The sequence below is a fragment of the Mytilus californianus genome, unplaced genomic scaffold (assembly GCF_021869535.1).
Source record: "Mytilus californianus isolate M0D057914Y unplaced genomic scaffold, xbMytCali1.0.p SCAF_6, whole genome shotgun sequence".
NCBI lineage: Eukaryota > Metazoa > Mollusca > Bivalvia > Mytilida > Mytilidae > Mytilus > Mytilus californianus.
In genome coordinates this window covers 31452638-31596816 of record NW_026262712.1, presented here as the reverse complement: position 1 = coordinate 31596816, position 144179 = coordinate 31452638, and the positions used below count along the sequence as shown (strand labels likewise).

Genomic DNA, 144179 nt, shown 5'->3' with positions numbered 1-144179 from the left:
TAATCAGTTTCCTGCTAGAATGTTGTTGCTTTCTTTAACTTAAACAAAAAATCACAAAATGTTTAATGGCATCAGTAAGTTCTAATAATCACCCTTTGTTGATCATTAAATGTGTTTATTTACGGTTCCCAAAATACTGTCGTTTGAGAAATAATTTTTCTATAGATATTTAAAACTACGTAATCACTTGATTAGATATTGTCAGTTTACATGATTAGTACAAATAAATAATAGTAATAAATACATTTTATTTTATCATTGTACATGTACTAAATGAGCTATTGATTATGGCATGAAAACCCTCGGACTATTATCTAGACCTAGGTAATAATGTTGAGGGTTTTACGATCATAAGATAACGACCCACAATGCATAAAATGGGTATAATTATGTGTTTCCATTTTGTAAAGGTTACTCGAGTACTCGCTCGGTAAATCTAACGAGTTATCGATTAGTAAATCTTCACCGAGTTGACTTCTTTAGTAATAAGTGTGTATTAGAAACTTTATCATTGTTTAGTTTATGATTAAATATCGTTTCAAATAAGTAATAAGAAATCTTATATTTTGTTGACAAATTAGGAGACAAGTCGTAACAACTGATACAGATTATCTGTCAAGTCGGACTTTATGAACATATTGATGGTTTTATTCATGTTTCTGATTTGGTTCGAGAACACACAAACAATTATTGCTATTATGATAGGTTACTTTTAACGGTGGTGTGTTATTGATTGTTCTATTGACACAGACAAGGACTAGCGATACACATTACCAAGGATCAAGTTATATTTTGTAGTCATACAGTTTGAGTTCTGCAACAGTACGTATGTCTTTCGTTTAGATGTCAAGCGATGTCATCATATTACAATTAAGTTTATCAAAGGTAATAACCAAAATAACACATCCCAACAATTTAAAAATCAAAACGTTTCAATGGACGTTAAAGATTTATCCGATTACTCGAGTACTTGCGAGTATCATTACCGAGTACCCGAGTATTAAATTTCAGATATTTTTATATCCCTAGAAACTTCTTTGTAACCAGTTCTTAGCTGGGCGATAAGCTGAAATGTCTTTTAGTTGGGAAATCATACGTAATTGAGTGTTTCGTCAATGTATCTTTTCGTAGAAGTCCCTGGCTCTCTCCCATCTTCTCTGTCCATTACTTGATATACTCTTATGAATTGCGTGTTTGACGTCCTGTTGTGTTATGCATTATTCTCTGGTTGCGGTTTCTTTTTGCTTCCCCTGCTACTGTCTTTGCAAAGATCTCAACTTCGTCATTCCCGGTTATAAAGGCATGTCCTGGTGTATACGAAACTAATACTTTTAGACCTTTAAGCTTTTGATGTTTTATGTTTTCTCTCGTTTCTGAAATTATGGCAATGTAGTTGTCTGCGACTGAGTTCATAGTACGAAATCCCAGAGCTCTTTGACTATCAGAGAAAGTTGCATGACGTTGTACAAGATTTCAGTTATGTAGTACTTAAGAACCATGATAGTTGCTATTAGTTCTGCCGGTAGAATGGCTCATCTTTAGGCCTGTGTAGTCGTATCGTGGGTTTGATGTGCACGTGGTAGATAACTGCTTCTATTCCACAAGGTAATGGGTTCCATCATTGATCAATCCGTGAACATTATTGCTGGTTCTTATGTTCAATCTCCAATAAGTTTTTACTGGCTATGTTAAAATTCTTGTTGGTCCGTTCTCCTTGACCTTCAGTTGCCGATTCGACTGCAGTATAATGGTCTTGTTTTGGTAACGTGAGTTTTGCCTAGTCTGTATGTAATCTCAGGTTCTACGAGGTTGGTGTTAATCTGTGTGTTCATGACCATGTCTGCTGTTAGTATTAAGGCTTTCTTATGGGGCATTTGTCGTCGATGTCATATCATTAATACCTCACAAGTTGTTGTTTGATGGATTCTTGTGCAGATTTGAATTTAAGTTTAGCTTTCTCTTTTATGGCTGTTTCCAATTTTAGGTCTATCAGCATTACTCCTGCTCCAACTTCTAAAATGAATGCTTCTCTGCCAGATGTTATAGGCATACCCATGCATATAATCAATGTTTTTTGTACTCTGTCAAGTTTCTGAAAATTCTTTTGTCTGCATGCGCAATTTAACATGATAGTCTACAGTAATTCATGACTGATTTTCTAGTATTAGATTTTCTGTACTGACTTTTTTGTTAATGAGTGTCTAACTTCTCTCAATATTGTTAAAATTCTGTTTGCTCTCTTTTTAATGACATCAATGGGCTAAAATGAGGCGGAATGTTCACTTCCTATATACAAGGTGATAGGAAGTACCACTGGAATAGGTAACCTTTTCAAGCTTGAAAATATTTGAACAGGTCTGGAAACTATCAGATATATATGATAAGATCAATGAAGCTCCCATATTCTCTTCTCTTCGTCTGTAATCTTTCTTGGTGTTCCCGACTGTATTTTATCAATAGCGTTTTGAATTATCCTCGGAGTTGGATATTTTTGTAATTTAACTTTTTTCTCAACATAAATAACGTTTTTGTGTCACTGAAGAAGGTAATTTTTACCTGTGAACCAAAGAAATTGTTTAATTATATGGCTTCTCTTGACAGCTTGGGTGTCATTTTACTATCAAATAACGATTTTTACCTCAGGCTTACTGCCGTTATGTAATAAAATCTTTTGTGCATTTCAAAACACTGAAAAGAAATTTGATATAAACAGTGTTTTGTTAGATAATTATCAACAATGCACGATCAATAAACATTGATCATATCAGACTATTTAAATACACGTTAAAACATTATCTTACTTACCTTATTTGGTGTGGTGTAAGATGTATGAGAAATGTTTTTGAGAAACAATTTTTAAAGTACAATATTCTAGTGCAAGAAACTGAAGGTGTCATTGCATTTAATTTTTATAATTGTGCTGATGATATAAGTCATTGTACTTTTAGCTATTGCCTTGGTTTTTTTTTCGTGTAATATGTAATATATCTTTTGTATAAAAAAGCTGAATAATTGAATAAAGATAAAAAAGATATACAAACATGCCACAAAAAGCATTTCTGTGAGTTCGTTAGATATGTTTATGAGTAAGGCTTAATCATAAATCATTTTTGCCATGGACGTTTAGGAAGCAATCAATTATTCAGCTTCATTTAGTGATGTATAATTATTAGTCTTCAATTGATAATTGTATCAAACAGTTTTTCAATTCTATATATTTGATTTCTAAGCGTACATGTTACCATTTCTTTTTTTCTCTTTGAATTAATTTTTTTTAACATGAAATAACGTAGTCCCAATAAGGGGCTACATTGTCAACGTAAAGATTGAAGAGGAGTAGTACAGAAACATAATCTGCATCATATTCATTGAGGGGCAAAAACTCATATTGAAGCGTACAACATGTACAATGATTGCAGTCTTGTCTACGTGACAACATTTGCTGTTACTGGTTTTTTTGTTGTTGGTTATTTGCTATTGTTTTTTTCTATATCACACTAAAAGTCTTTTAATATACTAACTAGAGGCTCTCAAGAGCCTGTGTCGATTACCTGTATTTACTGATGCTTTGGAAATCATGTAAAATAAGGTAAAAATCATAATTAATAGTATTAAATATTAGATATTATAATGATATCTAAGATAATAACAAAACAAAAAAACTGCAAAATTTCTGTAAAATTACTAACTCAGGTGCAGCAACCCAACAACGGGTTGTCGGATTCGTCTGAAAATTTCAGGGCAGATAAATCTAAATCTGATGAACATTTTTGTCACCTGTCAGATTTGCTTTAAATGCTATAGTTTCAGATATATAAACCAGAAACTACATTTTACCCCTATGTTCTATTTTTACCCAAGTCGGAAGTGATGGTTAGAAGGCGGAGTCATCGGACACATTTTTTTAAACTAGATACCCTGATAATGATTATGGCCAAGTATTGTTGAATTTGTCTCAGTTGTTTCAGAGAATAAGATTTTTGTAAAAGTTAACGAAAAATTGTTTGAAACTGACTATAAAGGGCAATAACTCCTAAATGAGTCGACTGACAATTTTGGTCATTCGACTTATTTGTAGATCATACTTTGCTTAACATTAATGCTGTTTACAGTTTATCTCTATCTATAATAATATTCAAGATAATAATCAAAAACTGCAAACTTTCCTTAAAATTACCAATTAAGGGGCAGCAACACAACAATGGGTTGTCAAATTCGTCTGAAAATTTACAGGCGGATATATCTTAACCTGATGAACATTTTAACTACCTGTCATATTTGATCTAAATGCTTTAGTTTCAGAGATACAAGTCAAAAACTGCATTTTACCCCTATGTTCTATTTTTAGCCATGTCGGCCATGTTGGTTTGTAAGCTGGGTCATCGGACACATTTTTAGAACTAGATACCCTAGTGATGATTGTGGTCGAGTTTGGTTAAATTTGGGTCATTCGTTTTAGAGAAGAAGATTTTTGTAAAAGTTAACAGACGACAATGACGACGACGGACGAATGACGCCAATTGATGAGAAAAGCTCACTTGACCTTTCAGCTCAGGTGAGCTAAAAATAAAGTCTAAAGCAAAATTGCTTATTTACAAATAAAATTCAACACTAAGATAATGTGATAGAAATTAAAATCATTTTAAAATTTATACATGTTTATACATTCCAACTTCTTTTAAGAATGAAACAATATTTGTAATTGCAACACTATCAAATATTTTTTTTTTAGATAACCGTGTCCATTACCAATCCCAGCAAAACATACGGACATCTTTGTCAATAGGTGATTAAAAATATCATGTTCCTACATAAATTCTGTACATGTTTATAGTTTACCAGTATAACATAGATCTCGTTCATCGAAATCCAAAACGTCACATCAGACACAGGTGATATAAACACCGTAAATGGTGCCTAAGGAACATCCCCATTCAAAAAAGGAAAATCAACATCAGGGAACAAAAAAAGTGTTAGTGAATAAGTTATGCTGTGTATACTACATGAATATACTTTTATTTTGTAGTTATTTCTATCGTAACCTGATTTGACCTTTCTTATGTAAGATAATTACTGTTAGAAAGGTGTGTGTGTGAAGATGATTTGGTTTTACTAATTTGCATATAGGCTATGATACTTCATCAGTAAAGATCTGTGGTAATCAAGTAAAAGTCTTCGATTTTCAATGACTCAAAAATGATTAAGCTGCAACTGATGTTCCGAATATCATTGGTATCATTTTTGACCAAAGTGGTAAATCCTAATCAAGTACCTTAGTCTTGTATAATTACTAAGTAATTAAAATTCGATCAGTTCTTCCAGTGGTAACAAATCAAATGTAGTAGAATTTTTTAGGGCAGGACACCTGGTGAGTCTGCAATATCATTATTATTTTTGTGTCTTTTCATATCTAAATACTTTTTAATTATTTATAGTGATTATAGTTTTGCCAAGGTCAAGCATGTGCTCCTTCACGTTCTTATGTTTACGATAAGCAATTACAGGTGGTGTGGGAACTAAATCCTTAGCACTTGTATCATTTTCAATCAACTGCCAATGTTTTCTTAATCTTCTTCCCAATTGTTTAAAGAGTGGATTAAATTAAGTTGCTAGAACTAGTTGTGGACAGTTTTGTTTATTCCTTGTTTTATAACATAATGTATTCTGTCTGTTTTCTCAGTGCTTTATCTATCAATGGATTAATTACATTTTTCATGTATCCTCTTTGCGTAAGTTTTTGGTTGAATAGTTCTATCTGTGTGTCAACGTCATCTCTGTTACAACATGATCTTTTGAACCTTGTAATTTCACCAATTACAAATCCTTTAAATACGTAGCCTGGGTGAGCAGACAATTTCTCTAAGTATTGGTAAATATCTTTAAGTTTGCGATATAATTTAATATCTAATATCTGTTGTTTCAAATTTGTTTTCTTTAAATATTGTAACATCCAAATATTGTATTTGGTTAGTAGAGATTTCATGTGTACATTTCTCTGATGCAAAAGGGGCATAATAAGTAAAACATCCTAATTTAAGGACCTTAGATCTTGTAAGGAGATGATTTCAGTCATATTGTCATATTTTTTAAGTGCTTCTGTCTATCCATTTTAACCATTTTAGTTTTCAAGATAATAATCAAACATTCTAGTGCATGATGAAATACAATGACAGTTAAACAACAATGGATGTCAATTGTTCATATGAGGGGAAAGGGCAAATGAACTTAAAAGAAAATCCTATAACCTTGTTTATATTTAATGCCGCAACAGTTGACTTCTGGTTACATATACTGTATAATTTGAATTTGAAATTGCAAGTTAGAGGCAAGTTTCATTAAACTGATGTAAATAATTAAACATCCTGAATATAAATAGCACCACAGTTTGGTATCTAAATGCACCAAAAATGCAACAAATCAATGTTTATAACACAATGCAAAGGTCTTTAGTTTTTCAATGATTCTTCATATGCTTTGTATCCAGCTTCTTTATACTGTATGGCTGCTTGAACTGGATCATCTGTTGCTAGGATACCACTTCCTACTATTATGACGTCTGCTCATCTTTTCAAGATGGCTTCAACAGGTGTTTTGTATTGTTGTCCTAATGAATCACCACCTTCTGATAACTAAACTCCTAGAAAGAAAATATGAAAAAGAAGTTATTTCGGGGTAGAGTTTGTCCTTTCACCCCTCCCCCTTCCCGACCAACATACAGCAACATACTATAAGCTAACAGATAACAATTATTTTTCATCTAGTCTTTATTTGAGATCTATAATGCAGATGCAAGCGACACTGGTTGCAAATTTTGTATTTCACATCTTCATAAAGGCATCTTTTGGGCAAAAGAAAAAATGTGTTTCAGGTTGTTTTCTAGAAAGAATAGAATATTTGTTGGTTTAAATTTATTTGGGTCACAATTTCGGAAATTATTTTTGCTGAACCAGGTTCCCATATCTTACGTACGCTTAACATGAACTTTTTTCTTTTATACTTTGTCAATGCACAACATTTTGCTGTTCAATATATTTTTTTTAAATCAATTTTTTTTACATATTTTGATATAATAAGTAAATAGTTAAAACAAATGTTATTTTGGTGAAAAGTTTTTTTGTAAAAATACGAATTAAAACATTAGGGCTGGCATTCTACATTATAGCCAGACATAAAACTCTAAACACAGACACTATTGTATAATTTTTTTATTGCCAGATTTTACCAGAAATTTCTCTATCACAAAATATCAGTGCAAAAATTAACAAATATTACCTGGTGTCATGTGTACAAAGTTGTAATCATCTATTAATCTTGACTGGCAGATAAATCTTATCACAAAATCTTTGTGGTCTTCAGCAATCTTTACTGCACCTACAATTAATACAAACCGATCATTTAAAATATACTGCATTTAAAAATAAACAATATAATCCAGTTCATTCTTATACATATTTGGGTAAATATCCCTATTAAATGTGCCTCAAATTGAGGAACACACAAGTTGTGCATTAACAAAAAAATATATGGGTAGTGATTTCTATTTTTAACAAGTGACTGAACTTAACCATTTGTGTTAATTTGGAAAGTAGATGACCAGAGAATAAATGTGTGAAAACTATGGAGTTGTTAAATATATTCAAAGTATTAAATTTTCAAAGAACGTATTGTATGAAATTTTTTTACTAAGAGGAGTCGCATCACTAAAGGATTTTAGGGGTGTGCTAATTTACGGAAAAGTGAATCTCACTTCATACCCCTAAAATTTAACCACATATTTGAAAATATCTCAGCTTCAAACGTGCCATCATACATATCCAAGTTTATGATATGGACAGAGCTACAGAAGAAAACGTTACCATTACGGGCTATGGGAAATCAATTACGCATACTGACTCAGTTGAACAAACCACTACACTAAGTAGAATTAAATTTACAACAGAAGTTTAAGAAGTTGGCACTTGTTAAGTGCTAAAACCATGCTGATGTCTAGTGTGTATCTTAATGACTGAATAGTAGTCCTCCTTTCTTTAAGTTAATGTCACAATATAATACTAGAAGCCTGCTAAGAACCACTCTTGAAAATGTCAGAAATTGATCAATCCATTATTTATCTATTTTTTTACCAACTTGCTTCAAACATTAGTGTGTAAGCATCTCCAAGACAATATTTACCTTTTGTGTAATCATTCTGGGCAAGACTTCCTGCTGAACTCATTTCTGCAACTAACAAACAACCTTTATTTGTTCCTGTAACAGCCTGCAAGAAAGATAAGAAGTTAGCAATATCCTTTAACTTTACGTTCCGCTATATAGATAATATTCTCTCACTAAATAATACAAAATTTGGTGACTATGTTGAACGAATCTAGAGATTAAATTTTCACCAAAGACTTTTTTTAAAGGCAGTTTTGTTTGTTGAAGATGAACTGATAAAAATCTTGAATCAACATTATTTTGGTAACAAATTTTAAGGAAACAATTGAACCACAAAAGAGTAAATTTGGTAAGTGCCATATTCTGCTCCATATACCAAGTTCATTGTTTCAAGGTAAAAAAAGTTTCAGGATGATGAAAAGACATGTAATAAGGTGAACTAGAACGATTTATGTCAAAATTTTCTTTCAAATTGCTGAAATTTACAACCAAAAAGTGCCTAAAGCACAAACTTTGGTGAAACTTGATAAAATGTCTGGATTTCAACCAAATGTAGGCCTATGAAATATCAAAGGCAAACTTGGACAAACTAAATATTCAAGTCTTATGATCATAATCTGTGTCCTAAGAAGAGAGGCAGAAAATACCATTTTCAAGTCATTGGTCTGACCTGACGACCTCCAGCTTATGATACAAGCACGTCACCAAATGAGACATAATAGAAGATGTCATTCAGATGTCAAAATACTGGTTTTAACAATAGACAAGTGTGTAATGACTCAACACAAACACTTTCAATTGAAATACAAGACATACAGACAGTCTTTGATCTGTTATTCCAATAAGAACATTTTTGTGAATGAGAGAACTCACAGACTAGTTTAATATACCAACCACTTTTACACCTTTGATTACCCCATCCCCTGGCACAGAATGAGCATTGACAAGATCAGCCCAAGAGGATATTTTGTATACACCTCCTTCATACTGACGCTTTACTGTTTTTCCAATGTCGGCAAATTTTCTGAATTTAAAAAAAAAAATTGTTTAGGTCAAGTAAGGTCATTTATAATCAAAGTTGATTTTAAGGGTACACTATTGCAGTAATAATCTATTGTTACGACTATCATAAAATAATTGGTTGAATAGTCTTGTTAGGGAAAAATTGTGACTCGGACTATAAAAAATCCTTAAACATAGATTTTCATAATGATGCAAACAATACTCATACATGTTCAATATCATTTAATATCATTCTTACAATTCATTCAAGTTCTATATCACTGTTACAAAAGCTCCAAATGGCATATGCCTTATTTGGAATACTAGACAAAAACAATAAATGAAGGGGCTCTCAACACTTCATATAAATAATAGTCCGCTCATTTCCAGTTAATATAAAAATTCAACAAAACAAAATCAATTGCAAAATATTAGCAATGCATGATAGCATAAACCATATTATCTAAATTGAGTGACTAGATTTCACACAACTTATTCAATAGCCAAAACTGAAGATGTTATGTTGTATTTATTGGTTAACATAGTGCCATAATTTAGATTTTCAATTTTGTTCACAATTTCCAGCGATTTTTTTGTTAAAATCAAGGTTTTTAGCCCAAAATGGTGATTTCCGATCGAACGATTTTTCTAGACTTTTGATATATGATTGTGCCATGCTTTGGTGTTATAAAACCGTTGAAACCATTTCTGTTGCAATTTGTTTAGATTTATGCAATATTTGGTGTAGACAGACTGGACTACATGTTTCTCCTGCATTGAACATCTTTGTTCTTGTTTAATGAAAGATACTATTATTAATTTATATAAATCATTGGTTCACTCACTAAGAAAGTAAGAGAACCATAAGGTGTTTTTGGAATCCAAAAAAGGGAATAACAAAACATTACATTTTAACGGATAAAACTTTTATGAAGACACTGAATTATACTGGTCGATTCTCAAAGTTTGAAAATAGAGAGACATTTACTGCAGTAAGAAGGTAAGAGGATGGCAAGGGGTTATTGGAATCCAAAAAAAGGGAATAACTATGCATTACATTTTAACAGTTAAAACTTTGAACAACACATTTGCGAGATTAAACCTTGGAAGAAAACATTACAAAAACACCACAAAAGTATATATCGAATTTGAAACATATAGTTAAATGTTGAGTTAAGTGTTTACATTTTGGTTAGATAAAATATTATATGTTGGAATTTCTATTTAAAGACTAAAAATGTTAACGCCACAACAAGATAAGTTTTGAAAATTTGTACTTTTGATATTCAGGGGTAATGATCGTTGGTTAATTAATAAAACAACTTTGTTGTTTCTGTGCCAAACTTTCAGTACTGCTTAAAAATTTCTTTTCAAATTTTAATATGCTGTTTCTTATTTCTAAACTATTGTCAATTTTGACAACTACGATTACTATTAAAACTAAAATAACTACAAAAAGTGACATGTATGTGGATTTATATTTAGCTCAAAACTACATTGCTCATATATAAGGGAAAAGTCCTGATCTACTGTGTATTCAGTTATATTCGTTGGAATTAATTTTCTTGGATTTAAGAAAAATTTCAAATTTTGTGAATAATTGATTTAGTGGTTATGCCAAAGTCTGCATACAATCCTATCAAAACTTTATACTTTGTTGAACTTTTAAATTTGTGGTTCATCTATACCCACAAAATTCTTGAAAATTGGTACTCAAAGAATATTAATGAATCTACATGTATCCAAAGCTAAATTCAAAACACTACATTAGATTTGATACTGTAAAAATCCCATTACATGATTTCATTGTTATAAAGATCTCTTATTGTACTTGATATTTACTTAGTATCATATGAGTCTATTTTTCCAGTATTGAGTTGTTTATCATATTACACATTATCACATTTTTCCTGTGAGCAACATACCAACCATCATTGCTTTGAATCTAGAACTATTGATATAAGTTTCTTTTTAAATGAATTGAAGTCTTCATGAGTTGTGAAAATAATTGTTGTTGCACTTTTCGTTTAATTACTGATTTCTAATTTCAATTGTATGTTCCTTTCATTAGCCCACTCAAACATGGAAATGACATCAACATTAAGATTTTTTATTTTGTTGGCTACAAAGGTTGTTTTTTTCTGTCTACATATATGTAGATGAGGCCATCATATCATCAGATTAAGGCAGAAGACATTTGAACTTTTATACAGTCTAATGAGCTTAGTAAAGACACATTTTATTGTTCAAAATGACAAATGGATCAGACACAAGTTTTACAACTTAGTATAGTCTTCTCCAATGAGCTTACAGTAACACATTTAATAGACAGTGTTATTGAAGAAAAAAATCAAAATCATTTCATGTACTCATCTAGGTCATAATGTTGAAAGAAACTATTGTTGTAACATATATTTGCAAATAAATGTATAAGAATAATATATGACTTGATGTTTTGCATGCTGTTTGTTGTCATAATTGTTTGCTTAAACTCTAATGAGTAGATATAAGAAGATGTGGTATGATTGCCAATGAGACAACTCTCCATCGAATTCACAATGTGTAAAAGTAAACCATTATAGGTCAAAGTACGGCCTTCGATACGGAGTCTTGGCTCACACCGAAAGGGCCCCAAAAATAACTAGTGTAAAACCATTCAAACAGAAAAAACCAACGGTCTAATCGTTATAAAAAACAAGAAACGAGAAACACTTATGAACCACATCAACAAACGACAACCACTGAACATCAGGTTCCTGACTTAGGACAGGTGCAAACAAATGCAGCGGGTGTAAACGTTTTAATAGGCGTCAACCTTCACCCTAACCTGAAACAAAAGTGTAACATCAAAACATAGAAAGACACACTATAAAATATCAATTGAAATGGCTGAACTCAATCAAAAGACATGTTAACAAAAACAAGTGAACATACACTGAGCGAATAAATTTGATCTATGACACAATGTAAATTCAAAGTTAATCAATACAAACTAGAAAACGTACAGCCTGATTTATGTACAAAAAAAAACAAATATGATGAACAACAACAAATGACAACCCCTCAATTTCAGGATCCTGACTTGGGATAGGAATACATAGAATGTAGTAGGGTAAAACATGTTTGCAGACGCCAAACATATCCACCTTACCTGGGACAGAGGTGTAACAGCACAACATACATGTAAGAATGCGTGTTACAATGGTTTCTTGTTATGTCTGATATATCACAAATTACTAACAGAGTGCATATTTCTTGTTTTAATACATTTTTGTAATTCTGAACAGGAAAGATCTCGTTCTTGTGTCACTCTTGGATCACTAAGTCATTGTTGATCTGCACTTTTTTTCTTTTAAAAAACCCCATTTGCTGTATTAATCCTCACCTTGAGTGAACAACAACAGAAATTACTTTAAAAGATACTAGCTGACCATAAAATTCACCAGTCAAATCAAGTCCTGAGGTTTTAAATTTCTTAATAATAAGCAACATTTACACGAGTTTTAAGTTATTTTAGAATTCACATTTGTTTTATAAATACGTTAAACAGTCTTTGCAAACTAAAAACTGCCGATCATTAGTATTTTACAGTTCATAAGGGTTCCATGTCTATATTTCAGCCGAGTTAAACCCAAAGACTTTAAAAATTAGTATGTCCTGCATCCCCACAAACCTGCTGCTCTAAGAAATAAGCAAAGATTCGTCAGCTTGGAGTCAGAAAAATATGTCATGGTACGTTCACAAGTCTTCCTGGTGGTTGTTACTTTGTGAACTAGCTTTAACCTCGCTGCATTTTTACGCCTGTCCTAAGTCAGGAGCCTCTGGCCTTTGTTAGTCTTGTATGTTTTTTTAATTATAGTTCATTTATGTTTTGGAGTTTAGTGTGACGTCCATTTTCACTGAACTAGTACATATTTTATTTAAGGGCTAGCTGAGGACCACCTCCGGGTGCACGATTTTCTCGATTATGTCCAAGACATACCAAGATGTCGATATCGTCGATATCGACAATGTCGACACAATATCGAATCGATATCGATGAACTTATACACTCATATCATAACCAGATGTAGATTTTGATGACGACACCAATGACAAAACCTGATGTTGATATCGTCGATATCGACAATGTCGACTCGATATCGATGATGACTTAAGATAATGAATAAAAATAAGACATAACAAGCTGATTATATATATAAATTAAGACCGAAGATTGATATAGGGATAGATGATGGCTGAATTGTAATTTATTTATTTTTTGAAAAGACAATCAGGTGGTCACATCTCCAAAGTAATGTACCCTTTAAAACACATTAATGTATTCTTAAAAAGAAAACAAAAGCAAAATGTTTCCTTGTATTACATTGACAATGGCTGACATGGTAATTTTGGTGTTAACTTAGTGAGATATGGTTGAATACAAAGATCTAAAAATGCAGATATAATACAAACATGACTTGCTATGAAAAATTCAAATCCATGGGATGTGAACTGGTTCCCATTTCAAACAGAGAAAATATGGTTTATCTATTGGTTGAAATTAGATTTTAACTTTATTTGAATAGTTTCGAGTACTCTTAGATCTATACTTTGTGATTTTGTCTATTTGATAAATTTTATGTATTGATGCTATACCACCGTCATAGATTTAAGGGAAGTTTTAACGCACAAGTTTAACCTCGCCACATCCTTATTGTGATTGACCCTTCTCGGGAGCTCTTTGATTAAGTGGTTGTCGTCCGTTGCTGTCGGTCATATATGATTTTTGTTTATCATTTATACATAAATCAGGATGTTTGTTTTCCCATTTGAAATATTTGATATTTTGTTATGCCGGTATTATTGTTAATCTTTGTTGTGAAGACTGTTAGGTGACGTATAGCTGTTAACATCGTCATTCTTTTTGTGTATTGTGGGTTGTTGTCTTATTGCAAATCGTGAAACATCCCGTTATCTTAGTGAGTAATTAAGGTACGTAAACTAAACGAAATAAATAGAGAAACAAATTATGAAGAAATTGTTTAAATGTTGATATGGAATTGATATCGTCGACATATGTAAACAGACGAAACAGGAGAAACTAAATTGTTTATATAGATAATTGTAGCAGATAAACATTTAGAACATGTGTCGATATCGACATCTTAAAACAGACGAAGCAGGAGAAACTAAATTGTCTATATAGATAATTGTAGCAGATAAACATTTGGAACATGTGTCGATATCGTCGATATCGACATCTTAAAACAGACGAAACAGGAGAAACTAAATTGTCTATACAGATAACTGTAGGAGATAAACATTTGGAACATAATTTTTCGATATCGACACGATGTCGTCGATACCGTCGATATCGACATCTAAAATAGACGATCTGGGAGAAACTAAAATTGTTTATATTCATAACTGTAAAACAGATAAACATTTGGAACATAATGTGTCGATATCGACTGGATACCGTCGATGTCGTCGATATCGACATCTTTATTAGACGAACCAGGAGAAACTAAATTGTCTTTATAGAAAAATATAGCAGATAAACATTCGGATCATTATTTGTCGATATCGACTCGATATCGTTGATGTCGTCGATATGGAGACTACATAGTGTCTTGGACATACCTCCTGCTTTGAAGACCCATTGGTGGCCTTCGGCTGTTGTCTGCTCTTTGGTCGGGTTGTTGTCTCTTTGACATTTACCCCATTTCCATTCTCAATTTTAGCATGTTAGAAGTCCGGCTCAGCGTGCCGATCTGGTTCAAAGCATGTTTGATATTCATATCTCATTTTCAATATACTAGTAACATTTTCGCGTCCTGATTAAGGGCATCCGATACAGTTTCAAGGGAGGTAACTCTTGGCGCGACGTTCAACGTTCAAATTCCCAAAAACGTTACTTTCGGCGGGACGTCATGCGTGTAATTTTCCTTAATAAACTTCTCCTTCCCATTTGAATGCCATGACGTCATTGTAACTTGAACAGGTTGCAGGAACCGCCATTAAAAATGGTAAACTCCGGGCACTTTCTTAGCCATAAAGAGAAAGAGAGACGAGAAAAAGTGAAACAGTCGAAGCAGAAAACGTCAAATAATTGTCTATCAGAGCATGTTATAAAACTAGCGAAAACAGAAACGGTCACAGTTGATGAGGAGTCATGGAAAAAAGGAAGAAGAATGATAGATCTATTTTATGTAGCCAAACAGCTCTTTTGTCGACAATGCAAGGAGGCACTTGCTCTGATAAACATTACATCAGAAAAAAATATGGGGTATGCAAGCCATTTGTTTATACAATGTGAATGCGGGCAAGTTAATAAGATTGAGACCAGTGAAACACATGTACATGGAAAACGTGGCCCACAGGTGTATGATGTAAACACAAAAGCAGCATTAGGTAATTTAATAATAGAGCTCTTGAATTGATATATCTTAGTTGCTCATTCTCTTGCGATTCCATTCTTTAAATATTTTTTTTAAAAACAACACTGGAACAATATTTAGTATAAACGATTCCCGAATTAATGTTTCTCGAACAAATCAGCTTCTACGTCTTTATAATAGTGCATGTTATTCTTTAAAATGAGAGGAAGCGGTCACAATGGTATGTAGTCAATCTATACAAAGCTCATAATATAACGGCTTTAATTTGAGCTTTCTACATATATTCCATAAAGGTCAACGATTTCGTGATGGCCTCAATAACCAAAATTCGAAGTGATAAACTACTGTGCTGTTTGTGAAAGAGACAGCATCCTACCAACTAAAACAATTTACAGAAAAAAACTAAATAACTAATGAAAAAAATCACCGGGAAATCCTCCTAATGTCTTCACCAATCTGAGTTGCGTGTGTAACTTTTACTATTACAGTACCAGTATGTCTAGCTCTAAATTGCAATTAATCTAAGAAATTAAAAAAATCCACAAGTACCTGCGATATTTCTTACTTATTGCATGAACCCGTGACGAGGTTAAGATAGTTTTATTATATGTAAAATCGGTAACAGAAAGCAAAACACCAAACCGAATCGTATAAAATCATACTGCCCTTACATTGTAATATCGGCGACTGAACATCGAAATAGATTTCCTATAACAAACCCATATACAATTTCCAACAAAAAAGGTTCCTGTATATACCAACAGATCTTTCATTTTTATACCAATTTCTTCTTTTCTGAAATTTATAGGACGATGTTATGCTCCCCAAAGAAGAAAAATAACAGAATCAACTGTATTGTTTTCGTTTTATTCGTCAGTCCGTCCTCCTCCGTTTTCAAAACCAAGGATACTTAGTCTAGTATTCCGAACTCGTGATGAAAATGTATCTGTAAATAAGTATGCCAGTGTCAGCTTTATTGATGTTTTGATTTGAATTAAGTCGACTATAATCTAATTTATGTATATACCTCTATACATGGATATTTAAATTTTAGCAATGATAGATGTTGGCATAGGTGTTCGTCAGCTTTCCAGACTTATGACAATAATGGGTGTCCCTGGTAGTTCTGAAAGAACGATGAAGAAGAGAGAACGCGAGCTGTTTAAACCAATGGTAGATGTAGCACGAGATTCATGTCATGAAGCAATTACAAAGGAATGTTCAGAAACAAGGTAATTATGCATATACCGGGCCGGAATTATTTTTAAGAGTTTAGATTCAGCATATCAAAATAACCATTGCATTCATCTTTTTTTTTATCATTAAAATCGAACAAAAATTTAAATGCACAGTTAAAATCAGTATATCAAATAACCCCAAGAATTCGGTTTTTGAAGAAATCAAATAAAGTTTAATTTTGGAATTAAAGGAGGACCAATTAAAGAACGGGCCGAAATTCCAAAATAAAAGTACACAGTTAGATTCAGCACATTAAATAACCCTAAGAAATCAAGACTTTGAATTTTACCACATTGGAATTGGTCAAGAAATAAGTTGATGTCTTAAGTTGTTGGGTTCACTTCTAATTGTCGCCTATACACAGATTCCCTTTATTCCTGTACGAAGCACTTTAAAAGTACATCGTCTTGAATATGCATGAAATAATTGCCACTGGACATCAAGCAATCATCAATCAATCAATCCCTAAAAACTCCACGTAGCTCATAGTTGGCATTAAACGATTTTGCCGCTATATCCAGTTTTGCTGACAATACTAGTCTTTTTTTATATACTACGTAGAATTTATAATTAGAATTATAAAACCAATATAATCAAACATAATAATGTAAAATTAATTATCTTTTAAGAATTGCAACTCCAGGAAAAGGCCACCGTTTCACAAAAGGTCGTAGATCGTGAAATAGGTCGTACGACCATGTTGACGATATGCGACCGTTTCACAAATATTTACGATTTACGATTTACGATAAATATTGGTCGCAAATTCCCGACTGGGTATAAGCAGTCGTAAATCGGAAAGTTTGCCAATAGCGGGGAAATATGTGTCATGTCATGTAACAATGGCTGCATTTTTACTTTAGCTTTACGCGAACATCTAAAAGAAAAATTACTTCAAGAGATAAAGGAATCATTACACCGCGAGTTTTTGAGATGTAAAATTTTACAGTAAATTGTTAATTGAATAAATTGATGAACGTACAGAGGGTTACGATAATGGAATTCGTAGACTTGCGAGATGTTCAATTGTCAGTCTAACATTAAGAAGTCATGCAATTCCAGCCCTTCTGCGGTTGTTACATCCTTTTATTTTTGAATAATTTGAGCTCCTACCATTCTGTCCCAACAAACAATTTATCTCCCTTGAAAGACTTTAAGTGGTTGTCGTTTGTTTATGTGTTACATATTTCTTTTTCGTTAATTTTTTGTACATAAATTAGGCCGCTAGTTTTCTTGTTTGAATTGTTTTACTTTGTCATTTCGGGGCCTTTTATAGCTGACTGTGCTGTATGGGCTTTGCTCATTGTTGAAGGCCGTACGGTGACCTATAGTTGTTACTAGTAATTTCTGTGTCATTTGGTCTCTTGTGGAGAGTTTTCTCATTAGCAATCATACGACATCTTCTTTTTTATATTCAAAAATAAGAAACAAAACGATAAACGGTCATGTATTATGAAACGTGTTATTCATCTCACGATTGAATATTTGTTGAAAGTCTTTACTCTTTTTAAAATACATGGATTGTACTCCTTATAACAAATGCTCAGTAGTGCCGGAGAAAGGTCCAGACAATGAAATTTGAACATTGATATTTGAACAAATTAAGTTTAAAATGCACAGAGATAAGAATGTAGAGATGTGGGTGATACGTCAAAGATACAACAATCATCAAAACTAAAAAAAAAAAAAAAATCTCCTGTATTTGTTTATCCCACGAGGTCAACATCTGAAAATCGTTAAATTGGAATATTTTGTATATACATTTTTCAACATTTTTCATATGTCTTGAAGACTTTAGAAACAAAATTGCGAAGAGGTAAGGACAACAATTTCCACTGAATTTATTTCACATCATGGCAATCTTGTTACAAAAAGTCTTCTTCGATCTTTTTTTTTTTGGCTCATCCCGACAGTGCAGATTAAAGGATATACTCCACGGCTCCTGTGTAAGTTTTCTTGTTTAGTAAATAAAGGGGAAAATACGCTTAAAAAGTTTCGTTGTAAAAGGTTGTAGCTTTTAAAATGTTACTAGTGACTTTTTTTTTATATTTCAGGCTTTCTCTTAGATTGTTACATTATTTGGAGAATTGCATTTAATGCCGATCTTTAATTGTTTCTATTAAATTTATTCACAATTTTTATATAAATTCGTGACGATTTAGAACTTGTCTAATGTTGAATACTATATGTTGCCCTCTAAGTGTGTTTATGTGGTTTCTTCTTGTTTGATTGCTGTCTTATTGACGTTTAACCCCTATGGTATCGACTCCGTTCGGTCCCATAACACGTTGTCCCTAGGTTCGTTCGCATCCAATTTTTATGTCGGTATTGCCCGGTCAGTGGCGGATTCAGGGGGGGTGCAAACTAGGCAACGTTATGCGGGGCCATGTAAAAAGTCTATGAATTAACCATACGTGTAGCTTCATAATGGGGGCCCAGGCCCCTTGTCCCCTTGCAAATCTGCCTCTGCTTCAAATCATCACTTTTATAAGCATTGTAAAGTTTAAATCTCAACCAACTTTCGTTATCCAGTATGACGCAGACCTGAGCTTTTTTGTGGCGAAGTCCTTTATTGCAAGTTCAATGAAAAAGATGCAACTAACTAGGTAAGCCAGATAATATCAAAGAGAAATGTTTAAACAATCGTAAACATTACAAACAAAGCATTTTTATTACTTTAATTTGTGTTTAAAAAAAGTGAATCATAATATAATTTATCAAAGTTTCAAAATGTTTGCTTTCTAAACTTTTTCCTCACTTAGCTCGTTACTGATGACCTTTGTTTTTGCAACACTTGACCCAAACAAGAAGTTGTCTAAGTGACTGTTTTTTTTCCGGATTGGTCTAAAGGTAGCGATAAGGTACGTGTATTGTCCCTCCGGTTGAGTCAACCTTATAAATCAAAGCGACAAATAGTTTTAATAATTAAATTATTTTTCTTTTCAAGTAAAAAATACTCAGAATATGTAAAAGTTCGGAACAAAATACCGGGCCGGTTGCAGAAGACTTTGAGAAAAAGACCATCGCCGAAAACAACTGAGCGTTTTGTTTAGATTTTTATAATGAGTAAACATGTAAAGTAAACAATTTTTGCAAGTTAGTTTGTCCCAGTCCCAGATTTCTTTTGGAAACAAATAAAAAAAGTGGAGAAATGTTACAAATCTATGAAATGCAGTAGATGGAAATACCTTTTTAACACCTTTCAGTAGGTTGTCGGAATCAGGACAACTGACCAAAGACAAATCGGACCAAGACATCTCGGACAATTTTAAGAAAACTCGGACCACTTTCAAAGACAACTCTGACCAGTTTGAAACACTGTTCAGACCAGTGTTTTGTCTAGATTTGACTGAAGTTGTTTTATACGTATACATATATAACATTAAAATTAAATCGAACATTTGAAAGTATAGACCCCTTGATAATTTTGTTTAAATATTCTTAAGATTCTTATGTTATCTTTTAAAGTACACGTATGTCTGTAAACCCAATATTAGATTTAATGCATGTCAAAACATTAAGCGATGAACATTTACATTTTTCTTTAGAAATAAAGTAGTTATTACTATATATATATAAAAATATTAATTTTCGCGAACCATTTAGGTCACGGAAATTCCATTTTTTGCCATCAGTAAGGAGAGTTGTACAAATAATGTGAATACACAGAACCCCGATCCAATTCATCTTTTGCTAAAAATATTTATCATTTTCTGTTTTATATCTCCTAACATCATTTCATTTTTCTCTAATTTCGATTAAAATATGCCAAAACCTGCAGTAAAAATAGATGTATGCCCCAAATAAACATTCCCCGATTGGTTGAACTACTATGGCGTCGATGTAAAGCAATGCAAGCCTCGATGTAAAGCAACGCAAGCCTCGATGTAAAGCACACGCTTCCCAAGAGTAAGGAGAGTTGTACAAATAATGTGAATTCACAGACCCCCGATCCAATTTATCTTTTGCTAAAAGTGTTCATCATTTTCTGTTTTGTATCTACCAACAACATTCCATTTTTCTATAATCCCGATTTAAACATGTCGAAACCTGCAGTAAAAATAGATGTATGCCCCAAGTAAACATTCCCCGATTGGTTGAATAACTGTGGCCTCGATCAAGCACACGCAAAAAATTCCGTTGATATGTTGAACTTCGACCCCGGGATTCAGCCGAGGTAACCTTCAGCCGATTCACATAGAGATTTTCTTGCGCTCAAATGTAATTCTAAGTGAAGTATACTGGTAAAGTAAAATTATATTCTTTTACAGAAATATTTACACATTTTATCATTAATGTATTGTCATGCTTCTGCATATTTACGCTGAGCTTTAGTTAAATATAATTCTATACAAATTTTGTTACGTCAAGCATTAAGAGTAAGAATATATTTCGCGCCAAAACAAGAAAATAATCTGTGTCACAAAATAAGTTTATCAGCATCTTTCTGAAATTATCCAACAGAAAATAGCGTTAATTATAGAGAAACTTTGGTGAGTATTACTTATTAATGTTAAGGTTCTCCAGAGGTGGTTCTCTACATCTTCTTGGTGGTCAATTTAATGGGCTATTCCAGAAATAAACCATCCCCCCCCCCTATGGAAGACATCAGTTGTGAAAAAAAAAATCCATGGAAATATTTTTCACCATTGCCAGAATTTTCTGGAATTCCAGCATTTGAAATTATAATACTACTTAAAAATCCTGGAATTTTTTTCATGATGCTGTCAATATGTCAGGAAATTTGTATTTTATAAAAAAATATATTACATCATTCTCGATTTTAATCCTTTTTCAATTTAACATTTTGCACGCCAAACGAGTGTTTCGTTTACAAAGTAGTCATCAGTGACGCTCGAATGAACAAGGATATCAACTGGATCCGATACTACAGTTCTTCTCTACTTTTTATATTTAAACCATATTCTTTTCGGAGTCCTATATAAACGTTTCTAGGATTATTAGGTGAAAATGTTTCCAACGTTGTTAATACACTTAACCGTTCTCTTTCAAACTTGTTACTTAACATTGCTTGTTCATAAAAATCAACCGTTTCCTTTTCAGCCTGTTCGAACGAAAGACGTGGGCTTAAAACCAAGTTTATGCTTTGCTTTTTCACAGCATATTGGACCTCTTGTAACGGACGGAAATAAGTGAACAACATCTTCATTGTCAGACACTTGAATATCAATATCTTGCTTTTCCATATATTTTTTCATCATTTCAAGAACTTCTGGCAGCGTTGGCGTCTCATCAAAAGCAAAGTTGTATGCTTCGTCTAAAAGGTCTTTGTCATAATTCAAACTTTGTGATACAATTTTTGCAACGTCTTCAACATAAACGAAGCTCATCGGAAAGTTAACAAGATTTTTCGGAATAGATATTTCTGTCTCTAAGTATGGTGATAATCGCAACCAAGCCTGGTATATCCACCAACGGTACGTGTTATCACGTGATCCAATAACATCCGGCAATCTGATGAAGAAGTATGGCATCCCACCTTGCTTTCTCTGTTCTACCAAAACCTCTTCCCCTGAAAATTTCCGATGTCCGTAATCATCTTTCTTGTTCAAAATCTCCTGCTCTGGTATATCACCCGGTCGTACAGAATCGGTCTCTACCGTTGGCCGAGTATGGTTTTTCGTGCAGACCTCGTATACAGAGTCAGAACTGATGTAGATATAACGCCCTACTCGTCCTGCAATTAAAAAAATCATATTTGTGCACGCCAAAGACACGTATTTAATAGCTATTTTTTTGTCAAATGCTTTGCATATGGCAACATTTTCTGCATTTAGTTGGTTTGCATGTATTAAAAGGGGGGTTCCTTTTTGTTTGACAACTAATGCTTTTGTAACGGGACTTAAGGTTGGACCCCCCCCCCCCCCCCCCCCTACCTTTTAAAATGGCTGGATCCGCGCCTGAAGTTTGAAGGTTTATTGCAATTATCATAAATTTTGTTATCCATGTTTTTAATTGACTTTGATACGAGTCTTTATAACTAATATAGATATATAGATTAAAGGATAAATGTGCCATGTACATAACAAACTAAGATCTCGATGCAAGTTACCGGCGGAATTAGTCAGTGTTGCACCTCATCCTTTTATTATTTTTTTTTTATTTATTGAAATTCACTGGATATATTTATTACATTGGTTGCAATAAATTACCTTGCCTGATTTCTCAGTGAAATAAAAACCGATAATTTCACATGTGAAATGATACATTATAAAAAAGATAAAATTGAGAACAGAAATGGGGAATGTGTTTATTATATGACCTAAAATAGTATTGAGGTTCTTTTCATCCGAACAGAACCTCCGTAAAAATATGAAGTCGACTTACCTTGCAGAAGTTTCAATGTATCCTTGATCATATACGGATCAAAACCACTGAAATCTACAATTGCATCATAAAAATCATACTGTTCTGCACTCCAGCAATCCATTAAACTTTTCATTCGATCACATTTCAAATGCTTTATCCGTGGCTTGATAGTATCGTCAGTGTCCCAGTACCAGTTTCCTCTGGTAACCAAAGTCAAATCGTGTCCATTTTCTAGCATTTTATTTACGCTGGCTGCACCAATAAGACCATTTCCACCAAACAGCAGCACCTTTTTAACACCACCCGCGTTAGTCCAAAGAACAAGAGAGAAGAGTATTATAAATGATATCAATAAGCCCATGATTTCTAACTGAACAATACTTTCGTGTCTCCACTTTTAAAAACAAGATAAATAAAGTAAATGGCCTTGATGTTCAGTAGTTGTTGTTTGTTGATGTGGTTCATAAATGTTTCCCGTTTCCCGTTTTTTATATAGATTTTCCTGTTTGAATGGTTTTACAGTTAGTAATTTTTGGGGCCATTTATTATAGCTTGCTGTGCGGTGTGAGCCAAGGCTCTGTGTTGAAGACCGTACTTTGACCTATAATGGTTTACTTTTATAAATTGTGAAGTGGATGGAGAGTTGTCTTATTGGCACTCATACGTACCATATCTTCTTATATCTATTAAGAGATAGAATGTGTTGAGATTTTTCAATTTTAATATAAAACATGATCATATTACAGGTGTAAATGATAACATTAATATTTGCATTGATCCCTGGTTTGCAGTAATACTAGATTACAAGGATCATCACCATCTTAAGGGACAACCAATTGATTTTCTTGGGTGGGAAAAAAGTGGGGGGTAGGAGGATTTTGAAAATGAATATCCCAGTCTGGAAGGACCTGATAAAATATTGCCCAAAACCGGATAAAAATGAATTATCTGCAACACAAAAATGAAGGAATTTTTTTATGTGTACAAAACTTTTTGTATGTTGATTTGTACCAAAGTCAAGTCGAAAAAAAAACCAACTTGCATAGCATTAGATTAAACTGCAAAAAAATCATCCTGTCCACCACTGTCATATCCCATGCAGTATCTTTTCTGTGTCTTGTATATATAATATTGGTAAGAGATTGGCAAATGATAGGGTTTCCATTTCATAAAAATGTTTAAAGTTTGAATGTTTTCTGTAACTTAATCAGTAAAACCAGTATCATGAGTATGTCTATTCCTTATCGAGACAAAAGACTGACCTTTCGTATGGGAGGTCTGGGCATGGAAATGAAGGAATGGGCAGCGGGAGAAGAAAAGGGGGGTAAAAATGGGATATGTTGGAAAAAATATTCTGTCCGATTTTCGTCTGGGAGCAAGGGAAGGGAAGAGGGACTTGGGTTATGGAGAAGTGGGAATAAAGGACCCCCTAAACCCCCCTCCTATGGCCTTTTCAGCTACCGGTTTAGTGTGTCGTCTGCTTGAAATCTACGAAAGTTACCCGGGATTGTTTTACCAGATGATTAAAGCAGCAATAAAAAGGAGACATAACACATATTTACCCGTGAGGCTATCATTTCAACCTTTTCTCGTACAACCAGCACGTCCTACTTTTATTAACTGTACAATCGAGAATCCAAAAATCGTTTATTTACGAACTGACAGGTGCGTGTTGATTCCATTTTCAGACCTTCACATAAAAGAGCTTTGGGACAGAGGTCGGTAATCGGATGTCGGTGCGGAGAGATTCCGAAACGTTTGTGAAACACTCGTTAACTTGGTCGGTAAATTATTATTTTTAAATACGTAGCCTGGGTGAGCAGACAATTTCTCTAAGTATTGGTAAATATCTTTAAGTTTGCGATATAATTTAATATCTAATATCTGTTGTTTCAAATTTGTTTTCTTTAAATATTGTAACATCCAAATATTGTATTTGGTTAGTAGAGATTTCATGTGTACATTTCTCTGATGCAAAAGGGGCATAATAAGTAAAACATCCTAATTTAAGGACCTTAGATCTTGTAAGGAGATGATTTCAGTCATATTGTCATATTTTTTAAGTGCTTCTGTCTATCCATTTTATCCATTTTAGTTTTCAAGATAATAATCAAACATTCTAGTGCATGATGAAATACAATGACAGTTAAACAACAATGGATGTCAATTGTTCATATGAGGGGAAAGGGCAAATGAACTTAAAAGAAAATCCTATAACCTTGTTTATATTTAATGCCGCAACAGTTGACTTCTGGTTACATATACTGTATAATTTGAATTTGAAATTGCAAGTTAGAGGCAAGTTTCATTAAACTGATGTAAATAATTAAACATCGTATTGTTCGAATTTGTATCTTAGATGTACGATAAAAGTCTGGGAAGTCGCACTCTAGAAAGAAAACTAATATAGACAGAAACAAACAATGACTGAATTACACGATCTTAACATTGGACAGACGCATCAACAACTTGGGAGGGTTAATATAAAAATAAGAAAATGTATATATGAACATGTATGTAAGCGCTCAGCGTCCTGAAATAGAGATCTTGTAATTGAAAAATATAATTGTGTAATTGAGTCATTTCTTAATACTAGTAACATGTCACTAATTAAGGCTCTCCGAATGAAGTTTGCCAAAACAACTTTTATGTATTTGTATACTAGTTGTTTAGGTAACGTCACACTTGAAATGCCATGTAATAAATTTTGATTTTATTGGCGCCCTTATTGATTAAGCTGTGGGACAGCTATTTCATATACTAATAAGAAACAGATAACTCTGTCTTCATACTTCTTTGATATAATTCTTGAAGTCGTTTAATTGCTATAGGTAATTTGTTCAAATTACCAATTCTTGAGTAAGAATTGTATATTTATTTAAATTTTTGGCTATAAATTTTCTGTTTAAAGGTTAGGCATGAAAACACTTCTGATCAAAATCATTTAGTTGAGTTCGATGAAGTTGATCCAAGAAAGTATTTAACAACTCGAAAGTAAAACCTTTGTAAACTATGCAGAAAAAAAAATATATAAATATTCAGACATCTGAAACTTTTATTTATGCATATCTGTTGCAGTAAAATTGGTAACGTTATCTTTTAATGAGGGCCAAACCTGATTGGCTCATATCTTTGTAGAAAATGCTCAAAATGTTTTCGGATTAACATCATTTCTGTTTAAAAGGATTTTGAATTAATTTAAGGAACAATAATGATAAAAACTTAGGGGCGGGGTGGTATAAAAAGTATAATTATTCATTTCTTTGTTCTAGGAAATGCTAGTTTCGATTCACTTAAGAATTGAATGCTTCTTTTTGTAAATTTATTGGGGTGTAACAGCGTTGTGCGCACGGTCAACGCTATTACAACCCTATAAAATTACTAAAACTAAAAATTTCTATATTTTTCTTTCTTTTATTTACCTGTGCACTTTATTGTGGACACTCGTATCTTGTTTTTTTCCCCTTCAATTTTGATCCATTCCCACAGAGTTTGTAAAAAACATGAATAGTGTAGCTGCTTGAAATTTCATCCACATAATTGTAGTATATATGAATACGCAAACGATTGAAGATTAAGAAAAAACACAAACCTGGGAGATAATTCTAGATTTTGTTTTTCTTTATTTTCACTCAGGAATATCACATTTCATGTTTCTTTGTTTGTCACCATCTTATATAACACTTAATAATAATAATAAAAAGAAGAAGAAGAAGAAGAAGAAGAAGAAGAAGAAGAAGAAGAAGAAGAAGAAGAAGAAGAAGAAGATGATGAAGAAGAAGATTTTGATCTTTTGACCTTATGACCGTTGTTATGCCATTGGTTGCCGATGTCATTGCAAAAGATTCCATTGGGGTGTAGGACCTTTAGTTTTAGAGTTAAAGCTAAGAATGTCTTCAAAGTTGCGCCTTTATAACGAAAACATATTCCACTATTCGAGACATATGTTACTATAACGGTTAATAACAAGGTATAAAGTATAAGGTCAAGGTTACCTTAAAAATTGACCTTGAGGTATTTTCCAGTTCACATTGAATGATGATCATGAGGTGAAGAATGGCTTACCGACATCGGGTATATAATTATCAAAGGAGCACTTTAAATATTTACGATCAAATGTAATGAAGGATCAGAGAAAGGTCCTGATCAAATTCCATCTTTTGTTTTTTGTTTGCATACAATAAGAAGTTGTTTTTTTAGGGCAGATAATATCTGACTATGCGGTACAAGATTTGTTCATTGATGAAAGCAGTACGGTGACCTATAGTTGTTAATTTCTGTGTCAATTGATTCTCTTATGGAGAGTTGTCTCATTGGCAATCGTACCACATCTTTATTGTTTTGCAATATCTTTATTTTTAGTATGTAGTTTTTTGTGGAATGTATATATTATTTCCGTTTTGTTTTCCTTTCTTATATAAAATTTGAAGATGTAACTACGAAAAAACAGTTCTTCTAAGAAGCAGCCTCCAAAAATACATAACACACCATCCCAACCAACAACAAAAAAAAGTAAATAAATAAAAAAAATACGGATATAAAAGATAAAAAAAATCAAAGCTCGAACCTATTTTTGAAAATGTAACTATGTAATAGCGCATTAGTAGATCTGCAGTACATTTATATATCATTTATGCATTAGAATACAAAAATGTATTTACGCTATATATGCAATCTGTACATTTTTTTTTAGATGAGAGAACATACATCTTTAATCAATAAAGATCACTTTTAAAAGTACGAAATTTTATATAGGTGTGCAACGTAAGGTTTATTTAACACAAGCAGCTGTTTCCTTGTTTTATCAAGGAAAACAGCAAATGGATTACTTAAACCATTTTTATCGTTCAGTATTTCTTTGTATTGTTTTCCATCCGGATATATGACGAGAACATTACACGAACGTTCCCCAACGACGAAAACATTTCCTTTGTCGTCTACAGAAATTCCTCTGGGCATCTGTAAAGCTTCTTTGTCATTAAACACCCATACTGACGTTCCATCGATTAAACAGCAATATACTTTATTTATGTACGGATGTGTATAGAAAATTTTGTCAACATATGTTGAGACGTACGAATACCATGGTGAGAAAGTGTTTGGTATTGTAGTAAGACTGTAGTCTGTGCATGATATCACATGTAACTCTTTCTCTTCAACACAGCATATCAATGATTTACCGTCAAATGTAATGCCATACGGATCGCCAGGTAGGTCAATGAACTTTATTACTTTTCTCTTGGACAGGCCAATAAAGCTGATACCTGATGAGCGTTGTCCTTCGTGTTCTTCGGGTGACTCGCCAGTAGTTACCGCTACTATGTTCTCATTTAAACGCTCTGCATCAAAGACTGTATATGAGTTGGGAAGTTGGATGGTATAATCAGTTTGACCTTTTGCGTTCAATATTACTAGCTTTTTATTCGAACAATGAGCATCCGTGAAAATGAATCCCCCTGCTTGTGTCATAGAACATCCCCAAGACTTTTGACATGTCGTATCAAACTTCCTTTTCAAATCAACTGAAATGGTCGTTATTGATTGCAATCTGTCAGGTATTAACATTTGAGCTTGTATTGTTTTCTTTTTTACCAAATTGATCTTAGCAGATGGACTTTCCTTGATTGAAATTGCTCCAAATTTCTGGACCAAGGTAAGAATGTCCTGTAGTCTATCATCTATTGACAATTGTATATCAACATTATCCAGACTTTTATTCTCAATCATTGACTTGAGTCGCTTTTCGCTATCGTTTACTTTTGACTGGATGTCTCTCATACCAAGAAAGGTTTGGAGATCGGAAGCATATTTTCTTAACTTCTCAATTTCCTTGCTACAAAGTTTCATCTCCTTCTCTTGACTTTTTAAATTAGATATTATTTTCTTAATGTTATTGTTATGACTTAGACATACTTGTTCGAGATCTTTTATAACATTTTCTTTGAGTATGTCAAGATGTTGGTTTATCTGTGTTTTTGTTTTGTCAATTTCCATGATAATTTCTTTCTTCTGGGTTTGAATAGATTTAATGTTAATCTCTCTATCTTCTCGAATTCGCTTGATGTTTTCAAATACGTCTAACATACTTTGGTCTAGATCTCGAAACAGCTCTGACGATTTCACATCGCTTACCACGTCATCTAGAAGGACGACTTCATCGCACTTTCCGTGCTCCTTAATACATTTGTAGCAGATTGGACATTCGTGTTCCGTACAATATTGTTGGAACTTCTCATTGTGATAAATACAAAACTGTTGTATATCGGTTACGAATGTAGGTAAAGATTGATATTGCGAGATTTGGATGATTTTGTGTCCTCGTGTTGCCTTAGATAAATTGTGATGTTGATTACAGTCTGAACAAAGTGCTTCCTCACAATCAGGGCACCAGTATAAAGACGATACTGTAATATCTTTTAAATCACATACTGCACAGACTGATGTATTGGCAGCCATTTTTGATGAAATAACTGTCAAAATTAAATAATAAAGTTAAGGTTTATAATTGAATCAATCAAAAGTTTCATACCATTAACATTATTTCATTGATCTCATGTTTTTTTCTCCTTATAATATCTACCCATTGTGTGGAACTGTTTGGAAACTGGTACTACTTATACATAATTTTCATAAGTTCATATTACCCTTAATTCGAACCATTTATACGTGTTAATTTGATTCTTTATTGGTTATATACGTTGTATAAATTATATATCATTTCCATATAAATTTATAATTTCTGTATAAATTATATATAAATTATATAAATATGTATTTAAGTTCTTTCTAACATTGAACGGCGTGTTGGTATCTTCTACACTTAACCTTATATTCATTTCTCAAATTGACAGAAACATTTCAAATTATTACAAAAACTATTGAATTTTAGTAGATGATGTTTTGCTACATGTTTATACAACTAGAATAAAAAAAACACTAAATTTGCTTTCCTTGGTTACACGTGCTCAATTTTATTACACATACACATACAACTGAGTATATAATAAACCATAATATCACCACAGACAAAATATCCCAATGTACAGCATATACAACATTTGATACAAGTTATACACTCCTTTTCAAAATATATGGGTATGAGCTGTCAAATTCAATTTCACCGATTAGACTCAAGTTCTCATATTTGATTTTCAACATACTAAAATGTATATCTTAATTATAAAAAAAAGTCTTAAATAATCGATTTACAACGCACAGACTCTAAAATGTGTATCAGCATTTCGTATGACGAAATCTAATTAAACATCGAGGTGACCTCCGAAGACTGATATAAATAGAAAGCGAACCCGTGCAATTAGATTTTTCTAGGTTTGTATGATTTCATATTGTACATGTAAGGTTAAAAACCGTTTTTACCTAAATAAGAACGATTTTTTGAAGATCCAACCAGTAAACCAAATGGTATACCCTTGTTTCATTTCTAGTTAAGGGGTTAAATTGAAGTTCACAAGAATACTGATTTAATGTGGTCGAACTATTCACTTGCTAGTGAATATTTCATAAGCGATATGTCTTTGCTTATTTTGACAAAAAATAAGGAAACTGGCTGCTTAAAGTGAAATATTATAGTACTTTTTCACATTCAGTGATGATTGAACTAATAAAAAGCATATCTTATGTTTTTTTTATATATCGTAGCTAAGTATGCCCCTTTAAAGGAAATGCTGACAAATATTAAATAATCTTAATTTTGAAGATTATATAGGACAATATTAAATTGTAATATATCGACATTTGACCTGACGAAACATTTCTGTATCAAAAATAAAATTTTAGAAGAGAGATCTTCTTATGATAAAGTAAACTTACCAATATCTTTCTTTCAAATTATGCCAATGAAACATGTTTGAAATTTCTCATTTTTTTGTAATAACACGTACTGTATAACACCATGATAAAGCATGTTTTCACCTTTAATGATATTTGAGGGTGTCAAGGGATGTATAGTGAATAACGCTTAACATTCAGCAATGAAAAATAATGTCACCTAAATTAACAACTAGAAAAAAACCAATGCCATAACATGTAAAACCTAATAAGTTCAAAATAAATAACGAACACAGGAGACGAAAAAAGATAAACAATTTTCCGCCAATCTGTAGTAATGTTCAAAATGTTACTACCAAGATATATGATTTTGCTGTCTGCTATATTTGTCTTTCGGGAAATGTAAAAGCATAGGACAGACCATTGGTTTTTTTTCTGGATTTTTTGTTCAGTTTGCCACGTTGGGCCCTGGTCACTTTATATACTGTTTTTATTTTTTTAACTGCTGAAGTCCTTACGGTAACTAATAATTGCTTGCACCCGTTTCCCTTAATCTCTGGAAGGAAGCTTTCAAATTGGAAAATAACGAACACAGGAGACGAAAAAAGATAAACAATGTATATAGTTATAAAGATCTTCGGTCCAGACCATCATACGAAAGTTTATTATTACCTTAAGTCGAAAAAGATATACCTTATAAAAATTTACAACATTATCAAAATGTAAAAAGAAGTTTTGTTTGTTTAAGTTTGACTGTTTTAATCAATATTGATTAATTTCCCGCTTATCTGTTGTCATGTTCAAAATGTGACTACGAAGATATCTGACGATTTATCAACGAATATTTGTAAAAAAAGTAAGTTTCTGTTTCGTAAGAAAAGAAACAAAGAACATTACGTATATACATGTACCCCAAATCACATTCTTTGAATGGACTTGTTGTTAAGAGGAAAGTAATTTGCCGATGTTTAGATATCGTTAATTGACACATTAAGGTAACAAATAAAAACTGATGGAAACAAGTTGCATTGATAGGGCAAAATCTATCAATGACTGCATCACTCACCATACAAATGCACACCAAGTTATTCTGTCACAATCATGAATATGACACAATAAGTAAAGTAAAACATAGACGACGATACTAGTATCTTAATATTTAAGACCGCGAATTCATTTTGCTAATGAGTTACTGTTACATAACTTTGCAAAATCAAAATATCAAGATCACTTAATAGCTTTCCAAATTAATATATTCTTTGGATATGGGAATTTTACAAATAAAACATACACAAAATGTTGCTGTCTGCTATATTTGTTTTTCGGTAAATGTATAAGCATAGGACAGACCATTGTTTTTTTCATTTTCTGATTTTTTTACAGTTTGCCACGTTGGGTCCTGGTTATTTTATATACTGTTTTTATTTTTTTAATTGATGAAGTCCTTACGGTAACTTATAATTGCTTGCACCCATTTTCCTTAATCTCTGGAAGGAAGCTGCCGCATTGGCAAACATATCACATCGTCTTGTTTAAATTTAGTGTTGGTGTTACTAGCTTAATATAAGCTGAGGACGATATGTTTGATTTTTAATGCTTTTTATGTTATGTATGTGGTTTGCTGTTCTGTTAATGTTCACCCATATAGCATTTGACTTTAATCTGATGAAATGTATCTAGACGTCAAGATATCAACCTTTTCAACTCATTGATCAGTTAATAAACAAAGAAATCTAACAGTATAGTATACTTAACGCTGCAACAAAAAACGCAACCGACTTTATGTGCCCCCTCCCAAAACACTGCAAACGGATACCAAAACACAAAACATTGTAAAACATAACAAACATCTATTGAAAAATATCAGTTGTTAAAATAAATTTGTCAATATCTTGATAATGATTCAATAGAAAGTAAAGTGTGGTCCCTTTTTAGTATTTTCCTCTATATTTCCGTAATGTTTTGATTGTTCATAAACACTTTTAAAAATATGAAATGACAAAAAGTTCAGCAATTGATGAGTGGTTTGTCACCAACAGCTGCTTCCTTAGCTTATCAAAGAACATTGAATAAGGTTCACTCAGACCGTTTTCCGTTTTCCGTTGTAAGTTTTTTTGTGTGTTGATTTCCATCAGGTGATATGACGATAACATTGCTTTTCGCAACACGGAACACATTTCCCGTGTCGTCTAAAGTAATCCATCAAGGAAAAACAGCTTCATCCTTAAACTTCCAAACTGTTGTTCCATCGTATAGAAAACAAATTACTTTGTGTTGTTTCTGATTGGAAACAAAAATCTTTTCAGCATGGTTTGAGACGTATGAATACCCAAGATAAACAGTATTTAACGCTGTAATCTTTACATGATATTACATGAATATTATTGCCATGAACACAACAGATCAATGATGTACCATCATGTGCAATGCAAAACGGATCAGCAGGTACCTCGATGAACTTTATTACTATTCTAGATATTAGATAAAAAATACTGTCACCGTTGAGATAAAAAACGCGACTTTACGTTAATTTAATGTTGATATATATGTATATATATACAGTACTTGCAACCTTAGGCGTTACTGTTTGACGTGAACTTGACTGATCGTTGATGATCGGTGACGGATGTTTGACTGATCGATGACTGATCGGTGATCGATGACCCATATAATCCGTCAGATACGTCAAATAAGCTATATGAGAGTTATCGTGACAACGGTCAGCAATCGATCAGTAAAGTAATTATATGCACGGATCGGACGGATACGTGTATAATTAAAATTCTTATGTAAAACGAACTCCACAGTATTTACATTCGATACACGCGGAACTCTTAGAAGACACCTTTACTCGTTAATTTGTAATCAACTTGGTCGCAATAACAAATAAAAAGTATATAAATTACTGTTCACGCATTATACTGTATTACTTCATATTTTCATATTTTGATAGAGAATGCTATCATTTCTTTATTGTTATGGAAGTTATTGACCGCCATTTGATTTTTGTATTTTTTGTAGTACAGGATTAGTTGTTTTTCATAAAATTAAACGAATATCAGAGAAAATATACTAAAATGCTGTTCGCAATGTATAAAATTACTAATTTTTCTTCTTTTGATAAAAAATATTGCAATGTTTATGTAACTATTTATATCAAAGGCCTCAAGATAAATTTTGTTTATAAGAATTTTAATAATGTAAGTAAAATAATACTTAAACTTTTGTTTGTGTTGAATATATATACAATAGTTTCTATTTTGATAGAGATTATAAACTGCCATTTGATTTCAGTACTTTTTGTACATCAGAATTGGTTGTTTTTCAAAAATTATGCTGAATTTCAGGGAAAAGATACTAAATTTTTGTTCGTGTTACTTAAAAATGCAAATATTTCTTCTTTTTTATCAGAAATAATGGAACGTTAATTGCAATCAGTCATTATAAATGCCTTTAGGTAAGTAATTTTGTATAAAATGTGAATATTTGAAGGATAAATATGCATAAACTTTTGTTTTTGTTGAATAAGAATGAAATCATTTCTTTATTTTAATGGAAATTATAGACCGCCATTTGATTTTTGTACTTTTTGTAGTTCAGAATTGGTTGTTTTTCATAAATTATGCTGAACTGCAGGAAAAAGATACTAAATTTTTGTTCGCGATGCTTAAAAATGCAAATATTTCTTCTTTTATATCAGAAATAATGCAACGTCAATTGCAACCAGTCATTATAAATACCTTTAGATAAGTAATATTGTATAAAATGTGAATAATTGAAGGATAAATATGCATAAACTTTTGTTTTTGATGAATAAGAATGCTATAATTTCTTTATTTTAATGTAAATTATAGACCGCCATTGCATTTTTGTACTTTCTGTAGTTCAGAATTGGTTGTTTTTCATAAATTATGCTGAATTTCAGGAAAAAGATACTAAATGTTTGTTCGCGATGCTTAAAAATGCAAATATTTCTTCTTTTATATCAGAAATAATGAAACGTCAATTGCAATCAGTCATTATAAATACCTTTAGATAAGTAATATTGTATAAAATGTGAATAATTGAAGGATAAATATGCATTTGTTTTTGTTAAATAAGAATGCTATAATTTCTTTATTTTAATGGGAATTATTGACCACCATTGGATTTTTGTACTTTTTGTAGTTCAGAATTGGTTCTTTTTCATAAATTATGCTGAAGTTCAGGGAACAGATACTAAATTTGTGTTCGAGTTACTTAAAAATGCAAATATTTCTTCTTTTATATCAGAAATAATGCAATGTCAATTGCAATAATGGGTTGTTTTCACAAAATTAAATAAATATCAGAGAAAAGATATTAAAAGTCTTTCACAGTTTTTTTACTCTAACAAATTATTAATATTTCTTTTTTCTTATAAAAAATTCAGCAATGTTATTTGTAACTAGTTATTTTAAAGGCCTCTAGATTAGTTTTTTATATGAATTATAAGGATAAAAATACTTAAAAATATTGAAAATAATACACAAAAATTGGCAATAAATGATCATGTCATTTCATTTTCCAGAACATTGTCGGAAGAAAAAAAATCCCAATCGCGATAAAAATCGTTTTAGCATTCGGGTATGAAAATATATAACCCAAATAAAAACGAAAATCACTATTCTTGTATAATAATATTTAAAATCAGTTTTATTTGCATATTTCTTTTCTTTTTAAATTCTTAAAACTTTGCTGAATAATTCCCCCCAAAAACGATGATCTTTTGTACTTTTGTACTTGGCCACAGACCACAATATAATTCCCCTATTAGTTCTTTATAACGTTTTGTTTCATTAAAAAAAATGCACCATGCATTTTTGTCAAATCTTTTGTGTGTGAAATGTATGGTACTAGTCCAAAAATATATTCAAAATTCAGAAAGATTGAACTAATCACTCTTACAAATTTAGCCAATACACATCCATACCCCTATGGACAAGTCAAGAGATGTTCCGAAAACTGTAAGTATCACCTTTTTGCACCTGGCCTAATCACTCTTTCCATATCAAAATCAGTTAAAATACAACATCTAAAAGTCTATTTCACCTCTCTTCTTTTATTTCCACCCCAAAAAATTAAGAAATGAGTAATGAAGGGAAAGAAAAAAAAAAATTAGGAAAAAATACACTCTAATTAAAAGGAACTATATTCGTGGACAACGAAAAGCGGGATCATTAATTGTGCTCTTGGTCCTATTAGGGGTCTAAAACTTGACGAATTCTAAATAAAACTTGGCATGATTTAAGCTTAGTGTATTTTGAAACAGTTTACAAAGTTTCAAAGACATATGATACCAATTATACAAAATGTGGCATTTTTTATATCAGTACTTTGGGTGCTGAATTGTGGCGTTGAATAAGAACAATTTCAACTATCAAATTTGGGCTTCTAAAAACCAAAAACTACCAAACCTTGCACTTTTTAATGTCTCTATTTATACGTTATCACCTATTTAAAGCAACAGATAGCAAACTTCATGTATCAGACTTATAAAAAAGGGCCAGAAGTTAATTTTATATGAGCATGTGCCAAAAAATAAAGGTTTTCAAATGAAGTGAGGCCTTATATGAAATGTAATATTTTTCACTTACCACAATTTTCTGAAGTTGTTAAGTTATAAGAAAATCTTTAACATGTTATAAATGTACTTTTAATGGAAATATAAATTTTAAATATCATAACACATGTAGATAAAATGGTCTTCTGCAATGTCAAGCTTAAAAAAACAGGTTGTCAATTTAGGCCGTTCCCCACATTTGCATGTTAAAAAGCATACAATAATATGGGAGATGGAGATATGCTTCTTTTTGCTCAAATCTTTGCTTAGATATGATAAAACATGGAACCTGGATGCAACAAGACTGTCACTTCCAACTATAAATGTAGACAGTATTGTCTGATGAAAAGTTATTTACTGTACTTTTTAAAACCGGCATGAAATTTCAGCTTCAAAAGGCCAATATTTTAACCACTAGCTATCAAACAAAAGAAAATAAAGGTAGTCTGTGAAACAGACAAGTCCAAACAACCAGTAATAAGTGCTTTTGATACAGATTCAGTGAAATCTACTAAAAGGAATTCAACTTGTATGTGCATAGAACCTCATTTTTTTCACTTGCTTCATACTGACCGTTAGACTAAGACCATAAAAGCAGCACATTTTGCACTCTTATTCTGATTATATCTACTTCTTTTTGTGTTCAGTGTTCAAAAATGAGTTAAACATCTACATTAGATACCACAAACACAAATAGAAAACCAGAAAAATCTGTCAGAGAGAAATGAACCATGCTACTTTTGTAAAAATATTGAAACAACAAAAGTTCAATTTTGGGCATGTAGGCTGAAATGTCACATTTTACAAAATTGCTATCAAATAAAAGTGGAAATCATTTATTCTCATGTAGTTTGACTAATTTATACCAATAGATCATTCAGGGAAGTTGTCAAAGTACAAATTAAATATTTCCTGAATTCACCTCTTAGGCCACAGACCACAATTAAATTCCCCTATTAGTTCTTTATAACGTTTTGTTTCATTTAAACAATTGCACCATGCATTTTTGTCAAATCTTTTGTGTGTGTAATGTATAGAACTAGTCCAAAATTATATCCAAAATTCAGAAAGATTGAACCAATCACTCTTACAAATTTAGCCAATACACATCTATACCCCAATGGACAAGTCAAGAGATGTTCCGAAAACTGTAAATATCACCTTTTTGCACCTGGCCTAATCACTCTTTCCATATCAAAATCAGTTAAAATACAACATCTAAAAGTTTATTTCACCTCTCTTCTTTTATTTCCACCCCAAAAAAAACTTAGAAATGAGTGAGGAAGGGAAAGAAAAAAAATAAAAAAAAATACACTCTATATTCGTGGACAACGAAAAGCGGGATTATTAATTGTGCTCTTGGTCCACTTGAACGTTTCGTATTTTCAGTGGCGCCATTTTAATTAAATGAAACGAAACTAAGATTCAGTAATTTGTATTAGTTCATCATGTGACGTAGTAGAGTTCAATCCGTCAGAAAGGTCTATCGGTCCGATCAGTCAAATATTTTTACTATAAGTCTGACGGATTGGTGACGTGAGTTTGACGCCAAATTGACTGGTCGGTGACTGATCGATAACCGCAGACTGATCGCTGAAATAGAAAAACAAATCTATGAATTATTTGCAAAAACGTAAAATGCCTTTTCTTTGATTTTTTAATGTCATTTTTCTTTGAAAGAGACTTGATCGCAGTTTAAATTTGCATCATTTCATGTTTCAACTGTTTTTTACTTTTGAGTTTAGTTGTGTTCCAATGAATTTTTGAAACAAGCCATTGCTTCTAAACATAATAAAATGCCAGCCAATTGATATTGTTTTAACTTAGCTACTTTAGCATTATCTAAAGGATGTACTTAGGTGAAATTAAAAAAAAAAAAAGAATTCAAAACTGATAGTAGAAGTCAGAAGTGTATTAGTTAAGGAACAAAATAAGCTAAAAATTTAAAATGTGTCAGTAGTACACTCAGTTGGGACTTAATTTGTAGACAACGAACTTCATGAATGGATCAAAGGATGATTCCTGTGATGCTGGACTAATTACATATATTTCTTATATTAGCTACTAAGATATATCCGAGTGTATGATTAAAAATCACAACATGGAATAATTTTCAACCTTATACTCCTATTTCTATTACCTTTATCCTACTTATTTCACATTTATCCATAAAATAAAATATCTTATCTTTTCAAAAATTATGGAAATATGACATGTCTATTGAAAATTTATAGATTGAGAACTTTCAATAGCAATTAAACATAATGCAATTGTTGATAAATGTGTAATAAATATCCAAATTGTTGAATAGGTCAATAAACTATAATGTAGAAAGGCCATTCAAAGATCATTTTTAAAGGTTTTTGAAGGTACAGAAATTGTTGCAATTTCCATTACACTCTCGGCATATATTCTGACAGTCACAGTATGCATTAATACATCATCCACATTTTCAAAGAACAATAAATATAACAATACCAAAAAAAAAGCATATCTAATTTGTTGTCGATTGTTTGTGAGTTGTCCTGCGAGTATCTTGTTACTACGTGACGAATTTATCTTGTTTGTAACAGGCGATTCTCGGGATAACTTTAAACTCTAAGCGGTTATTTAAATCACTGGGTATATTACGTTTTATATACATATATTTGGTTAGTATGGCGAAATAATAACACTTACTGGTTTACTTACTAGAAAGTGGAATCCGTAATTCATATTTGTTAAAACAAAGATATTTGATCTATTTCAGAAGAAGCTAAAATCTTATTCACATATTGTTTAGACAAAACATTAAATGTTAGACACTTACTAAGCCGAATGTATGCCGGAAGTCCTTGTATATAATTTAAGATATGTGGCATCAAATAAAGGACATATTTACTAGTAGTATTTGATTGCCTTTTGAAGCTGTTCCCAAAAGACAACATTGCCATACTCATCATTTAGATACTCAATATATGATTGACAATGAACCAATTCGAGTATTTTAAGTGGAAGATCGAAAGCGGACATTTGCTCGTAAAATACTATGAAAAGGATGTTTTCACAATTGCGTTCATATATAGATACTCTTCATTTTAGCCATATTATATTCTAACATACACCAGTACGAATGTAAATAATTTGAAGACATTATGACAATAGTTTTCCGGCTGCTATGAATTGCTGATGTGATATTAGCGGCGATATCATTCCCCGGTAGGAAATTACACCTATGCAAGCACAATTGAATTCCACCATTTGTCTCTAGATTATTCAGAAGTTTATGGTAGACAAATGTGTCATCCTCATTGCATATGACACGAAAGCATCATACATGTAAAGTCGTTCATCTTTGTTGTCTGGTTGAGGTGCGGGGTCATGCCATTTGACCTTGACCATGTAGTAAAGATATCGAAGTTCCATCTGTATCTGTATACAATACCACCACAAAGAATAACAAAAAAAACATCAATATTCCTGTCGTTAATCCAATTATTAAAACTTCATATGACACACATTCCTATTGTATGGTTTTGAAAACTTCTCTGGGGTTTTGCAGAAGACTGATGGTGTTTTGTGATGTTGTACATTCGTATTCTTCCCGATGATGAAGAATTGTATGTGGGTTAATCATCCATTTGACGAAGGTCTGAGAATCACAATTACATACAAGATTATTTTGACCAAGGTCAATAGTGAGATTTATAATCATTTTGGCAATCGAGTCCAACTCTTTCATGGCATATTTTCTCAGCATAGATATTCTATTATTCCTTTAATTCAAAACCATGAGCTGTCTCATATGATATCAGCAGTCATATTTTCATTGAGGTCTACTCTTTCTTAATTTTGTTGCTCTTTAAATAAAAGATTTGGTAAATTCAACATTTTCTTTTTAGAAAGATTTATGTTCACGACATTATGGAGGCTCTGAAATATTTCACCGTCGAAATCCGTTGGTAGAACGAGTCCTAAAAGATTGTTTTGAAGTAGTAAGCAAATTGATGCAATCTGGACTGAAAAAAATCTTTGAAATATTAGAACAAAACTTTGCCGATAAGTATAAATCTGTCATTTTTTTATATTAGTAATTGGGCCTGACCATGTGTGCAAGACATTACCACTTAAACTTACATATTCTAACTCATTTGCACCGAAACTTAAGTTTGGTATTTCATATTTCAGGTTGCTTGATCTTAGTATAACCTTTATCATTTTTTTGTGGCATAGGAAAAATGATATTATCAGATCTCTTTTTCCACCATTCAAAAATTGAAAGTTCATTAAAACCCCAGTTGTTCATGGCATTTATAGAAACAATCTCTTCTCCGAGAGGACATTTCTCTACGTAAAAGGTGAAAACATTATGAGGAGAAACATTATCAGAAATGTCCAGTGATGTTATTGGCAGATGATCCGTAAGATCAAGCACATATTCCCCTATAGTAAACATGTTGTAAATTACATCTTCACTTTTTTAGGACTCCGGCAAATAGTGTACCGTGGCGGCTTCCATTCCAATAATATGGTTTTCAGCTGCTTCCAATCTAATACGTGATGTATTTTGTTAAATTCCAAATTAGAGACGTTTTCAAACTCTCATCGAGAATTGCAATTTTATCTGCAACTCTAGTGATCGTAGTTTCCATAAATCTGGCACGAATGATGTATCGACATTTCTTTTTAAATTCAAGTGTTTTAAATTCTCCAAGAAATGAAAGGATGAATATTCAAACGACCAGTTTTCATATTTCAAATCATTGTTGCTGAGATTTAAAGAGAGTAAATTTGTGAGTCCTTTGAATGAGTTCTTTCGTATTTGACTCATATCATGGAAAGACAAATCAAAAGACTTTAGAAAGAATTGCCTTCGAAAATCCCATATTTTATTCTACTGATATTATTGTTTTGGAGAAACAAGTCTTGAATATTGTGTGGTAGCTTATGTATACTAAGTATACGTACAACTAGCCGGCCACGTCCATTTATATTTGTAGTATTTGTATTGTTATCCATCTGATGAGTTAAGCCTTTTTCAACTGATTTTTATAGTTTGTTCTTATTTTGTACTGTAACACCACTGTCCCAGGTTAGGGGGAGGGTTTGGATCCCGACGACATGTTTAACCCCGCCACATTCTGTATGTATGTGCCTGTCCCAGGTCAGGAGCCTGTAATTCAGTGGTTGTCGTTAAATAAATTAGGTCGTTAGTTTTCTCGTTTGAATTGTTTTACATCGTCATTACGGGGCCTTTTATAGCTGACTATGCACTGTGGGCTTTGTTCTTTGTTGAAGGCCGTACGGTGACTTATATTTGTTAATTTCTGAGTCATTTCGGTCTCTTGTTGAGAGTTGTCTCATTGGAAATCATACCACATCTTCTTTTTTATAAGTAGATCTTTGTCTGAACAATCTGCTATTAAATTTTCTGAACCAGGAACGATTTTGCATATACAAGCACTAGCGAAGTGACATGCTTTCCATTCCTTCATCACATGGAGTATTGCATGTTTGCAACTAGTTATTAATACAAAAGCAGTAAATAAAGGCAACAGTAGTATACCGCTGTTCGAAACTCATAAATCGATAGAGATAAAAACAAATCCGGGTTACAAACTAAAACTGTGGGAAAATAATCAAATATAAATAGGATGTAAGGATGGTTGATGTTCCCTGCAGAGATAATGTGCAGTTATTATATTTCAGACTGACTTAGAAAGACGACTTTTAACAAAAATATAACAGAGTTGCGGTTTGTTTGGAAATAAGCTGAAAACTAATTCACAGCAAATTATCAAAAAGTTAAATCACAAAAATATTGAACTCCAAGGAAAATTCAAAACGGAAAGTCCCTAATCAAATGGCAAAATCAAAAGCTCAAACACATCAAACGAATGGATAACAACTGTCATACTCCTGACTTGGTACAGGCGTTTTCTTATGTAGAATAAAATAAACTATATTATTCATAAATGCAAATCACAGTTTGAAAAGTTGTTGAACTCTGTGAACTGATGAAAGTTTCCCTACATCTTAAAGACATTGAATGAAGAAGAGAAAAAATAAGTTTAACTTTAACATGTTTAATGCGAATTCAACACTAATATTTGGTAATAACTGTTGAATGTTTGAGTTTCAGGTGTACAAATGTATGCTCCAGTATTGTAAAGAATGGAGTTTGTGTTACTGAGATATTTACCACCTTTCTGTTATAATTTTAAAAAACCTCATCAAAGACACCAGACATATAATTGGTTACCCGAGACGTGCACCTTATCTGTTAAAGAATCATCAGTGGCCTTCCAATCAATAGTAACAAAATCGGATACAAAGTTTAAGAGCATAAAAAATCTAAATTCCGAAAATTTGTGCCGTTAACTACTAAGTAAATAGATGCAAAGTGTTCGAAAAGTCCAACTCCTTTCATAGCCTGACAAACTGAATAGTCACTTCAAAATTTGGTATGAAAAGGAAAAAAAACTTTTACATACCGTCATTGTGTCATTGTGCTGTAGTTTATGTTATTAGTGTTTGTTTTATATATTTTTTTTATAGTGATTTAGATAATAACACAATGTTGACTGCTGTACCCCTATTTTTGATATTTTTACCCATTATGTCTGTTTGTGTTGTTTACACGTCGTTGTAAATATAATGGGATTGTATGCGACTGTCATATAAGTGAGAGGTTTAGCTACCTATAAATAAAACCAGGTTTTATTCACCATATCTTCATAAGAAAATGCCTATACCAAGTCAGGAATATGATAGTTGTCCATTCGTTTGATTTGCTTTGATAAATGCTTAATTCAACCTGCTAAACTTCTGATCTGTAATACATTTTATGTATGTTGTTACAAGGTATATTAAAAAAAATGTTTTGCTATGTGTACGTTTTGTTTATTGTTATATAAAATGTTAGAGAGAATAACTGTTTTGTTAAATACACGCACTTTTACGAATATGAAATATCATAAAGATAAGCTACGTATGGGTTATTTGTCACTAGAAGCTGATTCCTTAGCTTATCAAAGAAAATTGCACATGGAGTATTGAGAACATTGTCCTTGTTCAGTATTTGTTTGCATTGTTTTCCATCAGGAGAAATGACGATGATATTGCTAGACTGACCTCCAGCGACGAAAATATTTCCCCTTCCGTCGACGGTTATACCGAAAGGCGTCCTCAAAACCTCATCAGTAAACTCCCATACAGGTGTTCCATCGTATTAAATGCAAACTATTTTATGTATATCCGGATTGGTAAATAAAATTGTGTTTGCATGTGTTGTGACGTATGAAAACTTAGGTAAGAAAGTGTTAGGGATAGTTGTAACACTGTAATCTGTACATTGAATGACATGTATATCATTGTCGTTGACACAACAGATCAATGATGTACCGTCATATGTAATGCCGAAGGAATAGCCAGGTAGTGCAATGATTCGTGTAACATATTTCTCGGCTAGGTCAATAAAACAGATACCTGTATGGTAACCGTGACCGTCTATTTCATCTTCTGTTTCAGTGGTTACAGCTACTCTGTTCTCATCAACACATGCTACATCACAGGCGCTGTATGGTTTTCAAATGTTTATTTCATCTTCAGCTTTACCTTCAGCGTTCAATGTAACTAGCTTCAAGTTTGAAATCCCGTGATCTGTGAAAAGAAATCTCCTGGTTTGGGTTCGTGAACATCCGATTGGCCAAGAACATGATGGGTATAACTTTTTTTTTTAAATCAACTGTAATGGCGTTTATTGATTGCATTCTGTTTGGTGCTGATATCTGAGCTTGTCTAAACTTCTTGCTAGCAATATTGGTGAGCGCAGATGTACTTTTCTTAATTTTGATGGAACCAAATTTCTCCACAGATGTAAGAAAATCTTTTACCTTATCATTTATTGCTAATTGTATATCAACATTTTCCAGGCTTCTATTTCAGTCATTGACTTCAGACGACTTTCCTTATCAGTAACATTTGGCTGAATTTCCCTCATACCAAGAAAAGTTTGGAGATTGGAGGCATATTTCTTTATGTGCTCCAGTTCTGTGCTCCAATGTCTAATCTCATGTTCCTGATCTTTAAGAGAAGAAATAATTGATTAAATGCGACCGTTATGATCATTGTAAACTTGTTCCAGTTCTTTAATAACATCCTCTTTCAGTTTGTCGAGATGTTGGTTTATTTGTGTTTTTATGCTTTCAATTTCCATGGTCATTGTCTTCTTCTGAGTTTCAATCGATTTAACATTACCCTCTCTATCTTCTCGAATCCGCTTGATGTTTTTGAGTACATCTTCTATACTCTGCTTTAAATCTCTAAAAAGCTTGGAATTCTTTACTTCGCTAATAACGTCTTCAAGAGGAATGACGTCAATGCATTTTCCATGCTCCTTAATGCACTTATAACAAATTGGACATTCATGTGTCATACAATATTGTTGATACTTTTCATTGTGATATATGCAGAACTGTTGTATATCGGTAACAAAGGTTGGTAAGGATTGATATTGTGATATAGGAATGGTTTTGTGACTTCGTGTTCCTCTTGAAAGACTATGATGTTCACTACAATCAGTACACAGTACTTCCTCACATTCGGGACACCAATTCATGGACCGTGATGTGACATGCCGGAGATCACATATAGCGCAAACTGACGTATTTGTAGCCATTTTGTAAGATAAAAATAACTAAAAAATCAACAGAAGTTCACATTAATGTTTTAATACATAAGGGTGATAAAAAAAAACCAATACCGCCAAACTCTTTACCATAACGTTAGAAAATGAATATTTCTAGGAATAAAAGTATAATAAACATATATATTTGATATTTGACTCTTCAAAGCCATGATTTGACATTATTTGAATATTTGCTATTGTTTTTAATCTGATGTTTTTGATTTGACAGATAAGTTAAAGATAAAGATATATTCAACAACAATCTGTAAAGACAAAAAAAAACCCACTTAATTACACTTTAAATGATAACAAAATACAAGTTAACACGAAAACATCTTTATCAAATAATCCTACATGTTCCTAATTCTTAATCCGATATGAATGATGCTATCGTGCAATCGGTGTACTTTTCACGTGTTTATAAGTCTTTTGTTGGAAGGTATATAAGTCTGAGTATTATAAAATATGAATACTGTTTCCATAGAAACTCAAAACGGTAAGGTAAAACAGCCTATGTGACTTTTTCTGTAGTTGAGGACACTTTTTCTGTAAAATTCAGCAAAGGGAATTGGATTACTAACATTGATAGAAATCAAAAGCTGATCTTTATTAAGGAAAAATATTACCAATTGAAATTAAAATTAAAACAATAAAATATTATTCAACACTGTTTTGATTTTCATCCGTAATTCTTTAAAAAGTGCTTTATAGTCATCATCTTCAGTATAACGAAACAGTTTAATAATGATTCAAATGGCTTGACAAAATAGTTTACAAGGTTGTTCGTTTCTCATTTATTAACAGATCTTAATCTTGCTGCGTATGACAATGGCAAAACTAATTTACAAAAGAAAATCAATAAATCTTGTCTAATCAACCTACATGTTGTGTTTGTAATGAGTACGAGTATGTTTAACATGTGCTGATCGTCGTTGCCTTTTTGTTTTTATGTTGTGTATGCATGTGTTATACGGGTTTTATGTATATATCGGGTTAGTGGTAGTTGATGCAGTCTGTTGACCAAAACAATGTTTTGCCAATTCAGGTTATCCTTTTAATATTTGATTACTTTGCGTAAGTAAGCATGCAAAACACTATTAGTAACGTTATACAATGATGACATCTCTGCAAAGTGTTTCTGTTTTGTCAGTCACCTTGACTACAGTAAAGAAATCTTAAAGTCTTAACTGAGGAAAATACCACATCAGGCATTCCAAACGAATATATGTAGTTAACCTCCACGAGATCGTGAAGTAGTTTTCAAGCTATTCTTCTTACCTTAAGGCCGTTCCAGTCCTCGAATACCTCACAATATAGGCATGTGTATTGGATTAAAAACAATTTCAAAAACAATTTTGTTTTTGTATCCTGAGAATATGTTGCTACTTTTAATAAATGTTCCATAAAATAAAGTCGCATTTAGAATTTTGGAACCAACTATACACTCTGTTCAAACACATGCGAAAGTTAAAAAAATCTAACAATAATGTTTACTATATTTACCCATTCTAGATTTGCGGTGACTATGGTGACTCATGAAAACAGATTGTGTTTCAATCAAACTTGATTAAGTTATTTTAATATAACTGAGCCCGTGCATGTGTTACATCCTACTGAAGATATACAAATTTCATATTTAGCCTATAATTTCAATTAGGACATTGCCACTATTGAAACCTACTCTGCTTACTTGCTTATACATTAACAAATTTGATGAATTTCTTACTCGCATAATGTTTAGGACACTTTTATTCACAAGCTATAATGACATGCCTGTACACGTTGTTAACTTCATTTAGTTCCTAGTGGTGAGATTATACCACCACATCTTTTGATTTGTATCATTGTTTATACACAGCTACGTTTATCAACATAACAATAGACATTTTACCTGTAATAATTACCAAACTTGAGATAAATAACTTATTCTTGAAGGATAAATAAAGATCATAAATAGCACTAACCTTCAACGTATCAAGGAAGTTTGTAAGCGATATGGATCAGTCATATGACTGACGTAGTCACATTCATAATAAAAACAACTATTAGTTTTTTCTAAAAGCTTACCACGGTTATTTAGGTGTTAGTGATAATATCAGTGTTATGCATAATTTTTGTCCAGTTTCAATTGGGTATGCAAACTGATTATGCCGGAAGAAAGAAAATGTTTGACTCTTCATATGTTAAAGACAATACATTCATTTTAAAAGTATATTCGAAACCATAATCGTGAAAATATGTTGTTGTTTTAAAAATACACCTGAAAATATATATTATTTTCTTTGCCTGTTCCAAGTCTGGAATTTGACAGTTGTTATTCATCAACTAGATGTGTTTGCGCATTTGATTTTGCCATTTTATAAAGGACTTTCCATTCTAAATTTCCATTGAAATTGTTTTTTTTTGTGTTATTTTACTTTTTACATGATTTGTTGATATAATACTATTTGAAACATTTTTAAGTGATATTTGACGGACTTCTATTTTTGATACTTTTACGCTAAATAATCCTAATACAAGTTATAAGTGATAAGTTATTAAAAAACATGCACAAACTCTATAATGGTATCAGGTGGAAACCCAGTTGAAATTAAACAATAGACATGGAACTATTTGGAAGAGAAGGTTAACAAGGCGAAGTTGGTAAATTTGATTTTTTTACATCTGTTTCTATGGACTTTAAAAGTTTAATGAATGCGCCTTATTTATGATTTAATGCGTCTTATGTATGTGTTTTTCTTAAACTATTGAATTTAGCGTCGAGATATTTGTCCACTTTTAAATTATGGACAAATTTAAAAAAAAAACAGTCATTTGTGGTAGGTGCGAATTCAAGTCTTTATTGTGCATAAGCACAAAAAGTCCGCCGAAAAAAATCCCCAAAAAAGATAATAGATTTATCAATTTATAGCATTAGTTAAATTGCATCTCTGCCCCCGATGTTGTTTTTTTTTTTGAAAATCCCCAAAATAGACATTAATTTCATCGAAAAGAGAAAGTCGAGACACATTTTTAGATTCAGGTGTGTTTGAGTTGACTATTCTGTCCTAAAACGTATAAAAGAAAATTATTTGATGCATTTTCACGCTTCACATTCTATTATGTTTTATATTTTTAGGCTATAGGCTGATACGATAACATTATGAATTTACAGAACTAAAAGATATCATATATGGGCCTAGTGAAATACCTTTCTAGTGAGTCATAAAAACAGACAGAGTAGTTGCGTTCGAAAAAAAAATTATACAAGACGACAAGTACAAGACGACAAACTTTTCTGCTGGATTTTAAAAATGCATAAATTCAAAATATCTCCATGTTTTATGTGTTTTGTATAGGGTAATTAGTCTTAAACCTCTGAACATGTTTATTCTGCCCTTCCACGAAATATTCCAATAGAATTCTTTAAAATATTTTTTAACTTTCGAAAATCACCCCTGTCAACAGATCAGACAATAGTTTTAAGTTGAACCAATGCATAAAAGTACATTAATTGGTGCTTAAATTTATCGGTTTTCAAGAGTTAAATTGACAGCGCGTCATCGCTACATTTGATAAATGAATTGCATTTACATGAGCAAAACAATGTAACATAAAAAAGAACCATTATCATAACTGTTATCTTTAGCTGTCAAATTCGACCTAAGATTTTAATAAGAAGTAGTATATGATGACTGTAAATAAAGGCAATAGCAGTATATCGGTGTTCAATGGTCATAAATCGATTTAACTAAACCAAATCCGGGTCACAAACCAAAAACTGAGGGAAACACATAAACTTTAAGAGAAAAACAACGTAACAACAGAAACACTAAACTGCTTCAAAAACAAACGCCAACATACATAAAAAATGAACTATTGATATTTTGATATAAAATGTTTTCAAGCTTGTGTAACTGTTTATTCTTAAGATTGTTTTTTTTACATTGAACGACTTATTATTATGATCATAAGTATGCTGCGGAACCAGTAAATCATAGTGTCTTGTATTTTTGGTTCGAATGTCAAATTGCTTATTTGTATTTTGAAGTAAGAGTAAAAGTGTTTTTTTTTACTACTCGGCCTTATAATTAAGTAAAAATATAATTAACCTCAGGAAAGACACTGTATTACTGCATTTCTCATAAAGTAGGGATTGGAAATCTTATCTGAAGTACACGGATATTGCGTATATTTCCGACAATAATATGTTATCTGCAAGTTTTGATGTTGGGCTTGCGACCAGTAGCTTCTATCTTTCGTTATTCAAACAAAACATATAAAAGAGAAACAACACCCAAATATATTGATGTCAATAACGTGTGTATTCAGACAGCCACAACATGTTTTTTTGGGGGGAGGGGATTGAGAAACAACTTTAAAATAAAAGGCGTGTAAAAGATATTTACTTGCCCCTTTGTCCAGAAAGTCGGAAAGTTAACAAAGAGTGTTCAAGTCTTCTATTTCTGTGCATTCACTAGTAACATGTGTATGTACAAGATATCCGGACTATAACAAAAGGATAGTCAAAGTAAAAGACAAATTATCAACGACAAGGCAAACATAAACCGAAAACGACCAAGAGGCAATGACAGTCTACAATGTATCAAACATAACATTGAAAACTAAAATTAGGCAACACGAAATCAAAAAAAAAAAAAAAAAAACCGGAGGTAATCTGCGGTGCTCAAGAAAGTTAAGCAAATTTGCTCCACGTGTGACACCTGTCGTGTTCCTCTCATAAAATACGTTGATAACATACATTGAGCGATTAGGCAGAACTCAAAATTAGTCTCAGCATTTTAGAAATAATTCCCGCCATATTTGGCACTAACTGTTTAAAATTTAAGCTTGATATGTCAATCAGCTTCGTTTTTCATTTTGTCCTCTGATTTTAATTCGATTCCAACAGAGTCTTATTAAAACAAGATGCGTAACAAGTTATAAAGCTGGTATCTTTCATGAGCTTTGATATGACAGGAAATGACGCTATCCTACAATTTATTTTCTTTACCCCAATATATTGTATCCCGCTTACATTTAATGTCACCAAATGACTTATTATTCACTCTGAATTGATTAAAATAGAGAAAATAAAAAGCAAGAAGTATTGACAATTGTTTTAGTTATCATGCATGATAAAAGTTGTACGATGTTTAGTCTTGTGTGCATTCCTGTAATACATCAGATCCATCGTGAAATTCGTGATATAAGTCATGAAATTACCTATACAGTTATCAACTCAGAATTCATCACTGTCAAGAAAATATGTTGAAATGAAAATAACAATGAGAAATTGCAATAACCAGGTATGAAAAAGACTTCGCTGACTATGATTATTAGTTTATTGCCATGACAATACATGATATATACACAATAAGAGAAAAGACTGACAGCATAGAACAAAAAAATAATAATACAACTAACCAATTATATAAGATCAAGCTTTCCATGCATTATTCAAATAATCACAGAGCTTCACTGGAAGCTTAATGGAAAAAGGTAATTGTACTATATACTCAAAAACGGTTTAGTTCATATAATAATCCGTAGTACAGCTTAGTTTTATACATATACTCTTTGATTTCGACATTCTTGGTCTAACTATTGATCGTAGCATTTCTGATCAACATCTGATACTGACATGTTTGGTTAGTCATCTCCTGCGTCCAAATCTGAAATGTTCATGTTTTAACAGTATGTTATAACCAATAAATGATATAATCAATAAATGAAAATAAAACAAAAACAATTACACAGACGACATACTCTTACCTTAACGTAAAAATCACATATCAAACTTAGAATCAAGTATTGCTCAATTTCCTTGATACATGTATCTGCCAATTTATTGCAAAATGCATAGATATTGTTTTATAGATAAATAAAAACTTTGGATAACGTTATTTAGAAAACTGCAAGCATGGAAATATGATATTGATTTTTTTTTAAAGACTGAAGTCTGAAAGCGTCTGGCCAAGTGCCGTGATGCTAGACAATATACGGCATGCGTCATTTCATTTATATAAATGATATTTGCTTGAAACCAGGCAAACTTCTAGAGCAGAACTCCAAGGACCAAACTTAAGAGAAACGGAGAGACTAGTTATTTGTATGAGTATAAAAACAAACAAAATATAATTAAACCATAAGACATACACCATTTTGCAGTATCAGAAAAGGGAACGTCAGAAATATTCCTTATGATACCCAAACAATGTCTGATATTTATTCGTTGAGTAATATTCATCATATGGAGTTTACATATTTCTTGATTTAACTTTACGCTTGTATACATTCACACTATACGGATTCCATTTTCGGAGGTGATCTTCAAAAGTGCCAAATCAGACTTATGTGGATGAACCACTGAAATCGGCACTACATAAGTGTTACGGTCACCATCATAAATTGGTTGACTGATACGATATGTCTGTGTCTCAAAGAACAAATAACATGTTATCGAAGTCTAAGATCTGTCGATACCTATTCTCTATTGTGATCTTTCAAAGAATGAAGATTGTCATGTCGGATGATAAAAGTACGGCTGTAGACACATACCCTGTCAGCGCAACCGATCTCGCGTCTTTTGAAGTGCATGCGATTCTTTAAGTTTTTGTGTGTTCCCTTAAGCTGTCTCTATTATCGATAAATGAGAATCGAACATCTGTTTACTACAGTGGTTGTACCGGATGTTGATAAGGATGACGTCAGTATCAACAACGACAATTTAGTTTAATATTTTCAACTTAAAAAAAACATTTCAAATATAATAAATAAATACTACATAACGTAACAGCGCTGTTATCCTTTTTTGCTGAATTTTTAAGTTACAACAAATTACAATGATACCATACTATATTTAGATAAATTTTTGTAATCTCGTGATCGTGGCATAATTGATTGAAGACAACTGATTGAGTTTGATTAACTTAAAGTCTTCAAAGTGTAGAAGCAAACAATGCTACCTCGTTAAAATCTGCAGTTATACCTTTAATTTGACTGTAAGCTTGACCTTAAGTAAAAACTTTGAAATCAAAAGTTAAACAATGTTAACATCGCAAAAATGAAACCGCAATAACCATTTCGTTGCCTGTTTCCAAACATTAGCCTTATACGATGGTTTACAATGTTTACATCTATGATATGAAACCAACAGACCTAGAAAATCGTCAACTTAGAAATGCATGACTGTGTGTATATGGCGATTCATCTTTATACCGTATAGCGGGTTATTTTAGCGGCTGTAAAATTTGGCTATTTTCATTTAATAAGGTGTGCGAAATATTTTGGTGGCTATCATTTTGGGGGATTCTAAACTTTTATCAATAGCTTTGCATGTGCACTTTTAAATTGGCGGAATTTATTTTTGTGATTTTGTTCTATCCGGGAAAATAAGCGAAAATTTACACCCCGCGAAAATAACCCGCTATACGGTATTAGGATTTGATCACTGACCATTGACAGACTTCTATCGTTACCTCAATTGTTTATTAATTAACTTGTAGGCGAAAATACAAACTAAATGCTGATCCATCATAAGGAGTCTTTACGTTGTTTATAGATATAGGAAGATGTGGATGAGTGCCAATGAGACAACTCTCCATCCAAGTTACAATTTATAAAAGTAAACTATTATAGGTCAAGGTACGGCATTCAACACGGAGCATTGGCTCAAACCGAACAGCAAGCTATAAAGGGCCCCAAAAAATTACTTGTGTAAAACCATTCAAACGGAAAAACCAACGCTCTAATCTATATAAAAACGAGAAACACGTATGAACCACATAAACAGACGACAACTACTGTAATCAGATTCCTGACTTAGGAAAGGTTCAAACATAAACGTTTTAAGGGTACCAAACCTTCTCCCTTTTCTGAAACAATAGTATAACATCATAACATAGAAAAACACACTATAAAATATCAATTGGAAGGCTTAACTCAATCAAAAAACGTCAATTAACACACAATGAACGAATAAATTTGACCTGTGACACCTGAATGCAAATACACAGTTAATAAAAAATTACAAGGGATAAATGATTAAAGTCAAGAGTAAATAAACAGGTTTAAACAAGGTTTAAGTATGATATCACTGTGAAATGTCAAACAATTTTTAGAAAATCATCACTTTTGAAGAAACCTGCGTCATATTATACACAGGTAAATGAAAATAATTTTGTTGTTAAGTATACTTCTTCTTCTGTGTGTATAAAATCTTACGTTTGGGAATACCAAGAAATTTCTTTAATATCAATCAAACTAATCTAACACTTGGTACATATGGGATGAATATCAACAATAAAGCTATACAATTAGTGCTAGATAAAACTTCCTGTACAGGTCCAAGAACAGCATCTAAGGAAAAATGAAATAATTTTGATGCTCATAGAACGAAGAAGTGAAAATTTGTAGTAATATCAAATAATCAAAGCTGGTATATAGACAAGATCTATGTCAACATTAAATAACAAAAAAGCATTACAAATAGTATCAACAGGTCAAATTAAAAAGAAAGTACGATTTGAGAGTACTCGCAGTTACTGACAGCTAGTTAAAAGCCAAAACAATTAATAATAAAAAAACATGCATCAGAGACTAAAATCAACTAAAATACATCCCAGGGATTTAATATTTTAACGTCATGAACAGTCAAAGAAGACATGACTTGTGCAATGCTAAAAATAAATGTATCGACAGGCAGTGGGATAGTTAGGAGTGACTTCTTTATAGATAAAAATGAACGTGTGTGTGTCTCTATACATCCCGTTTGAAAAGAAAATACAAATTATGTTATGTTTTAATTTGCTAATGACAAAATCGATATTAGTGCCAATGTAAACTGTATTCCGAGATTTAATTACAACATTGGTACGATAACCCTTACTAATAAGTTTGTTTAAGTTTATGGTTATTTTTGCCTTTTTGTAATGATTATATGTTATAAATCATAAAGAAAATTTTAGTCTTATTAGTGAATATGATTTTGACAGCTAACAATTCCTTATGGTTCATCATAACCTTTTCGCAAATATGCCCGTATTTACACTTCAAATTTCACTCGGAGTACAGACACACACGTGCATGTGTAAAAATTTTAGCGAATGACTGGACCTAGATAAATAAAATGTAAATCTATTTCAAGATTCAGAATATTTAAAACTTAATAAGATTTCACTATTCATTTTTTTTCGTTCCTGTAAAAGGTGCCAAAATAATCTAAGTTGGGAAAGAAGTTTGAGAAGTTCCCCTATATAATACATGTTGTAAGTTAATTTATCTAAATTGACAATAGATGGACTATAGACATCTGCCAACAATATGTGATTTAAGGTAGATCATAGGTATATATTTCTTGAGATAGAATTTTCTTATACTTTGCCAAAATGAAGATTTTACTATGCTTTTTTCAAAAATATAATAAAAAGTATTGGTCACCGTGCTATTTTCCAAGCTATGAGTCGTTGAAAATTGCCTAAATTTAGTTAGATTGTTCACGAAAAAACACATTTGTGTGCATAAAAAAAATCTATGAGATAGAATTTTAAAATAAAATGTGAGAAGATAGGTTTTATAATATGTTTTAAGAAAATAAAAAGAAAAAATATTGTCACCGAACTTGTTTTCTTGCTACAAGTAAAAATTAAAAATTTCCCTATCAGTCCAGTTGATATTTTTTACTAAAAGAGTTATCTTCACTAAAATAGCTTATTTGACAAAATTGACTCTAAAAACACAAAATTTGATATTTGTTTAAATATTATGAATTATACAATAAATCACCATTTTTTATTTACATAAATAAACAGTCTAACCAATAAATTGTAAATCTGTATCCAAATTTCCAGATTTAGGCAAATAACTAGACCGATTTTGTACTGGGATTGTACAATTCAAGATGGCGGTATACCATGAATCGACCTTAAACTGTGTAACTGAAGGGACTGTATAACATGAATTTCATTTTTTTTTGCTATCTTCTGCAGACTAGAAAAAAATGCACATCAAAATCCAGGTAAGTTTTTAATATTCTGAAACAAAGACTTCATATAACTTTTATATATTTAGGTCCAGCCATGCCTTAAAACTTTGATTGATGCACCAGTTTATCTGTACTCATAGTAGATTTGGTGGTGTAAAAACGGCCATATTTTTCAACTCCCTTAGATGAACCTTAAGGTAAATGTTCCCTTCTGTAGCCATGTGAATTACGAGTTTTTCAAACTGCAATAGTATCATAACAGCCAAGATAATGAATAATAGAGATGGGTCATTTTGTACATATACCAAGGGGAAACTTCATGCAAAGCTTTTAATATTATTTATTGTTTCATTGCATTTAATAGAAAAAGGTCATTTTGAAGAAAGTCCTCAGACTTTAATACAGAGATTTTTGTTATAAAATTTTAAGCATAGACTACTTACTAGGGTTTCTATGATATGCTAGCATTTATTGCTTACAAAAGTCCTAAACAACCTTTAAATTCCCCAAATTTTCGTGCTGAGTCACTTAAGTCAAGCGCACCCTTAAAGGTGTAATTGAATTTGTTCATATTTATACTTTTGTTAACCAATATCTCAATTTATAAACTTGTTTGAAGGAAATCATTGCTAGCATTCATGCAATAGTCTTCTATTTACCAAGCACCGAATTGCCAAATATGAGAGTATAAGGGGAAAAGCTGCGGATTTTCTATTAAATTTTCATATGTTTAGCATTGAATCAACTCAAGGGTACATAATCCTTAACTTTTACAAATTAATGATCTTACAAAAGTTCTTTTTATCCAACTGAAATGCCTCAATTTTCACCACTGCTTTGTAGTTTGTGTTGATTTCGCCAAAATATTGTATTTCCTGTAAAAACGTTTTAACTGCACGTTGCAAAACTTTGTTGTTTTGGAGAATACGACTCTGTACTGTAGTGCCAAGTATGAGAGAACCAATTTGAACAAATTTAATTCTGAAAGGTGCATCCATATAATCAACCGCTTTTTTCAATTCAGGTACTACGTTTTCCACTTCCGTCTCGTCCATTGTTTCTATTTTCCATTTAATGTAACAGGTTTTGTCTAATAGTATGAAAAAAGATGAATTCTTACAAAATGTATGCCTAATTATAATAAAGAGAGAGATAAAAAAAAACAATATTGATATTTGTTCATGTAATACCAGTTTGAATTATTAGTATAAATATATATCACAGGTGGGCGTCATAGTAAAGTCCATACTAATTTGAATTAATCACTTCAGAATTCATAAACAGGCGAGTGGTCTTGCCACAAGGACTGCAACAAGGAGGAGCAAAGACTTAAATCTGCATTGTGGCTACATATGTTTTGCGGCCAGCATCTCGAATTGGTTTACCAATACTATGTGTATGTGTCTCACCTCATTATCAATATGTTTTCACGGTCATAGATCTGAATATAAACCCGTAAAAGTCGGCTGATCAGTAAAATTTCCGCTTTAGCTTTTTGTAGACCATTTTTTTTTCTCCAAAATATTGTTCATAAATATTTTATATCAACTTTACAAAAAAATACCCGATGGTATTGAAGTATAGGTTCTAGGTACCCACGTTGTTTTATCATCTTAATAACGTGTTATAGTTTTTTTTTTTTGTCTTTGTATATTTTTAGCCTTTACTGTTTATTCAAGTTTTTGTAATATACTCATAGTGCGGCTTGGTATTAATACATCCAGCCTTTGTGTGATTCTGCTATGTTATTTTTTTGTATTACTCATATTACTGTCTGTCATTTGTTTATAGACTTTTTTCTATAGAGTTTCTATATGCCATTTTGTTTTTCTTTATTGAAATAGTAATTTTTTTATAATGATTATGATTATAACACAATCTTGACTGCTGTTCTCTAATTTCTTGTTTAGTTTATAGTTTTCTATGTTGTGTCTTTTGTACTATTATTTGTCTGTCTGTCTGTCTGTTTGTTTTTTTTATTTTCATTTATTTAGCCATGGCGTTGTCAGTTTATTTTCGATCTATGAGTATGATTGTCCTTCTAGTATCTTTCGCCCCTCTTTTTTAACAATTTTACCTATAATGTATATTTGTTTTGCTCACATTTTTTTGTCAATATAATGGAATTGAATGCGACTGTCATACGAGCGTGAGATTAAGCTTGCTATAAAACGAGGTTTAATCTACCATTTTCTATATGATGAAATGCCTGTAAAAGTCAGGAGTATGATAGTTTACCATTCCTTTTATGTGTAACAGTTTTTGATGTTGCCATTTGAAAAAGGACATTCTGTTTTGAATTTCCTCGGAATTCTGTATTTTGGCTCTTTTACTTTGTTTGGTAATGAATATTTGACATTTAAATATTGGTAAGATACGGCTGACGACGAAAACGCTTACAAATTATAAAAACAGTTTTGCACTTACTTTGACCTGAAATGGTTCGTCTTTCCTGATCGTAGTCCGATAGGTAATCTGCAACCAATTACACAGAAGAGAGATAAGGTTATGGATGAATATTTCTATTAATCATCAATATTAAACTCTACCTTCTTCAATTATTTCTTAGGACTGTAAAAAGTAAGTAAACAGTTTTAAAATTGGAGGTGCTTATTAGTCGATTTTATTGCATCAGCAAAATTGCTTGAATTCCATTGTTATCGAAAGAAAATAAAAGGTTGCTATAATTTCTTAATGTGACTTGCTTTCAAATACGGTATTATGAAGCGTTGTCATGATATATAAGAGAAATTAAAAGAAATACTTCTTTAATAATGCCTTTTTTTTGCTTTATGTATTCAGTCAAGTGTGTAAATACTTACTTTTATAACGGCAAATAAATCTTTTAAATTTACTTTTCCTAGTCTTTGTAACTTCGTTCAAATGAACTCGCACATCATATTTACGATTGCGCGTCTTGAACAACAGTCGTTCTAGAAAACAAACGAATGATTAATTAGTTTAGCTTGTTAAGTTAAGTTTATGAATTATGATTATCTATGCTAATGTATATGTGCACATTAATGCAATCTAATGCAAAAATGATTGTTATTCTGGGCTGAAATGCTGATCAATGTACTTCCGCAGAATATAGCATATAAAATGGTACCATACCAGAACCGATGTTTCTTACTCTTCTCTGAAAAGGCAATGCTTTTCATCTTATGTGAGATTTCACTCTCTCTCTCTTTCTGGTTAACGGGAGACAATCTAATTACATAAACGATTTAACTCATACAAAACAGCGGTGACGTTGCTAAACAGTTATAATTTAACTGCACCAGATGCGCATTTAAACAATGAATTCCTTTGCAGTGATGCTAGTAAACCATCCAGGACTAACAGTTTACCAGCAGCAGTATCGATCCATCATATTCTATCTCCCATTATAAATGCATTAGCATGTATTATAATTCCGATATAACCATTAACATAGTATTTAATGTTGAAAAGTTAATAAGCGATACAGCTGTAATTGAATTTATTCAGATATATGGTTAATAAACTCACAAAAAAGCATATGATCGCCTTACAGTTGGTCTTGAAGTATATAGTCTGGGTACTGACATTGTTTATCATCTTAATAACATGAATAACATGTAATAGTATTCTTTTATTTGTCTTATTATGAATATTAATTTTACTTTTAAGTCTCTTTCTGGTGGTATCCATTTGGCGTGGCTCTATACTTATACATTCCGTCATCGTGTTATTGTTCTATGATAATTTTTGCATTCTTTCTTTCATTTTAGATTATATACTTTGTCTATATGCTTTTTTTTGTGTTTCTTTGTTACATGTGACATGTATGGCGTGGCTCTTTACTTATACATCCCGTCATTGTGTCATTGTTCTATAATAATTTTTGTATTCTTTTCTTTCATGTTGCTAATATGCTTGGTCTATACATGTATGCCTTTTTGTGTTTCTTTGCTACATATGACGTGGCTCTCTTCTTATACATCCCGTCATTGTGTTATTGTGCCATGGTAAATGTTTTTTTACATATCATTTTTTTATAGTGATTAAGATAATAACTCAATGTTGACTACTTTGCCACTATTTTTGACATTCTTACCTATTATGTGTGTTTGTTTTGTTCACACATTGTTGTCAATATAATGGAATTTTATGCGACTGTCATACAAGTGAGTGGTTAAGCTAACTATAAAAGCACGTTTAATCTACCATTTTCTACATAAGAAAAATGCCTGTACCAAGTCAGGAATATGACAGGTGTTGTCCATTCGTTTGATGTGTTTGAGCTTTTGATTTTGCTATATGATTAGGAACTTTCCGTTTTGAATTTTCATCAGAAATCAGTATTTTTGTGATTTTACTTTTGATTATTGACCATTGCAACGCAGCGAAGCGAGGTTGATGAACTTTAATTAGATCGATACTGTTCGATTCAAACAGTAACGCGTAGGGTTGCTTTATGCATACGAAAAATTAAATACCGTTTAAAAATGTGCATAGACAGTGTAATATTCCATGTATTAACTACATTATTTTTTATAAGTGTCAAACATGACATAAAATGTTATAATTATATTCTACAAATTAATAATTTACTTGCTTGTTGGTTTTTTACGAAAAATAAAAAATGTTGCAATGTAATTTTTTTGTTCAAGAGATCACGCCAAAAAACAATTTAATAAGTACACACAAAACATACACATAGTTTAATATATATGATAAAATACTTATACCAATACGTTTGTAGTCTTCCTTTCGATTTTCCTCAACTTCTTCCATATTTTCTTCATTCATTGGTGTTTGCTGTAGTTTTAAATAAATAATGATGTATGAAAATCCAGTATAGTTTCAAGAAACTCAAAATATTATTATGCAATGTAATGGAAATTTTTTTCAAAAATCCGACCAAAATATCCATTGAATTACAAACTCACTAAATCGAAATACAAAATCCAGAAAAAAAAAAACTTAGTGAATTATAAATGATCTCATTTTTATTCTTTACGAATTTACAATCACTATGTTTTACAGAATATAAGGGTTGCGTACAAACGCGTATTGAGGAGCAGACCTGGGTATAGAAGAAAACTCTCACAAGCACTGTTTTTGTGCTTTTAAACATTACTGTAGTTAAAAGTGATCAAGCATTTATTTTGTTATATTTGGTTATAAAAATTATGCAGGAGCATCTACAAAAATTGGACAAGTTTGTCTCCTGCAAGCATTATATTAAGGAATTATATGCTTTCAAGATTTAGAAATAAAGACTGAAATATTAGAAACATGAGAAACTAGCATTCAATCACGAAATACTTCGAAATAAGAATGTGTCTATAGTACACGGATGCCCCATCCGCACTATCATTTTCTATGTTCATTAGACCGTAAAAATGGGATAAAATCTCTAATTTGGCATTAAAATTAGAAAGATCATATCATAGGGATCATGTGTACTAAGTTTCAAATTGATTGGAGTTCAACTTCACCAAAAACTACCTCGACCAAAAACGTTAACCTGAAGCGGGAAAGACGAACCGACGAACGGACGGACGGACGAACGGACGGACGCACAGACCAAAAAACATAATGCACATAAATGGGAAATAAAAATATGTACTTTGGAGTTTTTGGAATGATTCTTGACATCATTAAGATGAAATCTTGAAAGATGTCGGTAAAAATTAATTGGAAAAAATGGATTGAATAATGAGGATATAAGGTGCTTGTACCAAACGGCGATATTCTAGAAGATATGGTTTAAATAACCATCCTAGTATAATCTTATGCTAATAGATGAATTGCATTTGTTAGATAATGACGGATTGTTAAGAAAGCAATTAATTGTCTGCTCTTCTGATGACAGGGACACTTTTTAGTCTTGGGAAGGGAAACCACCATTACGTATGTTGATATAGATATGTCCATTCATCACAAGTCTCGTCCCATACCAGATATTACTGCATGATTTCCCTTTATAAAATTAACTAAAACTAGTGTTGAGCTCATAGGAGCACAATTATTATATAAAAATACACATTAGAAATGCAAAATGAGAAAATTTTTTTTGTAAATAATGTTAATTTCAAACGTCAAATTCAATAAATGTTTGTGATTTACAGAGTTAAAAAACAGTAGTTGTTTTGGCATTTTGTTTTTGCACAAATTAATTGATACTTTTTTTCTAGCAAAGTTTGACAAATAAATATGTTATCTGAACTGGTAAGAGGTTTAAACTTATTCAATAGTTTTAAATCATTTACATACAACAGGCTACACATTTTACCATTACATTTCAAATTTACTTTTCTTCTTTTGATTCAACACGGCTTCAATACTGAAGAATACATTGTTGTTGTACAATGATGAATTTCAAAAAAAACTGTGTTAGATGATACATGGACCCCTTCTCCTTCAATGGTGTAAATATAAGAAAATTAAAATGAGAGGAAAATGTTGGGCTAGACAAAAAATTACAGTACATTTGTTTGAAGCATTGATGATAAAGGAGAATATTGAAATAATCATTCGATATTACAAGGCAGTTCCTTTCAATTTTGGGTACTCAAAGCTCTTCAACTTATTACATTATTTGTTTTTTTAAACTTTTTTGATTCGAGCGTCACTAAAAGGACTTTTGTAGATTTAAAATTTTAATTCTTGTATATATGATCATTTTGATAATTTTATTTCGAACTTACACCCTTAGTAAAAACAGGCCAGTGGACACTGTTAGATAATGGGACACCGAATCCCCCGTATGATGCCTAACCATATTTAAATAATAATACGTTACAAAAGAACTCAGCTATTTCAAAGATCCATGGTGAGATAGATATGATATATAATTATGTTTACCTCTGGAGAAATACATTTCAATTGTTCTGAAATCTCTTCATTGGAAACATTCATATTTTTCAAACGAGTTATCTCATTCTCTTCATAACGCCTGTGTGAATAGTCAATTTCACTTACAATGTTCAAAATCGCTATTTCTAACTGATTCCACCTGCTATCAAAATCCGCCTCAGACAGCGTGCCGTTTGTTTCATAGTGTGCCAATTCATTCCTTTGTGATCTTATCAAGTCAAAATGTGGTAGTAATTTATTGTACAGTTTCGGTGAACACGTTTGTATTATTGTTAACATCATCTTTATGTCTAGGTTGGCTGTTTTATTGGAACTAGTTGCTTTTATTTGACACAAACAATACTGGGTGATTACTGTTCCATTTACTTTTTGATGTCCTGGATTTGGTTTACTATTCATGTCGTAAAGTAATTTCATCTGCTGCTCAGTTAAGACACTTCTTTTAAACGGACTTTTAAGAGACTGCTTGCTACAACGACAACATTGGACGGACGGTTTCAAAATGTGAAACATAAAATGTTTATTATTATTCAAGAATGATTCCAAAGTATTATTATTCAACACGATTACATCAATAAATAATCGAAGAATAGAAGCAACTTTCACATTAAAGAAAAACCACAACCTCCGATACAGTAATCCCTCATCTGCCATTGTTTTCACAAGACATGAACCTGAAATAAATATGTTCTATACACATCAATAAATAAGCAACTTTCACATAGAAGAAAAACCACAACCTCCGATTCAGTAATTCCCCATTCGGCATTGTTTTCCTGAAATAAATATATACTTTACACATCAAATGTAAGTGAAACTTAAAAATTTGGTATGTAAAGATAAAGATTATTATCAAATTTTAATGGTACATGTAATCATCGGCAGTTAATTGTATAGACTACACAAGTTTATTAACTCCACTCAGATGTACTCAATTCTAAGCCTGATATCATTGATGCCCTTGCGTTTCTTTTATACGATGGTTGAAAGGTAAATGAATTATATTTTTCACGACGATTTCAGAGATGTATGTGACCATTTTATATCGCGCAACTGATATAACTATAAATAGATTTATCATTTGTCATATTGGTTTATTTGAAATTTACATGTACAAAACCATTGCATTACTTTCATGTGATATTGAAACGTTCGGAATAACTTCTTTGTGAATCTTTATAATGAGGATGAATATGCCAATATAAAATTGTTGATAAAAAATACTGATACTCTGATCTAAAATTTGTTAATTGAGTACGATGAATGTTAGATCTTTTTTTAGACAATAAGTACTCATGATGCTATACATATGATAAAATAAGAAGGATATAAATTGAGGAAATCCATGAATAAGTATGATGATTGTTTAGTTTCGCTCCAAAATTTAATAACACAAAAAAGGTTGGATTCGTCAAAGTTTTAATCTGATGATAAACCATATTGCTTTAAAAATTCCTTAAAGACGAAGTTCAAACAGATATCACATGAAATCTATAGGAAATGATCAAATAAACCTAATATCTTGTGTAAGAATTGTTCAAAAGTATTTTTCATAGCTAAACAAAATCTGAGGCAATGACAACAGGATTGATAATTGAAATAAGTGAAGAGTAATTGGCTTATTAATTCATAATGTTGACAAATCTGAAAAAAATTAACTGCGATAATGTTGTGAAAATTGATAAAATATATATATTCAAATGTCAAATTGTTTCAGTTAAAGACGAGTTTCACCAATTGTGTCATTGGTGATGTATGTGTGACGTCACAACTGTAAATACATTTCTAAAATTTATACATCGTCTGTCTTTGGATAACATTGTGAAAGTCTTTTTAATTTGTCGACCTTATTAGGTGTTTTGCCAGTTTCAATTGAAGTGTTTTATGTACAACAGCCAATGATCAATGATGTCATGTGAACTGGTAAGCGATTGAACTCTTGTTACATTTGTTTAGCCTAAACTGTTGGTCATTGTCTCTCTAGCCCATTACATGACATCTACTAGCATCAAATTCAACAGTATTCATATATTCAGTTAAATCTTTAGTATTATCTTGGTGAGCAGAACAATTCATTCTTGTGTATTTTAGAAAAGCGTCAAACCACATAATTAATAATGTCAACTATAGATTTTACAGACTTTGCCTACAGTATCAATTGACCATCAAAATCAAAAGACAAAACAATTAAAATAATCAGTACTTGATTTTTATACAAGAAACCCAAATCAACGTATTCCCCGTTGCCAATGTTGACTATCGTGTCTTCAAATTGTTTTGATACTGTTAAACCAAGGTCGTTAGTAATATAATGTTATCGGTGTAACACCTAGCACAGTAGCATTTGAAGCAATTAAATGGGAAACTTTTACCTGAAGCTTGTTTTTGTTCTTGCACGTGGCCTACTGATCCTAAATCCTTCTCTAAGTTAACAGCTTGTATATTCTCCTGTCGAAGTTCTGGAATAACGAGCTGTTCTGCTTCAGAACTTGCCATTTTCCTTAGTCGGTTCTCTTGAAGTTCGTGTGTTGACTGATTTATTTGATATATCACTGTTTCATCTTCTTGTGGTGGGTTATTTGAACACCTTGACCTCTTAAATCTTTCTTGTGTTGTCTGGATAGCTGTCTCCGTCTGTTTCGAGGTCTCGTCGAACGTGGTTCGTTTGCGTATACTAGCATATGCACTTTCCGATTTCCTTTGCGACATAATCTTCACCATATCTATCCGTATCTGTAAAACTGAAGATATAGCTCGAATCAAAATGGTTATAAAGCACAATAGTGGCGGTCCCTTTTGATGGTCAGCAAAAAAAGATATCATGATTTTTACAACTTGCATGATAATGTAGCAAGTATAAAAAAAACATACAACATACAGTACATCTTCAAAATTTGACTTTAATGTAACTTTGACTTTTGTAAGAAAATGTAAAGATAAACAATGAATGACATGTGTAGATTTAATAGAAGAAAATAAATGATGAGCATTTCATCAATAAACGAAAAAAGTCTTTTAAAAAAGTTCAAGCGTCATTTATTATATCATATGTATAAATTGAGAGGAATTCCATATTGGAGAGACAAAAAAATAAACAAAAAAACTGCGGACTAGTATGACTGTTTTTTGCCAGCAAGCCAACCATATAGATTTAACAATCATCTGAGTTAACGACTGTTTCCTTAGTTGTTCCAATGAACGATTCAAAATACAGCATTTAAATAAAGGCAACAATAGTAAACCGCTGTTCGAAATTCATCAATCGATTGAGAAAAAAAAAACAAATCCGGGTTACAAACTAAAACTAAGGGAAACATATCAAATATAAGAGGAGAAATACGATACAACAGAAACACAACATTAAAATGTAACACACACAGAAAAGAACTATAATATAACCATGGCCATTTTCCTGACTTGGTACAGGACATTTTAAGAAAAAAAAATGGTGGGTTGAACCTGGTTTTGTGGCTAGCCAAACCTCCCGCTTTTATGGCAATGTTAAATATAACATTAAAATGACAACAATACATGACAGGACTACAATACACATAAATGGGAGAACACAAAGGACAGAGAAACATACGAATAGCTTACAAAAGATACCAGGTTTAGAATTTAATACACAAGACGCGCGTTTCGTCCACACAAGACTAACCAGTGACGATCAGATCAAAAAAGTACAAAAGCCAAAACCAGTACAAAGTTGAAGAGCATTGAGGACCAAAAGTTCCAAAAAGTTGTGCCAAATACGGCTAAGGTTATATGTCTGGGATTTAACACACTTGATAAGGTGGTTTTCTGACTTAAAATTTATACAAGCTAAAACGGTTATTAAAACATACATATGTCGATAAGCACAAACAAAAACCAAAATACAATCACCAAAAAATGCACATATCATTATAATATATAACACATATATGGTGGTGTGAATGAGGTTAAGAAATATACAAAGTAATACTATAAAAGGTAATGCTAAATATTATTCTAGTAATGGAACCAAGCCTTAGGGGTCCCAATAGAGGATGAAAATGTGATGAGGCTTGATAAAAAACATTTTTTTTTCTAGAAATAGATTTTCTTTGAGATTAATTTTGAGGCCCGAAACAGTTATTTGATTTTCACATAGTTTAGTTCTATTAATAAATAATTTTGATAAGAGTACAATCTTTTTTTTAATCTTATTTTTTTCTGTTCTTCCTAAATTTCCAAATAAGCTGTCTTGCTATTAGTTTGTTGTGATATTGTGCTACCAAAATGAACGGTAATGCTTGCAGTTGGTGTTACTCCTAGCCCAAGTAGCATTTGGAGCAATTGAGGAAAATTCAAACTTGTACCTGAGACTTGTTCTTGTTCTTGCATGTTGCCTGATGATTCTGAACCCCTCTCCACGTCAACAGCTTGTATAATCTCCTGTCGAAGTTCCTTAACAAGTTGTTCTGCTACGGAACTTGCGACTCTTCTTAGTTGGTCCTTCTTATGATCGTGTGTCGACTGGACTCTCCGATATATCACCGTTTCGTCTTCTTGTGGTACGTTTTTTGTACTTCTTGACCACTTAGGTCTTACTTGTGTTGCCTTGGTAGCTGTTTCCGGCTGTGTCCACGTGTTGTTAGCAGTTGTACTTGGATACAAAATTCTTGCTTCCCACTGCGACATCATATCAGGGTTCTCGATATTCATCATTTTCTTTAAAACTAAATATCTAAATTCAATTAAATTCCAGATTGGAAATGGGGAATGTGTCAAAAAGACGACAACCCGACCAAAGAGCAATAAACAACCGAAGGCCACACAGCCAGAAAATCCGCACCCGAAAGCGTGCTTCAGCTGACCCCTAATCAAAATATGTGTACTAATTTAGTGATTTAGTTTATATTAAGCACAATAAAAAAGGAGTAGCGGAACCAATGACAGGGGTGTACACCTCTTTGGTCCCCATAAAGATTAAGTTCAATGTATATCATGTTTTTTACGATTTGTATACTAGTAATCAAAGCATGTATTAGAATTTTAGAAATAAAATTATAACCACCTTATTTTCTTTAGTGATACAAAGAAAAAAAAAATTCTTTAAAAGTATTCAGTTTGTGTAGTTTAATCATATAATTTCAGGGACAGAATTTAGAAGCATTGATAATTGAAGAAAAAAAAACATTGTTTAAAGACTAGGGTGATTACTGTGGTTTAAAAGCGACACCTGTTCATGTTGTATTGTGAATTATAAAAGTGTGAGATGTTAAAATAGTAATTGAAGAAATCTTTTAATAACCTGTTTTTATTGAATGTTATATTTGTTTTATTCTCGAATTATTGATATTATTTTCATGTCAAATGTTTATCTCCTTCGGGGCCCTTGGAATGTTATATTCGTCTTTTTTTGTCTTCTGTACAAACAACGAGTATCTTTCCTTTTTAAACTAATTAAAAGCAACAAAATTTTAACATGTACGAAATAAAAAAAAATATCATAAGTTTCATAGAGATGGTATCCTATACGGGTTAATTTTTTGAACATCTATCTATAAGAAAGGCATATTTGTTTTCTCTCATTGTTATTAGATAATTATGTTCAATATTCAAAGAGAATCTAGCTAAATAAACACAGTTAATATTTGTTAAATATGTACTGGAGAGGACTGAGAAATCACCGATGTGTTAATTTTTACACATTTAAAGTAGATACTATCTGTGACAGAAATTCATTCAGAAATGCAGCGGAGAATAGAGGTTTTAGCTATAGAACTTTTTCGTTCATAACTATATATGATTCAAACAGATTATTGGACTGTGCATCGTTGACTGTGGATATTGTTGTTGGATTTTAGTGAATATTGTATACGATGGATGTACGACTCGCAAGTACCAAACTGTTTGTTAATTATTTACTGTGTTGACCACTGTCCGTGGTACTAATACGTTCTAATTACTCTCGTTCCGACAAAACCACCTTAAAATCCAATATCCGCCATTAAAGAAAGTGTTTAGTCATTCAATATTTCGTTACGTCCATCAGTAATATTTCATTCCTGACGTTTTAAGAAAATGCCCATGAAAATTGCAAAATGTCTGAAAAATTAAAATGACTAAATGGAAATATTTTTCGATTCCTGAATAATAATGTTCATGAGGACAGTTGTATTCTTAACTCGCAAAAGTTCAAATAACTTTTTTTATTCCTGGGAAACAATGTGGCCAGATCCATTAATACCCAGTAGTGGAAAGTTATTTGGACCTTTTCTAGAACAGAAACTACTTAAAGTTGAAGTAATTGTATCAGTCTATGAACAGAATCGGTAAAAACTTTTCTTATATAAAAAAACGATATTGTCTAATATGAATTGTAAATATGCAGACACTACATGCGGGAAAAGTTGTTTTCGGCAACGAAAAAGTAAGAAATACCAACTTTTAAACATATTCTTCAAATACAAATAACAACTAAGTCTAAAAATATATTCAATAGTTAGCTAAAAGCAAGAGTTTATGTCCATGTAAAGTTTGAAGAGCTGAGTTTTTCTTATGTACATAAATCAACAAATGCTAAAAATTCTAATATGAATGCGATATTTTTAAAATATGATAGCAGTATTTTTTTAATACCAATACAAGTAACATTGTATGTTAAATAAGCAGTTTTAAGGTCATTGCTAAACGTCAAAATGTTTTGGTAGCATCTTTCTAATTTCTTTATTGGTTTTGAAGCAAAATCAAGCAAATAAAGGTTTTATAAACATCATAGTAATTAAATAGCCAAGTATCAAAATTATCATTTATATATGATGGTACATTTAACGAGTTATTCATTGAATTCAATGATATTCTAGGACCGTTCCTACAGGAAATATCCAATAGAATATTAGCATCAGTGCATTTTCCGAAATCTTGGGCACTCACAGTGTTAATTCCTGTTATTTGAACAAGATAACCCGTCCGATCCAGCGAACTATCGTGGAATCAGTTTGGTCAGTAATTAAGCGAAAGTGGTTACATCTATTATAAATTCAAAGCTTATGAAATAGTCTGAGAATAATAATATAACCCCGATGCGCAATTTGGATTTCACCATGGTAGCAGCACTATTAATGCAATTTATTGTTTGTTGACACTTGTCCAGAAGGCCCTTTTCAAGAAAAAAACGTTTATATTGCTGCGTCGTTGACTACCAATAGCATTTGACTCCGTATAAAGACTTTATTTATTGTTGAATCTGTCAAGAGTTGGTATAACAGACTAATTGCTGTCTTTTTTAAAATCAATGTATTCTACATTAAAAGTATGTGTAAAAATTTAGTGTTTTTATTCTCAGCAGTTAACAAGTTCAATTGGTCGTATGCAAAGGGAAGTTCTTTCTGCTTTACTTTTTTCTTTATATGTCAATGACTCATAAATGGAATTCCTACGTAATGGTATAATAGACCGTATGAAGTCCAAGACTTATCATTATTTTAACTTATGTACGCTGATGAAATGCTTTTATTTTTTTATTCAGTTATTGGCTTGCAAGATATGTTAAACACACTTTTATCATATGGACTTGTTAATGTTGTTTGACTGTAAATACTTCCAAAACAATAAATATGGTATTTAAAAACGGATGTTTTGTGAAAGACGAAAAAATCTGGTATTATGATGGCAATGTTATTGATATAGAGGATGAATTTTGTTACATTGCTGTACTGTTCAACGGGAAATTTGTTTAAACTGATAAACATATAGCTGGGCAAAGTCAAAAATCTGTATTTGGTTTAAAGTCGGTGGTTTCGTCATTGTATTTGAATGTTTTTACATATTTGAATTTGTTTGATACTTATACATGTCGTATTCTATGTTATGGTTGTGAAATATGGGGTTTCCATGAAGCTCCAAACATTGAAAAAAATACAACTTGATATTTGCAAAAAATATATTAAGTGTCAAACAGAGTACAACACATGTTGTATGGTTTATTTTGAATTGTGTTGATATCCTTTGATATATCCAAGAATGTACAAAAAAATGAAGTACTGGTTAATATTATTATCCACAAGCAACTGTTTTCTTCGAAACTGTTATATAGAACAACTGTATAATGTCTGAGAATATAAGAAACAGTTGGGTTTATCAACTGCAAAAATTATTATTTAACTTAGGCTTAAATGAGATTTGGTAAAACCAAGATGCAAAAATTATTATTTAACTTAGGCTTAAATGAGATTTGGTATAACCAAGACAATTTGATTATTGATAGAAATTTATTATTGATTGTAAAACAAGGATATATGATCAAGCAAACCAGACTTTAAATCATCAAAGAATATTTCATCTTAGTGTTTTTCATATAAATATATTGTCAATAGTGTATGTTTATAGAATTATCTCACTAAATATATGAATTTTAGAGTGTATTTAACTCGTCTTAGATTGTCTTCATATAATTGAAGTTGAAGTAGGCTATTATCATGGAGTGAATAGGTTAGACAGAAAATGTACTCTTTGTACTTTGAATACCATTGAAGGTGAATTCCATTTTGCCTTACAACGTGAATGCTATAGAGATTGAAGGAGACAGTTTATTAAACCTAAATATTATAGGCGTCCATCGTCGTTCAAATAAGTTCAACTTCGAGGTGTAATTGAGAACCGTATTGGATTGAATTGTTTGTAGGATTTGTTTTTCTTTAAAGAAATGATATTCTTTGTATATGTGGATATTTACAGCATGATTTATGATAGAATCAAATATTTCGGTAGATTATTCCCAGTAGCCACATATGAATTCCGGCACTACATCATCACTGAACATAGAATTACTCGGTATAACCATTCTGTCAACTCTCGATAGGGCCATACAACTTTTTTTTAGACATGATTAGTACATCGTGTAAGCGTAAATTTTATAACAGGTATGAAATTTTAGTAGTATTTGGCCTATAACATTAAACCTGGCATGAACTATGATTGTGAACTATGTTTCAGGTTTTCTTGACATACATTGTGACTTGTTATCGTATTTATTTTATAAGGGAAAACTATCGCAATTATATAAGAAAAATATTGCATTCAGAACTTTTTCATATTAAAATCACATCGCTATTATATTAGAAAAATATCGCATTCATATTATAAAATATAGCAGTATCATTGAATTATAGTTAAATTTGGTTTAGAAAACAATAAAATTCATCGAAATTGTATTCCACTAATTTTGCTACATGATTTATTATTCCCAGTAGCCACATATGAATTCCGGCACTACATCATCACTGAACATAGAATTGCTCGGTATAACCATTCTGTCAACTCTCGATAGGGCCATACAACTTTTTTTTTAGACATGATTAGTACGTCATGTAAGCGTGAATATTATAACAGGTATGAAATTTTAGTAATATTTGGCCTATAACATTAAACCTGGCATGAGCTATGATTGTGAACTATGTTTCAGGTTTTCTTGACATACATTGTGACTTGTTATCGTATTTATTTTATATGAGAAAACTATCGCAGTTATATAAGAAAAATATTGCATTCAGAACTTTTTCATATTAAAATCACATCGCTATTATATTAGAAAAATATCGCATTCATATTAAAACAAATAAAGCAGTATCATTGAATTATAGGTGATTTTGGTTTAGAAAACAATAGAATTCATCGGAATTGTATTCCACTAATTTGCTACATGATTTTAATTGAATATATACATCTACACAGTGATAAATTGTGCATTTATGTTTCATTAAATCAACATATCAGGTTCCTCGTATTATTACAACTTGCTTATTATTATATTACTAAATTCATGAAAGTTAAACAGCAAGGGTTTGCCGTGTCAAATGTTGCACTGTTTTAAGAAGAATACTTATTACTTTATTCCGAAAAATCTTCCTTTTTTCATACAAATGCAAACATTTGTCTGAAATTTCCCACAATGCAACACGTTCATATTAAACAATATCGCTTTTTCATATAAGAAACGTTTTTATCGATTCACTTCTTCCATAGACTGTGTATGTATGTTATGGTGTCATTATACATTACAATTCAGATTTTGACAAAATATTCTTAACTGTAAAGCTTTATATTACAGATAAAACAAAGCAAAGTTAAACTTAATATATAAAAAAATACATACATGTACAAGTTTAACCCGACACACCTGTGATATCTTATAAATCTAATTTTAGCTAACTTGATAAAATGTAAAGATCGATATGAGTCTTTAACGATACAACCAAGGTATGCACTGTATCTTCAGAAATGAAATTGTATCACTTATGTTCTTGTTAAATTCTTGTTAAATTCTCTTGGTTATCTCTGGCGTAATGAGACTGACTCATTGACATTTTACCTCACATCTCTTTGTATAGAAACATAATAAAAACAAAACCCCCCACTCGGTATTCCACTGAAACAGTATGTTGCTTTCGTCTATTTGGCGGTCATAGCCTGGTTTTGGAAGCATTTGTGAATATGTGAATATATGGTAACAAGTCGTACCGGCCCAAGGTCGATGCCTTATTAATCTTTTTGCTACAATAAAAAAACAATAATGTTCACATGCCATTATGCTGCTTTCATTTTGCATAACCAAGTATTGCATATGCTAAATCGGATTTCGTTTCGCGATTGATGCACTTGTGTAAGATATTTTCTTTTCTATTCCTGCAATGATAAACACATTTCCATTTAGAAAATACATACGTTCGTTTTCGTAGCAAAAACACCCTAAGAGACAGCGGTTAGGTATTTTGGGAGCTCCACAGCATGATCCTATGACTATGGTTTAGTCTACATGTTTCCTTTAGTACTTTATTTCTGTATAGACATTTCTCAGTTGGGCTATTATACTGAAATGTAGTTTAATTGGAAATCTTACAGAAACTTTATTTTCACTCAATTATTTCCAATCTTCTCAATCATTTTCTTATACTCTTATATGCTGCTTATTTAACGTCTTGTAGCGTTATTTTCCAGTGGTAGTTCATTTGCTTCCATTGTTGGCGTCTTTGAAAGGATGTCATGTCGTCATTACCGGTTATATTGGCATGTCTGGGTGTCAATGAAATTATTAATTCTCTGCCTTTTAGCTTTAATTGTTCAAAATCTTTCTCATATATATCTTGTTATGGTAATGTCGTTTTTTGGTGCCAATATTCCAACAGAGTCTTAATTATCAGAGTTGTTCATGTTTCGGTAAGGCAGTTCTCAATGACCTTGATAATTACTATAAAATCGAGATTGAATCTCTTTGTGCCGCATTCCTATATAGTCATATCGCAGGCTAACTTTGCACGGCGTAGATAATTGCTCCTTCTTCACCAGGTCCTTGTTTCCCCAAGTATGATCCATCTATAGACATTATTGCTTATTCTTGTTTACAATTTCCAATGAGTTGTATAATATTTTCCTGGCAAAGCTCTTGCTCTATTTGTCCATGTCTGCTGCTTGTTTGGCCTTTGATGGATTTGGCTATTTATGTTATATTTGATTAATAGTTTTTCAACGTTTTCGGTCCTTACATATCCTTGGCTTTCAAGTATTCGGATTTGAGCGTTCCTGATGAAGGTTCGTACAGAAAAGTGTTTCGGATGCATTATAACGTGTTGGTTTTAATATATTTTTTAAGGCTTTGATCATAGATCTAAGGCATTTATTATAGATGGCATACATTTTATACCTCACAAGCTGTTGTTTGATGGGTTCCTGGGCAGCTATAGATTTAATCTTAGCTATTTCATTGATGGCTATTTGTTTCAACCCAAGCTCTATCGGCATTAATATCGCTTTAATCTCTAATGCTTCTCTGGTAGATGTCGTAGGCATATACATGCGTAGAATCAATGTATTCTGTCAAGTTTGTACAGTTTCTTTGGTTCTGCTGGGCTACAGTATTCTATGTCAATCGTAAAGACTGTAGTATATTTGTATAAAATTTTCTTTCTCAACATTTTGCTTATGTGTCTTACTTCTCGCAATATTTCTCAATCCCTATTTTCTTGTTACTCTTCTCTTTTGAATGGCATCAATGTATTTGCTTAAATTTATAAGTGAAAAATAAATAACCTAAGCAAAACGATTCTTTGTGTTTAATAATATGTGTGAATGCAGCGTTTTAAGAATCGTTTAAAGCAATTGATGTGTGTCTTTGTGTTATGAAACAAATCTTAATTGAACTATTTACTCAAATAAATCTGAACGCTTTGAAAAAGCAAACTAGACTGTTGGATGTGTACTGATTGATAATTAAGTCTTAAATGCATGATTTTTTTTATAAGTTGTTAGTGGCTTTTAACTAGCTGTCAGTAACTGTGTGTACTCTCAGATCAGTACCTAGTGTCTTTTTTGTTGTTGGGATATACGAGTACCCGGCCACGTCCACTCTGTTTTTGTTAGATGTATTTCTATTTTTATTAATCTTATGAGTAAAGTCTTTTTCAATAGAATTTTATAGTTTGTTCTTATGTTGTACTGTTACACCACTGTCCAAGGTTAGGGGAAGGTTGGGATCCCACTAACAGGTTTAACCCCGTCACATTCTGTATGTATGTGCCTGTCCCAAGTCAGTAGTCTGTAATTCAGTGGTTGTCGTTTGTTGATGCGTTACATATTTGCTTTTCGTTCATTTTTTACATACATAAGGCCGTTATTTTTCTCGTTTTAATTGTTTTATTTTTGTCATTTCGGATCCTTTTATAGCTGACTATGCGGTATGGGCTTTGCTCATTGTTGAAGGCTGTACGGTGACATAAAGTTGTAAATTTCTGTGTCATCTGGTGTCTCGTTGGTTAAAAATTACATTATTCCAGGCCCTCTTTTGTTTTCCACATAATCACATGAATCAATATTACCAATAGTTAACAAGTTCCGGGTCAAATCCGATACTAATAGTATATATAACATATAGCTTCCGGTTGTAGTTACCTGTTATCTTCTCGAAATCCCTCTTATATCAGAAGAACCATGAATTCGTCCAGTAAGTGTTTTATACTTATGTTTCAATTTAGTACACATATTACAAGACTGTTTTCTGCCCCCTTAGATGCCATTATTTATTTTGGATAATAACTGTGGATTCATTTATTTTCGTGGGTACCAATTTTCGTGGATTGAGAAAAAGTTGCATTTTCGTGGATATTTAATTTCGTTGTTTTTGCAAAGTCTGCAAACATTCCTTAACAAAATTTGTTATTCGTTGAACATTAAAATTCGTGATTCGCCGATACCGCCGATAAAATTGGTATCCAACAAATGTTAAAGAATCCACAGAAGTAAAAAATAAAATTTAATTTATAGAAATTTTATAATAGTAAAAAAAACAAGACAAGTTCACACAGAAAGATTTTGAAAGCATATTACAACCAGATGACTATACGCAGACTAAAAATTCAGTCTAGAAATATAGGTACATTAATTCAGCGTTTGTTCCATTTCATTCATAAAGTAATTGATACTTCTAAATATTTGATACATAATCGGTTCATTTGAAATTTGAAACGCTGTAAAACACTGATCGTATATTCAAAACTACCAAAAGTCGTTTGTGCTGTTTTCGTATCGTATTGATATCAAAGATACAATTATGTTTTTTTTCTTCAAAAATATCTATTTAAAAAATAATGTGATGTGTTTTAATGTAGAATGAGGAAAAATATGTAATTGTATATACTGCATTCTCTATTTATCGAATTACGTTTAAAATGCTTTCTCCAGAAGCACCATACTCCAATTCTAATAACGTTTTTTCGACCCTTTCTATGATTAAACAAAATAACACAAACATTTCTGGAGTTATGGCAATCACAAAAATACAGAAGCATTATATAATCAGATTATATACACTTATCTTAATTTTAAACACTGATCTTAGATCGAGTAATTTTGGTATGTCAATTTGTTAGTTTATAATTTGATGAGGTCTTTGAGACGTCATACAATTATCTATTTAGGAAAGATATAAAATGTATAAAAAGGAGACGACATACATTTAAATTGTGATTCGTGAACTATCCAATTCGTGAACTATTCGATTCGTGAACTATCTGATACGTGAACTATCCGATAACATATATACAACTAGTGTTTGTGCTTTTGTCTGTTCTTGTTTGAACAGTTCGATGTCCGTTCTTGTCAGACTTATGATTTGATTTGCCCTCTAGGCCTCGTCTCTAATTTCGATGTATTGGAAACTTTCTAAACAGAGTCGTTTGATTTTGCCATTTGATTAGGGACTTCCCGTTTGAATTTTCCTCGGAGTTTAGTATTTTTATGATTTTACTTTTTACGACATAAGTTATGTCATTCATATATTTAGCTGTTGAATTATATGTCTATGTCGGTGATATTAATAATTTTATTACATTTCATCAATTACAGAAGAATCGGATGAGAATCTTTGATTTAATAATGAAACAAATATTGAAAATATTGCAAACTCCAAGGAAAACTAAAACACGGGTCTATAAAACCTACTAAAATTAATATTTGGACTATGTTAACAAACGGAACAAATGGAAAACAACTGCCATATTCCAAATTAAGTACAGTCATTTTCTGAAAGAATGGTGCGTTAAACATGGTTTTATAGCTTGGTAAACCTCCCACATGTATGACGTTTGGGCACAGTTCCGTTAAATTTTAACAAAAGTTGGCATCCAACACAAACAGACACAATTGTCTAATTTCAACTGTTTCTAATCTACAGCAACACAATAATTACTGTACGATATCCTTCAAAAACGGTTTCAGTTATATATCAATCTGTAATACAGCTTAGTTATATACATATACTAATTGCTCTGGACATTCCGAATACCCAAGGTTCAACTCGTGGATATTTCGAGAATAACACCGAACAGCATTATTTGATACTGGCTGCGGTGTATTCGAACTGTATTCTGGAGCTCGATCTAGGTTTAACTCGTGAATATTTCGAGAATAACACCGAACAGCATTATTTGATACTGGCAGAGGCGCATTCGAACTGTATTCTGGAGCTCGATCTAGGTTTAACTCGTGAATATTTCGAGAATAACACCTAACAGCATTATTTGATACTGGCTGCGGTGTATTCGAAGTGTATTCTGGAGCTCGATCCAGGTTTAACTCGTAAATATTTCGAGAATAACACCGAACAGCATTATTTGTTATTGGCAGCGGTGCATTCGAAATGTATTCTGGAACTCGATCTAGGTTTAACTCGTGAATATTTCGAGAATAACACCGAACAGCATTATTTGATGTTGGCAGCGGTGCATTCGAACTGTTCTCTGAATTTTCTACCAGGTTTAACTCATGGATATTTCGGGATTCACACCTAACATCATTATTTGATATTGGCAGTGGTTTATTCGAACTGCATTCTGAAACTTCTACAAAAGAAGGATCCTTTTCACATTCATCTGAGGGACTACCAGGCGAATCATCAGCATTTTCCAAATCTGAAATTATTATGTTTTGAAAGTTCAGTTATAAAAGCAAGAATCATTCACCTATAAAATATGTAGTAATCAATAAACAAATAAAGATCACAGACGTCTTACCCTTACCTTCACCAAAAGTACATATTCAACATGGAATCAAGTTTTGCACAACTTTAATCGATATCCTCAAATGCATTGAAAATTCAAGGATGTTGCATTATAAATATAGGCAAGGTAAGAAAGGAATGTTTTAAGTCTACACTAATTCACACGTTTCAAATAAACGAAACCTTTCCTCTTTTATAACAACCAAAAACAAAGGAAGAGGGAGGAGGGAATGTACCATGCTAGATACAATCATCATCATTGAGAATTAAAGTTTTTCACCAATAAAAATCATACCTCCTTGTGTAATAACAATACCAAATACTAATATACCTTATTGCTGTTTGTATTTAAAATGCCAAAAACGGCTTCCAATAACGTACCTGAGAAAAGTACAAAGAATGAAATATAATATTGAAAATCGAATATCCAGTATGCTTACACATGTTACATTCAAAATCCAAATACGTTATCTGATATTTATTCGTTGCGTTATTCATACTCCATCATATGGAGCTTAAAATTTTGTCTTCATACCTTTCGCTCATGCACGTTTATAATTACAAGTGTATGTACTGTATTTACAAAGGAGTGCTTCTTACAAAAAAACTGCTCCAAAATGTTAGGTAAATTTCCTACCTCTATCAACACTGCATAAGTTATGCGGTCACCATCACAAATTGGATGACTGATACGATATGTCCTATTCACAAATCGCTAGTAACATGTTTTCAACTTGTAGATCTTTAGAAACCAACTTTCTATTGAGAAACTTTCATTGAACTATGAGATAACTGTATTGTATTTAAGCTTGACGCTCGTAAAACGTAGATTTCAGTGTCGCTGATTGAGTTGACCGAGCGACTTATAAGCAATGTGATGTAATAGGCATAATCCCGTTGTCAAACATAAACAGTAGATTTATTCATACTTTTCGTACGATTCTATAGATTTTGAGGCACACCATGTGACTATTTATTTGCATAATTACGCATAAATAATTTCGGAATTCAAAATGGTGGATTTTAATTGTTACGGACTGGTAGGACATGGAATCAAAGTCTTGAAAAGATTTGTCAACGTCAAATGAAAATCATCGTTCTAAACGAATTGCATAAACATGTAGATTAGCATGTCGGGTGATAGAAGCATAGCAATAGAAACTGAATTTACTTTGAAGTAAACCCTTTGATTAGACCTTACTACCACATATTGAAATAAATTTATTTTAGATCTTGTGATAATGGCATCACTGATAAATAAACTTATCATACCAGGATTGAAATTTTATATTTAAATGATAATCTATTGACATTTTATCAATTTAACGGTTCTAAAGTATTATTAAAACGTATCATTAGCGCATTAGCTACAATTTAGAAAAAAACAAATATTGGAATACAATTTGATTTCTTTAAACATTGACAAAAGCGGTATATTGAATAATATTCGATAGTTTTAGTCAGTTTGGTTCAATTTGGTCATAATAAGCTAAATAAAAAACAGTATGTTATAAATCAAATATAACAATTTTAGCCAAATCGTTAGACATGATTTTGACAGCTAGCGTTCCTTAAACCTAAACAAAATAATAATCTTACAAAATTTCTCCTTATCCAACTGAAATGCCTCAACCTTGAACACGGCCTTGTAATTTGTGTTGATTTCGCCAAAAAACTGTATTTCCTTCAAAAGCTTTTTCACTGCACGTCGCAAAACCTTGTTGTTTTGAAGAATACGAATTTTGACTGTAGTGCCAAGAATGAGGGAACCAATATGAACAAATTCAATTCTGAAAGGTGCTTCCATGTAATCAGCCGCCATTTTTAATTCAGGTACTACTTTTTCCATTTTCGTCTTATCTGCTGTTTCTATTTTCCATTTAATGTAACAGGTTTCATCTATTAATATGACAACATTTAATTTTTACCTAAACTATTCTACATTATAAAGAGAAAAAAATATCTATAGTATAAAATATAATTGAGAATGGAAATGGGGAATGTGTCAAAGAGACAACAACCCGACCAAAGAAGGCCACCAATGGGTCTTCAATGCAGCGAGAAACTCGAGAAAAATGCGACAGAGTTGTTAACGCTATAATTAAAACTTGCGTTTTAAATATTTTATATGAATTAAACAGGATTTTTCTCAAAATCGTAAAAATTAAAATCGCTTTTGAGTCAAAAATGACAAAATCGCAATAATAAATGAACACCATGATTCTGAATTTACAGTAGCATAACGTATCCTTTTTCATGTCTTGTGAATTTTTAAAAAATGCCGTTGAATGCTCATTTTTTAACTCACAGATATATCAATGTATATACAGTTTTTGCAATTATATTTTATATAAATAAATTCAATTTTCATTATGAAATAATACAGACGATTTTCATACAATACACTTCATGAACAGGGATTGATGGAAATTCAACAATTAAAATTGAGAATGGAAATAGGAAATGCGTCTAAGTGACAACAACCTAACGAAAGAGCAGAAAACAGCTGAAGGTCACCAATGTATCATCATCACAGCGAGAAACTCCTGGACCTGGAGGCGTGCTTCATCTGGCCTTTAAACAAAAATGTGTACTAGTTCATTGATAATGAACGTCATACATTACTCCAAAACATATAAATGAACTGAAATTATAAATTATACAAGACTTACAGTGGCAAGACTTACAGTGGCCCAAAGGCCTTGACTTATGACAGGCGCAAAAATGCGGCGGTGTAAAACATGTTTTGTGAGATCTCAACCATCCCCTTTACCTCCAGCTAATGCAGAAAAAACAAACACATATCAATACGCACAATAAAATTCACTTGAAAAAAGTCCGAGTCCGATGTCGAAATAGGTAGCAAAGCAAACTAAGCAAAATGACAATGATACATAAATTAACAAACTAGCAGTTACTGACATGCCAGCTCTAGACCTCAATTTAACGGCTTGATCATTATGTCTTCGTCATATGAAAATCAAGCACAATCCCACCGTTAGGGGTTTATCATCTTACCATCATAAAATATAGACTACTACAAGATGTATTTCCATAACTGTTATATGTCTTAGCTAAAGAGGAACTGTATAAAATTGGTAGCTGGAAAGTTAAATCTGTTAAAAACTATAATTCGCCATGTAACATAACAAAAGCGTAGCATTTCATCAGTCTGCTACTACATGTACTAACCGGCCTCTATTGGTCGTACATTATTGGAGAAATGTGAAAAAGATATATCCCAAAATAACAAACAGTGATGCTAACCTCGAATTTCTTAAATTCTTATTAAGTAGCGCACATTGTACGAGAAGAAACGTATAGAGAGAAAAAATATATAAACTGAGATTGCAAGATAAGTATTTTTTTATATGTGTATTTCTCTGCATAGAACACAATAACAAGGTCATATCATTCTACCTCAAAGAGAACTTATAAGCGCTAAAAGTTTGGCGTCCAGCGTCTTAAAATAGAAACGTACCTGTGATTAGAAATTGTTAGACACGATTAGGCGATGATAAATGGGACAAGGTAAAGCGAGGAAAAATAAATAGACAATGGGTCTTCAACGCAGAAAAAAAAAATCCCTAAACTAAATGAAAATATAAACACAAATTTTATACTATGAATTATTCAGTAAACAATTTGTTGAAATGTAATCGGTGCATTCAGAGAATAATGTTCATGAAACAACATCACGACAGCGGCCGTCAAAATCGCTAACAAATTATAAAAACAGTTTTGCACTTACTGTCATCTGAAAGGGATTGTCGTTCTTGATATTTGTCTGGTTGGTAATCTACAACCAAGCATAAAGAAGGAAAATAAGATTCAATGTTAATATCAAATAAACTCATCATAGTAACTACCTCTTATCATTAATTTCTCAAGAATATATGTAAAATTTATTACTAAATAACAAATTCTTATACAAGATGGAAGCTAATAGATATTAAGGATGTAATAAGTTAAATTGAAAAAAAAAATTTAGAACTCAAAAATTGATACTATAAGTCAGAAGAGTATTAGCAAAGGAACAAAATAAGCTAAACAATTGATAGGGTAAAGAGCTCCTTTTTTAGATAGTTATTTTCGTTTAAATGGCGGAAAAGACTGACTCGGGCTTTTACCTTATATTTGCATTGGTAATATTTGGGTCTCAAATCAAAAGAAAAGAAATCTAGAATCTGCTAAAATTTCTAGGTAATGAACTTTAATGGTCAGTTGAAGTCTTATACGGAAGAAAAACGGGTGTTCTGGGGCAAACTATTTTACCCTGTATTATAGGAAAAACACCAAGGAGTCCGAACATCTGTCAAAAGCCTTTACCTAACATAAGTACGTCCTTAATTGACATTCGGAGCTATACATTCTTAATGTGAATGAAAGTATTATGAAACGTTTTCATGATATGTGAAGATATTAATCGAAAGAAAGTTCCTTAATTTTTCTTTGCTTTACGGATTTTGTCAATCGTGTGAATACTTACTTTGAGTACAGCATATAAATCCCTGTAAATAATTATTTCGATTTCGTGCCTTTTTCTCCTCATTTAAATGCATTTGCACTTTGTATACAAGATTCCCCAACTTTACGTTTTGTTGTTCTGAAAGGAAAAAAAATAATTTAGTTTACAATTACTGCTTAACCATACTGAAGCAACAACGTCTCAATATGATATACATATACTTAGTTCGTATGACCTACGTTCTGTGCTCGAATGTCAATATACTTGCACCTAATGTAACACTCAACCCGGACACACAACTCGTTGTCTGTTCTCTCCCAAATGCGATTGTTTGCTCTCTGTTAAGGAAACAATAATATTCAATAATATAAACGGAACCAATTTTAGTGCACATTTCGACGAATAATATCTCTTTAGAAGAGAGTGACAAAAGATACCAGAGGAACAGTCAAACTCATAGATCGAAAACAAACTGACAACGCTATGGCAAAAAAATAAAAAGACAAACAGACAAATAATAGTACAGATGACACAACATAGAAAAATAAAGACTAAGCAACACGAAGCCCACCAAAAACTGGGGATGATCTCAGGTGCTACGGAATGGTAAGCAGATCCTGCTCCACATGTGGCACCCGTCGTGTTGCTTATGTTATTACAAATCCGGTAAATAGTCTATTTGGTAAGTCACATTCGTGAAAAGGGAAGGGTATTGTAGTTACGACATACGGAACATATCCGATATCATCTATGAAACGGTTATTCCATAACGGTCAACCAACTCGTGATGGTGTCCGTAAAATTTACGATGGGATGATTTCAACTTCACCATTTGGAACTCTTGGTTTAATAGCTTCCTTGTGAGCAGCAATCCTCTTTCAAGGAAATCATGATAGGAAACACAAGCCCGGGAATATTGTATCAATTGGGAGATATATACTCCGTATGCAGGCGCTGCTGGAATGTTGCTACATAGAAATGGAAAGTTCACAATTGGGAAGCTGAAATCATCTCTTTTGTCGTAAAGTTTTGTTTTCAACCGACCCTAATTGTCAATTTCTAGATGTAAGTCATGATATGAGGCAGACTAAACTGTATCTGTAGTATCCTTTATCTCTAGTTCGATGGGATAGATTCGTTCAACATAGTCACCAAATTTTGTATTATTTAGTGAGAGAACATCATCTATATAGCGGAACGTAGAGTTAAATGATATTGCTAAATTCTTATCTTTCTTCCTAAGAAGTTCCTGTATGAAGTCAGCCTCATAATAATAAAGAAACAAGTCGGCAAGAAGAGGGGCACAATTGGTTCCCATTGGAATTCCGACAGTCTGTTGAAAAACACGTCCTCCAAACGTAACAAATATATTGTCAATCAAGAAATCAAGCATCTTGATAATGTCAGTTTCAGAGAATTTTTTGTTTGAATCAGAGTGATTCTTCACAAAGTAGGATTTATCCCTCCCCAGGACAAGATATTTGTATCTACGTTCGCCATTCTTTTTAATGAAACAAAGGAATACCAACTCTTTCAATTTGTCTTTTAGTTTGGAATGGGGAATACTTGTGTAAAGTGTAGAAAATTCAAATGCTTTAATACTATTGCAAGATGAGAGAATCTTAGATTGTATGTAAGATCTTTGGAATTTTTTAGTATCCACATCTGATTCACGCCACCTCTAGAATAGGCAGTTTCACAATAACTTTGGAGCCCGGCTTTGATTGCTGATAAAATAGATGCAATATACCGTTGTTTGTAAGGACACTTATGTAGTTTAGGTATCCAATACAGTGATGGAAGGTGGCACGGTAGTTTTGACTTTAGGAGAATTATGTTAGTTAAATGTATGTGAGCATTGTAATTACTACTGAACACATTTTCCCAAGCTGAGGAATTAATCAGGAGAAGAAAAATATGAAATAATTTTACATACAGATAAAAATGAATATTTGAAGATATGATATGAGTGCCAATGAGACAACTCTGCATTCAAGTCACATTGTATAAAAGTAAACAATTAAAGATCAAAGTAAGGCCTTCAACACAAAGCCTTGCCTGAAACCAAACAGCAAGCTATAAGGGGACTCAAAATGATTAGTGAAAAAAAACTTAAAACTGGAAAAACTAGACGTCGGTCCAATCGATAAAAACACGAGAGAAGAGAAACACTTATAGTATAAACCACATTATCAAACGACAACCACTGAACAACAGGCTCAGTAAAGCATGAGATTGCTGTATGGAAAGTTGACATAAGGGTTCATGGAAACGAGAACTCAAATACCCTTAAAATCTAACAAACTATATATAAGCAGTATTTTCTTAACACATTTATTTGTCTAGGGTAAGATTTAACATAAGATATGTCAGTAATGAATTTTCGGAAATGGCATCTTACATGATTCCTTCACTAAAAAATAGAATGGTCAATGCATGTTGGGTTTTAGAGATAACTTAATAACTAAAAATGTAACATATATAAAACAATACTTATACCAATACGTTTGTAGCCTTCCTCTTGTGTTTCATTTTCTTTTATCTTTTCGTCCATTATATGCTGTTGCTGTAGTTTAGAAAATATACTTATATGTTTTAAAATCAACTATAGTTTAAAGAAAACTAAAAGATGGATGTGCCATGTAATAAAAATGTTTCAAAATCCATAAAAAAAAATTTCGTTAAATTACAAATTCGCATTATTTGGGAAAAAAAACAAGTAACTATATATATAATAAAGAAAAAAAATGTTATTTATTAATGAAACTCTATCTATTCTTTTGCGAATGTATATTCAATATATTTTTAAGAATAATAGATTTGCGTAAACAAGTGTATAATAAAAGAATACTATAACACGCTATTAAGATGATAAACAACGTCAGTACCTAGAATCTATACTTCAAGACCATCGTGTATTATTTGTGAAAATGAAATGGAATATTTATCGACAATGTCTTTTTGTATTCTTGTTTTTCATTTTTGCTTTGTTTATATGCCTTTTTGTGCTTCTTTGTTATATTTGTTTGTTTTTATAAATTAACAGAACAGGAATTAAACACAATGGAAAATGATCGTTTTTACCCGATGGATATCTGTGACAGAACGTCAACTAGAAATGCAGAGAAAAATAATGTTTAGATTATAGAAGTCGGTTTTTTTCATGGATATTGTTGTTGAAACTAGTGAATATTGTATACGACTCGCAAATAAAATTGTATGTTGATGATCTACTTGGTGTCCATTGTATTACTACGTTTTTATTACTCCGGTTCGGACGATACCACTTTAAAATCCAGTATCAACAGTTTTCATCTTCATTCAATATGTACGTCCTTTAAACATATTTCATTCATTTCCTTTTTTTAGAAAATGTCCATGGAAATATCCAAAGGGCAAAACGTATGACTGAAGGAAAGTGAACAATAGTAAATAACTTTCCATTCCTGAACGATGATGTCCATGCTGGCGTTTGGAAAAGGTTTAAAACGACAGTTGTATACTTAGTTATTGCAAATGTCCAAATAACTACGAAGGCCCGCTCCATTATTCATGTTATTAACAAGGAATGTTATTTGGACTTCTCTATGACAGAAACTATTTTAAATTGACGTAAGTGTAACTATGGTAAAGTATCATTATGCATTACAATTAAGATTCTAACAAATTATTCACAAATCTACAACTTTGAAGAACAAAAAAGAACAACTGAAGGTAAAACTTAAAATGTATAAAATACAAGGTAAAACTTAAAATGTATAAAATACAAGGTAAAACTTAAAATGTATAAAATACATAGTCATATTCCTGACTTGGTACAGGCATTTTCTTGTGTAGGAAATGGTGGATGAAACATGGTTTAAGATTATAACACAATGTTGACTGCTGTATATTTGAAATTTTTACCTATTATGTCTGTTTGTTTCGTTCTCAATATAATGGAATTAGGTGCGACTGTCATACAAGTGAGAGTTTTAGCTAGCTATGTATAACACAAGGTTCAATCCACCATTTTCTACATAAGAAAATGCCTGTACCAAGTCAGGAATAAGACAGTTGTTATCAATTCGTTTGATGTGTTTGAGCTTTTGATTTTGCCATTTGAAGTGTATAACTATGGTAAAGTATCATTATACATTACAATTAAGATTCTGGCAAATTATTCACAAATTTACAACTTTAAATTACAAAAAAGAACAAGGTGAAACTTAAAATGTATAAAATACATACATGAACAAATCTCCTACACAACACTGATTATCTTAAAGAATCTAATTATAGAAAACGTAAAAGCTAGCTTGATAAAATGTGAAGATCGATATGACTCTTTTACGATACAACCACGGTATGTAACTAGACAAATATATTACATTGTAATAATTTAGTACCCTGTCGTTATATTTATAATGAACATTACATCACAGCTTGAATACTACGAGATTATTGATAGATGTATTGTCCCTGTATTCAGAACAGACATTTAACATTGAAATGAAAAGGGTTAAAATTTAAATTTGACCATTATTAACATTATTAGATTTATCACAAGTATATGGATGTCTTCTGCTTATCTTCAGCATCGTGTGGCTGAGTTATTGACGTGTACCCCAAATAGGCTCGATATCATAAGAAACATCATGAATTCCCAATGCCGGTATGTTGCTTTTGTCTATTTTGCTAGTCATAAGCTGGTATTGGAAGCATATTGAAAATGACGTCTTTTCGTACAAGTCCATGCTTCCCTCAGATATTTCCAATCATTCGGTCCTTTCCTTGCTGTACTTTTATAAGCTCTTTGTTTGGCATTGTAGTGTCATGCGTTATGCTTAAGTGGTATTTCTTTTGCTTCCTTTGCTGCTGTTTTTGAAAGGATGTCAGCCTCGTCATTACCGGTAATATTTGTATATCTTGGTGTCCATGAAACTATTACTTTTAGACATTTTTGCTTAAGATGTTTTCTCTTATTTCAGCAACGACGCTGTTTGGAGCCAAGTCAAGTGGTAGAAGTCCAACAGCGCTTTGGGTGTAAGAAAAATCTCGATAATCTGCATGGCGTTATACAGAATTTCAATAATGCAGTGCTCAGGAAGAATTGCTATCAGCTCAGACAGTAGGATAGATCCTCTTTAGGCCACAGACCTATGTAGTTGTACCACAGGTTTAATGTGCACGGCGTAGATAATTGTTCCTACTCAACAAGGTCCTCGGTTCCCTAAGCATTGATCCATCTGTGAACATTATTACTCGTTCTTGTGTGCAATCTCCAATGAGTCATTTACTGGCAAAGTTCTTGTTGCTCTGTTGTCCTTGATTTTGAGTTGTCTAATCGACTGCAGTATGATAATCTGGAATATGATGAAGACATAATCTTTCAATCAGTTTAATTGAGGTCTGGAGCTGGCATGTCAGTAACTGCTAGTAGTTTGTTGTTATTTATGTACTATTGTCATTTTGTTTATTTTCTTTTGTTTCCTATTCTGACTTCGGACTCGGACTTCTCTTATACTGAGTTTTACTGTGCGTACTGTTGTGCGTTTTTTTCTACATTGGCTAGAAGTATAGGGGGAGGGTTGAGATCTCAAAAAAACATGCTTAACCGCGCCACATTTTTGCGCCTGTCCCAAGTCAGGAGCCTCTGGTCTTTGTTAGTCTTGTATCATTTTTAATTTTAGTTTCCTGTGTATAATTTGGAGTTTAGTATGACGTCCATTATCACTGAACTAGTATACATATTTGTTTAGGGCCAGCTGAAGGACGCCTCCGGGTGCGGGAGTTTCTCGCTGCATTGAAGACCCATTGGTTGCCTTCGGCTGTTGTCTGCTCTATGGTCGGGTTGTTGTCTCTTTGACACATTCACCATTTCCATTCTCAATTTTATTGTTTGGGTAATTTGAGTTTCGGACAGTCTGTATGTAAACTCAGGTTCTATGAGGTTGGTATTAATCTTTGTCTTTTTGTCCATGTCTGCTGCATGCATTGCCAATTGATGTGGGCCATTTGTCATCGATGTCCTGCTCTTCGTACCTCACAAGTTTTTGTTTGATGGGTTCTTGTGTAGCTGTATGTCCCAACTTTTTTGCTGTGTCTCACTTCTCTCAGTATTGTTAAATTCCTGTTTGCTCTCTTTTCATTGGCATCAATGTGCTTGCTAAAATTCATTTGATGAAACAAACAACGTATGCAAAGCCACACTTTTTTTTTATAATATACATAAATGAAGCATTTTATCAAAATCATCTAAAGCAATTGTTGTGTACTTTATCTTTGTGTTTTGAAAAAAAAATTATTTGTACTATTTCATAGATTAAATCTGGACGCTTTGAAAAAAACTAGACTGTTCTTTTATAAAAAATCATTTTTATAAATTGTAACTTGGATGGAGAGTTGTCTCATTGGCACTCATACTACATCTTCCTATATCTATTTATTCTCAAAATGTACCTTTTCATTCTATTAATAGTATTTTTGAACTGTTTTTGAGAATGAATGAAATATAGGTTTAGTACATGCGTCTGTCTTGAATTATGCCTTCTTACGTGTATAAAAAGGACTTTTATCTATAGTTTGGACTAAAAGCATTCTGACTGACATACCTTATAGATCCAACTCATACTACATCTTCCTATATCTATTTATTCTCAAAATGTACCTTTTCATTCTATTAATAGTATTTTTGAACTGTTTTTGAGAATGAATGTAATATAGGTTTAGTACATGCGTCTGTCTTGAATTATGCCTTCTTACGTGTATAAAAAGGACTTTTATCTATAGTTTGGACTAAAAGCATTCTGACTGACATACCTTATAGATCCATTCCAAGCTTCGGTTTCGTGTATTACTAGGAAAGAAGACTGTTCCCAAAGCTCACAAAATGATACCATCCTTTGAAAAGGGTGACAACAATTTAATTCCGAGGGAGGGGGTCTGGCAAATTTGAGGAGGTCAGTATTTATTTCCTTCTGAAAGGACCAAAATATTTTTTTTTTGCTCATCAAAACAGTGACAATTACATGGACCCCATCTGAATCACATGGCTGTCTCCTAATTACTGATGCAGGTGACCCTTTTGGAAGGATACACAAACGATTTCAGAGCACCGAGTAGTTTCCCTCCCCGGGAGACCATGTCCTTGTTAATCTTTCCATTTCCTAACAGTCCTGCCCAGTGTATCTAAAGCAGAAACTGGTCCCGTCTGGACATTTTGATTGGATAACAGTTCTTATTGTGTCAGAATAAATATTCCAAAAGTATGTCACTGGATGTTCAGTCATTTCATATCCTCCACTTTTAAATGGTCCTGAATTGAGCATGCTTAAAACATTTACCCACATATCAACAACCTATCAATTAATCAATGTTTCTATCTTATCACAATGTTTTACTCTTCTGACACTACATGTCCTATTGGTTTTAAAAACAGGCAACAAGGTATTATTGAACAAAATCTGCATCTGCCCTCTAAAGAATTTTCAGGGAGGGAACACAATTCAATAACACATAAATCGCTCTTGATTTTGTTAACATTAATGAAAATCTACAAAATCTAACAGCAACCATTCATTTACATGTACAAATATCAGAAATACAAATTTTACTGGAATCTTTGCTCAATGTGTTCATTTTCTAAAAATCAATGTCAATCAAATATAAAAGTTTTTCGTTTATACATTCTGTCATAGTGAGCCTACCACCATTTGATTGACACAATTAATTCATGAAAAGTACAGTTAAGTTTCTTTGGTCAGCATTTAACCATACAAATATTAACGATATAAAACTATAGATTATATACAGCCACATCTTGCTCATTAACATATCTAATGCACTCAAGCAATGCTTTTTGTGGCATTTTTGTAGATCTTGTATTGCTGATAATTATTTACTCAGTTTCTGTTTATCTGTCATAGATTTCAAAAAAAGTAAAACATTCTTATTTAAACAATGTTTGTACTTACATGAGCAACACTGAGGGTGCCACATGTGGAGCGGGATCTGTTTACCCTTCTGGAGCACCTGAGATCATCCTCAGGTTTTGATGGGGTTCCTACTGCTCAGTCTTAAGTTTTCAATGTTGTGTTTTTGTACTGTTGTTAGTTTTTTTTTGTCTTTTTCCTTTTTTTTGCTATAGCATTGTCAGTTTATTTTCAACTTATGTGTTTGAATGTCCCTTTGGTATTTTTCGCCTCTGCTTCAGGACCAAAGATCTTGTAAGGAGTTGATAAATGATTTCAGTCATATTGTCACATTCTTTTTTAGTGTTTCTGCCTATCTTTTTTAGTTTTCAAGATAATAGGCAACAAGAATGTGTCTATAGTACACAGATGGCCCACTTGCACTATCATTTTCTATGTTCTGTGGACAGTGAAATTGGGGTCAATACTCTAATTTGGCATCATATCATAGGAAATATGTGTACTAAGTTTCAAATTGATTGGACTTTGACTTCATCAAACACTACCTTGACCAAAAACTTTCACCTGAAGCGGGACAGACAGACAGACAAAGGGACGGACAAACGGACGAACAGATGGACGCACAGACCAAAAAACATAATGCCCCTAGGTGGGGCATAAAAATTCTACAAAGTTGATAATTAGTTTACGATGAAGAACAATGGCAGTTTTTAACAACAATGGATCCCGGAAGTCAAAGTTCATATGGCGTTTAACTGGCAAATAAACTAAAAGGAAAACCTATAATTCTGTTTATGTTTAATGCCACAACAGTCAACTTCTGGTTACATACTGTATAATTAAAATTTAATTCAAAAATGCAAGTAAGAGGCAAGTTTCAATAAACTGATGTGAATAATTAAACATCCTGATTCCTGAATATAGATAGCACCATAGTTATGGATCTAAATGCACCAAAAAATGCCACAAATCAAACGTTAACACAGTGAAAAAGATTTTAGCTTTTCAATGATTCTTCATATGCCTTGTATCCAGCTTCTTTATACTGTATGGCTGCTTGGACTTGATCATCTGTTGCTAGGATACCACTCCCTACTATAATGACGTCTGCTCCTCTTTTCAAAATTACTTCCTCAGGTGTTTTGTATTGTTGTCCTAGGGAATCACCACCTTCTGATAACTTGACTCCTGGAAATATAATTTGAAAATAATAAATAAAATAGTATTTCAGTGGTAAATTTTTACCTTTCATCCCTCCCCCTTTTCATCCAACCAACAACAACATACTATAAGCTGACAGATAAAAAGAGTGAAATAATTGTTGTCAAAATTTCTATATCATGTATATGGACAATATTTTTCAAATCATCTAGTCCTTATTTGAGGCCTATGAAGAGGATGCACGATACAATGGTTGCAATTTTAGTATTTGACATTTTCATAAAGACATCTTTTAGGCCACCGATCCTAAGTCATTTTATTACCACCATAAAGTGAAAAATTAACTGAACTCGTGTCAAAAGCGAAGTTAGAGTTGCAAATAAAATAAATCAATTGCCTGATACATCTAACTGTTCACAATCGTGAATATGACACCTGTTTTAAGAATTTTGCGACTGGTGTGATGAAATAAACACTTTGCTGCCATTTTTTACCAACCAATAACCAAGGGAAATAATCAAATCATTAAAAATACAGGTAAACTCGGACCATGGCAAGACGGACCACATGACTCAAAATCATGTCGCAAAAAATAAAATGAAAAAATAAAATATAAATATTATTCTATGTAAAACCCAAACAAATAAATGGGGAATGTGTCCATGGGACACAGATGATGCCCCCGCTTGCATATAACTTTATAAAGGGTCATAACTAAAAAAACTGTAAAAGTGACACTACCCAAATTTGAACTTGATTTGAGTTTTGTGGTAATAAGCATTGTTTATAAGTTTCATATCATTTAGTTGACGTAAACACAAATAAGGGAACAGAAACAAAAAATTCATCAATTTTTCCATTTCTAAAGGGGCATAACTCTAGAACAGTACAAGTAACGCCTCCAAAATTCAATATTTATTTGTGGTAATTAGCATTCTGCATAAGGTTCATAACATTTGGTTGAGGCAAACTAAAGTTAGAGTACAGAAACCAATTCTGGGACGTACAGACGGACAAGGGTAAAACTTAATGCCCCCTCTGCTACGGCGGGTGCATAAAAATGGAAATACCGACCTACCTACCCTTTTTTTTTTTAAAGATGTAATCTTAAACAGACATATAATTTTTTTTTTGCCATATGCCAAAAAAAAAGTGTTCCAGGTTTCTTTCCTAAAAAGATTAGAATTTGTTGGTTCAAATTTATTTGGGTCACAATTTCAGAAATTTTCTTATTTTTGCCGAATCAGGTTCAGTATTTTACATAGCCCTTAACAGGAACTATCTTCATTTCTACTTTGCCGATGCACAAAGTTATGCTGTTCTACACATTTTTCTTAAAATCAATTTTGTTGAATATTTTAATAAAATAACTAAGCAGTTACAACAAATATTATGTTGGTAAAAAGGTTTTTGTAAAAATCGTAATAAAAACATTAGGGCTGGCATTCTAAATTATGGCCAGACAAAAAACCCTCAACACAAACCTTTTTTATGGCCCAATTGAAGAATTTTTTCATTGACAGATTATACCTGAAATTTCTCTATCACAAAATATCTGTGCAAAAATCAACAAAAAATACCTGGTGTCATGTGTACAAAGTTGTAATTATCTATTAATCTTGACTGACAAATAAATCCTATCACAAAATCTTTGTGGTCTTCAGCCATCTTTACTGCACCTACAATTCAATCAAATAGATCCTTTTAAATACACTGCACTTAAAAATAAACAATAAAATCCAGTTCAATCTTATATAGATATAAACTAGAAGATGTGGTATGAGTGCTAATGAGACAACTCTCCATCCAAGTCACAATTTGTAAAAGTAAACCATTATAGGTCAATGTACGGTCTTCAACACAGAGCCTTGGCTCACATCGAAGAGCAAGCTATAAAAGGCCTCAAAAATGACTAGTGTAAAACTATTCAAACGGGAAAACCAACAGTCTAATTTATATAAAAAACGAGGAACGAGAAACAATTAGGAACCACACAAAACAAACGACAACTACTGAACATCAGATTCCTAACTTAGGACAGATGCAAACAAATGCAGCAGGTTTAAACGTTTTAATAAGTACCAACCTTCACCCTTATCTGAAACAATAGTGTAACATCACAACATAGAAAGACACACTATAAAATATCAATTTAAATGGCTTAACTCAATCAAAAGACATATTAACACAAGTGAACATACACTGAACGAATAAATTTGACCTATGATACAATGTAAATACAATATCAATAAAATAAGGGGTGAATAAATAAAGGCAACAGTAGTATACTGCTGAGAGATGTTAAACAATTTAAAAAAAAAAAAAACAACCTTGAACAAAAAGCCAAATACAATAATATACACAGGTAAATGAAAATAATTTTGTTGTAAGGTATATACAAAAATGATGCAACCACTATCCTAAGTAGAAAATAAATTTCCAATGGAAGTTTGAGAAGTTGATACTTGTTAGGTGCTCAAACCATGCTGAAGTTCAGTGTGTACCTTAATGGCTGAATAGAAGTTCTCCCTTCTTTAAGTTATTGTCAGATTATAATACAGTAGACTCCACGTAATCGGATATCGGCTAAACGAATATATCGGCTATTGTAATATTATTTCAAAACACCAAACCCTTCCCTATATGTTTAATGTTAATTTTATCGTGTAATCGAATATCGGATATAAGAATATATCGGCAAATCGGATAAGAATATTCAGGTCATTTTGTTCAGAACCATGCACAATCGGATATTTTCAATGTTTTTCTGACAGGAAATGGACCCGGAAGTTACGAATTTACAATCTTGCAAACAAGAAGATTTTGTTTTTACTAAATAAAAGGAACTATTTCTTAATAAATTGTTGTCTTTAATCATTGTCTTCCTTTGTCATGTGAATTAGATGCCCTTTTACTTCAAATGGTTTGAATTTATTTATAAAATATGCAAGACTCAGTTGATGTTGATGTTTGGAGAATTTTGATTAAACTCTGAATGTTCACAGAATCAGAAATATAATCTAAACTGAATGTACCTCCTTCTGACTAATTTATTGCAATATAAATATAAATCCCTTTTGACAAGAGAAATCTGACTTTTGTCAGATATATTTTTTTCACATGTGCAAAAGTAACCACATGTCATGGACGCCATTTTGGATGTTTACACATTTGTGAGGAAGCCTCTAGAACTATGACCTAAATATAAATAGTCTTCAGAAAACGTAAACTTTATGCAATAATATTTTATCAATCATGATTATTTTCATAAATTTAAATTTGATTATTTAAAGAAATAAAATTATAACAAATACGATTTTAGTTTGGAGATTCTACACAGACATGCTTAGATCTATTTATAGCCAAATTAGTTTACCTGTGTGATAATGTAAATAATGGATATTAATTTGCTTACAAAACAAATAAAGATTAATTGATTGATTGTTGGTTGCTTTACGTCCAGTGGCAAATATTTCATGCATATTCAGGACGAGAACAAGTTCACAATAAATACAATAGGTAGGTTCTGTAATAGATTAAGGGATTAAGGTCGGAGAAATTTAGACTGCCACGGATAATGAGGGTATATTGGATAGGGACAGAAATTTAGCCTTGCAACAGGTCACCTATGGACCCCTCAAAGAGTTGTTGCAAGGGTTCTTAACGTGCAAAGAGCGTGGCACTCTCTTTACACAAGGCATCGGATTTAACGTCCCCATTCTGACGGGTCGTGGCTGCAAATTTGTACATCCCGCACAGCCAAATGGACACCCCACTTTGACGAGGGTTTTACCGCCGGTCGGAGGAAGACCAATGGTGACCATACTTCTATTTCCCAGTCACCCTTGGGGAAACAAATAAAGACAAACTATGGATGGTAGATAATAATTCACATAAATATTTCAGGACATTTGATTTATTTTAATAAATTAAGGATTTAAAAACTGCAAACAAATTTAATCATTACATAATCAGCTGATAATTTTTTACACAAACATCGTGGTGATGTAACTGATAAAAATCACTCCATCAATCCTCCAGCCCTTTCACATATTTAGCAATTGTCAGGGTTAGTAACATCTCCGGATTATATCTACTCATTATAGCAGAATATTCAATGAATATACATTCATCGTCTAATTGAATATATCGGGTAATCGGATATTTTTAGCTGACATTTTGAGTATCCGATTTGCCGGAGTCTACTGTACTAGAAACCACTATGAACCACTCTTGAAGATGTCAGAAATAGATCAAATCTTTATCGTTTTTCTCCATTTTATACAAACTTACAACATAAAATAACTTGTGAACAAATTTTAAAGGCTATTTTTACCTTTTGTGTAATCATTCTTGGCAAGACTTCCTGCTGAACTCATTTCTGCAACTAATAAACAACCTTTATTTGTTCCTGTAGAAGCCTGCAATATTAAGAAGATGGTGTTATTAAATTTAATTTTCACTGGAGTTTTATTTTTGAACGGCAATTTTTTATTAATTGTTAATTAAAAATCAACTGATACAAATATTGAATCAACATTCTTGTTGGTAACATGATTAAAGAAGAAAAACACAATGCAGTAGGTTCAGTAAGTGCTATATTTGGCCCCATATATTAAAAGTCCATTGTTTCAGGTTGATGAAAAGACTCATAAAAAAGTAAATTAGAACGTTTTCTGATAAAGCATTAACATTTACAACCCAAAAAAGCCAAAAAGATTTTGGTGAAATTTTACAAAATCTATCTAGATTTCAACCAAATTTAAGCCAATGAAACAACAAGAACTAGCTTCGACAAAATCAATATTCAAGTCAGATATATAAAATGTTATAACAAACATTATGCTAAAAAAGAATTTTTGTCAACTGATGTGCTGTTTCCATTAAAAAATAAATAAATTGAAATTTACCAGTTTAAAAAAAAAAATTCATGGAAAATCAAAATGTGTGCTATTTGTGATGTCATGAAAAGAACACTTGTATATAGATTTTCAACAAAAAGATTTATTTCCTACCTATTTATTAGTTTACCTATGATTTATCGGTCAATAAATCATAAAATGAAATTTATTTAGAAATAGGAGCCTCGTCAAACCTACTCCTTTTTATTCTTGATTTTTTTTACAAAAAAAAACAATTTTCAAAGGATGAAAACAAAATTGAAGTCCATTTCAAGGCAAACTTCATTGTGTACATAGCAAAAACTAATTCAAGTTGTTTATAATCCTATTCTGTGTGCTAAGCCATGTTAGTGAAGAAGCAGTAAATACCATTTTCAAGTCTTTGATTTGAACACACAACCCAATGAGACAAAATATCAAATGTCATCTAGATATCAACACAGTTGTATAGCTGTTCAGTGTGAGGCAAGGCTCTGTGTTGAAGGCTGTACTTTGACCTATAATTGTTTACTTTTTACACATTGTGACTTGGATGGAGAGTTGTCTCAATTGGCACTCATACCACATCTTCTCATTTCTATATAATGTTTTTAATAATAGACAAGTGTGTAATGACCCAACACTTATGCTTTTAATTGTACAAGTTACTTAGACAGATCCGTATTAATTCCAGCTAGCACATTTCACACACATTTTTGTGAATGAGAGACCTCACAAATAAGTTATACTAACCTCTTTTAAACCTTTTATTACCCCGTCCCCAGGCACAGGATGAGCATTGACAATATCGGCCCAAGAGGATATTTTGTATATGCCTCCTTCATACTGACTTTTTACTGTTTTTCCAATGTCGCCAAATTTTCTGCAATTAAAAAAATATTTCTTTTTTCTGAAGGTAAAGTAAGGTCATTAAGAATCACGGTTGATTTTAAAGGTACACTATCAGAGTTACAGCATTAATCTATTGTAAAGACTATCATAAAATAATTGGTAGAATAGTCTCGTCAGGGAAAATTGTGACTCGGAATATAAAAAAATCCTTAAACATAGATTTTCATAATGATGACAACAATTTCAACGTCATTCTAATAATTCTTCCATATTCAATATCATTTGAGCCACTCCATGCGAAAAGGTACAAAAATGATATTTACAGGACACACTGTTAAAGCTAGGTTTTTTTAAAAACGATTTTATCTGCGAAAAATAGTACTAATGTAAACATTCATAAATGGTCAATTCTGTCCGAATTTGTTAGTTAAATCAGAAAAAATGTAGAAATATCTAAATTTTTGTACTTGAGCAAGTGCAAAAATCATTTGTTACCCGCAACAATGCCGAAGCCTTATTGGGAATATAAAACACAAACAACACATGAAGAGAACACTCAACACTTCAGTTAAATAATATCCTCTCATCATAACTTATCTAATAATGAAGAAATTCAACAGAACAAAATTTGTTCGCACCCACATACCTAATGCATGCTGAAACCATCCATCAAATAAAATTGAACGACTAGATTCAACATATTTCATCCGATAGCCGAAACAGCAGATGGTGCATGTCTGCTGCTTCTTAAACCATATTATTAAGATGCATTTTAAGATTGGTTCATGGAATGTTCAGCTGACTACTTCATGTTGTCTCAAAAATACACTGGTTTAAATTCTTTATTTACAAAGTACAGATAAACATACCTGTCTTCAAATATTAAAAAGTTATGTTTAGCTGCTAAATCTCTGAGTGATGTTGTGAACTGTGGTGAAAAATCTTCTATGATATCTACATGTGTCTTCACTATACAAACATGAGGGCCTAACTTGTCAACTGTCTGAAATATTGATTTTTATATCTTTAGGTCAATTGTTTTTTTCTCTTATGGCAGTTTTATTATAACACACATGGTACCCAGGGAAAAGCAATTTGAAAATATGGTATCAACCTAGAGACAATTTCAAACTTTCTCATACATTTTCACAAACGAAAAAGTCTTCGAGTTACAATATATGAGATTTTGAAGTGCCTTTCCTGGGTCCAATGAAATTATATGTGATAAATAATGGAACAGCCCTAATAAAAATACCTCAACACAAATATTTGTTTTACTAAAGTGTAACACAAACTTTAATCCCCAGTTCGGTCAATTCTTGAATAATTTTTCAATCAATGTGCTGTTAGTAAGCACACAAAATGATGTCCCATCTCTTATGAATCTCTCCATACATATATGTTAAATTCAATTACCTTCTTTATGAGACAAGCTAAGTGATTCAGTTATCATTTTTATCAGGAGATCTGGAGTATCAGTAAATAAGAGAGCAACCAAACACCGACAATGATGCAGAAAGTTAAAAACAACTGAAGGTTAACCTACACATCTTCTAATAGTGTAGCACATTTGTGTAAAGTCAAATTGAAATCCATTACAGGTTATGATATGAGCCAAGGCTGAGAATCAATAATATACATTGCTGTGTATAAAACACTTAGGTTCCACTGATCACACAATTACATAATTTATGAACTGAATAACAACATTCAAAATGTATATAATATCAGTAATGCCAGTACAACATTAAGAGCACAGGATATACCAACAATCAGTCATATCTGGTTTTTGTTTATTTTTCTGTTATAAATCAGGTTGGTTTTCTCCTTTCAATTGTTTCACATATCTTGTCATGTCAGGGTCTTTTACAGCTGACTAAACAGTATGGGTTATTTTCATTGCTGAAAGTCGTATGGTGAAGTGTAGTTGCTTACATTCAGTTCATTTGGGGTCTGGTGGATAGTTGCCTCATTGATAATCATACCACATCTCCTTATTTTCATTCAACAGTCCATTAGAAGCAGTACATACAGATGTGTTACACTGTTAGTTGTACCTGTAATATTTGCTGTGAGTTCTGCAGATCAACAGACAAAGCTAGGTTGGATTTCTTCAGGTGCATGATTTTGTAAAGTTGTTGTACCAAAGGATGGGTACAGGTAGATGCTCTCTCATTGTATGTCTGGGATTTCTGAAAAAGAAAATTTTATTTTGAACATTCAACCTTAAAAAATAACAATAATTTTAATAACAATTATATATTTTTCATTTATCAATATTTATAGATCATACTTGTCAATATGTTAATACTCAAAATAATTGTTTTCTTCAACTATTACTAAGTAAGTCATGTAAAGTCAATCAAACTTTTTCCTAAAGGTGTCTCACAGGTGGATACATGCTACTGAGAAAGTATAGATAAATATCAGCTGATTCATACTTTTCCAAGTGGCAGTGAGAGCTTAAACTTCTATAAGGGAGCTACCATTTGATTTTTAGGGGTGGGGGGGCTAGGATGAAATTTGAAAACAAAAGGCAGGACAGGAGTTTTGAGTTAAAAAAAAATAGGCAAGATGAGCAACTTGGCAAAAAAAAGGCAGGATGACAATTTATGTAAAAAAAGTCAGGATAAACTACCGTTAAATTCGTTAAATAAGCCGCAGGTTTTTTTCTCTGTCATTGTCCCTGCGTGTTATACTCAGGTGCGCTTTGTGTATGTATTTTTTTCAGTTTCAGGGCAAGCGTGAAAAAAAAATATGTATCTGGATTTTTTTTTTATGGAAACCGTCAGATTGTCAAGTGCTTGCAGTGACTTGATAAATTGTTCATGTGGCATATTTTGTTATGAATAAAAATATATATACTTTATCATTTGTTCTTTATTTCATTGTTGGCTTACGAAGTTGATAACCATGTGTTTATTACATAAACAAAGAAAGATAACCGTGTTTGAAAGAGGTACCATACAGGATATTAATTGTGTATTTACAATAAATATGTAATTGTTTGTTGTTATAATGTGTTTTTAAATAAAATCTTCTTTAGAAATAATAAAGGTAGTGATTGTGTTTCTTTCCAATATTTCAAGTCTCTTTTAATGACGATGGTGATAACCATGTACTGAAATGAACCCTTTAAAGTGTTTCATAAACAAAGAAAGATAAGTGTGTTTGAAAAGAGGTACCATACAGGTTATACTATTGAGGATTAATGCTTATTGTTTTATTGTTTCAAAATGAAATATCTTTATGAAATATTGTAGCCACATATTGGTGTAAGAAATAAAAAAAATGAATATTAATTTTCATAATTCAATATGCTAAGACATTTATATATTGCCGTCTTATTTGAATTCCCCTTTCCGTGGCCCATCTCACTTTCAGTTAAAAATAGACAATGACTTGCAGAAACTGAATGGTTTTGTTGTAGTTTTCAACCAAGTTTAAATAGAAAAATGTTTGTTACTTATAAAACTTAAATTTTTATTTTATAAACAACAATAAAATTCTTTAGATTTAATTTAATAATTTTTTTTCCTGACTTATGGGTGAACAGTTTTCACACGTGGGTACAGGTAATTAAGTAGGTCATAATCAAGGTAAACAATGGCAGTTTTATGGCTTGGGTAACTTTTAATGAATACCTTTTCAAGATTAATTAAAATCCTTGATTCCAATTCAAACAATAAATGAGCAATCAACACCGAACTAATTTTAATCAAAACAACAAGGTTCAATGGACACCCAAGCTGTCAACACATGGCCATTGTTGACAAAAAACAACTAATGAATCTGGCATGATTAAAACAATAAGAAAATTATAATAATTTTATTAACATTTATTTATTTTAATATGAAACAAATAAATATATACAAAATGTCTTTCAACTTTCTCAACAATCTGAAAATAAAAATGAAACATGTTACGGAGTGAGTTACAAGAAGGAGTGAACATTCATTACGCTAAGGTCAGTAGAATGCATGTACGTTTTCTTCAGGGTGCGCTTTATATGCAGGTGCGTTTTATGTAAGGAAAAAAACAAGACCACCCCCAAAAAAGGCCGTGCGCCTTATTTAGGGGTGCGCTTTTTAATCTGGAAAATACGGTAATAAAAAAAAAGGCAGGACCAACCAGAGTGAAAAATAAAAAGGCAGGACAGAGATTACAACTAAAAAAAAGGCAGGACAAAATTTTTCATCCTAGCCCCCTCCCCCCCCCCCCCCCCCATAAAAATCAAATGGTAGCTCCATGGAAGTTAATTCTAACATATGGAAGTCAGAATATTTGGTGTCATTAGCTTTCTTCCCTCATACCAAAAACTTCTTCAAGAATAACAAGTGAGATTAGATTTTTTTTTCTCTTTGCACTTACAAACCTTTTTCTGACTTGAATCACTACCCTTTGGGACATCAAATCTGTTTTGTTGTATGAACTCTTTTGTTTTGCTGACTGTATCCTGGTCCAATTTACCTGCTGAGCTTAAGACATCCAGTACTTGACTTAATGTGCAAACACTGAAAAATATCAACAGTATCATTGTTATCATAATTAACAAAACACAATTCAAAATATATGATTGAAGTTGTGTGTGAAACTTGTATTTTATCATATAAACGAAAAAAATACTTTGAGGAACGTCCTAATGGTAAATATATTCAAACATGTCTAAAGAATTCATTCAGTAAATCATTAAAATGGAGAATTGTAGAATACCTCAATGAGACAGCTACCTGAAAATACAAAACTTCCAAAAGGTCATCTATAGATCAACATTGGTCATCAATGAATGACATGTATTTAAATATTATGTCAAGGCTTAAACCTGAGTCTAGAAAAGTAGACAAAAAAATTTCAGACTTTATCATGTTTATGTGCAGAGAAAAATCCATTTTTAAATTGTCTACCATATCATTTTTAAAAGTATGAGGGCATTCATCTAAAATTCCATGGATTAAGTTTGGTTAGCAGTGATATTGAGATATGATATTTGTTTCCCCAATTGCAAATCATATACACAATGTTTCCAATAAACAAAAGGTTAAATATTTTCTGATACCTTAAAATCAAATGAGTGCTTTCAAATTTTTCTTTCAATAAAAGTCGCATGAATATTTTTGGTATCCAGTCAGGGGTACTACTTAAACAAGTGATTTCAGAATCACTTCCTCGAGTGATTTTGGCTGTGAAATATTAAAAATTTTCACACAGACTTTTTTAAATCACTGAAACAAGTAATTTTAGAAGTTAAAATGTAATCACTTTAATAAGTGTTTATAACATTTTCTTGATATTTTTCCCACAAGCTTGATTTTTTTATTGGTAAAAAGACAACAATTCCATTGAAAAAACAACTATGTACATGCAGAAACTGTCTTTTGCTTGATAAGCCTGACACTTTTACAGTTTTTTTAAAATATGCAAAAACTGGAATAGTTTGTAGATCAGGTCATAACCTTGAAGTAGATCATTCTAACTCTAAAGAAAACCAATCAGGTTACCTAATATTGTTGATCTTTGTCTGATAGTAAGAATAGTTAATGAATTTTTGATTACAGAAAAATTCCCAAGGGTACTTTTAAAAGCTTTAGCGCACTAACTTACTGCCCAAGCGCACTGGTGAAATTAATATACAAAGAAAAAGGGATAATTGATTTATGTAGGAAAATTATAGAAAAGATTGTGAAAATATGGAAAATCAATGAAATTAGCATTTGAAGATCAAAGAAAACACTAAAATCACTTAAATAGGTGATAACTGAATTTATCAAATCACTGAAATAAGTGATGATGAAATCACTTGTTTAAGTAGCACCCCTGACTGGTATCTCTGGCACAAATTGTCATTCTCTTCTTTAATCGTCACTTAGGAAATCTGATTTATTACAGAGGGTCCTCACATTTCCATTTCAAATATATCCAAAATTAAAATACCAGAAACCTCAGATCTCCACAATTTTAACCTCTAGAATAACATTTTGTGTTACATGTGTTACTCACCTATGTACATTGATACCTTTATTTTTCAGAGCCGTCTTTGCCCCTTGTTCTCTGTCCATCAGAACCACAGCATCTGTAACTTTGATATTAACATCTTCTAATGTCTGAAAACATATTGAAAGTTTCTGTACCATAATTCTACCAAGAATTCCTAACAAGTTTAGGTTTTGAAGAATTTCACATGTACAAATTGTACGTCGTAATCATTTGCATACTTCTGTTAATAAAGGGAAGACAACTTAAAGAAAGATCCAAAAAATAAAAATTAGAATTAAATAAAAAATATTTTCACAAATTCATGATTTAAATTTCTAAGACAGTCAGGGGTACTACTTAAACAAGTGATTTCAGAATCACTTCCTCGAGTGATTTTGGCTGTGAAATATTAAAAATTTTCACACAGACTTTTTTAAATCACTGAAACAAGTAATTTTAGAAGTTAAAATGTAATCACTTTAATAAGTGTTTATAACATTTTCTTGATATTTTTCCCACAAGCTTGATTTTTTTATTGGTAAAAAGACAACAATTCCATTGAAAAAACAACTATGTACATGCAGAAACTGTCTTTTGCTTGATAAGCCTGACACTTTTACAGATTTTTTAAAATATGCAAAAACTGGAATAGTTTGTAGATCAGGTCATAACCTTGAAGTAGATCATTCTAACTCTAAAGAAAACCAATCAGGTTACCTAATATTGTTGATCTTTGTCTGATAGTAAGAATAGTTAATGAATTTTTGATTACAGAAAAATTCCCAAGGGTACTTTTAAAAGCTTTAGCGCACTAACTTACTGCCCAAGCGCACTGGTGAAATTAATATACAAAGAAAAAAGGATAATTGATTTATGTAGGAAAATTATAGAAAAGATTGTGAAAATATGGAAAATCAATGAAATTAGCATTTGAAGATCAAAGAAAACACTAAAATCACTTAAATAGGTGATAACTGAATTTATCAAATCACTGAAATAAGTGATGATGAAATCACTTGTTTAAGTAGCACCCCTGACTGTAAGAGGGGGTAGGACAGTCAGGGATATAACTCTATAGGGTTATTACAGAAAAATAACATACATTTGTTATTGTGGACTAAAAAATCAAAGAACTGTGATAACATATGTATGTTACATGTTTCAAAGGGACAATATACATCATTAGTTTAGTTAAAATGTATAAAAGATCTAATGATATTACTTTTGTCTATATGTATACTTAACTATTGAAAGATATAACAGTTCATAGTTTGCCAATTTTGCATAGTACACCTATATGTTATTACAGAAAAAATATGCCTGTAATAACTAAAGGGTGTTATCACAGCTTCTCTATATCACTTCAAAGCATTTGCTCAGACATACATCATGATTAATTACAATGTATTTTAATTTATTGTAAGAAATAATGACCAGAGCATGTAATGAGGTTCTGCGCAAGTTTCTCAGTAATTCCCAAGTGTCTTATATAATAAGTTACATTCCTTTAATAACCTAGCCTTGTTATCACAGCTAAGTTTATCCCTTAATAGCCTCGTCTCATTGATTTACCATGGTTAATAAAAAATGAATTAATTTAATTAAAAAATTAGTTATCAAGGCTATGCATTTAGTTTCTGCGCAAAGTCGCAAGAGTTCCCTAGAGCCCACTATAAATGAAATAATTTTACAAATAACAAACATATGTTATTACAGATTTAGAAAATTTAAGGAATAAAGAGTAGACAACTCATGAAAGTATCTGTAATAACACACACAAGTTATTTTCTGTAATAACCCTATAGAGTTATATCTTTGACTGTAGGAGTGAGTGTCATCCCAAATTCCATTAAAAATAAAGGCTAAATATCAAATTTGGGAAAAATCCCCAAAAAAGATCCTGAAAAACAAATCGTTAATTCCCTAGTGCCCATAGGTGTAAATCCTAAGTTCCTACAAAAATAAGGCCTAATCCTGATGTCCCAAAAAAAGTCCTTCCATTCTCTTCTTAATTAATGTAGAATTGCTGCCATACCTGAACAGTTTCTAGTACTGATGTTCCACTTGTTACCACATCTTCAACAATGAGACAAACTTCTCCTGGTTTGTAATGACCTTCAATCATCTTTTTTGTCCCATAATCCTTTGCCTCTTTACGTCTGATCAACATGGGATAATTATGATCTACTGACAAAACCTAAGTAAAATATAAAAGAATGCAAGTCATGCTTCTTTTTTTTATTTAATACAAGTTTATATTACAAGATAGATTTAATATGAATTATCAAAGTGCTTGTGAACACTGAAGGTTAAAGGCGCCTTCATTTTGTTTTGGAATGGGAACTTAAAAGTAAACCTTTAAATTTAATAGAACACATTTCAGCAATATTTTGAATTGAGTTAAAGTTAAATAGGTTTATCTTTTTTTGTCCATATTTGCAGTTCAACATTATTTTTTTTTATATCAGAGATTGCACAACTTATTTAATTTTGAATAAAATAGTTTTCATGGTAAGTATAGATAATTCACTATACCATGTATATGGAGCATCCCTAACATACATAACAGCATTTCAAACGACATTTTTCATGTTTTATAATAATTAAAGACACAAATGAGGCACGAAACCTTCAAACTTAACTTACTGTTGCTATCGGTAACGCTGTGTATGGCACACCACAAATAGATTCAAAATGACAGTTATCTTTCTCCACCAAATCCCACATCAGCTCTGCAACTATTTTCTGTCAAATAAAATCAAATTAATTTTATTACATCAAATATGAAAATTAAATTAGTAAAATTATTACAAGTAACCTGTAAAAAATGAAAACAACACGTTATAAATTGCATGCGTCCAAAGCGTTTTTTTCTGGATTAACCTTAAGGGTATACATGTTTCAGATGTAAAACTTATTGGCAGAGTTCTTGAAAAGTGGTGGTCTGAAGGTTTTAACAGTTTGACCACCAAAATTTTGCAAAGGACACACACAATTTTGGGTATTTTGCTATAGAAGTGATATTCTGATAGTGAGGACCAGCAGATTTTCTGCAAGGACCACCAGGAATAAAGATTCAGAGAACTCTGATGAAGCTGCTGAACTAAAAAATTCTCAAAAATAAAAGCCTGTTGGTTCTGTCAATTAAAAAGTTCTAGAAAAACTGGTAAGGCTGACAGGTTTACTTGCATGTAGTGGCAGTCCCTATATCACCTTAAAACTTCAGTTGCAACTACTTTAGGCAACTCTGGTTTTGACCTTTTTTGCTTTTATTATGATGACATCATTATTTTCTATGAAACATGTGAAACTCCAGGAAATTTTCTGATTCTTGGTTTTCCCTGGTGATTTAAAGAATAATTTATAAAACATGAATTCATGGTCAGATGTATTCCCAGTCCAAAGCACTTTTTCTGATTTGACTCAACAGGGAATCCCTTACCTTATCATGCTTATCAAACAGTTATCCCTGATAATTGAGTATTTGTACAAAAATTTCCACTTCAATCACAAGTTTAGGGGATTATTTTTTTGAACGTTTTGAATAAAGTTTTTATCTTTTTAATCGAAATTGTCAACAGATTTTGTTAAAAGTTATTTAAAATGTGATGAAAATATGTGTATAAGCGATCTGCAAATTGTGGTCGTTTGAGAAATATTGAAATTGCAATGCCGAATGACCAATTTTACTGGAAAAATAACGGTCAATTATGACATGTATGAGATTTATGAATTAACAGATTAGTGACCCATCTGATGGTGATAAGCGGATTACCTGTAATCACAACTTAAAACACCTGCTATAAATGTTTATTAGCTGAGGGACATAAACTTGTCAGAAACATGAAGACAGGTAGAACTACAGTATTTTCATCAAAAATAATACAATAAAGGCATGGACTTGCTAAAAAGGGATGGCGTCTTAAAAAGGGCACAGGGCGTCAGTTGGGGAAAGGGTGGGCAGACGGTCCTGTGAAAACGATCAAGCTCAGGAACACTGTCATGACTGTATTGTAACGTTACTTCAGGTTAACCGCAAAATTTGTACTTAACAGTCTTATTTCATGTGTATACTTGTCCTGAAAACGCCACTCTTGCTGGCGAAATATGTCGACAAATTAAATGAGTTCCATTGGGTAAAAATTGAGTGTTGTCGTCTTTCTCATGTTTCTTGTCCCATATTCTTATTTATTTTGAGACAACTGAGAATACCTAGCTGTATCCACTTGTTTTTATCCTACTGCACAATCACAACTTCAGGTGTTGGTTCACTTATAGAATTACAGATGTCATGAATGTTTAGATAATTTTTCAACATGTACTACATGAAACAAAATTTAACATGTTTAAGTATTGGATGATTTAATCAAGTGTTGATATTACAAAAATGAATACAATATATTGATCCCTATTTACACTAAAATGTCTAACATGTCTAATGATTATGAATTGACTTTCTTGTAAATAACCAGCATGCTTGAATTGGCTCCTTTCTGGGAATTCGAAGAAAGATGTAACACTCGTTGTTTTTCAATGTCAAATGAATGTAAGGAAAAAAAATAAGGTTGAATTGTCTAATTTAAGATTGACCTCAGGTGTTTGTCTGTATCTTGATTTAGAATATACCTTCACAAGTTGGCAACCTTGGCACAACTACACATGTAAGGGAGCTACCATTTGATTTTTATGGGGGGCTAGGATGAAAAATTTTGTCCTGCATTTTTTTTAGTTGTAATCTCTGTCCTGCCTTTTTATTTTTCACTCTATTCGGTCCTGCCTTTTTTTCATTAGTTTATCCTGACTTTTTTTACATAAATTGTCATCCTGACTTTTTTTTTTTTCAAGTTGCTCATCCTGCCTATTTTTTTTACTCAAAACTCCTGTCCTGCCTTTTTTTTCAAATTTCATCCTAGCCCCCCCCCCCCCCCCCCCATAAAAATCAAATGGTAGCTCCCTAAGCAACACAACTTTACTGTGGATTCATTAATTTTCGTTGGATACCAACATAACCAATTTTCGTTGGTACAGGTGAACCATGAATTTAAATGTTCAACCAATTACAAATTTTCCATTGGCTTGTATGCCAACTTTGGCAAAATCACGAATTTAATATCCATGAAAGTGTAAGTTTTCCTCAATCCACGAAAATTGGTACCCACGAAAATAAATGAATCCACCGTATTTCTCATGACATCTCAATAACCATTTGGCAAGTGATAATGTATCCACTTCGATCACAATTTTTAAAGCTGCAGCACACATGGCACACGAGATGAACAAAAAAATTCAAAAGTCCATACACATTTGGATACTGTATGGTTTACATAGCTGTCATCAATTAGCATGATTAGTCAGTGATCACATATAGATCTGATTTTGATTGTATCCGTGGTGAAAAGTGCAAACTCTGAAAATGACAAATTTTGTGTGTATAATTCAAAAAAAAAATCATGGTCACGATATTTTTAGGCCATTGCCACAATCACTATACATGCTTTACATACATAATATATACATACATGACATAATATAGATTATACCTTAGGACAAAGAGTTAAAATCGTAATAGTAAACAGATATGAAATTGAAAATTTATTGCAAAAGAATGTTGAACTGCTTGTCTACATGTACACTACAGCTCACATGGATTTTGCTATTTCCATGGATCCACCGTGAGCGTGGCCATTGAGTGGGCACTCCCTGTCCATGTGTGCCCACACGTTGCAGTGGGCATTTGTCCACTAGAATACAAGTGGGCGGAAGTGAATCGATCTATTTCCATTACATGTGTAATAGGGGTCAGTAAGAAGCTTTAAATATAAAAAATTTGTAAGGTTTCCGCGGAACCCAGTGTCTCGCCTACTTTTGCTGTTATTCGCAGGCTCAACAAAAATGGGGAAAAAATTATTAAAAATTTTCCTCTAGATACTATCTTTTGATTGTAAGAAGTTCTGTTCAAGTTTGGTAAAAATCCAAGAAGGTTTATGAATCTAATTAATGTTTTAAAAACTTTAACTGCAGACTGTACATAATGTTCACTAGAATAAAACTAAGTCCATTAATAAGTAATATACGGAAAAACAGGAAATAAATTTTTACAAAATTTCCTTCTAGATACTAGCTTTTGATCATAAACAAGCTTCTGTCCAAGTGTGGTACAAATCCAGGATAGTTTAAGAAAGTTATCAAAATTTGAAAAACTTAAACCACAGAGTGAATGTTATGTTAATTGGCAGAAAAACTAAGTCCATATATCATGTATACATGGTATATGAGTAAAATACGGATAAACAGGATTTTTTTTTTACAAAATTTTCTTCTGAATACTATCGTATGATAACATGTATAAACAAGCTTCTGTCCAAATCCTACAAATCTAGGATAGTTTAAGAAAAAGTTTAACCACAGAGTGAATGTAATGTTAACATGGTTAACTGACAGAAAAACTAAGTCCATTTATGAGTAAAATACGGAAAAACAGGATTTTTTTTTTACAAAATTTACTTCTGGATACTATCTTATGATCATAAACATGATAAACAAGCTTCTGTCCAAGTTTGGTTGAAATGCAGGATAGTTTAAGAAAGTTATTAAAATTTCAAAAACTTTAACCACAGAGTGAATACTTGTGGACGCCGCCGACAACGCTGACGGAATGTAGGATAGCTATGTCTCGCTTTTGCGACAAAAGTGGCAGGCTCGACAAAATGATGTGGTATAATTGGCAATGAGACAACTCTTCACAAGAGACCAAATGACACAGAAATAAAACCTTTTACGATGTTTGACCAATGAATAAACAAACGAGCTATGTTTTGGCATGGGTATCTCAACTTCCTATTGTTATAATAAAATTATAATAAAGAATCCTATTTTTAGTATAAAATTAAATTAAGTTATGTTTATCATGTTTATCAGTCAAGGATATAACTCCATCATGTCTATCAGTCAGGGGTACCACTTGAACAAGTAATCTTTATTTACTTGAAGAAGTAAATACAATATACTTATACAAGTTATTTATATTGTTTGAATAATCTCCCCTTTATTTTCTAAAAAAATTACTTGTATAAGTAATTTTTTTTTACAATCCCACAAAAATTCTCAAGCTTTGAGATGTAAAATCATGTCTTTAACAATTTTTCTCAGGTTAGCTCATAATTTTTGATAAGAGTTCAATGTTTCATCTCATTAATTCAACAAAGAAACTGATTGAGCAAAGATCTTAAGTATTTGCGCAAGGCCTTCAAAAATTGCTCCGTGGGGGCTTGTAAATGAGCAGTGTTCTAAAGATAACAGACAAATGAGAATTTCATTGTCCATGAAATTACACTTAAATGAATAGTAAAGACATCTGCAAAGAAAGGACAGACAATTCAAAATTCTGTTAGAGCAAAGAAGTTTCTAAGAATTCAAGAAAAGAAGATAGGATGACTTTTTTACTTGTATAAGTAAAAAAATCTGAATGTTAGTAAAGAACAGGAGTAGGCTGGATGTTAGAAAGTACTATTTTACCAACAGAGTAGTGGAAGTCTGGAACAGTTTTCCTGAGACAATTGTAACTGCCAAAAACGTTAAAACATTCGAACGAAGACTAGATAAATATTGGAAAGAACATCCTATGATTTATGACTACACAGTAGATTACAACTTCACGATTGGAGGTAGCACAGTAATCAACAGTGATAGTGACAGTGAAATAGAGCCAAATATAGAGGAGCAAGCTGATCTCCTGCGTTTGGAAACACTTAGGTATAACTAGGCCAAAAATTAATTTACTTATACAAGTAAATAAAACACACTTGTATAAGTATCCTAAAAATTTACTTATATAAGTATATTATAATTACTTTTTCAAGTAAATAAAATTTACTTGTACAAGTAGTACCCCTGACTGTCTATAGGGTTATCAGAGAAAAATAACATACATCTGTTATTGTGGACTAAAAAATCAAAGAACTGTGATAACATATGTATATTACATATTTCAAAGGGCCAATATATACATCATTTTACATTATTTGTTTTGTTAAAATGTATACAAGTTCTATTGATATTATTATTGTCTTTATGTATACTAAACTATAGAAAAATATAACAGTTCATAGTTTGCCAATCATGCATAGTACACCTATGTTATTACAGAAAAAATATGCCTGTAATAACTAAAGGGTGTTATTACAGCTTCTTTACACCACTTCAAAGCCTTTGCTCAGACATACATCATGCTTAATCACAATGTATTTTAATTTATTGTAAGAAATAATGAACAGAGCATGTAATGATGTGCTGCGCAAGATTCCCAGTAATTCCCAAGTGTCTCATATAATAAGTTACATGCCTTTAATAACAAAGCCTTGTTATTACAGCTAAGTTAATCCCTTAAAAGTATTATCTTATTGATTTACCATGGTTGATGAAAAATGTATTAATTTAATATGAAAATTAGTTATCAAGGCTATGTATTTCACAAATAACAAACATATGTTACTACAGATTTAGAAAATTTAAAAAGTAAAGAGTAGACAACTCATGAAAGTATCTGTAATAACACATGCAAGATATTTTCTTTAATAACCCTATAAGAGTTATATCCTTGACTGTTTATCATAACATGCCCTTCCTCCAACTATACTTATTGGTGTATGAATGATTTTGCCTTCAATGTAATTGTAGCGTTAACTTTTATCATAGATATAAAATCATAAAATTAATAGCCATTAATAATTAAGCGTCCGATATTGTTCCCACAGACGTCAACAGGACTGCGTGGACTAATGTCCATGCGATGGAGTGGGCAACAAGCCCACGATGGACATTGGGCGTGGGCAAATACATGGACAACATACTTCTGCCCACGGTGGGCAAGTGGAAAAAGCAAAATCCACATGGCAGGTTGTGTAGCTTGCAATGTTTTAAATCTCGAAGTTGTTTTTAGGTACAAATTACACCGGTTGACCCAAGGTCAATAGGCGTAAATGACATTCATTCTGTGACTTAATAACACAAGCATTGCAACATAGGAAATGTATGGGAAAGTGCATGGATTTGAAAGTCGTCTAGGAGTTAGAAACTGAAAGTTCGTTTAGTAATATTAAAGGGATATGACATTGGGTGACCAGATTCAGCTTTAATAACCAGATCGATCTAAATTAGTTCAAAATGCAGACATACTGAACATGACATTGTGTATAAACAGGTAAATAAGTTATTTCTCTCTAACACAAGTCCTTGAATGTGTGTCAATGCCAGATCAATACCATTAATTTTGGGTATGACACAATGACGCGTAGATCAAAATACACAGGTGACTGGATTCCACTTTTCAGAGTAAAATTTCCAAACTTTACAGCTTTTTTTCTGTGCAGTTCCAATATTAAATTGTAAAGCTTATCTCCCACGTTTGCAGCACCCGCCATTTCACACTTTTTATAGATAACGTCCGAAATTATTTTTTCCGAACAGACTCTAGATGGAAAATCTAATGACCGAAAACATTTGATAAAAAAGTAAAATAAACAATGGTCTAAACTGTGCTACAAATGAAAAAGAGCAATGCTGTTTTCATTCTTTATATAATACTATTTTTGGATTTGATTTTTTTCTATTTTCATTAAAGGTGCACTTTTTTACATTTCAGTAAATTCCCAATCTTTCAAATACTATATTTTGAATTTTTCAGCGTACTTTTTGATACAAAGAAGTTTACCCTCAGCATCACTTCAGCTTCCGGTTCCGCATGCGTAGCTAAATGAAAACATGGCTGGAAGATATGGATTCGCACAGTTCTTTTCTAGAGACAAAGTAAAGGTAATCTGAACAATGAAGTAACATTAAAGCGTATTTTCATACCAACACATGATTTGAAAAACGTATCTGTATCAAAAAAGTTAGATCCAACTTCAATGAAGGTTTATAAATCCTCTTCTTTACATGTCTTACAAACTGGTTCTGTTGTCATTGATAATTTTATTGACTTAAATAGAAATTACATCCATGGAGCGACAATTTAATGGCTTTTAAACATTTTAAGTTTGATTCACAATCGTTTCTTTCTTTATTGTGTATACTGTTATGACTTTCAGAATAGATTACTGTTAAAGTTTATTGACATAATTTAAAGTACCTCCTTAAACAAGGAAGTATGAAATTTCCTGTTCTCCAAATTGTATACTAATCTAGTTAACACCCTTTAAACATATATCAGATATTTACAGTTTGGACAATGTTTTCAAATCTATATCTTTGCATAGAATATTGGATGTTGTTTACTTTGTCATTCAGATACTTTTCATTGCTTTTCAGTTCAAAATAATGGATTAGTTTTACTTTCATTTTCCTTAGTACATGTATTTAATGAATGAACTTTTGCTTTATGTATTCACAAGCCATTTATTGTACTCTGTTGCCATGTGCAGAGAATATAAATCATTGTTTGGAAGGAGATTAGAAGGTCAAGGTAGATGCTCATTATTGATCAGTATGAACATACAATGACAAGGTTACCAGTGTACCCCCCCCCCTTTACATAAACAATACTCAAGTGGTCAATACTGGTGGATTCAAATTATCAAGGTGGTTTTTACTATTAATTGAAGTAAAAACATGCTAAATAGAGGGAAATAATTTAATTTTATTTAGAACTTCCATTTTTTGCATAAAGGATTTTCCATTTTGAATTTCCTTGGAGTTTGGTATTTTTGTTATTTTTCTTTTTTTCTATTCACATGATTCAACACATTTTCAAATGCAATTGAAAATGGAAAAATTTAGTTCAATTTATTCTGGTTTGTTTTTTCTAGACATTCAGTTAGTTCATGTAGTTTGTTATTTTTTGTTGATAAAGGATTTTGAAAGGTATTACAATGTATCTTTTAGTAAAAATTAACCAGAATCTCTCGCAATGGGAAAGTTAATTGTTTCTCCACATTTTAGTGATCACTGGCAATGGGTTATCGACTTAGAAGTTTAGTTTGTACATGTTGTACATTGTGCATGTAGTTCATAGGCTTGGTTTAAATCTTATTTTGTGCTTATTTAAGATCATTGAAAAAAAACCCAAACCTTTCAGATTTCTTTAAGGAACATTTACCATTGTCATGATTGTAGTCTTTCAAGTAAGAAAAAAAATGTCAGAATAATAAGTCCCCGTAAAAATTTATAAGTCAGTTGGATTGAACAAGTGGCTTATTATGCTAATGTCCCAGACTGATTATTGGTGGAAGAGTACACCAATTTGAAGCATGACTGTTGATAATTTACACATTATTCATCTCTGCTTTTAACATGTTTAACCAAACTTAACCATTTTCTGCACTACACAAGTTTATGATTCTCAGAAAAATAGTCCCCCTTTGATTTCTATATTATTGGACAATCATGACAATGTAGGAATAAGTATGACTGACTGGTTTCTTGCTTTGTCTTCACTGTAGGTGTGTGTATTTCTAATGTCAGAGTTTAAGTATGTTATATGAGTAATTCCGCGACCGGGTGAATTTTTCAAAAATGCGAGTAAAGTACCTTGTGTTACAGTAAGGTATAGGATTTTTTTCAGAGACAAGTGCCTGTGGCGAGTAGGTACAATGTATATAAATGGTCTTTCAGTATTTACATGGGCAGAAAAGAAATTTAATTTATACAGTTAATTTATGAATAATTAAATAATTATTTTTCATTATGACATAATCATGTTAATAAATATAAAAATAAGAAGATGTGGTATGATTGCCAATGAGGCAACTCTTCACAAGAGACAAAATGACACAGAAAGTAACAACAATAGGTCACCACATGGCCTTCAACAATGAGTAAAACCCATACTGCATAGTCAGCTATAAACAGTCAGGGGTACTACTTAAACAAGTGATTTCAGAATCACTTCTTTGAGTGATTTTGGCTGTGAAATATTAAAAATTTTCGCACAGACTTTTTAAAATCACTGAAACAAGTAATTTGAGAAGTTAAAATGTAATCACTTCAATAAGTGTTTATAACATTTTTTTGATATTTTCCCCACAAGCTTGATTTTTTTATTGGTAAAAAGACAAGAATTCCATTGAAAAGACAACTATGTACATGCAGAAATTGTCTTTTGCTTGATAAGCCTGTCAGTTTTTACAGTTTATTTAAATATGCAAAAACTGGAATAATTTGTAGATCAGGACATAACCTTGAAATAAATCATTCTAACTATAAAGAAAACCAATCAGGTTATCTAATATTGTTGACCTTTGTCTGAAAGTAAGAGTAGTTAATGAATATTTGATTACAGAACAATTCCCAAGGGTACTTTTAAAAGCTTTAGCGCACAAACTTACTGGCCAAGCGCACTAGTGAAATTGATATCCAAAGATAAAGGGATAATTGATCTATATAGGAAAATTATAGAAAAGTTTGTGAAAATATGGAAAATCACTGAAATTAGCATTTGAAGATCAAAGGAAACACCAAAATCACTTAAATAGGTGATAACTGAATTTAAAAAATCACTGAAATAGGTGATAATGAAATCACTTGTTTAAGTAGTACCCCTGACTGATAAATGCCCTGAAACAACAAATGTAAAACATTTCAAACAAAAAGACTAACAGCCTGATTTATCATGTGTACAAACATGACAAAATAATGAACTAAAAACAAATATGATATACAGCAACAAACAACAACCACTGAATTACAGGCTCCTGACTTGGGACTATATATACACTGTAATAATAATAATAATAATAATAAGCATACACACATTTGTTTACAATGTACACCCAAATGCATGAAATGCCTAAGATTTTATTTATAAAGTTAGGTTATCAAATTCATTCAGGGCTCACACTACTTCAGAATCATAGGGAGAAGTGACTTCTCTTTTTGAAACCGAGAGGGAGAAGTGGTGAGATTTGAAAGAGTAGTGCTCATTCGCTCATGGCGCTACAATGTTTGGTTTTTACTATAATACAAAGGGCTATATGTATTTTTAGCTCACCTGACCTGAAAGGTCAAGTGAGCTTTTCTCATCACTTTGCGTCCGTCGTCCGTAAACTTTTACAAAAATCTTCTCCTCTGAAACTACAGGGCCAAATTTGACCAAACTTGGCCACAATCATTATTGGGGTATCTAGTTTAAAAAATGTGTCCGGTGACCCGGCCAACCAGCCAAGATGGCCGCCATGGCTAAAAATAGAACATAGGGGTAAAATGTAGATTTTGGCTTATATCTCTGAAACCAAAGCATGAAGAGCAAATCTGACATGGGGTAAAATTGTTTATCAGGTCAAGATCTATCTGCCCTGAATTTTTCAGATGAATCGGACAACCCGTTGTTGGGTTGCTGCCCCTGAATTGGTAATTTTAAGGAAATTTTGCAGTTTTTGGTTATTATCTTGAATATTATTATAGATAGAGGTAAACTGTAAACAGCAATAATGTTCAGCAAAGTAAGATCTACAAATAAGTCAACTTGACCAAAATGGTCAGTTGACCCCTTAAGGAGTTATTGCCCTTTACAGTCAATTTTTAACCATTTTTCGTAAATTTTTGTAATCTTTTACAAAAATCTTCTCCTCTGAAACTACTAAGACAAATTTAACCAAACTTGTCCACAATCATCATTAGGGTATCTAGTTTAAAAAATGTGTCCAATGACCCTGCCCACGAACCAAGATGGCCGACATGGCTAAAAAATAGTACATAGGGTAAAATGCAGTTTTTGGCTCATATCTCTGAAACCAAAGCATTTAGAGCAAATCTGATGAGTACAAAATTGTTCATTAGGTCAAGATCTATCTGCCCTGAAATTTTCAGACCAATCAGGCAACCCGTTGTTGGGTTGCTGCCCCTGAATTGGTAATTTTAAGGAAATTTTGCCGTTTTTGGTTATTATCTTGAATATTATTATAGATAGAGATAAACTGTAAACAGCAATAATGTTCAGCAAAGTAAGATCTACAAATAAGGCAACATGACCAAAATTGTCAATTGACCCCTTAAGGAGTTATTGCCCTTTATAGTCAATTTTTTACAATTTTCATAAATTTTGTAAATTTTTGTAAATTTTTAAAAGTATTTTCCACTGTAACTACCGGGCCAAGTTCATTATAGATAGAAATAATAGTAAGGAGCAAGAATATTCAGTAAAGTAAGATCTACAAACACATCACCATCACCAAAACACAATTTTGTCATGAATCCATCTGTGTCCTTTGTTTAATATGCACATAGACCAAGGTGAGCGACACAGGCTCTTTAGAGCCTCTAGTTTTTTTATATCGTTCAATTTGTCCCTGGGTTTAAAATAAAAGTAACAGTTCAAATTCAAAGTTGTTTAATTTTATCATATCTAGTTGCACAATCATATTAGTCCTCTTGTCGGAAAAAAACAATTAAATATCTAGCAATAATCATGATAATAAAAAAGATTTTTTTTTATATCAAAAATGAAAAGAAAGTTGTTATTTCAATTAAAATTCAATTAAAAATGTACTCTGTTATCATGTTAATGAAATTCAGTGTTTCTCATTAAAAAGATGTATAAGTTAAGCTAATGGACATAGTATAATAGTCCCAGAGTTGAGCAATTTTAATTGATAAATTGAAACAATGCATATACATTGAAATATATACATTTATCAAGTAGATCAAACCAAAAGTATATTAATGCGTGTGGAATGCGTAATTTTTCCTTTTGGGATCAATATTCTTCTGTCAGCTGTGCCATTCATGCGTCCGAAGTCATTATCGTGAGAATCCGGAATTCGGTCGTAGCTGGTCTGGTTCCAACTTCCATCAGTAGTTCATACAATATTTCAATGGCGGACGAAATAAATTTACAAAAATAAACGATGTTTGACACGCTATTTGGAAAAGGAATATGACGTTTAATTTTTAATGCAATACATGGATAACAAATTTACTTCAGTAAAATTTCATCACATTCTAATGAAGAAACCAAACTTATTTTGCCGAAAGGTAGAATGATTTGATGTACACTCTCGAGTAACAAGTACCAGAAGTGATAAAAAATTTTCTTTATGAAATAACATGCAACCAACTTTAAAATCAATGCTTTAACCTCTTTTCTGAAGAAAATTAATTGCTTATGTCCTTGAATTTCTTTACTTTTAAATGAAAAATTGCTGTTTCATCGACTTGGTAAAAATTGAATATTGCCGATGACGAAAGCAAAGTTCTGAACATGTGAAAGCGAGTATCGTGATCAACAGGGCGACTAGATTTCGCTTTTGACGGTTGGGCAAAGCGAAGTGACGGATGGGAAAGCGACTTTGTCACATGGTAGCGTGAGCCCTGTCATTATAATCATTTAATTACATTTTATCAAATATACATGTACATGTATAATGTAAGTAAAGAAATGTATATACACTGATATATGTGAGGAAAATTGAAGAACAATTGAGTGGATGCTTGTTACATAATAACCAAGATTCAATGTATACATGCACATGTACTATGAACTTGACATATTTTGATATGTATGTTTTATTATCATTATTGGAACATGAAAATAATCATTATATCTTTCCTGAATCAAAATCAACTCACTGGTTGTATGGCAAAATGCCAATAAGGATATTACATTGTGCAACATGTACAATGCAATTATATTTTATCAGGTTTAGTCCCAAGTCTTTAATCTAGCACATGACATGGAAAAGACATACCCTGTTGTCACAAAATACTTGTCAATAGTATCTTATTCTTTCCATAAACTGATAATACAGATGGCCTTGGAATTCTTGACAATGTAAATTGTTTATTTAAGATTTAATATGGTGAAGTCTTTCCTGTATATTATATAACATGTGCTAATAAAGATCTAGATTAATGTACAGTGTATAATATGTATCTAAAACATGTACATGTATCACCAATAACATGACTTTATACATGTATCGTCTTATTTTTTTGACAAACTAAAATAGATTAAAGATTTACAGTAGCTTAATTTTAAAAAGGCCTTATATATGGAGCAGTCATTTTAAAATAAAATTTTATAGTATTGCATTGAGAGAAGTTAATGTAAAACCTAAAGAAGACAGGAAGATATTCATCTAAACTTTTCCTATGATAATCCTTGATGTTATAATCACTTACTTACAACTGTTAGTGTTTAAAAGTTTTAAGTATATAATTACAAGTGATTTTAAAGTTTGGGTGTCAAATTATGTTTACATTTTTCTATTTTTGAAAGCCATCAAAAGTTCAATAAGAGATCCATGAGATCCTGAAATCACTTACAACTAAAAAAAGTTTAAGTAGAATATATACATGTACATTTGTATCTCTGATTGATTATGAAACCATCACTAAGTTTAGGACTAAAACATACAATTTTAAAAGACATGTTTGTTTACAAGTCACATTGTACATGTTGTACCTTAAGATCAGTCAAAGGTCAGATAATGTGATGAATTGAAACCATTATTATCTTTAATTAATTTTCTTTCATATGTACAATTATATATATATATATATATATAAAGCATACAGATTCCACTAAACTTTTCTTTATATACATTTTGTATATATACATGATATATGTTTATTTAAATAATGCAATTTATATTTATTTTAATGTGCATGTATGTTTTAGACATTTAAACCAAAGAAGAAGTTTGAACAGGGTACTCTCAAATTCAACCTCCATAAACAGGCCAATGCCTCACTGAGTTCCGGTATAGATCTGAAGGAGGTTGTCAGGTTACCACCGCAAGAAGATTTAAATGATTGGATTGCCGTGCATGGTTGGTACTATAATGTTACATGTATAAACCACTTCTGTTTCAGAATTCAAAAATTTCATCTATGGCAGTCAAGTTGGACAGCTTGCATGTGTATTTCAATACGGATGCAAAAATCTTAAGCTTAAAACATATATCATTATATATACTTATATATACAAACTTGTATGATTCATTTCTTTGCAGACTTTTAAGCCCAAGAAGCGGTTTGATCCTGGTAGCTTAAAGTATAATTTACACAAGCAGGCAAATGCTTCGCTTAATTCTGGTATTGATTTGAGGGAAGTTGTTAAGCTACCATCAAATGAGGATTTAAATGACTGGTTGGCTGTTCATGGTGGGTACAAAAAAAACTACATTCCGCATAAAAGTAGTGCTTGTATTTAATTGGAATGGCCACAATACATCAGACTGATCATTGTGTATCTTGGATTGAAAATACAAATATGCGATCGGAATGGTTCGAGTCTGACCTCTGCATATACGCTTCAGTAAACTTTTAATGAGCTTTTGATGTATACTTTTAATTGGTGTCGGACAAACTGCTAAATACATGTAGTTAACTTGCATGCGTAGACATCAGAAACTGGCATGTAAATTTTATCACGTTTATTGTTCATGACCTTGAATGCACATATTTTTTTTCCACATTTTTTTTTCAGAATCAATTTTCTATGTTAACCAAAAATACAGTAAGGTTAAGAATACATGGAATAGCACAAGGCTTGTAGATTGCACACATGAATGTATTGGGGTATACATGCCAATGAAAAACATATGAAACATTGAATTTATTTACATCCATTTATATTGTAGCATGAGATGTTTTTTATGTTGTTTATTTTTTTTTTCCTCAATTCAGAGAATGTACCTGCATATTAAAACTATGGGGAAGTGAATTCTAAGTTATTGGGGAAAGTTGTTTTCTAGATATCAGTGAAAATGGTGAAGGAACTATTTCTGTTGAAGTGATCATGTTGATGTTTATCTTTCGATCCCTTGATTAACCAAATTTTTTGGTAATACGTTTAGGCTTATTCTACCCTATTGAGTTAAGATGAAACTGCTATCTACAATACATTGTAACCTTGGTAATATAACCAACTGTTACATTGTTAAAGCAAAATTTAGTTAGTGTATTTGATATCTGCCAGAGTTTAACAAAAATAATTTCAACTAGAATTAGGCTCTTTTTTAACAATAAGATTTTAACAAGTGTTTTGACCTTCGTTTTTATTTTTTTTCAATGTATTGATATTTTAGATTAAAGAGGCAAATGGGGTAATTGATTTTGTGGCAAGAAAAACGGAACCATAGAAATCACTGAACCTAGTTTAATCACCCATAAGAATATATTTTTTTTGAGCACAAGTTGTATGATCCCCTTGCAATTGTGAACCTTTTGAAATACTGCAAATTTATCAAAATCTGTCAAACTGGTCAGAACTTGTTTAAATGTATACACATCACCTATAATTACAGAATTAGAGCAATGATACTATAGTAGTTAACATTCACATTATATTGTACTGTTTTTTATGAGGGTCTGGATGTGGTTTACAGAATAGAGAATAATGGACCAATACTACAGAAAAGAGAAAATTAGAAAAATAGGTCTTGGACTACTTTTCTGCTGTTTGGTTGGGTTGTTGTCTCTGACATATTCCCCATTTCCATTCTCTATTCTAAAAATTATAAAGAATAGAGGAAAATCACTTAAAAAATTAAGAGAAAAGAGAAAAATTACCATAATTGCAGAATACAGAATTAAAGGACCTCCAATCCAGACCCTTTTTATTGTAGAACTAAGGACCAGAAATCCCTTGAACATGTCTAAATACCATTGAATATTGTGTTTGTGTTGTAGCATAGTAAATTTTATAAAAAAGTAATCTTGTTTTTAGATTTAGCAAATAAGCATTAATTTTGTTCTACATGTATCTATCAGTTATTAGTTTTACATATTTATTTTGATTTATTTTTTATGTAATTTTTTTCATCTCATGATCAGCTGCTCATATAATTGGTTAAGAAGAGACTTCAACAAAACTGTTTAACTCTATATTTTAGTGTCAAGTCGTAGAGAAATAAGATGCTGTAGTAAAATCTGTTTTTCCAGTGATTTTTTAAGCAAACTTTGTTTCTTTTTAAATGATCTGCAAAAAGGAATAGAAGATTTAGTACAACATTGTTAGTTCAGATGCTCATCATGGCAGGTCTTTAATCCCGTTTGTACAGTTAAGGCTAGACCCTGGGCAGTGGTGGATCCAGAAATTTTTATAAGAGGGGGCCCACTGACTGCTTAAGAGGGGGCCCGCTGCAGTCATGTTTCAGTGATTCCCTATATAATCTATCAAATTTTTTCCACAAAAGGGGGGCCCGGGCCCCCTGAAAAACCCTCTAAATCCGCCTCTGAAGGGTAACAGTTAGAGGCCATAGCAAAAGAGCAAGATTACCATGTGTGGTTTTGATTTTATTTTAAAAACTCTCCACTAAAAGTTTTGATTTACCGAATCACAGTTAGTGTATTGTATGCATACCTACATGTAGGTGACTCCAATTAAGGGATATTTGAATGAAAATATGTCATGTGTAAATCTGGAACAATAAGAAGTTTTTTTTTTTTTACCAAGCCTATTTTAGATTTATAACTATAGTTGATTAGGGACATAAAACAGTAATAATTTGCTAACCTACATGTATTTTTAAACATGTATAGTAACAGTCTGCATATATTGTGTTTTTTCTAGGATAATAATTGCCTCCTCTTATTTTACAGTTGTAGATTTTTTCAACAGAATCAATCTATTATATGGTACTATATGTGAATACTGCACTGAAGAAACATGTACCACAATGTCTGGTGGTCCTAGGTAAGTTATCTCCCTTGATGACAAAAATACATAGTGTTTTAGCCCATTTAGCCAGCTGTTTGAGTACTATCAATCTTCAAAAATAAATTATCCAAAATCAGATTTTTGAATTATCATATTTGTAGATAATCTGTAATTATACATTCCTGCATAGCAAGTGTCAATTAGAAGTAAGAGCAAATACTGGATGGTTGGAATTCAGAGTTAGAAAAATGTGTTCCTGTAGGCTGATAAGTCTCCCCGCAAACTAACCTTGTGAACTAGATATGGGTCTAGTACTATTCAGATTTCGTATTCATATCACATTGAAATGATTATATTTGTTCTGATATGCATCTACTATTTTCCAATGGACATTAAATACCTATTCATCATCATCATCATCATAAAATTGAGAATGGAAATGGGGAATGTGTCAAAGAAACAACAACCTGACCATAGAGCAGAAAACAGCCGAAGGCCACCAATGGGTCTTCAACACAGCAAGAAAATCCCACTCCCAGAAACGGGCTTCAGCTGGCCCCTTAACAAAAATGTGTACTAGGTCAGTGAAAATGGACGTCATACTAAACTCCGATCATGCATCTATTTTAACACTAAAGTGTTTAAACAAAATTCAAATTTTAAATAAATTGTATGATTCATTTCATTTTAGATATGAATATCAGTGGTGTGACACAGACAGTGTGAAATACAAAAGACCAACAGCATTACCAGCTCCCAAATATATATCATTGTTGATGGATTGGGTAGAATCCCAGATTAATGATGAAAACATATTCCCAGTAAAAGTTGGTGAGTTATGTCCCTTGTTTACCAATTAGATAACGTTCCAATGGAGCCTCAAACTAATGACGAAAATATATTCCTGGGGTAAATGTTGGTGAGTTATGTCCCTTGTTTACCATAGATATACTGTTCCAATGGAGCCTCGAACTATTGATGAAAATTAATTCCTTATAAAAGTTGGTGAGTTATTTCCCTTGTTTATCACATAATTATCTATTGGATGGATTCACTGATAATTGATAGAAATATATTCCCCTAACAGTTGGTTAGTTATGTTCCATTGTTTACCACAGAAATACTGTTCCAATTGATCCTCAATTTGATGATGAAAATTTATTCCCAGTAAAAGTTGGTGAGTTATTTCCCTTGTTTACCACAAAATTATCAATTGGATGAAGTTGGTAAATTACGACACTTATTTACCAATATACTATTGTTTGGGAGGAGCCTCACATCATGCTCATGATGAAAATATATTCAATGTGAAAGTTGGTGAAATATGTCCCTTGTTTACCACAAAAATATTAATTGGGTGGAGTCGTAAGATTAATGATCGGAAAATTTTCCCTGTAAAAGTTGTTAAATTATGTCCCTTAGTTACCACAGAAATATTGTTCTGATGGTGCCTCAATCTAATTATGAAAATTTATTCACATTGAAAGTTGGTGATTTATGTCCATTGTTTACCTCAAATATACCAATTGGGTGAAGTCTTAAGATTTATGATTAGAAAATTTTCCCTTTAAAAGTTGTTAAACTATGCCCCTTAGTTACCACAGAAATATTGTTCCGATGGAGCCTCAAACTAATGATGAAAATTTATTCCCTATAAAAGTTGGTGAGTTATATCTCTTGTGTACCGCAAAATTATCAATTGGATGAGGTAAAGCATTATTGATAAAGATATATTCCTTGTAAAAATTGGTGAATTATGTCCCTTTTTTACTAATAAACTATTGATTGGGTTTCGTCACAAACTCATGATGAAAATATATTCCTTATAAAAGTTGTTGAGTTATGTCCCTTGTTTACATCTAATATACTGTTCCAATGGAGCCTCAAACTAAATGATGAATATTTATTAACTCTGAAAGTTGCTTAGTTATGTCCCTTACCACAAAATTTTCAATTTGATGAAAATTGTTGAGTAATGTCCCTTGTTTACTACAAATATACTGATTGAATGGAGTCAAAGATTATTTATGCAAATATTTCACCTGTAACAAGTCATGAGTCTTAAATGTTGTGAATAAATAAAAGACTATCAAAGATTTTCAATCAACACCAAATTTTCTAAATAACAAAAAATAATTTGTTTTTACATACTTTCTTTTATAGGAGTACCATTCCCAAAGAATTACTTACAAGTGGTGAAGAAATTACTAACCCGACTATACAGAGTTTTTGTACATGTGTATATACATCATTTTGATACATTAGTTGCCTTAGGTGCTGTAAGTATATTATGCTTATTTCCCTTGTAAGATTCTCCTTTTTGGAGAACAGATATCTTAAAGGTCATCTCAAACAGTAACTGTGCAAGTTAATTATGCAACAGTTCCATACCATCTCATACAACTACTGTTTTTTTTTAGGCAAACAAAAGAATTTGTTAGTAGGGTTTCCCAACTGACCCTTATTTTGAGATTGGACTCATAACAATTTTATTAGGATTTCTTCACAATAAACTTTCATACGAATTATCAGTTATTGTAACAGTTCAATAATTCTGTACAAAAATTTGGCAGAATTAATCAAAACTGTATTCACGGATGAATTTAATCAGTTATTTAACTTTTATCCAGTTATTTAGCTTCTTGATTTCAAAGGTCCTCACTGTATATTAGTCAATGTCACTTTTTTCATAGACGGATTACAAATACTGATGTTTTGTTAAATGATATTTATAAAGGCTTGGTATAGGTACAATATCTTCTGTCATGTGACCAAAAATCTATATTAAAAAACAACTCTACATTTTTGGTGAGAAACCAAAAATAGCCATATCTTTTATTTAACTTAAATGGAAAGAAAATTTATATGAATATGTTAACAATAAAGCTGCCCCAAATATTTCCTGAATTGAAGCATTAAATGCTGTCAAAAGGAGATGATATATAAAAGAATGTCTGCCTACCCTACCATATTTTAAATAATAATGAAAATTTATTAAGTGCTTTTTATAAAAAAAGCAAAAATTACCCTAAGTCGCTGTACATGCAGCATGGTAGTTAAATATAAAAATAAGGAGATGTGGTATGATTGCCAATGAGACAACTATCCATCAAAGTTCAAATAAAGTGGATGTAAGCAATCATAGGCAACCATATGGCCTTCAACAATGAGAAAAACCTATACTGTATAGTGGGCTGTAAATGGCCTTGACATGAAAAATATGAAACAATTCAATTGAGAAAACGAGCAGCGAAATTTATAACAAAACAATTTATGTAAAATTATAAAACAATATAATAATGTTATATGTAAAATATGACAGAGGAATCAACGACATACCCCTGAACAACAGGCTCTGGACTTGGGACAGGCAAATAAAGAATGTGGCAGGGTTAAACATGTTTATGAGCGCTTAACACTCCCCTAACCTGCAACAGTGGTGTAACAGCACAATATAAGAACACACTCAAAGAGAAAAAACACAAATATTCATAATATCAGATGCAACTACTGAAATAAAAATACCAAAAATAATGCCTACCATAAAAAAGGTCAATAAGAACGATAAGGAATGAAGGAAATACATATTAAAGCAAAATAATAAAGTTAAACACTCTCGTTGTCAAAAATCATTCGAAACAGGTAAAAACCCTAAAAGAGGAATTCAAAATGTTGCCTTAAAAGTAAATACAGAAAAAAAGTAAAAACCTGTAGGAAAAGGTATTCACTTGAAAGAATAAGAACTTATGATATTATATATAACATGAATCTACTGTATTAGCTAATCCAATGTGGAATGTTTTGTAGGAAGCTCATGTAAACACGTGCTATAAACATTTCTATTACTTTGTGGTGGAATACAGCTTAGTAGACAAGAAGGAGCTGGAGCCATTAGTAAGTAGTCATCATTTTACAAAAATCGGTTAAACAAATATTAAATAAAGAAAAATCAACTGTAAATATTATTAGACTTGAATGAAAAATCCTGGCATGTTGGATCTTTGGAGTAAACCAAATATGTTTAAGCTTTATATTATAATAAGGATGTAATACAATGTATGATTACCAATGCGACAACTATCAATTTAGATCATGAACACCAAAGGACAATTACAGGTCACCATATGGCCTTCAACGATTAGCAAAACCCATGAAAGTAAATTAAAAAAGTATGCTATAAGTCCATGTGGTGACATAATGTGAAACAATCCAAAAGAGAAAAACAACAAACTGATTTATTCTACAACAATAAACAAAAAACAAATATGGCATACAGCAAACATTATCAACAACAGGATTAGTGGTTCATGAATCTTAAATCGTGAGGTTCATGTTAATTGAAAAAAATTCAATTAATTTCCTATGGCTGGTGTTGTATACTTGACAATCTACATCTCTCAACCAATTAATCTAATGGATGTAGAGAAAAAAAGACATTGAAACTTCATTAATAAATAATGAACCAGAATTTAGCTGGTAAAAAAAACATTATGATACTACATGTGTATATAAAACAAATTTCTTTCAATCTTTTCTACAATGTATACTTTTCATTGAAATCCTAATTAATTTTTTTGACACAAAAACTGTAACAAAGAAAATACTGCTTCTGCTATTTTAGAATCCTTGCTTCCTAAACTTTCAACAAATATATTGGTATTGGAGATCTAAAAACCCTTATCTGGTGTATGGATTTAAAAAAAAAACATGGCACACTAGTGTTAAGCTGACTACAAACAGTATAAAATACACCATTGAAAAATTTCATTATCTGATTAAAAATGACAAGAGAACTACATTGTACTTTCTACAAATTGTTTGCAAGAAAAAAATGAAAGAGTTTCTGTAATTTGTGAAGGATTAACAGGTATTCTACCTGTGGTCTGTCTGTCAATTAGAGGTAACAAAAACTCATGGGGGAAAGTACATTGTATTTTTATGTCAAATTCAGCAAGATTTAGTCCGATAGTGAAGTTTCAATGGTGTATGTAGATTGAGTGTAAATTATGTCTCAGATGGATTTTTGACATTTTCCACCTGTCCACATTGGGACTGGCCACTTAATTTAATAGACAATGCCTTGCAATCTGATTTAAAAAAGAGATCCTGTGTTAACGCTTTTCTTACAAGGATCTGACAACACTCTGATCTACTTTCTGTTCAGGTAATTATTACCTCAGCCAATGAAATTTCAGCCTTCAGATTTTTGAAGGTGTGTATCATTATTAAAGACAAAAACAGAGGACCATGGGACGGCTTTAAAACAGAAAGTAGAACAGAGTGCTATCAGATATTTGTAAGCGAAGCGTGACATAGGATCTGTATTTCAAATCCGTGGGAAAATTTTTTCTGTAAAATATTTTTACAAAATTTGAAAATTGAAGTTGGTTGCCCATGTTTGACAAATGGAAATGACAAAATTCAGGTCAACTGCATGGCATATTCTTCACAAACAATCAAATAATACCAGCGCACCTCTTACTCTTTTTCTTACAATATATATTCATTACTCTATGGTTTAACTGATATAAAATTAGAGACGGATAGTAATGGCTTTTCTAATGCATTTGGGAGCTTAGAACTATTTCACATGACTTACCAAATCTGCTGACCACATGGTAACACCATCAATTCTTGCTTGACGGCATGGCATGTAGAGGATCAACACTTGAAATTGATCACAAATTAAAATCACTTATTGTTGTTTACTTCTCAGCGAGAAATGACCGAGAAGATGTGCCTCTGACGGCCTTTTACATCCATCTGATGGCCTTTTACATCCTTTATCTTTACAGAAAGACATGACGGCAAGGATTTGTCACTAACAGATTTTATCAGTTTGTTAATAATTGATTGTTAAGAATAACAATAATAATGTTACGTTGATTATGATGAAGTATCGAACCAGGCAATCATGTAGAATAAGAAGAGCTAAAATAAAAAAAAACAAAAATATTATTTATATTTTTTCAAATAGTGATACCTATGAAAGAATTATTCTTCTTTGGGAACAATTTGAGAAAAAAAGAGTTTAATACTACAATCCTTAAAAATTTACACTGAATAAGATAATTTTCAATAATTAAAATTTCAATATTGATTTTAGATACAGTGTATGTACATTCCTAGTATAGTACACTTAGTAGTTGTATAAAGACATTTCTGGGTTCTAAATATAGAGTTTTCGTCAGAAAACATTCAAAATTAAAAGGCTGCATACATAATTATCTGGTTTGAAGAATTCATTTGTTTAAGTGATGCTCGTATTAGGACTAGTCAGGGAAATATTATTGTAATTTTCTGTTTTTTATCTCCTTGACACGATATTTGTGAATTTAAATATACGTAAGTAGAATATGGACAAGTTTAGTATTTAGGTTTATTTTTTAAGACATTTCATGTTCAAGCCAAACAAACATCTTCACATTTTTGCCTATTGAATCTGCAGCAGGAAATAGCTCTGCATGATAAAAGGGAAATAATTCATAAAAGATTGATGTAAGAAATTCTCAACACTATAACAAACAAATAATTATTTACCCTTTTATTTATATTTTTTTAATTTTAATGTGGGAAGTTATGTTTTTTTCTTAGAAATTTGTTGATGTAAATTATTTATTGTTGCTGTTATTTAACTTTGAATTAAAAAATAATGTGTTTTATTTTGTTCCGCTATCATTTTGTTTTCCAGTCTGTACCAGTTTTTAATCTCTGTCATTTCTTTATCTCTCATGCATATCCTTCTTGTATCCTTAATTTTAAATGAAGAGTTTCATTTAGTGTTGACTTGTATAATTTATATATGTAAATTTCATAACAAAATATTAAATTTTTCATTTGTTATATCGTTTGTTTATCACGTTTATGTCCCAATATACTTATTGTCTCTAAAATAAGAAAGAAATCTACATTATGTATGAGTTTATTTACTTGTGATCTAGACACTAATTTAGCTATTTATAGATGAATTATTTATAAATGTCTAATATATGAATCTCTATTTAGAATGTTTTACCAACTTTATTGGAAACTTTTTTTAAATGATTGATGATTAAAAAAAATATTCCAGTCAAAATGAACTTTGAAGGTACACAATTTACAAAGAAAAGATATTTATAATGAAATTGTTATATTATTAATGGGTAATCATGTTACCAGTTGGATTTAATGGTAGGGTAAACTTCATATTTAACTCACATTCAAAACTCTGAAAGCAATACAAAAACAACTTATACATGTTATATATGACTCATATTGTCAGATATAGTAACCAGCTAGTTGATACTTCAGAAGTACATTAAAATATGTACATTTACTCCATATCCTTTCATTTTCTATCAACAGAACTTTTGTTTTTTTTATTTTATGTAGTAAAATGGTATATGCATAAAATAAAGGGGCTATAAGGACTTTATTTTGCCATTTAAATTTTTCAATTTAATATACCTTTATAAATTTGTAAAAAAAACTTAAAAAAAGGTAACAATAAATGCATATATGACATAAAAAAAGTCACTTGTACACCTTTTGGTGAAAAAAACTTTTCGATCTATTTTCAAGTGGTTTTTAGACCCCAAATATAGAGCAATTAGAGGTATAATTTAAAAAGTTTACAGTTTTTGTCTATATGAAGGACTTTCTCATGTTATTTGTAGGATTTCAGTTTTTCCCACTTACAAATATATGTACATGTAAAAGCAGATTTTTGTCATTTGTATACAACGTTTTACACAAAATCACATGATTTTGTAATACATTTTGTACTTTGATTTTTTTTAGGCCAAATAGTGTCCCTATAAGCACACATTTTCCCCTTGCATATAAATGATTAATTACTTGCCATTAATATGAGATTAATTTATTTACCGGTATATTTCTTTTTTTAAGTTATTTTAGTTTTCTCAAATAGGGAGTACAATGTAGGTAGTGCTACTGCTTTTTGGGTTCAGGTTTTTATGTTGCTTAAAGACCTTCTATTGTAGTTGCAAATGTCCTTCACACTTATTTCGTAAAATGACAAATGTATATAAAAAATCTTTTTGCATCATTAAAAAGTTCCAGACCAAAAATCAACACATATTTTAACCTTTGAATTGATTTAAATTTCAGATCTCAACCCTCCGAGTTGTACGGTAATGATTCATTTTTTTTCAATAAAAGTGGAGGGGGTATTAATTTTACAAGAATAGATTTAATAAGTTCGATATTTTTTTCTCAGTCTGGTGAGGGAAGGACAGACAAGTATTATTACGTTATACGTTTTTTCTCATCGATTTTCTGCCATTGTTTTACACTGTGATTAAAGTACCATCAATTACTGACAATAAGACAGTAAGGCCATTTTAATTTGGAGAGGTTCTTTTATCAGATTAATGAACTATCATGTATTTTTATACTTGGTGTAATAGGATTGTGACTTTTCTGTTGTGCAGTTTTGTAAATTAAAAAAAAATAAATGAAGTTGTCTTCCATTTTTAAAACTGTCTTCATTATTTTGTAATCTATTGGTGTTATATAGACTAATTTATCTTTGTTTAATGGCTTGTAGAATTTTTCTGATAACAATATCTGGTGTAAATTTTTCTTTTTTTTATGCCCTCCGCCGTAGCGTATGGGGCATTTTTTTGGGGGCTTTTACCTGCTTTTTTACTGAAATTTAAAGATACTTAAAAGATATCTGTTGAGTAAGCAACTTCTAATGATTTGTAAGACATGTTTCAATGACTGTTCTGCCAAATTCTAATATATTAAAAAGTTTTTGAAACTTTCTCAAATGGAATACAAGTTTAACAGAAATTTAAAATTTGGAGCCATTAAAAGTGTTTATTAAGGTTTTGGACAAAACACATCAATAAATATAAATTTCAATAAATATTTCAATTAATTTTGAATCTTTTTTTGGGAATATGGGTTCTGCTGTACAAGTATGAAAATTTGATGAAATAAAAGTATCTTTTATTTTCCCAAAATAAACAATGCAAACTTAAAATGTTTTGGTTGAAACAAAAATTACTACTCATGATTATTGTGTTGCTGGGTTGCTGTCTCATTCAGATATACCTGTCATCTCCTTTTATATCTGTTGACTTTCTATTTATGTTAAGTGAAATAAAAACAAAATGTATTTAGACGGAAAAGTAGGTCACTATAAATACACTGCAGCTGTGGTGGACTTTATCATTTAGACTTGTGGGCGTGGGCACAGAGTGGACAACATGGTCCCAATTCAGTGAAGAATACAACACTGCTCATATTTAAGCCTTTGACTTGTGTAAATGGCAAAACTTGCCGGAGCTGTAGTTTGCAATTGGTTTGTTATGGCCACATAATTGTATATGTATTGCTGTTTTATATCTATTTACCAAAAAAGTTTTTGTAATGATTTTTACATTTTTATTATTTTGTTAGATTAGCTGAGGGATAGCATAAGGTATTTTGAGCAATATTGGTGAAGGATTAAAACTAGAAAAAAAATAAGATTTCAATTTATACTAGACAAAAAGAAGAAAAATCAAATTATACCAGACAAAAGATATTATTATAAACATGTAGTTGGATCTAATAAATAAAAAAAAATATAATATGTAATCTCTAGTAAATTTCTAAATGTCTTTAATAGACAAAAAGACAATTGAATTATTTGTTATTTTGATGGCAAGAAGTCAGAGTATTTTAATTTTTGAAGTTTTTTCCTGTTAAGAATAGAAAAAAGGTGTAAAATTATTTTTATTACTGAAATAGATTAGAAATTGCTTTTAATAGTTAGATGTAAAATGAACAACAGAATGATAACGAAAATACAGTACACACAAGGTGATTTATTTGAAAATCACTCTACCTGGTGATTTTCCACTATGATTGCTAGGGATTAAAGGTGAATCACTTTGAACTTTCATCCTGTAAAATTCTATATGTACACAAAAGTAATATTAGAATGATTCCTCAATAAAAGAGTAATAACCTAAAATCAACAGCAATCACTGTTTGACAGTGAATCACACCACACCAGCCAGAGTGATTTTTCATTGAATCACATATTTTGTACTAGTACTTTTGATATTGCATAAGGAGTGTTGAAGTATTGGGAAGTTCAAATGGCTTACATTTTATAGTGCTGAAAAATGCAATGCATGGCTATCTTTATTTAAATACATCTGATGAAAGATTTTTGACATTTTTTAAACACTTAGGTGTCTTCTTCAGTCGATTCAATTAGTTTATGTAAAAGATTTGAACTGATTTAGTCATTAAAGACTCCTAAATTCAAGCTTAAATAGGAAAAATCTATCAAATATGCCAAAATACGTCAATTTTCAGATGGTTTTTGTCTAAAATGGAAGTGGCCGCATTCATGTTCCGTCTCAACCTTTATATATGTTATGTATCATCATCAAATAAACATATATTTAAATACTATGACTGAACACAGGTGTGGCCACTTCCATTTTAGACAAAAACCATCTGAAAATAAGCACAAATCCTAAAATTGTGAAGATTTCAGTAATTTTCAATAAATTAATGATGCTAGTACCTGATGCATGTGCATTGTATTATCAAAAACAGCACATATTCATGTAACAAAAGAATTCTTCTTTCAAATAAATTGCTGAAAGTTTACATTTTTAACAAATTTTTGAAATGCTATAGTTAGGGGCAAAAAGGGGTCTTACCAGCCCTACTCCTTTGAAATATGACTGCTTTAATTTTTATGACAAAAACTTCTCATGAAGAGATATTTTTAGTTTTTGATCATTCAAATTTGTTAGAAAGAAGGAAGGTGGCTAAGTAAGTGATTGCTTTATTGTTTAAATTTAATGCCAACATAATAACAATGGCAGGTCATTTATTAAGAATTATAAAATGAACAAAAAGGCACTTATTCTTTAAATTCAGGAAAAGTCCGAAAATGTTTAGGGGGATAATTCATGGAAAAGTTACAAATTTGTGTAAGTGTTATGTGTTTTATTTAAAAAATACCCTGTCTTTAATTTTTATCAGATAACCATGCATTGTTTCATTGGAAAAAAATGTTTAAGTTTTTCGTCTTTTATATTGTAAATAGGACATTTGTACATATATTTCACTAACTTCTTATTCCATCCAAACATCTATATTTGTAAAGGATATCTCATTATCATTTATGCTCATGTTATATAAAATAAAACAAATATTTGCATGATTTTTGTCTATTTTACTGCCATAACAAGAACATTTGTCTCTCCCTCAAGGAAGGGACACATTGCTTTATTGATCCCCCGCTCTAGGAACGGTGGCCTTATTGCAATCACTGTGTCCATTCATTCGTCTGTTATCCAAACAAATATTTTTGGTCACACTTTTATTTATACATGTATATATATTTATATTTATAAGTACGTCTGTACCAGTGACAACTCTACAACAGATTTATCCATCGGATCACCAGCAGTGATCGTGATACATGGCTGTATACAATCAGTATATACAACTCGTCTAAACATCAGCCCAACAATGTTAGATCTGTAAATTTGCTTTCACAAATTTTTTGTTCTTCCCTCGCCGGGATTCTAACTCATGCTACTGAGATATCGTGACACCAAATCACCTGCACTGTATCCGACGTGCTAGACCACACGACCACCTAGGCTTCATCTTGCATTAATTTGTAGGATCCTTTACAATAGATATTTCAGCTGATCTGTAACAATTCCATCTTCATGCCTTATATATTATGTACTGTATTACGACGCTAGATTAAAACTGACGAGGAAAGGTAACACCCGGCCACCAAAAGCTTTAATTTGAAGCCTAGGTAGTCGTGTGGTCTAGCGCGTCGGATACAGTGCAGGCGATTTGGTATCACAATATCTCAGTAGCATGAGTTCGAATCCCGGCGAGGGAAGAACAAAAAATTTGCGAAAGCAAATTTACAGATCTAACATTGTTGGGCTGATGTTTAGACCAGTTGTATATTTATATTTATATATACAGTTTTATAAACTGTAGTTTGTCTTTTGGTCTTTATGCATTTTTTTTCCATGGCATTTTAAGTTTGTTTTTCAATTATGAGTTTGAATGTCCCTTTGGTATCTTTTGCATCTCTTGACTCAACTACTACTGAACAGAACGACTTCATATTTGGAGAGCAGGTTGACTGTTTTGAGTTGTAAGGTGTGATAATATTAAAGAGCTGTCATTCACCTACTGCCTATTTGCTTATACTATGTTAAAAGAAAAATTGAATAACATATTTCTCCAGTACTTCAGAACAGAATGACTTCATATTTCGTCAGCTGTTTGAGAGTGATGAGTTGTAATGTGTGAGTGCTTTACAGATCCTGTAGGACACCTTCCTGTTTTTATACGACCGCAAAAAATTTTGCGGTCGTATATTGGTATCACGTTGTCATCGTCAGCGTCGTCCCAAGACATTTGGTTTCTAGACAATAACTTTAGTATAGGTAAATAGAAATCTATGAAATTTAAACATAAGGTTTATCACCACAAAAGGAAGGTTGGGATTGATTTTGCGGGTTATGGTTCTAACAGTTTAGGAATTAGGGGCCAAAAAGGGGCCCAAATAAGCATTTTTCTAGTTTCCAGACAATTACTTGCGGAACGGTGTATGGATCTCTCTAAAATTATACCACTTTGGGATGGTTAGGATTGGTTTTGGGGGGTAATGGCTCAAACTGTTCAGGAATTAGGGGGCAAAACAAGGGTTTCCTTGTTAATGGACAATTACTTTTAAGTACAATGTAAAGTTTGGATTACCTCCCTTACACTGCTTTTAAATTATGTATAAAGAAATTATTGTTTTGAGGTGATTAGCTGACAATTTATTTTTAGAAGTTACTATTAAAAATGCTGATTAAGGAATATTAATTTTATACATGATTATGTATGTCAGTTTCTATTTTAAAACTTTTAATGATGTATTTAAATGGGTAATTATGGTTGCAAACTCCATTGGAAATTTGAATTGAGATAATGACCATATCTTGAGGGAAAGATTTTTTTTTTTGAAAACAGGTAGGGGGAGGTGAAAAAAAATTGTGGGGGGGGGGAACAAGTTTTTTTTCTCTTTTCAGATTTCAGAAATTAAAAAGAAAATTTCTTCAAATATTTTTTTTTTTGGCCAAAAGCAAAAAAAAAAAAGGGGGGGGGGGAGATTTTTTTTTTGGGGGGTTTGGGAGGGGGGGGGGGGGCAATTCGCAACAGCAAAGTGTCTTGCACAAAAGCAAAAAATTGAATATAAATTCAAATCATATAACCAATTCTAAGTTCTTTGATTACAGTTATTCTGTGTCAGAAACCTATTATGTGTCAAATATTTAATTACAATCCAAATTCAGACCTGTATCAAGTGCAAATATTGTGTCCATTTTTGCCCCAATTGTTCAGGGTTGGACCTCTGCGGTTGTATCCAGCTGCACTCGGTGAAGCAATTTATTTAATACTTTGAACTACAAGAGCTAGTATTCTTTACACAACAATGCATGTAACTTTCTGTAGGAAATACTAGTATTAATACATAGTTTACATATTCAGGATGCACCAGATTTGAAAATACCATTGAAAATTAATTTCCTGTTCAAGGTCAACATAGGTAGATACAAATTTTGGGCAATGTTATCAGATAGAATAAGCATCTATTGTTCATTATTTAATGACAAAAGTATCCCAGGACATAAGTGTGCTTTTGAACAGGTTGGGATTTAAAGAGGGCAGCAACAACTATGAATGGAAGAAAGACTGAAAAAACATGACAAAAAGAAAATAGAAGAACAGATTGGCAATCAACAATCCAAAAAAACAATAAATCAAGATCACAGTAACAAAAAATATGGATAAATTCCAGTGCTCTGGAATAGTACATAACAATTGATAAACTTGCCTACCCCCTATAAAGTAGCAAGTGACAAAATATTACACACGAAAAGGGAGGAAACATACCAAAGGGATATTCATTAATCAAAAACAAACAAACAATGCCATGGCAAAATACGAAAAATGATCAAAAGACAAACAACAGTATACAAAACAAAACATAGAAAACTAAAAACTTAGCAACATGAAACCCCATCAAAAACTCGGGGGTGATCTTAGGTGCTCCGAAAGGGTATGCATATTCTGTTCCAGATGTGACACCGGCCGTTTTGATAATGCAAGTACAAACCCAACAATAAGTCTAATTCGTTAGGTTATATTCCAGGAAAAGAGGACGGGATTGTGGTTACGACAATTGGAACATATCCGTCGTCTTCTGTGAAACAAATATTCCATTTCGGTCAACCAACTCGTGATGTCGTCAACACAATTTTTGAAGATGTAAATTCAATTTCAACCATCGGAAACCTTGTGCGCAGAAACACTCTATCAAGGAAATCATGATAGAAAATACAAGCTCTGGAATATCATATTAACTAAGAGGGTCTAAATACAGCACAAACAACATTTTTAAAAAGAATTGACAAAGTCTATTTTAACAAAACGCATCTGACTAGCAGGTCGAACAACGGATGTTCTTAAACCCTGCTGATGCCATTGGCGATTGCCAAATGAAATGATCACCAGATGTAACAAAATGGATCTTAAATATTGATTTAATGTCAAACAGAAAACAATAAACTCGCGGAAAAGATGGTATACCGCAAACAAAAGGTGCAAAATTTAGTACACCATATCCGGATTTGGACAATTAATGTCTCTTCTGAATCAGTGATGTTAGGAATCGAAACGGTATTTGGAAGGCCATATAATTTACCTTAATTTAGGATAGACTCTTGACTTTTGGAGAGTCGAAATAGGATGAACGGATCATATATTAATTAAGAGACATATACTCCATATGCAGGCGCTGCTGGAATGTTGCTACATAGAAACGCTAATTTGTAATAAGATCTGGATGGAGTTTACAAAATACAGAAAAATTTGCCAAAAAAAAAATATTGAAAACAGCAAAATGATAAAAATGACAAAACATTATAAATTGAAAATAATTGGGTGCTTATATAGTTTTTGAAGAATACAGAAATAAAGAACCGCCTTTTATAACTGGACCCTCAATAGGTTACTTTCCAAATTGTCTAAAAGAGTAAATCGAAACTAAAATCAAAATGTAGGAGTAAAGTACACCAATAACACGAATCAAAACCAAAAGATCACTGCCAAGTGTATGGACAAACCAGAAAAAATGCTTGATTTGTTCCTTGTTCTAACACTTTTCACTTTTAAGGTGGTACCAAACACCATGACTAAAATTAATTCGGCTCGTTTAATTTTCAGAAAATTTTGACAAAATATTTTCTTTGACCCTTTGACAAAAATATAAAAATTTCAAAAAACTTGAACCACACACTTTATCGGAAAAATTTCATTGGGTATATAGTAGTTTGACAAACACTAATTTTGATCATTGAGAAGCTTAATATTACCTTAATAATAAAACGCGATTAAAACGTTCAGCTGATTTTTAATGAGTTATCTCCCTGTAGTGTTATGTACCACCTTAAAGAGCGAAGATATAGAAAAAACTCAAAGAACCAGCTTTGTCAAAATATGAATTAAAATTCAAAACCAGCAAGACTACATAGATCATGTAGATCAAAGCATAGATAACTGTAGTAAGTCACAAAAGGCGTACAAAAACAGTTACACGAAATTTATAAAACGTGAGAAATATTAAATTCAAATCATCTTGAATAGATTACACCTCTGAAGGGATAATTCTTAGTTTTTTTACTGCTTACCTTTAATTTAGTTGTAGATTGTTTTCCAAAAAGTCCAGCACTGGAAACTGTTTTTCACTAGACCAGCATTCCAGCGAAGAGTCCCTGTTTGTTAATACCAGGCATCCAGGATTGTTTTCTGGTAAGCATCATTATATTAAATTAACATTAGTTTTAATTACAGCTAAATTATAACATTATCAGCAATAAAATAAACAAGTTTATATCAATGAGTCCTATTTATTTAACAATTTACTATATATATCATCCAGCAATTATTTTTGAGTATTGTTTCCGGAAATTTTCACATTTCTTCTGTGAATCTGTTAATTGTTTTTTCTATCAAATATCTTCCTTGTTTTGAACTGAGGGGGCACGGTAGTATTTCCAGGCCCATAAGGGATAATGATAGCCTTTTTAGAATTTTCACCACTTTCTAACACTGCCAAAAATTCTGCATAAATAGTTAACTGAAGTGCTTTCCTTATACTATTCAAAAATGAATTTTAATATGTATCATGACCGTTAACTTTTTTGATATCTTTAAAAACCTAAGGCCACTAGTGCTTTTAGGTCTTTTATCATGCAGTGAATACAAAATTTGAAAAAATTCTCAAAAATTCATTTTCACCTGTATGTAAAATTATTTCATATTTTTCTACACCTGATTCATCCCTCAGTTTGGGAAAGTATGTTCAGTTGATACTGTATTTTTTGTCCAATCGCATTGTTCAGATACATTGACTTAAGTAGGGTACACAAAAGACCAACCTAAGTTCTGGAATGCAAATACTACCGTGCTACCCGAAACAGCAATTGTCACACCGGCTATGACTTTAAAATAATAACGTGCTATAGCCTATTCACAAGTATGTTTGAATCAAAAATTATTTGTAGTTTAAAGAAAATTAAGATTATATAAATATTTCATTTTTTAAAGGCAGTGCTTTAATGCCTTTCTAGTTGCCGTGTTAATATTTCTTTCCGCGATATCCAACTTATCTACGTGGGGGGTCATTTAGCTCCAAGTAGATCCGGAAAATGTTGATTCTCTCCTCTTCTTATTGTGGTATAAAATGTTTTTTGTCTCATTTCATTTACATTGGGAAATAGAGAAACGATCATTGTGTTTTGTTAGTTTTAAAAACTTTTGATTTATAAGTATTTTGCATTATAAGCAGTCAACCGATTGACAAACTAGAATTATTTGAATTCCGTGGGAAAGAGCTCGGGTTAATTTCGAGTGCTATCTGCAATCTAGATGTTTATAAATCATTTCAGGCGTTGATATAATAATTAAAGGTCGACTGAACATGAATTATATTATACAATTTAAAGCGCATTTCTGTTTATGCACGTGAACCCGTCTAACGTTATTGTTATTTCGCAGTTATATAAAGTAGCAAATTATCGTTCCTGAATAGGTGGCGCCGTGGTAGCGGATCCTGTTCCTCAACTTCCGGTTTCTGCACAGTGCAACTATTTCAGTTATATTTTTAATTAACGATGCCAAGTACTTGTTGTTGTGTACCTGGATGTCATTTAAGAGGAGGACATGCATTTCCAAATGACTTAAAAAGAAGGAAAAGTTGGATCAACGCCATTGCCCATACGCAGATTGGACGAGAACACGATGATATCGTGGAGTCCATCTCAATCAGCTGTTGTTTGCAAGGCACGTTTTACTGAAAAAGACTACGTGCAGGAAACTATTCATGGTAAAACTCTATTTTCTTTGTGAAATATATAGTTATATATGTAATCGCCATGCAAATAAACCAAAGTCAGTTTACAACCGCAATTATCGTTTTAGAATAAAAGGGGGTGGTTAATTCAAGACGTCATAATTTTTTGGATTACGATTCAATGTGATCTGTTTGAGATTTTTTGGTGCTTGCTACAATTATAATGATTTCTTACAAGAGGTATATCATACTGAGAATTATTTTAGCAGTAATTATGCTTATGTAGTAATGACAGGAATGCATAAGCTATGCCTCATAGACTTTCTTGAAAAATATCAATGACAATGTTAACAGGAACAAAACAATGACATGCTCTCATCTATATTATAGTTATTTAGGTACAAACAATGTATGTTTGTTGCATACGTCTCTCATTGTTTGTCCTTTGGATTTACATAACATACATTTTGATGTACATTGAATCAGGCTAACATAGTTTTATCCAGATTGTAATGAATAAATCTAGTTAATATTTTGCCAGGTTACGAGTACAAAGGAATTATAGTTATCTCGTACCATTGTAACTCGTACCAATGTCAACTCGTACCACTAAACAAAAACTCGTTCCAATGCAAACTCGTACCACTGCTAACTCGTACCACGGTAAATTCATACCATTGTAAACTCGTACCAACTTATTTAAATGCATTCAAATGGTGTTTAATGATGAATATATACTTTAATTTTACTCAATACCTCTTAAGTCTGTAAAATGTATATAATTTGAAATTACAATAACCAATTTGTAGCTAATTTTCCTTGTCTAATTGGATAGAGAAAACCGTGGCAGATTGGCTTTGTTGTCTCCCTTGAATAGACTCTTTTTTAAACTTTTACTGACAACTATTTGATTTAGTTTTTAATCATTCCAAATCAGTAACATTGAATAGATTTGGGTATTTTTCTATTGTTTCTAAAAGGAATTTTATTTAATGAAAGAATTTATTGATTGTGTTTTAAAGGTTTAAAATTGTTTATGACCAACAGTTAGAAAGTATGAAATTTATTTTTATACAATATTCAGCACATTTCAGCAGAATATGACCATGCTTATATGATTATACAAGTTGATTAGTAAAAGATAAAAAAAAACAAGTTGATTAGTTAATCATCAACCAATAATCACACAATCAAAGGAATTTAATATATTTATTAGCATGGTAATTAAGAAATTACATTTGTATTTTTGTCTAAGTTTTCATTAAAATCTGGTATAAATTTCAAAGATATTTTAATTTTTTGTATAAAGCTTAAAAAAAAAATAATCATAAAACATTCGTATTTTTGTCTAAGTTTTCATTAAAATCTAGTATAAAATTCAAGTAATTCAACTTTTTTTATTTAGTTTACCAAAAAAAAAATCATAAAACTTTCGTATTTTTGAATATATTTTTAATGGTACGAGTTTGCAGTGGTAAGAGTTCTGATTGGTACGACTTCCCAGTGGTACGAGTTTACGTTGGTACGAGTTTACAATGGTACGAGTTAACTTGCTTCTGTACAAAGTATGCATTGCTAATGGAAGTTCATTTAATTATCAGATTATCAAAAAACTAATGTTTTATAACCTTTTTCAGGACACAAACCCACCATACAGAGACTTAAGTCTACTGCCAATCCCAGCCTATTTTCCTGGACCAAGCAAGAGACTGAATCGTCCGCAAAAAGAAAAATCAGGGCAGTTTCCTGTGAAAACAAAAGAACTAAACTTGATGAATATTGTAGTAGAAATCTAGAGGAAAGTTTTGATTGTAAAGTTGGTTTTCCTGAAGAGGTAATTCATACTGCAGACAGGATTTATGACTGTCCACCACCAACTGCCGAGCTAATGTTGAGCTGCACAGATGGAATTACGCAAACACCATCAATGCCTTATTTTCAGCAGAGAATTTTGAAATGAAGACATGTGACACAGCCATGCATTTTTATACCGGTTTAGAGTTGTATACTAAATTTTTATTTGTTTTGCCCACACTTGGTCCAACAGCACATTGTTTGAGATACATATATTTTCAAATTGATAGGGTGTCATTTGAAAATCAGTTTTTTTATGACTTTGATGAAATTGATGCATTATACAACCAACCTTGAACTGTCTAGATTCTAGATTGAAACTAGTGTTAAGAATATTGTGTAAACATGGATTGTTTTTATGTCTAAACAGTGGCGTGAGGCTAACACTTGGCCATTTAGTGGTTTAGTCAGGTATTTTTCGCCATCCAACTTAGAATTAAAGTTTCCTACAACTTGGATTATTATTGACAGCACAGAATATCCCGTGATAAAACCTAAAGCTCCTAGAGCTCAGGCAACCTTTTCATCATATAAAAACAGAAACACTGAAAATACTTGTATGTTGGACACCTGGTGGTTTAGTCAACTATGTCTCTAATGCATATGTTGGTTGTACCAGTGACTGTGAAATAGTTGAAAGATGTAGAATAGTTCAATTATGTGATCCAGGTGACAGTGTGATGGCAGACAAAGGTTTAAATGTGCAAGATTTGTTTGCTCACTTTTTTCAAAAAAAGAAACAGAATTAGTTCCAAAACTCTTATACGGGATAGAAAAGTCTCCAATTAACACGTGCACATAGAGCTAATTTTTGGACTTGTCAAAACATACAAAATTCTAATAAATCCTATGAATGGAACTGAAACAAAACTTTCATCTGAAATAACATTTAGTTGTTTTATGTTGTGTAATTTTAGAACTTGTATTGTGCCAAAGGATGCATAAATAAAAGTGACGCAATGAAGTTTGTTCTGATATATATATATATAAATATTATTTACAATTACATGCACATGTAAATTGTAATGCATATAAAAATAAGGAGATGTGGTATGATATTCAGTGAGTTTATCGAACCAAAGTGCATAAGAAATGGGTTAAGCAGTTATAGGTGTTACTGTCACCATACAATCTCCAACAATTAGAAAAACTTGTACCGTGTAAAAAATTTCAGAGATCTTACAACTAAGTTTTGTTGTCTCACCTTGACTTCGGTGAATTGTTTATATCTGTTGATGTAAATATAAAAAAGAAGATGTGGTATGATTGCCAATGAGACAACTCTCCACAAGAGACCAAATGACACAGAAATTAACAGCTATAGGTCACAGTACAGCCTTCAACAATGAGCAAAGCACATACCGCACAGTGAGCTTTAAAAGGCCCCGAAATGACAATGTAAAACAATTCAAACAAGAAAACTAACATCCTAATTTATGTACAAAAAATGAACGAATAACAAATATGCAACACATAAACAAACGACAACCACTGAATTACAGGCTCCTGACTTGGGACAGGCACATACATGTACATACAGAATGTGGCGGGGTTAAACATGTTCGCGGGATCCCAACCCACCCCCTTACCTGGGACAGTGGTGTAACAGTACAATATAAGAGCGAACTATAAAAATCAGTTGAAAGAGGCTTAACTCATCAGATGGATAAATACAAATACAAGTGGACGTGGCCGGGTAGTTGTACATCCAAACAACAAAAAGACACTAAGTACAGATCTGAGAGTACTCGCATTTACTGACAGCTAGTTCAAAGCCACAAACAACTGATAAAAAAATCTTGCATCTAAGACTAAATTATCAATCCGTAAGCTCCCTTTAGAATTTTATAAATTTTAGATTTTACATTTCTCAGTTATGGGGTTTTATTCATTAAAAAGGGGGGGATTTTCCAGTTTTTGGACAACTCAAAAATGCTTTAAACAGTTCGCATGAAACTTTGGTGAATTATTTATAGCTATTGATGTAATCTCCCTATTGATTTTCATAAATTTCAAATATGACATTGAGAAGAAATTGAACTTTATTTGTTTATAGTCTGGCAACAGATTTATTAAGTATTGCGCAACAGCACAGTGTATTGCACAACAGCAAGAAATCTTTAATTGAATGTAAATTCAATTCATATAACTGATTTCAAGTTCTTTGACTACATTTATTCAGAAACTATAATATGTCAAATATTTAATTACAATCCAAATTCAGACCTGTATCAAGTTGAATATTGTGTCCATTTTTGCCCCAACTGTTCAGGGTTGGACCTCTGTGGGTGTATCCAGCTGCGCTCAGCGAATCAGTTTATTACTTAATTAAGAACTCCTTTTTGTCGAGCCTGCGACTTTTGTCGCAGAAAGCTCGACATAGGGATAGTGATCCGGCTGCGGCGTTAGCTTACTTCTTAAAAGCTTTATATTTTAGAAGGTGGAAGGTCTGGATGCTTCATACTTTGTATATGGATGCCTCATGTTACGAAGTTTCCGTCAGTCACATGTCCAATGTCCTTGACCTCATTTTCATGGTTCAGTGACTACTTGAAAAAAAGTTAAGATTTTTTGTAATGTTGAATTCTCTCTTATTATAAGTAATAGGATAACTATATT

The 144179-nt window shown here is 31.8% G+C and overlaps 5 protein-coding genes and 1 long non-coding RNA gene across 10 annotated transcripts; 3 read left to right on the top strand and 3 right to left on the bottom strand.

Annotated features, from left to right (window-relative positions):
* Positions 1 to 14985: 14985 nt before the first annotated feature.
* LOC127705566 (uncharacterized) lies at positions 14986 to 17459 on the top strand. Its single transcript, XM_052209894.1, has 3 exons — positions 14986 to 15552; positions 16594 to 16771; positions 17408 to 17459. The coding sequence occupies exons 1-3, from the start codon at positions 15165 to 15167 to the stop codon at positions 17457 to 17459; spliced, it is 618 nt and encodes a 205-aa protein (XP_052065854.1). The 5' UTR covers positions 14986 to 15164.
* A 4371-nt stretch (positions 17460 to 21830) lies between these two features.
* Positions 21831 to 24395, bottom strand: LOC127706838 (uncharacterized). The gene is made up of 2 exons (XM_052211555.1): positions 23127 to 24395; positions 21831 to 22476 (listed from the first exon to the last, which is right to left on the bottom strand). The coding sequence occupies exons 1-2, from the start codon at positions 23467 to 23469 to the stop codon at positions 21839 to 21841; spliced, it is 981 nt and encodes a 326-aa protein (XP_052067515.1). The 5' UTR covers positions 23470 to 24395; the 3' UTR covers positions 21831 to 21838.
* Positions 24396 to 79074: 54679 nt separating this feature from the next.
* On the bottom strand, positions 79075 to 82076 carry LOC127704807 (uncharacterized). Its single transcript, XR_007983531.1, has 3 exons — positions 81959 to 82076; positions 81221 to 81268; positions 79075 to 79368 (listed from the first exon to the last, which is right to left on the bottom strand). It is a non-coding gene; the product is annotated as an uncharacterized LOC127704807 (long non-coding RNA).
* An 8557-nt stretch (positions 82077 to 90633) lies between these two features.
* On the bottom strand, positions 90634 to 118472 carry LOC127704800 (uridine 5'-monophosphate synthase-like). 3 transcript variants are annotated; one of them, XM_052209019.1, is made up of 11 exons: positions 118395 to 118472; positions 105364 to 105462; positions 104753 to 104914; positions 102742 to 102845; positions 101120 to 101258; positions 98801 to 98935; positions 97613 to 97746; positions 96645 to 96774; positions 95348 to 95432; positions 92592 to 92690; positions 90634 to 91038 (listed from the first exon to the last, which is right to left on the bottom strand). In XM_052209019.1, exons 2-11 carry the CDS (start codon positions 105442 to 105444, stop codon positions 90848 to 90850), a joined length of 1260 nt encoding a protein of 419 aa, XP_052064979.1. In that variant the 5' UTR covers positions 105445 to 105462; positions 118395 to 118472; the 3' UTR covers positions 90634 to 90847. The 3 variants fall into 3 exon arrangements, with proteins under 3 accessions (XP_052064979.1, XP_052064977.1, XP_052064978.1); XM_052209017.1 differs by lacking the exon at positions 118395 to 118472 and adding an exon at positions 111978 to 112148; XM_052209018.1 differs by lacking the exon at positions 118395 to 118472 and adding an exon at positions 111892 to 112019.
* Positions 112435 to 133490, top strand: LOC127704802 (MOB kinase activator 3B-like). Of its 3 annotated transcripts, none has more exons than XM_052209023.1 (7): positions 112435 to 112527; positions 119661 to 119811; positions 122254 to 122347; positions 123003 to 123142; positions 124475 to 124590; positions 126119 to 126205; positions 128107 to 133490. In XM_052209023.1, the coding sequence occupies exons 1-7, from the start codon at positions 112477 to 112479 to the stop codon at positions 128134 to 128136; spliced, it is 669 nt and encodes a 222-aa protein (XP_052064983.1). In that variant the 5' UTR covers positions 112435 to 112476; the 3' UTR covers positions 128137 to 133490. The 3 variants fall into 3 exon arrangements, with proteins under 3 accessions (XP_052064983.1, XP_052064982.1, XP_052064981.1); XM_052209022.1 differs by lacking the exon at positions 119661 to 119811 and adding an exon at positions 119327 to 119477; XM_052209021.1 differs by lacking the exon at positions 119661 to 119811 and adding an exon at positions 119327 to 119477 and having other exon boundaries at positions 128028 to 133490.
* A 5821-nt stretch (positions 133491 to 139311) lies between these two features.
* Positions 139312 to 142524, top strand: LOC127704803 (uncharacterized). The gene is made up of 2 exons (XM_052209024.1): positions 139312 to 139739; positions 141344 to 142524. The coding sequence occupies exons 1-2, from the start codon at positions 139655 to 139657 to the stop codon at positions 141664 to 141666; spliced, it is 408 nt and encodes a 135-aa protein (XP_052064984.1). The 5' UTR covers positions 139312 to 139654; the 3' UTR covers positions 141667 to 142524.
* The last annotated feature ends 1655 nt before the right edge of the window (positions 142525 to 144179 follow it).

Excerpts from the sequence above, each read along its gene's own strand:
- LOC127705566 (XM_052209894.1), top strand. The coding sequence starts at position 15,165 with ATGGTAAACTCCGGGCACTTTCTTAGCCATAAAGAGAAAGAGAGACGA. Across the intron at positions 15,553-16,593 it reads AAACACAAAAGCAGCATTAG|CAATGATAGATGTTGGCATA; the intron begins GTAATTTAATAA and ends TTTAAATTTTAG. Across the intron at positions 16,772-17,407 it reads AAGGAATGTTCAGAAACAAG|AATTGCAACTCCAGGAAAAG; the intron begins GTAATTATGCAT and ends TTATCTTTTAAG.
- LOC127706838 (XM_052211555.1), bottom strand. The coding sequence starts at position 23,469 with ATGGGCTTATTGATATCATTTATAATACTCTTCTCTCTTGTTCTTTGG. Across the intron at positions 22,477-23,126 it reads TACATTGAAACTTCTGCAAG|GACGAGTAGGGCGTTATATC; the intron begins GTAAGTCGACTT and ends TTTTAATTGCAG.
- LOC127704800 (XM_052209017.1), bottom strand. The coding sequence starts at position 112,136 with ATGGCGGGTGCTGCAAACGTGGGAGATAAGCTTTACAATTTAATATTG. Across the intron at positions 102,846-104,752 it reads CAGTACTAGAAACTGTTCAG|ACATTAGAAGATGTTAATAT; the intron begins GTATGGCAGCAA and ends ATATGTTTTCAG. Across the intron at positions 101,259-102,741 it reads AAAGGTATCAATGTACATAG|TGTTTGCACATTAAGTCAAG; the intron begins GTGAGTAACACA and ends GATATTTTTCAG.
- LOC127704802 (XM_052209023.1), top strand. The coding sequence starts at position 112,477 with ATGGCTGGAAGATATGGATTCGCACAGTTCTTTTCTAGAGACAAAGTA. Across the intron at positions 122,348-123,002 it reads ACAATGTCTGGTGGTCCTAG|ATATGAATATCAGTGGTGTG; the intron begins GTAAGTTATCTC and ends ATTTCATTTTAG. Across the intron at positions 123,143-124,474 it reads CATATTCCCAGTAAAAGTTG|GAGTACCATTCCCAAAGAAT; the intron begins GTGAGTTATGTC and ends TTTCTTTTATAG.
- LOC127704803 (XM_052209024.1), top strand. The coding sequence starts at position 139,655 with ATGATATCGTGGAGTCCATCTCAATCAGCTGTTGTTTGCAAGGCACGT. Across the intron at positions 139,740-141,343 it reads CGTGCAGGAAACTATTCATG|GACACAAACCCACCATACAG; the intron begins GTAAAACTCTAT and ends AACCTTTTTCAG.